The sequence below is a fragment of the Coregonus lavaretus genome, assembly GCF_964263955.1.
Source record: "Coregonus lavaretus genome assembly, chromosome: 7".
NCBI lineage: Eukaryota > Metazoa > Chordata > Actinopteri > Salmoniformes > Salmonidae > Coregonus > Coregonus lavaretus.
Genome location: NC_139994.1, coordinates 19,734,904 through 19,878,008, shown reverse-complemented (window position 1 = coordinate 19,878,008; position 143,105 = coordinate 19,734,904). Strand labels below are relative to the sequence as shown.

General features: G+C 43.5%; 3 protein-coding genes across 3 annotated transcripts in view; all 3 read right to left on the bottom strand.

The window, feature by feature from the left end:
* The window catches only part of LOC311132322 (uncharacterized protein), a gene marked incomplete at both ends in the record, with an annotated part of 88,384 nt that extends 54,710 nt beyond the window's left edge, over nt 1–33,674 (bottom strand). The window contains 3 exons of the mRNA XM_084165572.1: nt 24,626–24,706; nt 31,121–31,687; nt 33,581–33,674. Of these exons, the coding sequence (XP_084021698.1) occupies nt 24,626–24,706; nt 31,121–31,687; nt 33,581–33,674 (742 nt within the window). The remainder of the gene's footprint in view (nt 1–24,625; nt 24,707–31,120; nt 31,688–33,580) is intronic.
* A 24,796-nt stretch (nt 33,675–58,470) lies between these two features.
* LOC311133046 (potassium channel subfamily K member 9-like) lies at nt 58,471–115,332 on the bottom strand (the record flags this gene model as incomplete). Its single annotated transcript, XM_084166470.1, has 2 exons — nt 58,471–59,405; nt 114,732–115,332. The coding sequence occupies 2 exons, from the start codon at nt 115,330–115,332 to the stop codon at nt 58,471–58,473; spliced, it is 1,536 nt and encodes a 511-aa protein (XP_084022596.1).
* Nucleotides 115,333–137,111: 21,779 nt separating this feature from the next.
* LOC311133052 (trafficking protein particle complex subunit 9-like) overlaps nt 137,112–143,105 on the bottom strand; it is a 307,997-nt gene continuing 302,003 nt past the window's right edge. Inside the window, exons 24-25 of the mRNA XM_084166478.1 lie at nt 138,337–138,560; nt 137,112–138,206 (exon numbers count right to left, since the gene is read on the bottom strand). Of these exons, the coding sequence (XP_084022604.1) occupies nt 138,021–138,206; nt 138,337–138,560 (410 nt within the window). The 3' untranslated portion in view covers nt 137,112–138,020. The remainder of the gene's footprint in view (nt 138,207–138,336; nt 138,561–143,105) is intronic.

Below are 143,105 nucleotides of genomic sequence, written 5' to 3'. Positions count from 1 at the left end.
TCTCTTCTTTAAACGTCTGTATGCACCTGCAAAACAGAAAATGACAACTCACATCTTTTCCAGGAACACCGGGTTTTCCGGGGAATCCGTCAACACCATTGTCACCCTGTGAGGAACAAGGAACAGTGTTCAATGTCAAATAGAAATGGTCTTCTAGGTATATAAGAGATGAGATTCTGAAGTAACCTGCTATGACTAACAATAACCTTGCCACATCTTCCCAGCTGTATTGCATTCTATCAAAGACCTTGTTGTTTCAAAAGAACATTATTGTGACAGTCAACACTTTTTCCAGCAGGTAGCTAGTGGTGAATATATCACACACGTCTCGCATGTCTGTCAGGCTTTGTGACTGTTACATCTGCCAACAACAAGGATACCCCTGACCCCCATCTGACCCCCAGATGACTCTTCTAACCACCACTTCCTGTTCTGAACCACCACTTCCTGTGTCACCTCCAGAGAAGTAAACGCTTCTCCAGACTGCTCTGTTCTCAAACCTGCTACATGGCTTTCGGTCAGGGTTGGTGGAGAAGAGTCATGTGTTATGTACAGTACTGTACAGGGTTCAGTGGCAACCCATCATTCAGGGCAATTGGCATGTTATTTTGACATTAATACGTGTCACATATCAGTTTGCAAACCATGTAAAAAAAAATATATCATTGAGTTAATAAAGCCGCATACAAACATGGTCTCTTTTTTGTTTTCTTGGGCAAGGCAGCTCCAAAATGCAGGTGTTTCAGCCTAGCTCAGTGATTTATGTGGTGGTGGGGCAAGCCAGCAGAAAATACGGAGCATTGTGCTGTGATTGGCTCAGTGTTCTGTCACTCATGGGGACACTGCCAAGTCTAAGGGTAGAGCTAGAAGATTCAAGCCCCTTGGGTGCTGCCATAGAGTTACATTAGTAGTGCCCATCCAAGAAGGCTCAAGGTCATTGGCCACAGATAAAATGATGTCAAATCACGTTATATGTACAGTAGCTTTGATTGGACGGATCATGTCAAAATCTTAGCTAGCAGTCATCATCATGAATCAAGTCGACAATCTACTGGCAAATCCTTTTCAATCCTTGTCATATGAAGAGAAATAATGAAGAGAAATTACAGATAAAATGTATGTTATAGATCAAATGTATGGCTCATCGGCCATTGGACATAAACATTACACAACAAGTTGGAAATTGCAAATTCAATGAGTGGTATGGAAGAAATTGGTGAAAGTGGCTAACTGCAAGCATTGCAAAGCAATCACTAGCCTGCTATTCAGTGGAGTGGCTGTGTGGTCCGAAATCTGGGATTAAGGGGCTCTTTTCCAAGTTTAAAATGATAAACATTCAACATTGGCCATGCTGTCAACGAAGCATGATTTGTGCCGTGCTCAAAAAACTGTTAACTCGGAACTGCGAAAACTTGACTTCAGTAAGTTCAAGACAACTGGGAAGTCGGGAATAAACGAGCTCCAACTGGGAAAATACATTTTGAATGGTCATCCAACTCGGAATTGTAAATCCGGCCTCTTTCTCTTTCTTTGATGACAAAATGTGCCCATGAAGGACCGCCGCGCAACCTTCCTGTTCAAGTGAGCACAGCACAACAAGATGAGTCCAAAAAATGTATTGTATGCTGCTGCATAAATGATGTAATATGCCAGGGAGATATGCATACTGTAGCTAAGAAAGTAATACTAAGTGTATGTTGTGTAGTAAGATGTTAGTAGCCCATGTGCCTCACCCTAATAATTTGGTCTATGTACCCCTCTTAATTTCGCCTACTGTTCTGACTTGGTGGTGCACATGTTGCCTATAACCTTTTTTAAAGAAATCTAATCATCGAATATTGTAAGAGTTTTCATTGTCTGCTTATATGCCCCCTTTATTTATCCTATGGTTCTGACTTGGTGTACAGGGAGAACACTGTAAGAACGGCCCATGTTCTGAATTCTGTCGCTGTATATTTCAAAAGTGCTAAACAAATAGTTATATTGACTACGTCTGTCCTAGCTCGCTCATTAATGTCTTCATTGAAATTACGGATTGCCTCTTACCCGCTTGTCGTCCCTTATGCCATAGTTTGTACATCTCAATTGTCATTAGAAACCACATTTGTTTAAGCAAGTCAGCCATATCAGCTATGTTTTTTTTAAAGGCAGTAAATGAGGCTGAATGAACTGTTTCGCTGCCAGACAAGGCTCCGCTAATAGCCATGTGTAGCAGTGGTAATATGTTGGGACTGCTGTTGGGACAGCTTTATGTAGGCCCTAACCGTTTGTGGGCACCTCTTCTCACCATTCTAGTGCAATTAATGTATTGTTTAGTGTTGTGTTGTGTAGTGGCTTGCTGGCATGCATCCCAAATTTTTGTTTTTTTGCCCCACCAAGATTTACATGCTAAAATCGCCATTGACAGGGTTAATTATTCTCACTTTATGTGTTGACAGCCTGGACTATGAAGGACATGCAAATATGTTCTGTTTTGCAACCTCCCCTTGACAGAGACGTACTGTATGTCAACGACCAATGGATGTGGTATACATGGGTTATGAGTGTGTTATAAAGTCCTTATGTAGGTGTTACCATTTTCGCCTCGGTTGGCAGTTCATTTCACCCAACCCACCATGTAAATAATCTTCTTCTCTTGCTGTGAGCGTACATCTAAAACTCTTCTCCTTTAACCCCAATCTATCTCTATGACACTTACCAGCACATCTAAATCCCATCATTTCACATCATCACCCAAAGCAGAGGACAATCTGTATCTCAAAAGCCTAATAACAACCATAGTCCTCAACGACCCACTTGACATACTGTATGAAGCCCAGTAGGCCAGGAATCATATAGACACCATTTTTGGTGCTACTTCAGTATAATCATTATAATCATAGGCCACAATCACTCTGACTGATTGACTAGTGTGTTACGTCCGAGTCAATTGCCATCAGGAGAAAGTCTATATTTCAGGAAGCCCTTAAAGTTGAGAGGAAACTGAGGCATTGACACACAGTACTGTAGGTATTAGCCTTGAATGAGTGGTATTATTAGGATCCGCCCCCTCAGGCCCAGGACAGGAAATGTGGAGAGTGCATCAAGGAAGCCAGTCCACATCTGTCTGCACCATTACTCCCCTCTGGCATTGAGGTCTATATTCCTTCTCAGAAACTACGGACTTAACCCTTAAATAGGAAAAATCTGTAAATTGTTAAAAATTCAATTATCTTTATTTCAATGTGTATACTATAATAATAATAATAATAATAATAATAATAATATGCCATTTAGCAGACGTTTTTATCCAAAGCGACTTACAGTCATGCGTGCATACAATTTATTTATTTTTTATTTTTTTTATTTTTTTGGTGTATGGGTGGTCCCGGGGATCGAACCCACTACCTTGGCGTTATAAGCGCCGTGCTCTACCAGCTGAGCTACAGAGGACCACGCAGGGTCCCCCGCAGGGAATTGGTATAACCACACTTGCACATTTTAGCTAAGTGTGTCAGTCTCTGCTATTTTTAGAGTTAACCATACCTAGTGGAGATTTCTATTCTCAACTCTGTACATGCAGTTCTATTTGATTTCTTTAACCAGTCATGCTTGTGATGACCTATGATACTTGGCGATCATTTGAATCAAATATAGGACATGTAATAATACTTACCCTTAATCCTGCAGATCCTTTATCTCCTTTCAAACCTTTTTCACCCTAACATAGTACAACACAAACATACAGTAACATCCAAAGATACTTTAAAAAACATTGGTTTGTCTGAGACAAAAGCATCTATTTATTTGGCTTATATATAGCATATGTTTATTGTTGCTTCTACTCACACCAACACCTTTGGGTCCAGATGAACCAGGAAGTCCTGAGTCTCCTTGAATTCCCTGTAGGAACAAAATGACCATACATTATATTGACTGATAACAGATGCTGAGTAAAGACCAGTTAGCATTGTGACCCTCTGGGGGGACCCTGACCCCTGACCTTTGTTTTGACTGTGCCAAGTTTGGGAGAGTCAGAGTGCAATGGAAAGCCACCAATGGCCTACGCTAGGCTCCCTGAGAAGCAATGGGCTTAGCTAGGAAGTAGGTAGTGAGTAAACTCACCACAATAGAAAAGTATCCGTATCAACATGGAATTGACAATTACAAGGACATGCTATGTTCAGGCTTTTGACTCATTTCCCTGGTGTACAGTCTAAAAAACATGAACTTACAAAATTGAAACTTTCCAAAGTTCTGTCAACAGGGGTCGCTCATCCCCGCTAGTCTGAGCTGAGACCTTCTCTTTGGCTGGGAGTCTGGGACTGAGTGGTCACACAGCACATTGGCTAAACCTTAAAAAAAGCTCTCTCTCTCTCCCCTCCCCTTCTTTCTTCTCTCTCTTACCCCGCTTTCCCTCTTGCTCTCTCTCCCCCTCCTACCCCTCCCTCTCCAGCTCTCAGACAAGAGAAGTCAGCAGAAGACAGCCAGCCAAATCACAGAAAATCAATAGCAAGCAGAGGTAATTGTCCATCAAATGTCTAAACGCCCACCAAGACACAGAACACAAAGAACTTTGATATCAGAGTTGACAAAACCGAATAAAAACTCTGCTGCCTACATTCTTTAAGCTTTCACTTAACCTGCCACAAATCCTCCAACGCTGTGTCAACCACAAGAAAATAGTTTGCAAAGAGCTGATTGCATGTAGTTATGAGAGTACATTGACTATTGTACAGTCGTGGTCAAAAGTTTTGAGAATGACACAAATACTAATTTTCACAAAGTCTGCTGCCTCAGTTTTGATGATGGCAATTTGCATATACTCCAGAATGTCATGAAGAGTGATCAGATGAATTGCAATTAATTGCAAAGTCCCTCTTTGCTATGGAAATGAACTTAATCCCCAAAAAACATTTCCACTGCATTTCAGCCCTGCCACAAAAGGACCAGCTGACATCATGTCAGTGATTCTCTCGTTAACACAGGTGAGAGTGTTGACGAGGACAAGGCTGGAGATCACTCTGTCATGCTGATTGAGTTAGAATAACAGACTGGAGTTTAAAAGGAGGGTGGTGCTTGAAATCATTGTTCTTCCTCTGTTAACCATGGTTACCTGCAAGGAAACACGTGCCGTCATCATTGCTTTGCACAAAAATGGCTTCCCAGGCAAGGATATTGCTGTTAGTAAGATTGCACCTAAATCAACCATTTATCGGATCATTAAGAACTTCAAGGAGAGAGGTTCAATTGTTGTGAAGAAGGCGTCAGTGCGCCCAAGAAAGTCCAGCAAGCGCCAGGACCGTCTCCTAAAGTTGATTCAGCTGTGGGATCGGGGCACCACCAGTGCAGAGCTTGCTCAGGAATGGCAGCAGGCAGATGTGAGTGCATCTGCACGCACAGTGAGACGAAGACTTTTGGAGGATGGCCTGGTGTCAAGAAGGGCAGCAAAAAAGCCACTTCTCTCCAGGAAAAACATCAGGGACAGACTGATATTCTGCAAAAGGTACAGGGATTGGACTGCTGAGGACTGGGGTAAAGTCATTTTCTCTGATGAATCCCCATTCCGATTTTTTGGGGCATCCGGAAAACACCTTGTCCGGAGAAGACAAGGTGAGCGCTACCATCAGTCCTGTGTCATGCCAACAGTAAAGCATCCTGAGACCATTCATGTGTGGGGTTGCTTCTCAGCCAAGGGAGTGGGCTCACTCACAATTTTGCCTAAGAACACAGCCATGAATAAAGAATGGTACCAACACATCCTCCGAGAGCAACTTCTCCCAACCATCCAAGAACAGTTTGGTGACGACCAATGCCTTTTCCAGCATGATGGAGCACCTTGCCATAAGGCAAAAGTGATAACTAAGTGGCTCGGGGAACAAAACATCGACATTTTGGGTCGATGGCCAGGAACCTCCCCAGACCTTAATCCCATTGAGAACTTGTGGTCGATCCTCAAGAGGCGGGTGGACAAACAAAACCCCACAAATTCTGACAAACTCCAAGCATTGATTATGCAAGAATGGGCTGCCATCAGTCAGGATGTGGCCCAGAAGTTAATTGACAGCATGACAGGGCAGATTGCAGAGGTCCTGAAAAAGAAGGGTCAACACTGCAAATATTGACTCTTTGCATAAACTTAATGTAATTGTCAATAAAAGCCTTTGACACTTATGGAATGCTTGTAATTATACTTCAGTATACCATAGTAACATCTGACAAAAATATCTCATAACACTGAAGCAGCGAACTTTGTGAAGACCAATACTTGTGTCATTCTCAAAACTTTTGACCACGACTGTATACTCTCCAAGACCTATATGGAATCAACAAGGAGAAATAGAACGTTCACCCACCTTTGGTCCCAGAGGTCCAGGAAATCCCTGATCGCCTGCCAGCCCTGATTCACCCTGTCACAATAAAGCAGAAAGATCCAGAAATTATTCAGAAATGTTTAAATTATAATTACAGCAAGAGAATATTATGGTAAGATGGTTGTCTCATACTCTTCCTCCTTTAGATCCATCTTTCCCAGCAAGACCTGCCGCTCCACTGGATCCCTGGAAGGGGTTTTAAAGCACAATCGAAAAAGTATATCATTCCTGTCTATTGTACGTGTCCAAATGTAGAATCTACTTGCAGACAAGCAGCGCAACAGATACAGTATGGCAAGCCTCAACATTTAATTAATCACCTCTGTGAAAAGCAAAACTCTTTAGGATCATCTCACCTTCTCCCCTTTGGATCCTTCATCACCGAATGTCCCCTGTCTACCGGGATCACCCTGTAGAGAGAGGAGAGGAGGTTAGAGTGGCTGGACACCGGTGATGCGTAGGCATAATGGTGTAACAGATGCAGACAGCGGCGACGTGTTGTGAGACAATATGGTGGGGTTCACTTTCTGAACAGGGATTAGTAGATTACTGTTAGAACAAGTAGTACACAAGAAACACATAAAAACTGCTTTTGGGACAAAACAGACAGTTATTCACGTACAGAATGCACACACTGTACATAAACAAGCAAGGATGAACATTTAGAACACATTCAACTTTGAGCAATGGCATTGGGGGCCAAACTATGGTAACAGCGGTCTGGTCCGGTCCAGTTCTTGAAGACCCACAGTGTTCTCAATGCAGAGGTCTGTTCATACACACAGCCTAACTCAACCCTAACTCAACCTCACTTACTCACAGCCAACCCAACCTCAAACTCAAGGAACAATGCTTAGAACGTTTTTATAGCCTTTTAACATTGTAGTTTTGGTTTGTGCTCTGATGTCATTCTTTGTGCCAAGGAATTCCTCCAAAGAATTTGAACTCTTAGAAGAAAAACGTATGGGTGTTTAATTACATAGTGCCACTAAGCCTTCGACCACCAAAAAGACTTTACTCTGACTTTACTTCATAAACCACTTTCTTTACAAGTCAAACTGCTACCCTTTCATTACTCTCAGAGCTTGTATCACTTTGACGCACATCACTTCTTCATCAAAAGAGAGCAGTATTGCAACAAATGTCTTCATACAACCAATGGTGGCCTATAATGAAAGGACATTATACACAAAATACTTTAAATTGCTTTTGTACGATCGTCTAGTCTAGACTGTTGAGGATGTATTTACTATAGTAGCAAGCAGAGCATGATGAATTAACTTTGACCACTTACAAGTCAATGTGCCAGCATGTCCATTCTGACCACACCTCTGGGTGTACTAACTAACTAACGTCAAGTTTTGCATTCTGTTTGCAAAGTTGACACAAACAGAATTGTAAAAACCCTATAGTAGAAACATGGATTTTCCAGAAATAGAATGAAATATAATAGTTATTCTATTTCAATGGGTTTTGCAGACAGAGATAGAAAAATAGATAGTATTTAAGCAGAAATGCCCTTAAAACAGTAAACTCCTCAGCCAGTAGGTGGGTGTTGCACTTCTTCTCCAACTAGCCCTGGAAATTCCACCACCACGTCATGTCCGCAAATGAATAAATTGCCAGGATTCAGGCATGCATCTTTTTGTAGCTAAGGGTGGCTGCTTGTGTTGTGAATCAAGATGGCTGGAGTGAGCCCATGACGTTGAGACTGTTAACCTGACCTTGATGCCGTAAGCTAATATTTCCAAGTCCTAACACTGTGGATATCAAAGCAGGAAGTTACACTGTCTACATGTCGCCTGCATGTTGAAATGACAGCACACTCGCTACAGGTGCAGCTGTCAGCACTAGACCTGGGTTCACATAGTATTTAACATATTTAAAATACATTGAGTGCTTGATTGAGCGTCTCTGATTCAGAGGGATTGGGCAAATGCGGAAGACACAGTTTGGTTGAATGCATTCAGTTGTGCAACTGACTTGGTATCCCCTTTCCCTTCCCTGGCTAGAGTGCCGGATTGGTGTGGTTTTGGGACTATCTAACAAGCAAGCTCATTCAAGCAAACAAAACTATTAAAAAAGACATCCTATTTGAACCCAGATTTAGTGTGGTCTGAACTGGCTGTATGCTACATGCCTGGCCTAGTCTGGGCTGAGGGGGAAATTATACCCTATAGCTCCTAGCTGGCAATGCCACGCAGGGCGAACCCAGTGTGTGTGTGTGTGTGTGTGTGTGTGTGTGTGTGTGTGTGTGTGTGTGTGTGTGTGTGTGTGTGTGTGTGTGTGTGTGTTTGTGTTTAACAGAACCAAATTGTGTGTTTCTAACGGAGCAGGTGGGCGTCTGCATGGGAAAGGGAAAGGGGGATACCTAGTCAGTTGTATTTCAATTGAATGCATTCAAATGAAATGTGTCTGTCCTTGTCCTCTGTGCTACACTTCCTCTGTGGCCAACAATCCTGTAATTCTCACTATGACATGTACGGCCATTGTCCTACTCCCAAAGAATGGTGTGGTATTCCGGAAAAAAAATCATAGTTTTTCTACAGTGCTACTGCACTTTAGGAGATGTAATTCTGTCTTTGTTAAATGTGTGTGATAGAGACAGACATCTTTGGTTGTAGAGGGTTAGAATATAATGTTATTGTTATTATTATTGTGACGGGAGGAGTTTTACTGTCAAAACCATGACCTTACCTTCTCACCTCTGTCTCCCTTGACAGATATTATTTTGCCCTGCAAATAATCAATCAACATGGATCAATTATTATCGAGGCTGGAGTAAGAAAAGGCAGCGGAAAAGATAAAAGAGGTGCATGCAACCTAAGATAACAGAAACTTCGAAGTCTAATATCTACCACAGGAGGTTGGTGGCACCTTAATTGGGGAGGACGGGCTCATGGTAATGGCTGGAGCGGAATCGGTGGAATGGTATCAAACACATCAAACACATGATTTCCATGTGTTTGATGCCAATTCATTCGCTCCGTTCCAGACATTATTATGAGCCGTCTTCCCCTCAGCAGCCTCCACTGATGTCTACAGTGCATTGGAAAGTATTCAGACCCCTTGACTTTTTCCACATTTTGTTACGTTACAGCCTTATACTAAAATTGATTAAGTTGCTTTATTTCCTCATCAATCTACACACAATACCCCATAATGACAAAGCAAAAACAGGTTTTTAGGACATTTAAACAAAATTTAAAACAGAAATGCCTTATTTACGTAAGTATTCAGACCCTTTGCTATGAGACTCGAAATTGAGCTCAGGTGCATCCTGTTTCCATTGATCATCCTTGAGCTGTTTCTATAAATTGATTGGAGTCCACCTGTGGTAAATTCAATTAATTGGCCATGATTTGGAAAGGTCCCACAAATGACAGTGCATATCAGAGCAAAAACCAAGCCATAAGGTCAAAGGAATTGTCCGTAGAGCTCCGAGACAGGATTGTTTCGGAGGATGCATTGGCTCTCGACCTTCTCCTCTCCCGAGTCCATACGGTAGTTGCAGCGATGGGACAAGACCGTAACTACCAATTGGATATCACGAAATTGGGGAGAAAAAGTCCATCATTCTAAAATAGAAGAAGTTTGGAACCACCAAGACACTTCCTAGAGCTGGCCGCCCGGCCTAACTGAGCAATCGCAGGAGAAGGGCCTTGGTCAGGTTGGTGACCAAGAACCCGATGGTCACTCTGATAGAGCTCCAGAGTTCCTCTGTGGAGATGAGAGAAACTTCCAGAAGGACAACCATCTCTGCAGCACTCCACCAATCAGGCCTTTATGGTAGAGTGGGCAGACGGAAGCCACTCCTCAGTAAAAGGCACATGACAGCCCGCTTGGAGTTAACCAAAAGGCACCTAAAGACTCAGACCATGAGAATCAAGATTCTCTGGTCTGATGAAACCAAGATAGAACTCTTTGGCCTGAATGCCAAGCATCACGTCTGGAAGACACCTGGCACCATCGCTACGGTGAAGCATAGTGGTGGCAGCATCATGCTGTGGGGATGTTTTTCAGCGGCAGGGAGTGGAAAACTAGTCAGGATCGAGGGAAAGATAAACGGAGCAAAGTACAGAAAGATCCTTGATGAAAACCTGCTCCAGAGCGCTAAGGACCTCAGACTGGGGCGAAGGTTCAATTTCCAACAGGACAACGACCCTAAGCACACAGCCAAGACAACGCAGGAGTGGCTTTGGGACAAGTCTCTGAATGTCCTTGAGTGGCCCAGCCAGAGCCTGGACTTGAACCCGATCTAACATCTCTGGAGAGACCTGAAAATAACTGTGCAGTGATGCTCCCCATCCAACCTGACAGCGCTTGAGAGGATCTGCAGAGAAGAATGGGAGTAACTCCCCAAGTACAGGTGTGCCAAGCTTGTAGCGTCATACCCAAGTAGACTTGAGGCTATAATCGCTGCCAAAGGTGCTTCAACAAATTACTCAGTAAAGGGTCTGAATACTTATGTAAATGTGATATTAAATTTTTTTTATTTTTAATACATTTGCAAAAATTTCTAAAAATCTGTTTTTGCTTTGTCATTATGGGGTATTGTGTGTAGATTGATGAGGAAAAAAACAATTTAATACATTTTTGAATAAGGCTGTAACATAACAAAATGTGGAAAAAGTAAAGGGGTCTGAATACTTTCCGAATGCAATCTACATAGATTAACACATCATCTAGCAGGAACTTTAAACATTATTATTTTTATATCATATACTTAACACAATACAACAAAAAAACTCCAATATGAGGTAAACAAGCTATGTGCTACTATGACTGTTTATTATGTTTACTATCAACTGTTTCTTTTTTAAATATCAGGCCCATACAGATCTGCTATCTTAATTTGATATTCTGTTGTCGCAGAGAATTTTCCAGCACAGTAGGAAATGCAAATTGTTGTGTATTCAAAGTTTAAAGGCTTCTAAAGCAGTAGTGGTTCGTGGGTAAAATCACTGGAAACAGGAGCTGCCTCCACTATTCCAGCACCATTTTAACTTCCAACATTTCAACATCATCAAATCACCTCTTCTTAGTCAAATACAGTGACAACTAAAAGATACCAAAAACAATTTAAAACTCGCTAGCCTAACTTCCATTCATGGATTCATCAGATAGATGGCCTACACGTAGAAAGACAGAGGGGCTCTGTTTCGCTCACTCGGATGCTTTCTCCTGTGAGGTACAGTATATTCAGCCTCTTGCAAATTGAAGAACAATTCTGAAACGCAGAGAGACGAAATATACATTATTTAATAGTTTTTGGTTGTTTTTTAGCAAAAAAATGTGGGAAGCCTGGCTTACCTTGGTATCTATGAATACATGCCACTGTTCTAAAGTTTGTAATTTCCACTTCAAAATGTCAGACTTGATTTGCCCTAACTAATCAACCCCTACAAAAATGTCCATTCATTATAATCCACATAATAATTCACATTTCCTATTGCTGCAGGATTATTTTCCTCCTGTGAGAGACAGGGTCAAATTAAGATAGCAGATAAATAAATGGGACATTAGTACGTTTGACATTGTCACAGTAATGTTTTCATACAGTTTCTCCTTTGGCACCCTTGAGGCCAGAAGGTCCAACCGCTCCCAGAGCACCAGTATCACCCTGAAAGAGTAGGCATGTGGCATTATGACAGAGCACAACAACGAGCCCAGAGCTAATAGATTCAGAAAATAGGAATATTGTTGCATCACACATGAGATTTGGCTTAGGAGGAGCGTTAGATGACCTTTTCACCCTTGGGACCGGCAACACCAGGTACACCAATCTCTCCCTGTGGGGAAGGAACATTTATTTATCCATTATTTCATCATGTAGTCACATTGAAAATAAGATCTATTTTGCAAGTGAGTAAAACATTAAAGGGATACCTTGGAATTTTGGCATTGAGGCCCTTTATCTACTTTCCCTGCGTCAGATGAACTTTTATGTCTCTGTGTCCAGTATGTTAGCGGTAGTTTCGCGAGCCAATGCTAACTAGGGTTAGTGCAATTACTGGAAGTCTATGGGTATCTGCTAGCATGCTAGTAGATACCATAGACTTCCAGTCATTATGCTAACGCTAGTTAGCAATTGCGCTAGCGCTGGTTAGCAACTTCCTTCAAACTGCACACAGAGACCTAAAAATGGTAGCCACAAGTTAATCTGACTCTGGGGAAGTAGATAAAGGGCCTCATTGCCAAAATCACTAAGTATCCCTTTAAATAAACAGATCTTTGGAAACCGTAAAACACATGACCATTGATATAGAGGAGCTATGACCTATAATAAAGCAATATGCAGGAGGGGGTGTGGTATATGGCCAATATACCATGGCTAAGGGCTGTTCTTATGCACAACGCAATGTGGAGTGCCTTGATACAGCCCTTAGCCGTGGTATATTGCCCATATATCATAAACCTCCGAAGTGCCTTATTGCTATTAAAAACTGGTTACCAACGTAATTAGAACAGTAAAACAAAATGTTTTGTCATACCCGTGGTATACGGTCTCATATACCATGGCTTTCAGCCAATCAGCATTCAGGGCTCGAACACCAAGTTTATAAATAGATCTTACCCTCTCTCCAGCAGGACAGGAGCAGTTGACCGCCTGGGGTCCTACCTGCTGCTCCCCCACTGCAGGGGTGGGGGTGGGAATCTCTATGGGAGGGGCCTCCGTCACCACCTTCTTGGGGCACTGGAATTAAAAAACTGTGTTACCATCTGAAGGTGAGCCAGGTAAGTGGACAGGACAGAGAAAATGAGAAAAAGGAAAGATGGCTCTCAGGAAGCAGTGAGGCATGATAGGCATTCTGTCCAGCACAGTGGCCCAGGCCCACCACAGTGACAGATGATTGGCTGACTCACTGGAGTGGCCCACCACTGTAAGGTGAGTATGAAAACCATGGCAGACATGCTCCTGGAGTGGACTACCACAGAGACAGGTACCCTGTTTGTCAGACTGTCTGACTCACCGGCCCGGTGGGCAGATCACAGCAGGTCTCCAGCTCAGCGTGTTTGGAGTCACAGTAGATCATCATCCTCTGGAGGTCAAACTGCAGGGCCAGAAAGTCACAAAGTAAGCTAAACATACACTACAGTACAGTAAATGAACACAGAATCACAAGATGGACACTACAGATGTAGGATCTTAATTTGAGCCAGTTTGCACATTTTACATTTTAGTAATTTAGCAGACGCTCTTATCCAGAGCGACTTACAGTTAGTGAGTGCATACATTTTTCTTACTGGCCCCCAGTGGGAATCGAACCCACAACCCTGGTGTTCCAAGCGCCATGCTCTACCAACTGTCCTGCAGCAACAGGAAATGTGAATTATTATGTGGATTATAATTAATGGACATTTTTGTAGGAGTTGATTCGTTAGGGCAAATCAAGTCTGACATTTTAAAGTGGAAATTACAAACTTTAGAACAGTGGCGCGTATTCATGGATGCCAAGGTAAGCCAGGCTTCCCAAAAAACAACCAAAAACTATTAAATAATGTATATTTCGTCTCTCTGCGTTTCAGAATTGTTCTTCAATTTGCAAGAGGCTGAATATACTGTATCTCACAGGAGAAAGCATCCGAGTGAGCGAAACAGAGCCCCTCTGTCTTTCTACGTGTAGGCCATCTATCTGATGCTGTCTGATCCAAACGAGTATGACATTGTTGCCACCCGTAGCATTGAATGCAAGGGAAGCCAGCGAGCATTTGGCTTCCCTTGACATAAAAGTATAAAAAATTAGCCAATCAGCGTTGAGCTAAACTGTGAATGGTCCTGGCACACCAAAAAAAGTGTCAAGGGAAGCCAGCATAGATTTGGCGTCTCTCTTATCAAATCGTATTGAGAGCATACGTCATTGACAGAAACAACTTCAATTATTGCATCTCGTTGGGTTGTTGTCCTCCGGTGGCTAGCTAGCGAGCTAAAATTGGCCCTTTCCTAAATTAGCCAATTAGTCAAGTCTGACATTTCATAGTGGAAATTACAAACTTTAGAAGCCTTTTTAAACCTTGAGTACACTACAAGTTTGCATTTCCTGCTGTGCAGGAAAATTCTCAGCAACAAAAGAGTCAAATTAAGATCCCACATCTGTAGTCTAGAAATACAATATAAAGAGTACTTCCTTAATCCACCATGTTGTTCCACCACATACGGTACCATACTTCCATTCCCCTGAACTTCCCACTGCTCTTAACCTCAACCCTTATACTTGGAACACCCAGCCACTCACATCAATGGGCACGCTGTCGTACAGCCTCTTCCCGATCACAGTCTTCCCGTGGATATCAATGTCCTCCCTGTCCCCGATGGGCAGGGTCTGGATGAGTTTACAGTCCAGGTACAGAGACACCGACTTGGCCTCGACGCTCAAGGCGATCTTGTGCCAGTTCCTGTCGAACAGGTTGTCCACCTCCTCATTCTTGAACACAGCTCTCACTGCGTCTTTGGTCAGCCCCACTGCGTTGTATTCCACTGCCTTGTTCTCACCGTCCAGACGGATAGACACCTGGGTAGGAGCGCCGGGGGAAGGATCAAGTGAATAAAGTTGAATGTGTTAATAATGAAAGGATTCTCCTATGCATCTGATAGGCAAATATAACATGTTCTCTGATATTCAATGGTACAAATTATCAGGAAAACAATAATCATGCCAGCCCTGAAACTGGTAATCAAATAGACTCAGCATGGAGTCTTTTGATGCACACACACACACACACACACACACACACACACACACACACACACACACACACACACACACACACACACACCACTATGATAACCCACCTGTGGAATTCCATACTTGTCAAAGATTTGCCAGAGGTACCAGTCCTCTCGTCTCGAGGTCTTCCTGAACTTGAAAGTCGTCACAAAGGCATATTCATCTGGCAGACCTTGAGGGAAAACATCTCTAGAAAACAACAGCACAGAGGGTTGCCAATTAATCATTTTTTTACGGGGCACTGCCAAAATCAGTGTGAAACAGAATGAGGTGCTCTCCCCACTATTTATTGTTTCTGCAGTGAGGATTCACCATCTTCAGAGAATGATTCTGTAAGCAGATAATCATTGTTTGAAGCTCAAAAAGTAGTAGTAGCAGTATGCAAATCAGGGAGCCAAGTAAACGTCTCTTTCACCGATGCGATTCGGTTCCTAACATTCACTATCAAGAGCCATTCATAATGGGTTAGTGCTAACTGGATCCTTTGGATGTCCCTTTCCTAAACCCTAACCCTAACCTTAACCCTTACATTAAACATTTTAAATGTCAACTTCAAAGAGATAGGGACATCCCGGGTAGCAAGGACCGTTCAAAAAGAGCTGTTTGTTCGCGAACGACACATCATTAGAATTGAACAGTAAACTGAAGTGAAGATGAAATTAGGCAACTCTTGGAAAGTAGTGGAAGTTGATGAAAACTATTATTACAGGTTTGGTGATACTGATGGTGTGTCGAGACTGATGATTTGTTGACAACTGTAGCTAAGCGTACCCAGCTATGGACAGAAGTGACTTCACGTAGCAGGTTAGTAGAATTAATGCAGAAGGTTAAGATAATTAACATAGCAGGTTAGGAGAATGAGGTTAAAGTTAGGAAAAGGGTTAGGGTTAGGCTTAGCTAAAATGCTATAGTTGTCAACAACAGCTTTTCGGATAGTCACTCTAGCTCTGCCCTCATGTGGGTGCTAGCAAGCTAGGTAGTGCTAGGTATCAACAGCCAATCGAGTAGGGTCTGGAAGGTATAGTGAGCTTTGATTGGTCAATAGCGTTGCGATATTGTGGAGTATTTGCATAAAGTTCAGCTTTCCCCAACGGTCCCCCCGCCCACTTCACTTCCCTCCATTAAAAATGAATGGGGCTCCGTTGTTTCATTACCCCCAACGTGTTATGTTGAAATGCACTGATATCCCCGATGCAACAACTAAATGGAGCTGTGCTGGGAGCCACAGCCATAAAAAACATCAGTCTCGACAAACCATCAGTATCATAACACCTGAACCTATTGGAGGCCATTTTCAAATGTAGCCTATAAAAGCATTTACACAAGCAGCCCAATTCTGATAATTTGCCCAATCATTGTCAAAGAGCTGATCTGATTGGTAAAAATACCAATTAGTAGAAAAAAATATCAGAATTGGGTTGCCTGTGTAAACGTAGCCTAAGGGTAGAAACATGTTGGTGTTATCAATAAAGAAGCTTTAAAAAAAATTAAAAATAAACTTCCACTGCCCTCCAACAGTTGCTGAATTGTGTCTTCACTTTTTATTAGGATAGGAAGATTGTGATGGAAGACCTGTCAGCAACTCAACTCAATCAATCAATGTAAACCGTGGCCTGTGAATTAAATGTAGGCCTATTTGTCACAGCAAATACAGAATTGTTCACTCACTCTGTCTGTTGTACAATAGGCATGGTCCCAAGTCGGACATAGGAACTCTGGCCCTCATCAATCCTTGATCCCAGTATGTTTTCCACTTTGAAGTATTCCATCAGGTCGAACCCTGCAACAGACAGGACAGAAAATAACATGATTAGCCTAAAGTTATAGCTGAGTAAATCAAATAATTGAAGTGGTTTGTAGAACTTTCTTCTGATCACCAACAGAGGGAGCACAGATCATGAAAAGTCCAGAGCAACACACTAAAAACCATAAAAAGAGCTATAGGTTGAAAACGACTGACAGACAGATACCCAAGTAGATAGGATGATATTTACTGTATACTGTTTCTCACAATTTATATATATATATATATATATATATATCCTTACTAGCTAGTCAGATTGATACAGTTCAATTTGGGGGGTTTTGAGAGACAGAGAGAGAGAGAGAGAGAGAGAGAGAGAGAGAGAGAGAGAGAGAGAGAGAGAGAGAGAGAGAGAGAGAGAGAGAGAGATCACAAGGTTTTGTATAGTGATTCTGGATGTAGCAAATGGGCATTTGCCATCCCAGCACAAAACAAGCAATGATCACTCAAAATACCAAACAATTCTCACGCCCTAAAGTGGAGTAGAACTATGCATATTTGGGGTCTCCACCATATGTCATCACTTGAGAAAAGAAAAGTTACAAACAAAAGGAAATCCTCTCTGTAGTTTGTGGTTGCCCACTAATAGACTGCCAGTAGCTATTTGAATGAAAACTTCCCAGACTGGTTTAGGCGTAGGGTCTCCTACCATTCAGCAATCCTATTGAACAAGTGGCGAGTCAGCAGAGAACCATAGAACCATAGACTGGTGGCCATGATTTCCCCACTGTGTGTAATTATGAACCGACGATCACGGCAGCCTAGTGCCCAGATGTTGCCCCTGTCCGGATCAAAAGAATGTCTTTCCCTTTCCCAGTTACTGCACTCATTTGGCGTTCCCCACAGAGCCAGGTCGCCCCATTGGCCATCTATTCTCTGGCTTTTCAGAATAACTTTTTGGAGGATGATGATTATACAGCATCCTCTGCCAATCCAAATTACAGGTCTGTCCTACAGCCCGGCTCGTCATTAAAGCCACGGGACTCAGCGAGTGCACAGAGCATGGAGAGTATTTGCATAGTGCAGCACGGTGACAGAAGAGAAAACAGAGCTATAAAAAACCTCAGCTGGATTATGGGTAGTTGGGTACCTCCTCGACCACGACCCACCCAGATGACATCTGATCTCAAAGTGTTACTCTACCATAATTGTCTAGGCGGGGTGGGGAGTGGCAGTTAACCCCACAGACCAGTAGACCTGTCTGTCTGTCTGAGTACTTGGCACTTCCTTGCTGTGAGATGAAGTAGATAGATGCAGCAGGTCAGAGGAATGTTTATTGTTTCAGACAGTTGATGGGCTATGGGGTCCCTTCGACAGTTATCCAGCAGCATGCTATGACAGGGCTATGGGGCCCCTGTATGTTTTAAGGTTTAAAAAATGTGTTGCTAATGGTGTATCTGCAGCCTGTGCAGTTTGCCACCTGCCTGTAGGCTTCAGTAGCACTGTCACATTACCGCCTTCATAATGAAACTTAACTGCCCCCTGAACAATGTTAAGTATCACATATTGACATTCACAAGTCATATTCCTTCTGAATTATGTCCATATGGGAAATGTGATTCAAATCTAGCTGAGAAAATGTATACTGTAGCCTGATTAAGCTTACCTGGACTAGCTAGCGTGTAGCTACTGGTAACTATTAGCAACTGTGGATAGTTGTTTCACGCTTAAGAGTGTCTGTAATTACGCCAGCTAGCTGCCTACAATAAATACATACAATAATGCCTACCATTCAGCTGTTTTTCTAACCTCATTGTCTGAAGCGTTAACGTTAGCTAGTAAGTAGCTACTGAGCTCGAAATGTAGCTAGCTTGTTGCTACCTGGATAGCTAACTAAACAATAGCTGGAACGACCTAGCGAACAGACGCGAACTGGCTGAGTCGATTCAGTGGCTAGCTTTGCACTTGGCTAGCTAACAGTAGCTGCTAGGGGTAAGTTATAACCTACATTTGTGTTTTGTTTTCACATACTGGTAGCCAGAGTCGTTCAAGGGAATTCGGGACATGGGTGACTAGTTAACGTTAGCTTGGCTCTCTCTGTGTGTTCGTGCCGTGGGTGGAGGGGTTTTTTCATTGGCAGAAAGCAATGGCTAGCTAGTATGCTAACTATTCTAGCTAACTAACTGGCTGAATAAGTTGACGACGGACTCGCTCAAGCTGTCAGGACTAACCCACAACGTTAGACACGGACACGAATGATCTGCTTGGCGTGTTGACACACTGGTGGTTTGTTGTGACCGAGTATTGGTGCTAAACCGTGTTGTTGGAGGCTGGCATGCTAGTTGGCTGTGGCGTCCTAGGACTAGGTGCCCTGGACGGTTTTCACGGAAGAATACTGTACCAAGTTAGCTAGCTGAATAAACTAAGTTAGTCTATTCCTAGAAAACATTGAACCGCTGTAGTTTACAACAATTATAGTATCTGAGGTGGAAGTTGGGAGAGTTATATTTGGGTGTTTCAGTGAAACGTAAGTGAGGGAGGCCCCGCTCTCTCGCTTTCCCAGATGTTTAGTTCATTTCATTCCGATCTCCTTTGCATTATTGTAGCCATTTTCTGTAGCCTGTCAACTATGCCTCTGTCTATCCCTGTTCTCTCCTCTCTGCACAGGCTATACAAACGCCTCACACCGCGTGGCTGCTGCCTCTCTAACCTGGTGGTCCCTGCACGCACGACCCACGTGGAGTTCCAGGTCTCCGGCAGCCTCTGCGGCCAACAAGGCAGAGTTCATCTCAGCCTATGCTACCCTCCAGTCCCTCGACTTCTTGGCGCTGACGGAAACATGGATTACCACTGAAAACACTGCTACTCCTACTGCTCTCTCCTCGTCTGACCATGTGTTCTCGCATACCTGGTCAGCGGGGTGGTGGCACAGGAATCCTCATCTCTCCCAAGTGGACATTCTCACTTTTTCCCCTGACCCATCTGTCTATCACCTCATTTGAATTCCATGCTGTCACAGTCACTAGCCCATTCAAGCTTAACATCCTTGTCATTTATCGCCCTCCAGGTTCCCTTGGAGAGTTCATCAATAAGCTTGATGCCTTGATAAGTTCCTTTCCTGAGGATGGCTCACCCCTCACAGTTTTGGGTGACTTTAACCCCCCTACATCTACCTTTGACTAATTTCTCTCTGCCTCCTTCTTTCCACTCCTCTCCTCTTTTGACCTCACCCTCTCACCGTCCCCCCCTACTCACAAGGCAGGCAATACGCTTGACCTCATCTTTACTAGATGCTGTTCTTCTACTAATCTCACTGCAACTCCCCTCCATGTCTCTGACCACTACTTTGTATCCTTTTCTCTCTCGCTCTCCTCCAACACTACTCACTCTGCCCCTACTCAGATGGTAATGTGTCGTCGCAACCTTCGCTCTCTCTCTCCCGCTACTCTCTCCTCTTCCATCCTATCATCTCTTCCCTCTGCTCAATCCTTCTCCCTCCAATCTCCTGATTCTGCCTCCTCAACCCTCCTCTCCTCCCTTTCTGCATCTTTTGACTCTCTATGTCCCCTATCCTCCCGGCCGGCTCGGTCCTCCCCTCCTGCTCCGTGGCTTGACAACTCATTGCGAGCTCACAGAACAGTTTCACCCCTTCTCAAAAAACCTACACTCGATCCCTCCGATGTCAACAACTACAGACCAGTATCCCTTCTTTCTTTTCTCTCCAAAACTCTTGAGCGTGCCGTCTTTAGCCAACTCTCTTGCTATCTCTCTCAGAATGACCTTCTTGATCCAAACCAGTTAGGTTTCAAGACTGGTCATTCAACTGAGACTGCTCTTCTCTGTGTCACGGAGGCTTTCCGCACTGCTAAAGCTAACTCTCTCTCCTCTGCTCTTGTCCTTCTAGACCTGTCTGCTGCCTTTGATACTGTGAACCATCAGATCCTCCTCTCCGAGCTGGGCATCTCCGGCGCGGCTCACTCTTGGATTGCGTCCTACCTGACCGGTCGCTCCTACCAAGTGGCGTGGCAAGAATCTGTCTCCGCACCACGTGCTCTCACCACTGGTGTCCCCCAGGGCTCTGTTCTAGGCCCTCTCCTATTCTCGCTATACACCAAGTCACTTGGCTCTGTCATATCCTCACATGGCCTCTCCTATCATTGCTACGCAGACGACACACAACTAATCTTCTCCTTTCCCCCTTCTGATAACCAGGTGGCGAATCGCATCTCTGCATGTCTGTCAGACATATCAGTGTGGATGACGGATCACCACCTCAAGCTGAACCTCGGCAAGACGGAGCTGCTCTTCCTCCCGGGGAAGGACTGCCCGTTCCATGATCTCGCCATCACGGTTGACAACTCCGTTGTGTCCTCCTCCCAGAGTGCAAAGAGCCTTGGCGTGACCCTGGACAACACCCTGTCGTTCTCCGCTAACATCAAGGCGGTGACCCGATCCTGTAGGTTCATGCTCTACAACATTCGGAGAGTACGACCCTGCCTTACACAGGAAGCGGCACAGGTCTTAATCCAGGCACTTGTCATCTCCCGTCTGGATTACTGCAACTCGCTGTTGGCTGGGCTCCCTGCCTGTGCCATTAAACCCCTACAACTCATCCAGAATGCCGCAGCCCGTCTGGTGTTCAACCTTCCAAGTTCTCTCACGTCACCCCGCTCCTCCGCACACTCCACTGGCTTCCAGATGAAGCTCGCATCTGCTACAAGACCATGGTGCTTGCCTACGAAGCTGTGAGGGGAACAGCACCTCCGTACCTTCAGGCTCTGATCAGTCCCTACACCCCAAACGAGGGCATTGCGTTCATCCACCTCTGGCCTTCTGGCCCCCCTACCTTTGCAGAAGCACAGTTCCCGCTCAGCCCAGTCAAACTGTTCGCTGCTCTTGCACCCCAGTGGTGGAACAAGCTCCCTCACGACGCCAGGACAGCGGAGTCACTCACCACCTTCCGGAGACACTTGAAACCCCACCTCTTTAAGGAATACCTGGGATAGGATAAAGTAATCATTCTACCCTCCCTTACCCCACCCCAAAGAAAGAAAAAAAAAACATATTGTAAAGTGGTTATCCCACTGGCTATAAGGTGAATGCACCAATTTGTAAGTCGCTCTGGATAAGAGCGTCTGCTAAATGACGTAAACGTAAATGTAAATGTAAAATTAAAACTCTCTTCAGAGTGATTCTCTGTAGCATTCATAGCAAACTGCAGTCTAGACTATAACTTATGAATGATATCTATATTCATAGGATGAAACAGCAGGTTATTCAAGCTAGGCCTAAGTCAAACAAACAGTGCAAATACAATTTGACCCAGTTTTATGGTGAATTATGCCAGACTGTCTGTGTATTTACAGGACAACAGGACCATTGGCTGTAGTACTGAGATCAGATGGATAGCAGTCAGCATTAGTTAACGCCCTGCCCCTGGTCCTTGCGCCCTGCTAGCATTGCCATAGTGACTTGATTGTTGTTTAAAAGGGTGTGTCCTCTCCAAACCACATTAATATGGTGGGTGGCTAACCCGGGAAACCCTTACACACAAACACACTCGCACACACACACACGCACACACACACACACTGAGCTGTTCCATTGGAGCACCAATGACATAATTGCAAATAGGAGCTTATTTTAGGCCTCTGCCTTTAAACAAGTGGAGTTTAATGTCCTCTGGCAGTACATCTATTAAACAGACAAACCTAGTAGGCCTGATATCTAGCAAGGCCAGAATAGGGCTGTGGCTCCACTTAGTTTAAGCTCCAACAGAAAAGACACAAATACAGTGGTGTGCGTGTGTGTGTGTGATGTGTGTGTGTGTGTGTGTGTGTGTGTGTGTGTGGATTAACCCATATCTGCCAATCAATCAAGCCCACACTGAGATCTGCCTGAACAATTCAGCTAAATGTAATATACCATTTAACAGATGCTTTTATCCAAAGTGACTTGTAACAACACATTTATTGTTGTTGTGAATGTGAAGCATCTTCAAACAAATTTGGCTGCATAGTTCTAGTGATTTATCCAGATTTCTTCCTCTTTATATTGCAGTTTATAGTAAAGGCCAGGCCACATAATTAGCACTGGGGTTGTCTACTAGAGGATGTGATGTATCCTGTCTAGTCAGTGGGAACCACCGGAGGAACTGTCGTTTCAAACACCAGAAACAAACACCAGCTCAGCCAGAAGGCCTCAGCTTCTCAGACAGGTTTACAACCCACGTTGTTAAACCTCTGTTCACCCCCGGATAGGGTTTTCCTGAACTTGGCTGAAAAGCTGTTTCAATGTGCAGCTCCACATGACTGAGTTAGGACTTGAATGCCCTAGAGGACTCCCCCAGGGGTCTTATCCGCTAAGGGTTGTGTGGGTGCAGGCTTTTGTTCCAGCTAAGCAGTAACACACCTGATTCAGATAATCAGTCTTATTTGAAAACCAGGTGTTACTGCTTGGCTAGATGAAATTGGCCACCTCTGCCTTTAGCACTACATCGTGGTATCAAAATCTTGACTTTTGAGTGAAAATATTTAGGTTGTGGCAGTTGACACTAAATCCATGATTATCCTACCACCAAGCATGTAGTCATGCACTCAGGAGAAGTAAAGGAACAATTACTAAGCAGCAAAACTCTGAAGTATGTTATTGCAATTATTCACACCGCTTTGACACGTTAGGTTATGAAGCAAATTAACATTTTGAACAGCCCGTTAATCTAAAATGTCTCACTACGTGATGTTCTCTACATCAGATATCTCAGTGCCATGACTACAATATTTGTTTTTTGATCTGCATTCATGATATTTTATAATAATAATAATAATATGCCATTTAGCAGACGCTTTTATCCAAAGCGACTTACAGTCATGCGTGCATACATTTTTTTGTGTATGGGTAGTCCCGGGGTTCGAACCCACTACCTTGGCATTACAAGCGCCGTGCTCTACCAGCTGAGCTACAGAGGACCACATTTATGCATTTCACACTAGATTTGACAGTTTCCTCTCCCCAGGTAAAGAGGCTGTAGCAGGAGTCAGACATCCCTCCTGGTCCATGTCTGTTTTTCCGCTTAGCATGATGAATGTGAATGGGAGGCATTGACAGGAACTCCGATCCCTTAAGACTGTAAGACAACATCCTACTTATCTGGTTAAGCAATACCGCTCCACATTTCTCAGAAACTCTCTTTTTTATATATACCGGTAAATACACAGCCACTGAAAATAGAGACCACAAGAACATCCTGAACCTGCTAAGATGCCTTAATATAATCAGTAAATACAGAACTAGACCATAATGACTATTTTTAAGTTGTCATAGATAGTGATATAGTCTGTGTTCACTTAGCAAAACGTCCCACCTTCTCTTGTAGTTGGATGGAAAGTCTGTGGGTCAACACTAGGGAAGTAGGCTGCTTCATGTACAAGCTTTGATACTTTTTGTAACATTATAACAATGGAAAACTAGTCCCAGCAAATGGATAAATGAAAAGGTATGTTTTGGCTTGGCTCAAAAACGTTTTCCTTTGTGTTCTCGAAGGAAGGTCTGAAGTGATAGAGGAGAGGGTAGAGAAAGTAAATGAATTTACCATCTGGTCTTAGTACAAATGTTCATGAAAAACAGGTATTTGTGTAGTGGGCCTATTTTCAGACGCTGTTATACACCATGATTGCATAGATCCAATGATCCTTGCAGTCAGATACATTGCGTTTGAGCTTTTAACCATTCTGTTTGATGAATGTGTAACAATGAGAAAAGTTTAACTGTTAAAAGTGGAGAAGAAAAGCTGTTTTTACCTGGAACTTCCTCCAGGCCATAGCTGGTGCTGTTGGGCTTGAAGCGGTCTGGTTGGACCTTCATATTGGGGCACAGCACGTCTGAGGAGAGAGCAGAAGTGCAGAATTAGATTGGGGTAACAGAGAATCTTATTTTGAGCAGTTTATGCCTTCCATATACAGTAATTCATGTTAACACTTTGTCATTTGTCTTCCGCTGCAAGAATACACACTTGGATTCATGTAGTCAACAAAGCAATGTTCACAGTGTGAAATGAAAAAAAATGTCTTATAGAGAATACAATCTTTGACATATCCTAGAAACCTTGTTAGCTACATCGTTTTAATTGAAAAGGATAATTAGTTTTAACTAGATGATCGGAGTTATGAAGGGCGTGTCCCATTGAAACGGGATCCTTCATTGAAACTACCGGTAGATCTGAGACAGTCTGTTTGACACAGTCAGACTGCCCAAGACAGAAGAGACATTGCCTCTGGCTCCAGTAGGAGTAGGGGCTGCATGCACCAACCCCAGCGGTGACAGTTTTAGACTCACACACACATACATACTTCACAGGCCTCTCTCTCTCTCTCTCTCTCTCTCTCTCTCTCTCTCTCTCACACACACACACACATATCTCAGAGGCCTGGGATGGCCAAGTGATGCCAGTGGTGACAGAGAGGAAAGGCAACAGCCCCATCAGGGTTAGTTTACATTGGCAGAAAAGTATTTTCTATTTGTAGGAGGGAAGATCCCATCCTGACTTTTCTATGTGTTGTTGCTGAGGTAACAGGTATCAATGCTGCTGGCAAAATGGGATGGGGTTCTTTGTATGATGTTCAAACTGGGATGGAGGCTAGTGGCTCAGTTGGAGACAGTGGAGGCTGGTGGGAGGATCTATTGTAATGTCTAGAACGGAATACATGTAACCATATCAAATATATGAAACCGTATGTTTGACTCCATTCCATTAATTCCATTCCAGCTATTACAATGAGCCTGGCCTCCTATAGCTCATCCCACCAGCCTCCTCTGCTTGGAGAGGGGGTATACTGTAAATGTACTGCACATTTCTTTGCCCACCTTTCCTGGAATACTGCATGGTTTGTTATATGATGTTAATGTGCAAAAACAGGCATATTAGCGACACCAATTCTCATTGCATAGCATTGATCTCTATTAATAAAATCTCTGAAATAGTTTTCAGCTATGAACACTGAGAGGAGAGCAGACACACTGGCACTAAAAGGTACTGACGGTGAAATTATTTAAATTCCTCATCATAGTTGTGTTAAGACCAGAGGAATTCAGTTTTAACTCACATTATTGCCTTTGAACTGTGATGCTATGATAAATTCGCATCAGAGGAACTAACGGCACTTAACCAAATGTATTGTTAATCTCAAGTGTGTGTGTGTGTGCGTGTGTATGTGTGCATGCGTGTGTGTGTGTGGTGCATGTAAACTTGTGTGTGTGTAAAGCAGGCAGACACCCAAACCGCGCAGCAGATCGTGTCTCTGACGATCATGCACTGTCGGACCCTGTAATTTTCTTTAATTGTGGCTATAAAAAGGACTTTGTTGAGTTAAGGAGGCTTTAACTTTACTATGGTATCCATTTTACAGGGATGGCTCTGTCGCTTGACAAGCCTTGTTCTTTGTAAATGCAGAGTCAAGTTCATAATGTCCTGGGAAAATCCAGGTAGACAGTTTATCCTTGGTAGACTGTTACAGTGTTTCACGGTGTTCGTGCCTGGCTGCCATAATAAGTTGTTTACTGTGGCAGAAAAGGAATTAAGTAACTGATCATTTCTACATTTGATGTGGTCTCTATCTCTGAGATGTGTTTTATGTTTGTTTGTGTATCCTTGCTTGTTCAATTTACTTGGGTGTTTTATTTTTTATTTTATTTTACTTTTATTTTAGAGGAAAATTCCACCCCGAAACTGTCTTTTGGTATTTGTTTCATTAGTCCATTGTTGATATAGTCCCAATCAAGTTTTCAAAATATATCACTTTAAAAATACAGAAATATAGCCAGTATGATGCATTTTGCATCATAAGATGCTGTATTTTGAAAGTTACATATCTTGAAAACTTGATTGCTGACATGCAAAACATTTTGGGACTATATTAACAAATACCAAAATATAGTTTTTGTCTGGAGTTTTCCTTTATTTAAGCATATCCAAACTTGCTGGTGGTTATAGGAGGTCTTTAATTCCCGGTAGAAACACACAGTTTGTAAAGAGATGGTTAGAGTAATACTACATAGCTATTGTGGCCAACAATTACAATAGCTTTGAAAGGACAGCCGTGAGTCACTGTGTTTTAAGATACAGCCATTACTGAAGGTCTGAGACTGAGCTCACTGCAGAGCTAGTCACTCCCTCTCCTTGTGGCCCAACAGCTATAATTTAAAGATCTGCCTCAGAGTTAAAATGGAAGCAATGCAGGGCAAAGCCCTTAACTTTTTGGAGCCGAGTGATATCTCATAGGTCTCATACACCAGCAGTAACATACAATGCAACAGCATGTCCTAATCAAGTTGAGGTGAATCTGCAGTGTGGGGCTCACCATATGTACTGTATGTCTGCTGCAGAGGGACAAGAGAGAGCCATGAGAAAACGAGTTTTGATCAGTCATGGAAATAAAAGTTCTGAAAACAAATTGGCTCACCATTTAAAAAGAAAATGGAGAACAAGCTATGAAGGAAAAATACTGACGTTTTAGTGCAGGTACAGCCGAATAGCGCAAAAATAATATTATGATACTAACCAGGTTTCCATCCAACCTTCTTATGCAAGTGAAGTACATGCAAACAACGGCTGTGGAAACACCTTTATGTGCAAATATTGATATAATAACCATCATATCGACGTAAACTTGGAGTCACGCAATGATATGTTGTGTGTGGTCCTCCCACTACGACTCGGAAAAGCATGCAGTTTATTAGGCTACAGATGAAATAAATGTGATGCTTTCCTCCGACACGTTGGTGCGGCTGGCTTCCGGGTTAAGCGGGCGGGTGTGAAGAAGCGCGGTTTGGCGGGTCATGTTTCGGAGGACGCATGACTCGACCTTCGCCCCCCAATCCCGTTGGGGAGTTGCAGCGATGCGACAACATCGAAAAAGTGGGTAAAATACAACAACAATAAAAACAAAATAAAAAATAAGTGTGATGAACTCCACAGGGTGGTGAAAGTGCAAGGTGATGCGCTTAATGCTCCTTTCCAATAAATATCAAGGGTCTTATTCTGGTGACATGATTCTCGAGGCTTGGCTGCTGTTTAAAACAATTGAAAAAAATGTCACTCTGTTATAATCACCATAACACCATAATAATCTCATCATGTAAACTATACCCGCGCTGTATCTGTGAGCTGTTGGCTACAGTGCACGTGCCAAGACCAGAGAGGGCACATTCGCTATATAATGCAAACGTTTTTGTGACAAAAACATCAGTAGAGTTGAAAATGCGATTGAAACCCATTTAACTTGTATTTTTTATTCGGTACATGAGAATTTAACAGCAGCCTTTTATCTGCAACAAGTCAATTGGATGGAAACACATTTTTTATGGGAAAATGCACATATAGTTTTTATGCAGATTTTAGAACGTTTGCATGAAAATCTGTCGACAATTGTATGGAAACCTAGCTATTGTCCAAAATAATGTTGCAATATATTGTAAAAAATAATATCCCGATATGTAACTGTTTACATTTTTTTCCCCCATCACTAACTACCTCTGGGAAAGAGATATCTGCAGAGACTGGAAATGCCATGTCATGGGTGGATTGGGAGGTCATGCATGGTCTTGTATCAACAGGAAACATAGTGGAGCAGGTGATGGGCCTTATTTAGCCTGCTGTTCATTGTTAAGTTTAACGAAAAACATCTGTATATGAAATAGAAAAATGAGGCACTTTGCTCAGATCTGAAAGCATAATAGGCCAAATTTGTCTAGTGGACTTCTATGGTTCACAAAAACATAATCAAAAACATAAAACATAAAACATGCTCTAACTAAGGAGTGTACCTAATTCAGTCTACTGTATTACCTCATAAGTACAATTATGGCAGTTGAATAGTCTTCGATTTGGCAAACACGCCTTTCTCATTCACTGAGGTTTAGTTGAGTTAAAAGGTTTCTGTTTATATATATATTATTCCCCCAGCACTGTGTTTAACAGTTAGATGAAAAGGTGAAAACATACAACGTGGAAGTCATAAACTGCTCTTTAGGACCTACTTGAAACATTAGAACTGTAATTTTCAGAGCAAAAATAACTTGGGCCACTCTGCGGTGCCCACTAACATGGTGATGCTAGAGATTACAGAAGGAAACATTTTGGGTGGCCATGAACTAGTTGTCCAGGGTAAAAGAGGTTCTATGTGGTGACCCCTGAGTACCCTTATCCCCATATCGTAATAGATGGTATGTCTGAAAGCATTATGACTAGAGAGGAATTTATAGACTGACTTCAAGGTGGGTATATTAACATTGGAATCTGTGGTCTCAGAGGGAAGGGTCAGGGTTAAGAGCTTCCAAATGAATCTCCTAGTGTCCTGCCAAACTCAAGTATCACTAATTACACAAGGACTCCTGTCTAAACACAGCTCTGAGTATTGTACTGTTGCTATCCTGTTGTGCTCTTCAGCAGTAAGTGAGAATATGGCTGCATCCCAAATGGCACCCTATTCCCTACATAGTGCACTACTTTTGACCAGAGCCCAATGGGGTGGCATTTCAGAGACAGGCTATGTTGAAATGATGGTCCAACACTTTTCTCGTGACGAGGCCCTAATCGTCAGGTACAGCTGTGTGACCGTGTCATTTCATCTTCCTTATTTACTGTTTTGCAGCCAGGGTTTCAGGCAGGTTAGTGCTATCCGGTATCCTTGGGACGTCCCTTCCCGAAACCCTAACCAGAGTTTCTAAACCATACTGTGCTGTCTTTGCCGTAACCCTAACCTTAACCCATATCCTTACCCTAACCATAACTCTTCCCTAACCTTAACCATTTTAAATTTCAACTTTAATAGGCTGACGTCAGAGTTGGGAGGTCCCAAGGATTCCGTTTAGACGTTACAGCTTCAGACATACCCTGCTTTCATGTTCAGCTAATTTTAGTGGGGAATACAAATTGTGGAGTGTGAAGCATCCAACCAATCATCTTCCACCTCCTGTCCTGAACATACAATACATACTCACTACTCCACTTTTCTCACCAGCCCAGAGCCGTCCCAGGCCACATACCTCACTGTTTTAGCACTTATCTATTTTTCTTGTCAAGACATTTTTAATATATTATATACGTGTTGTTATTTATAATGGCAAACAAAAATAATGCAACATATTTGTACTGAAAGTTTCCCTGTCGGAGGATGTGTAGTAGTGTAGCTGGGTCCTGGAAAATACATTGAGGTTAGAGTAATTCAGGCTATCCAGCGTTACACACCTCTTACCCAAGTCACTGGGGCAAGCGGCCACAAAAATGTATCGGTCTCAAAAACTGTCATTTACGAGCTGATCTCTGCGTAACGCCCACACCTCACACATATCATGTCACACCCAATCAGAGACGAGGAAGTACAGGAAGGATCGGCCTAGTCGAGGGGAAAGGCCTAGTTGAGACGAAAGGCCTAGTCGAGAGGAAAGGCCTAGTCGAGGGGAAAGGCCTAGTCGAGAGGAAAGGCCTAGTCGAGAGGAAAGGCCTAGTCGAGGGGAAAGGCCTAGTCGAGGGGAAAGGCCTAGTCGAGAGGAAAGGCCTAGTCGAGAGGAAAGGCCTAGTCGAGAGGAAAGGCCTAGTCGAGAGGAAAGGCCTAGTCGAGGGGAAAGGCCTAGTCGAGACGAAAGGCCTAGTCGAGGGGAAAGGCCTAGTCGAGACGAAAGGCCTAGTCGAGAGGAAAGGCCTAGTCGAGACGAAAGGCCTAGTCGAGAGGTAAGGCCTAGTCGAGAGGAAAGGCCTAGTCGAGAGGAAAGGCCTAGTCGAGACGAAAGGCTTAGTCGAGAGGAAAGGCCTAGTCGAGAGGAAAGGCCTAGTCGAGAGGAAAGCCATGTGAAATAGCTCATGTACTGTAATTGAATTAAGGTGTGGGGTGGAGTTTGGGATTAGGGTCTTGCTTAGGGGTGTAAAAGGGTTAGTTTTGGAGTGTAAGGTTTAGGGGATAATCACAGTGTCATTTAAGGATACATACATTCAGAGTGATATAGATTTAGCTATCTTTAAAGTGCAGTTCAAAGTCACAGATTGTATAGTAAGAAGGTTGAGGCTTTTGATTGATAGAAATAACTGCATTTTCAACTGAATTTGAAACCCAATTCTGATATCCTGATTGTGTATGTAATGTAGACCTCTTGTTGGAATCTGTTTTCTCGAAACTGACAAACTAAAGAGTAAGGGCAGTCACAGAAAACTCCTACACCTGAAAATCTACTCTCACAGAGCCTCCTTCTCAGCCTGTGATTGGTTACTTACTCTCACGGAGCCTGTGTGATTGGTTACTTACTTTCACAGAGCCGTCTCCTCAGCCGCCCTCTGATCTTGTCAATGGCATTGAAGTCTGTAACATGGAACAGGTGAGCGTTCTTAGGTTCCGCAGCGATCTCCTCAAGCTCCACCTTCAGAGCCTCCCCGATGCCCACCGCGAACATCCTCACCCCGGCCTTTGCCGCAGCATTGGAAGGCTCCAACACGTAATCCTGGCTCCTCCCGTCCGTCAGGAGGATAGCCACCTTCTGGATGCCCCTGGCTGCAGGCCTGGCCCCGGCCCGCTCTGTGAAGATGTTGGTGGTGGTGTAGCTGATAGCATCCCCGGTCATAGTGTTCCCGCCCAGGTAGCGGATGTTCCTGGCGGCCCTCTTCACCTCGTCCATGGTGAGGTACCGTCCCAGGTTGAACTCTGTGGTGGGCCGGTCACTGTAGCGCACCACGGCCACGCGCGTCTTGTCCGGGCCCACGTCGAACGACTCCACCAGGTTGGAGACCCACTGGCGGATCTTCTCAAAGTTCTCCTTCCCCACACTGGACGACGTGTCCAGGATGAACACCAGGTCATAGTGCACGTTCTTACAGCCTGAGAGGAAGTGGATGGTAGTATGTTAGAATTCAGACCTGAGGAACTTCCAGTACTGTACATAAAGATAGTAGGAACCAGGCTTTGGTTCAAATAGTATTTATTTATTTTCTTTCTAACTACTGAAGATTGACATACAGTGGCTTGCGAAAGTATTCACCCCCTTGGCATTTTTCCTATTTTGTTGCCTTACAACCTGGAATTAAAATTGATTTTTGAGGGGGTTTGTATCATTGATTTACACAACATGCCTACCACTTTGAAGATGCTAAATATTTGTTATTGTGAAACAAACAAGAAATAAGACAAAAAAATAGAAAACTTGAGCGTGCATAACTATTCACCCCCCCAAAGTCAATACTTTGTAGAGCCACCTTTTGCAGCAATTACAGCTGCAAGTCTCTCTGGGTATGTCTCTATAAGCTTGGCACATCTAGCCACTGGGATTTTTGTCCATTCTTCAAGGCAAACTGCTCCAGCTCCTTCAAGTTGGATGGGTTCTGCTGGTGTACAGCAACCTTTAAGTCATACCACAGATTCTCAATTGGATTGAGGTCTGGGCTTTGACTAGGCCATTCCAAGAGATGTAAATGTTTCCCCTTAAACCACTCAAGTGTTGCTTTAGCAGTATGCTTAGGGTCATTGTCCTGCTGGAAGGTGAACCTCCGTCCCAGTCTCAAATCTCTGGAAGACTGAAACAGGTTTCCCTCAAGAATTTCCCTGTATTTATCCATCCATCATTCCTTCAATTCTGACCAGTTTCCCAGTCCCTGCCCATGAAAAACATCCCCACAGCATGATGCTGCCACCACCATGCTTCACTGTGGGGATGTTGATCTCGGGGTGATGAGATGTGTTGAGTTTGCTTCAGATATAGCGTTTTCCTTGATGGCCAAAAAGCTCAATTTTAGTCTCATCTGACCAGAGTACCTTCTTCCATATGTTTGGGGAGTCTCCCACATGCCTTTTGGCGAACACCAAACGTGTTTGCTTATTTTTTTTCTTTAAGCAATGGCTTTTTTCTGGCCACTCTTCCATAAAGCCCAGCTCTGTGGAGTGTACGGCTTAAAGGGGTCCTATGGACAGATACTCCAATCTCCGCTGTGGAGCTTTGCAGCTCCTTCAGGGTTATATTTGGTCTCTTTGTTGCCTCTCTGATTAATGCCATCCTTACCTGGTCCGTGAGTTTTGGTGGGCGGCCCTCTCTTGGCAGGTTTGTTGTGGTGCCATATTCTTTCCATTTTTTAATAATGGATTTAATGGTGATCCGTGGGATGTTCAAAGTTTCAGATATTTTTTTATAACCCAACCCTGATCTGTACTTCTCCACAACTTTGTCCCTGACCTGTTTGGAGAGCTCCTTGGTCTTCATGGTACCGCTTGCTTGGTGGTGCCCCTTGCTTAGTGGTGTTGCAGACTCTGGGGCCTTTCAGAACAGATCATGTGACAGATCATGTGACACTTAGATTGCACACAGGTGGACTTTATTTAACTAATTATGTGACTTCTGAAGGTAATTGGTTGCACCAGATCTTATTTAGGGTCTTCATAGCAAAGGGGGTGAATACATATGCACGCACCACTTTTCCGTTATTTATTTTTTTAATTTTTTGAAACAAGTTATTGTTTTCATTTCACTTCACCAATTTGGACTATTTTGTGTATGTCCATTACATGAAATCCAAATAAAAATCCATTTAAATTACAGGTTGAAATGCAACAAAATAGGAAAAATGCGAAGGGGGATGAATACCTTTGCAAGGCACTGTAGTGTGGAGTGCCAGGTGGGCAGGGTTTCTACTCCATTGGTTCCAGACAAGCTCAGTGTGGCTCAAAGTATATGAAAGAAAACAAATACTATTTGAATCAGCTATTAACAGCTGATGTCCTTACCTGCCCTGCTCTGAGCATCAACCCTCTGTCCTGAGAGCGTCAGGCCCAGTATGATCAGGACCAGGGAAGCCCTGCATCCCAGTCGCAGCTCCATATCAGGCTCTGATCTTTTGAGCTTAGGTTGTGATCACCATCAAGGTCTCCAACCTGTAGACATCAACAGGTCACCATTACAAACTACCAAGAAGCAGACAGGTGTGAGAGACTACTGGACATTTCCTGTTGCCTAAGCCACAGTATTATCCTTGAATATTGGAGTGCAATATCATGTAAAATGTCTTCTGATTCCGATAAACAGCTTTTCTTTGGGGAATATTGATTTCACAAAAAGCTACAATTCCGTATTAAACTCTAATTTACTCATTGAGGTAGTAGTCAACAAATCTAAATGTATGCATCTCTTCTGGAAGTAGATTGAGGAATGTGTCAGTTGACACTCTTAGAGAAGGCCAATTGAAACCTGACCCAGTGACTAGAGTGACTGGGCGTGAAAGTCAGTGACAGTGCTCTTGTAGTAACATGGTGTTGATAGAACACAAACACCAACTCTGCTAGAACTTACTGTGTCACCATAGAGAGGTTACAAGGTTGTGTCTGTCATCTGTCATCAACCTCATCTATATATTTAAGTCATCCTTACGGGAAGAGTGTCTGTGTGATTTAGCAGCAGTGAACTAAGATCAGAGTCAAATACAGTATAATAAGTCTGTGGGCCCAATGCTACACTGTCATCAGAGGGCTAGACGAGTGGTGTGTGGGGAAAGCTTTGTGTGGCTTTGGTGTATGGACGTCTGATGATGTGGCAATGTCTTACCATTCTACTTTCAACGCTTTATCTTTGATTTGTCCTTTTTTTAACAGTGAGTGTTAGACAGATCGTACATAGCAATGACAGGATAATGAAATCCAGAAATCCAGCTATGTGAATGTTTTAGTAAAGTGAAATGGAGTGAAATAGTGGAACCCGTTTAAAAATATGTTATGTGAATGTGATTCCTACTGAGAACTTGGAACTTAGTAGAACTTGACTAAGTTAAGTTCTGTTCTTATATGGTTTCTCCTCTCCTGTCTTGTGTTCTACAGTTACATCATAGGGGAGTGCCCACAGCCAAAATTGTGTGATGTCCTACACTTTGCTTGATTGTTCATTATCTTCCAGCAGCATGGTCAACATGTGAACACCCTGTGCAATCACCATGATTTTGGGTTAAACCTGTAGTCTGGTTAGTTTGGCAGCAGCTTACTTTATCTGGTATACCACAGAGCTATTTATGCCCTGGAACATTCTTAGGTTTTACTGACACTAATAATGAGCTCAAGGCCTACTTAGTGAAATGGCTGCAATTTCTGTAATTAGTGTGTATGTAAAGCTGACGAAAATGAAAATATGTCTCAAGCGCCCACTCAAAGCATATAGCCTACTGGGAAACTTTTCAGACTTGTAAAAACTATCCAGCCATCCACCCGCAATACATATGATAGGCCTACATCTTGAATGACTATTCAACAGATGGCTCATCAGAGAGATCAAATTATGAAACAAATAAATAATTTAGTGCTACTTTGCATTTAGCATAACTTTGTCCCACCAGATAAAGCTTTTTACACTACCACAGTCCCCCGCTGTCACCACATAAACTCCCTATATCACGTAAGCTTTCAACTCAGTTTCAACATGTTGACTTTGAAATACTTTCACAATTACAATAAATAAACAGATAAAAACATTGTGATGTGACTTAGTTAGCAGCCCAAGACCCAATCCTGAGCCCAGATCTATCCCGTACAAACTATGGTCTGTATCTTGCATGGTTCCTGTGTGTTTCCATCTCCTCTCTCAATGGCAGACTAGGGACTACAATGTAGATGTCTATTCCAGAAACCTGCCTTCCATCATCCAGCGAATGATGTAAAAAACAGCAGCAGTTTTCCACTCCAAAAGGATAATGAATAAGAGAAGGGCATGGCTCCTGTATCTACTCGTGATGGAGCATCAAACATGTGGCTCCTCCGAGCTCCTCTCACAAAAAATGTATCACAAACACAAAAATCCAAATGCACAAAAACATAAAACTACCCTCCAAAGAAACAATCTAAATAGCTAGAAATAAAACAATTTTAATGAGACAGACGTATTTAACTTTTTACTGCAGTGGGCTAAATCAGGGTCACACAGAGTGTTTCTTGGTTGTCTTAAACAAATCTACTATGAAATAAAAGTATATACCTCACACACATGGTTATGAGCTAAAAGAAAAAGAACACATGTCAGATATAGAGTTGAAATGTATTCAGTTTTGAGTTTGCCCCCAATATTACACTTTATATACATCACAGAAGACTGAAATATAACAAAACTGTTTGACATAGAAACACCGGATTTTCAGTGTTACAATTTTTGTAAATGTTTATAAAAAAAAATATTAATAACGTTCCACCCATGAGGCCACTAGGTCATTTGACTGCAGGAAAGGGATACTCCTACCTGGATTACAGATCACTTAGTTTCACTGGAGGTCTCTCTTTCTCGCTCTGTGTGGCTCCTATCCTCCAGGTCTCACATGTGCACTTGTCCCTTAGCTCAGCATTAAAGCATCATCCCCTATCCAATGATAAATCCCCCAAGTTACCTCCTTTACAGGTGCGAAGAAATGTAATCCTAAAATCCACCGCAATGTCAATCCAAGTGTTGATAAAAAGTCAAAAGTGAGGTGAGCATCTGCTACAACCTCTTGGATGGGTGGACAGAGTGGGAGGGAGGGAGGAACTGACTGCAGTTGAAAGTGTAGGGTTTCACTAGGGGACGAGGTGGCTTGTACTGCTCTAGCTAGCTGCTCAGCTCACAGATATAAAAAACCCTGACAGGCCTGGCCAATAATAGACCAACTTTCTGGGTATATTTTAGTCTTTTTTTTTTTTCTTTATGGCTGCCTGGACTGCACCCATCTGAAGTGTTGCTGCCCTCAGAGACATGAGGCACACAGCTTCTCTCTCAGCCACCGCCTCCTCTGTTCAACCACTCCAACCCTCCAACCATAACCCTGTCTCAGATATAGCCACAAAAGAGCTGCCTTAGCTGCCTGCGGAGGACTGTGGTGGTGGGCCGGTGGTGGCCGTGGTGGGATGGGTCTACTCTATCAGGGAACTTGCTGTATGGTGGTGAGGGTGTATTTGAGTTAGTGAAATGATTAGCAAGGAACACGTGTGCTTGACGCTTTAATGTGTCTTGTGTTTCTCCTTGTGCTTGTGCTGTATGTCTCTTATGCAGTAGAATTGGACAGCAATTGTACATTCTGAAAAGTGCTCAATTATTTAAAACAACAAGAAAATGTCTGTTAACCACATTGAGAAGTAATGTTTACTTGATCGCGTTTTGTCAGCCATGTTCCCTGCAGGAGGGGGAAGGAAAGGGGAAGGAGTGGTATTGTTCCCCAGTGTTTTGGTTTCTCTCTTTCCCTCTCTCTCTTAGTGAAGTTGCCAGATATCCTGTCAGAATGGCATGTCTCCCTTTCCCCAATAACTGTCTCTGAACTCCTCTCTCCTCTGTGCTTTACATGTCTCTCAGGTCGAGGTGTTTGAACTGGAAAGTGATTGATACCGGTAAGTATACTGAAGTACACAACAGAGTCAACGTTAAAACAATGTTGTGTGCTGGTTGTGTGTTTGCTCAGGGGGAGTTGAGATATGCAAAAAAAACATTTACGATTCACACATGCGTATAATACAGGACAAATATAAGCACCCACCAAAAGTATTATTATTGTACGTTATTGACAAATACACTACCGTTCAAAAGTTTGGGGTCACTTAGAAATGTCCTTGTTTTCGAAAGAAAATCATTTTTTTTGTCCATTAAAATAACATGACATTGATCAGAAATACAGTGTAGACATTGTTAATGTTGTAAATGGCTATTGTAGCTGGAAACAGCTGAAAACTGTTGTGCTGATTAAAGAAGCAATAAAACTGGCCTTCTTGAGACTAGTTGAGTTTCTGTGGCATCAGCAATTGTGGGTTCGATTACAGGCTCAAAATGGCCAGAAACAAAGAACTTTCTTCTGAAACTCGTCAGTCTATTCTTGTTCTGAGAAATGAAGGCTGTTCCATGCGAGAAATTGCCAAGAAACTGAAGATCTCGTACAACGCTGTGTACTACTCCCTTCACAGAACAGCGCAAACTGGCTCTAACCAGAATAGAAAGAGGAGTGGGAGGCCCCGGTGCACAACTGAGCAAGAGGACAAATACATTAGAGTGTCTAGTTTGAGAAACAGGCACTCCGGGATGCTGACCTTCTAGGCAGAGTTGCAAAGAAAAAGCCATATCTCAGACTGGCTAATAAAAATAAAAGATTAAGATGGGCAGTCTGAGATATGGCTTTTTCTTTGCAACTCTGCCTAGAAGGTCAGCATCCCAGAGTCGCCTCTTCACTGTTGACGTTGAGACTGTTGTTTTGTGGGTACTATTTAATGAAGCTGCCAGTTGAGGACCTGTGAGGTGCCTGTTTCTCAAACTAGACACTCTAATGTATTTGTCCTCTTGCTCAGTTGTGCACCGGGGCCTCCCACTCCTCTTTCTATTCTGGTTAGAGCCAGTTTGCGCTGTTCTGTGAAGGGAGTACTACACAGCGTTGTACGAGATCTTCAGATTTCTCGCTTGGAATAGCCTTAATTTCTCAGAACAAGAACAGACTGACGAGTTTCAGAAGAAAGTTATTTGTTTCTGGCCATTTTGAGCCTGTAATCGAACTCACAATTGCTGATGCTCCAGATACTCAACTAGTCTCAAGAAGGCCAGTTTTATTGCTTCTTTAATCAGCACAACAGTTTTCAACTGTGCTAACATAATTGCAAAAGGGCTTTCTAATGATCAATTAACCTTTTAAAATTATAAACTTGGATTAGCAAACACAACGTGCCATTGGAACACAGGACTGATGGTTGCTGATAATGGGCCTCTGTACGCCTATGTAGATATTCCATTAAAAATCAGCTGTTTCCAGCTACAATAGCCATTTACAACATTATTAATGGCTACACTGTATTTCTGATCAATTTGATGTTATTTTAATGGACAAAATAATTGCTTTTCTTTCAAAAACAAGGACATTTCTAAGTGACCCCAAACTTTTGAACGGTAGTGTACATACATTAGACATAACGGCTATACATTCTGAGATCCTATTTGTGGTTACTTCTGTAGTCAGTCTGTCAGGGCAAGTGAGTACAGGCCAGTCTAACTATAGCCCCGGTGTGATGTGAGACGTTAAGGAAGTCTGGTGATCGGCTGATGGTATGAGGCAGATGGACGTTGCTGTGCTACTGGTGTCAGACTGACTCATTGTGGGTTGAGGAGTCGTCTGACTCCTTATGGTCGTAGGTTCAATTCCCGCAGGGTTCCCATAAGAATTCACTGTCAGAATGCAGCGTGACTCAAGGCAGAAAGTAGTGTGTTAGAAGCCTCTTGTTGTCTTCTGTATCCTGATTTTGGGTTTATGTCGCAAGTCTGTCAATGAGAGACTTGCCTAATATGACTCACTTGATCAGACGTTTTTAAAACAACGTAGAATGGCTGTGATGTGGTTTTGCATGTGTTTTCTCACTGTCAGTTCATTTTGACAAAAGATTGTCAAAGACTCCAGTCCTCCAAGTCATAGACTGTTCTCTCTGCTACTGCACGGCAAGCGGTACCGGAGCGCCAAGTCTAGGTCCAAAAGGCTCCTTAACAGCTTCTACCCCTAAGCCATAAGACTGCTGCATTGTTGAATAACGGCTTGTAAGTACGCATTTCACGGAAGGTGAAACCTGTTGTATTTGGCGCATGTGACAAATAAAACTTGATTTGATTTTACATACCTGAAAACTTGAAATCTCACATATGTTTTGGGAGACTTTTCTTTTCTCTATGATAAACTACCTGATTTAGTCAAGGGTCAACATACGTTACCTAAATTACATTCCCATAACTACTGTCTGGAATGTCTAAATCCAGATTTAGGGAATAACTTGAAAGGAAATGGGTCACCTCAAAACTTTGATGTCTAGACTAGAGTAGCATCCTCTGTTCCAATTGGCAGAAGGTAGACCTTTTTATGTGAGTGTTCTTCAGTCATTCTTTCAGAGTGGAGGAAGGGGAATCTGGAGTTTCACTTGTTACAGTGAGGGATGGGGCTTGTTCTGTTACCAAATACATAGAGAGCTGTAATGCATGCTGATAGGAGGAAAAACACTGCTTAAAGACTGAAAAGTTTTCACTTTTAAATTATTCTTAGATTAAATTAATTAATATTAATAGGAATCTACTGCACACCTGACAAAGTAGCTAAGGTGCAGGAAGATGATAGAATTAACTTAAGGCCTAAATACACAGTACCCAAAGTGTGGGGTGGCTGTTTCAGAAAATATGGCATATTTTAAATCTCATGAATTTGCTGTTGTCAATGTAAACATCCGATTACTGCTGCGGTTCTGTTTGTGAGTTCTGTTACTAATCAATGCCATTGTTTGGACTAGATGGAGCTGTTTCAGTGGTCATAGATGAAGCCAATGTATCCGTCTGATGAGACCTTGATAATAATCCCTGAATGCAGGTCATTTTCGCATAGCTTTACATAGCTATTGTGATGCTCAAATATGATTATGTCACCTGAATATGCAGACATATCTCATCCAAAATATGAGATTGAATAGCCTATGTCAGAATATCTACACTGGTTAAACGTCACAATTTTTTTTACACATTCTAATGTGACCATGTTGGCATTTAAATGTATTACCAGCATCATCTTTTTATAAAATATGTTTTGGTCCATAATATACTTCTATGTTTATCCTCTGTTATGTACTGTACATACTGCCTGCCAGGGTACTTGGCATTGTAACTGGCTTGTTGCTTTGAATACCAGATGCTGTGTGAAGTAAGATGCAGTGGCTTTTCTATAGTAATCTCCAGGTGATAAGCACAAGTAAACACACAACTTAACACTGTCACGTCTGTTTTCACTCCTTCCTGGGCTGCTCAAAAGGAGTCAGGGGTTAAGAGGTCAAAGATCAGGGGTCAGAGGTCAAAGGACAGTGTTCTGGAGGTTGCTCACTGCCATTCTCCTGATGGTCTTTCTGGACACTTCCAGCGGGTTCTCCGGTAATTCCGGCCTGGGGTTCTTCCTGGAAGCCTTCTCCAGTATGCGACTGGCCTCCTTCAGGATTTTGTCAGATCCTTCTCTGTCTCTGCCCTCTGAGCTTTTCCCTGCTGGACACCTTGGGCCAGCTTGGCCTCTTCCCCAGGTAATCCTCCTGTTGACATGTTAGATTTGCTCTGATCCTCTTCGAGGCGCTCTGCCCTCTTCAGACGCAGCCTCCTTCTGCCTGTCTCCTGCTGGAATGTGCCGGTCGCTTGGCATGCGCTCTCCTCGCCATGTGGTGCTATCGCCTGCTGAGCCTGAGCTTTGGCGCTGGAGGGGAGAGAGGCAGAGGGAGTGGCTGGTTTGCTGCTAGGGGCAGGAGGAGGGCCTTTAACGGTAGTACCAGAATCTTCTGAGAGCCTGTCTCCTGTCTGTCTCTGGATTGGATTGGCACGGGCAAGCTGCGCTCTCAGAACCTTCTGCTGTCGCTGGACTCTGGGTGCTGTTTCAGTCAGAGGCAGGGGATGTGGGGCTGAGGTGGAGACACACTCTGCCGTACCCTTAACCAGTCCTGGTCCCTCTCCTCTCACACCACAGGCCTTCACCTTCCTGGGGCAGGGTTGGTCGCCCACCGTAGTGTCCAGTTTATGGGCAGCAGCCTTGGCCTCCAGCCCAATTCCCTTCATCTTCTGTCTCTGGGCCTCCTGTACCTCCATGGGCAGCTCCAGAGGGGCCAGCTTCAGAGGCCACCGCAGGGGCATGTTCTCCCCCTCCCTCTCTGGGGACAAGCCACGCAGGGGAGACCTGCACCTGAAGGAAAGAAAGAAAGAAAGAAAGAAAGAAAGAAAGAAAGAAAGAAAGAAAGAAAGAAAGAAAGAAAGAAAGAAAGAAAGAAAGAAAGAAAGAAAGAAATCAATTAATTAATTAACACGTTTATTTTTGTTGACAAATTTAAAAAAACATATATGTACAGCTGCCTCAGCCAAATGAGCCAACAGTACATAATACATACCCGACCAGGAGCAAGGAGTCCCTCTGGGTGGCAGGGCCCTCCTGGCCTGGCGTGGGTAGCATGGCGGACCCTGGCATAAGCCGACCCACCATCACCACCACCTCCTCCTCTTCCCCTCCCTGTGTGGCTGACAGTTGGAGGCCAGGTGTTTTGGAATCGCACATATTTTTAGATGCCAGCAGGTGGTTCTGGCCGGTGAGATGCATCATGGTATTTCCAGCCTGAGAGGTCAGCAGGTCTTCTGGTCGGGGCAAGCCCTGCGACAAAACACACATCACTCACAAATTAAAATCACTCACTCGCTTACATTACATAAATATCTAACACAGCCAATCAACACTGAAAAGCCTTCAGATTAAATTATAGCAAAGTATTGAATACTTACAAAGTAGACCTGTCAATACTAAATACTGTATAATCTAAAGGTATTGTTGAACTGTCTGCTATGTAAACTCATTGTATACGTCTTGTTGAGACCAACATTCCACATTCCACTAATCAGAATAGCAATTTCCTGAAGATGACAGTAGTTCATGTAAAGCTAGTTCACAGCTCTCCTGTGTAACTGTATATTACAGGAACTGATGCAATCACCAACCATTTCTTCCTCTTCTACATATTCTCCTGAAAAGGTTATAGACCACATATACAGTGAGGAAAAAAAAGTATTTGATCCCCTGCTGATTTTGTACGTTTGCCCACTGACAAAGACATGATCAGTCTATAATTGTAATGGTAGGTTTATTTGAACAGTGAGAGACAGAATAACAACAAAAAAATCCAGAAAAACACATGTCAAAAATGTTATAAATTGATCTGCATTTTAATGAGGGAAATAAGTGTTTGACCCCTCTGCAAAACATAACTTAGTACTTGGTGGCAAAACCCTTGTTGGCAATCACAGAGGTCAGACGTTTCTTGTAGTTGGCCACCAGGTTTGCACACATCTCAGGAGGGGTTTTGTCCCACTCCTCTTTGCAGATCTTCTCCTAGTCATTAAGGTTTCGAGGCTGACGTTTGGCAACTCGAACCTTCAGCTCCCTCCACAGATTTTCTATGGGATTAAGGTCTGGAGACTGGCTAGGCCACTCCAGGACCTTTAATGTGCTTCTTCTTGAGCCACTCCTTTGTTGCCTTAGCTGTGTGTTTTGGGTCATTGTCATGCTGGAATACCCATCCACGACCCATTTTCAATGCCCTGGCTGAGGGAAGGAGGTTCTCACCCAAGATTTGACGGTACATGGCCCCGTCCATCGTCCCTTTGATGTGGTGAAGTTGTCCTGTCCCCTTAGCAGAAAACACCCCCAAAGCATAATGTTTCCACCTCCATGTTTGACGGTGGGGACGGTGTTCTTGGGGTCATAGGCAGCATTCCTCCTCCTCCAAACACGGCGAGTTGAGTTGATGCCAAAGAGCTCCATTTTGGTCTCATCTGACCACAACACTTTCACCCAGTTCTCCTCTGAATCATTCAGATGTTCATTGGCAAACTTCAGACGGGCCTGTATATGTGCTTTCTTGAGCAGGGGGACCTTGCGGGCGCTGCAGGATTTCAGTCCTTCACGGCATAGTGTGTTACCAATTGTTTTCTTGGTGACTATGGTCCCAGCTGCTTTGAGATCATTGACAAGATCCTCCCGTGTAGTTCTGGGCTGATTCCTCACCGTTCTCATGATCATTGCAACTCCACAAGGTGAGATCTTGCATGGAGCCCCAGGCCGTGGGAGATTGACAGTTATTTTGTGTTTCTTCCATTTGAGAATAATCGCACCAACTGTTGTCACCTTCTCACCAAGCTGCTTGGCGATGGTCTTGTAGCCCATTCCAGCCTTGTGTAGGTCTACAATCTTGTCCCTGACATCCTTGGAGAGCTCTTTGGTCTTGGCCATGGTGGAGAGTTTGGAATCTGATTGATTGCTTCTGTTGACAGGTGTCTTTTATAAAGGTAACAAGCTGAGATTAGGAGCACTCCCTTTAAGAGCACTCCCTTTAAGTACCTGTATAAAAGACACCTGGGAGCCAGAAATCTTTCTGATTGAGAGGGGGTCAAATACTTATTTCCCTCAATTTATAACATTTTTGACATGCGTTTTTCAGTATTTTTTGGTTTTTATTCTGTCTCTCACTGTTCAAATAAACCTACCATTAAAATTATAGACTGATAATTTCTTTGTCAGTGGGCAAACGTACAAAATCAGCAGGGGATCAAATACTGTTTTCCCTCACTGTAACAAGCAATGTCAGATATTTTCACTGCATGTGTACACTAATAGCCATCATACAGTGTGTCCTATTGCCAGTGCACCAAATTTGAGAGAAATAAACTTTCTGTGCATATGGAACATTTCTGGGATATTTCTTTCAGCTCATGAAACATGGGACCAACACTTCATATGTTGCGTTTTATATTTTTCTTCAGTATATATACAGTATCTCACAAAAGTGAGTACACCCTTCACATTTTTGTAAATATTTGAGTATATCTTTTCATATGACAACACTGAAGAAATGACACTTTGCTACAATGTAAAGTAGTGAGTGTACAGCTTATACAACAGTGTAAATTTGCTGTCCCCTCAAAATAACTCAACACACAGCCATTAATGTCTAAACCACTGGCAACAAAAGTGAGTACACCCCTAAGTGAAAATGTCAAAATTGGGCCCAATTAGCCATTTTCCCTCCCCGGTGTCATGTGACTCGTTAGTGTTACAAGGTCTCAGGTGTGAATTGGGAGCAGGTGTGTTAAATTTGGTGTCATCGCTCTCACACTCCCTCATACTGGTCACTGGAAGTTCAACATGGCACCTCATGGCAAAGAACTCTCTGAGGATCTGAAAAAAAGAATTGTTGCTCTACATAAAGATGGCCTGGGCTATAAGAAGATTGCCAAGACCCTGAAACTGAGCTGCAGCACGGTGGCCAAGACCATACAGCGGTTTAACAGGACAGGTTCCACTCAGAACAGGCCTCGCCATGGTCGACCAAAGAAGTTGAGTGCACGTGCTCAGCGTCATATCCAGAGGTTGTCTTTGGGAAATAGACGTATGAGTGCTGCCAGCATTGCTGCAGAGGTTGAAGGGGTGGGGGGTCAGCCTGTCAGTGCTCAGACCATACGCCACACACTGCATCAAATTGGTCTGCATGGCTGTCGTCCCAGAAGGAAGCCTCTTCTAAAGATGATGCACAAGAAAGCCCGCAAACAGTTTGCTGAAGACAAGCAGACTAAGGACATGGATTACTGGAACCATGTCCTGTGGTCTGATGAGACCAAGATAAACTTATTTGGTTCAGATGGTGTCAAGCGTGTGTGGCGGCAACCAGGTGAGGAGTACAAAGACAAGTGTGTCTTGCCTACAGTCAAGCATGGTGGTAGGAGTGTCATGGTCTGGGGCTGCATGAGTGCTGCCGGCACTGGGGAGCTACAGTTCATTGAGAGAACCATGAATGCCAACATGTACTGTCACATACTGAAGCAGAGCATGATCCCCTCCCTTCGGAGACTGGGTCGCAGGGCAGTATTCCAACATGATAACGACCCCAAACACACCTCCAAGACGACCACTGCCTTGCTAAAGAAGCTGAGGGTAAAGGTGATGGACTGGCCAAGCATGTCTCCAGACCTAAACCCTATTGAGCATCTGTGGGGCATCCTCAAACGGAAGGTGGAGGAGTGCAAGGTCTCTAACATCCACCAGCTCCGTGATGTCGTCATGGAGGAGTGTAAGAGGACTCCAGTGGCAACCTGTGAAGCTCTGGTGAACTCCATGCCCAAGAGGGTTAAGGCAGTACTGGAAAATGATGGTGGCCACACAAAATATTGGCACTTTGGGCCCAATTTTGACATTTTCACTTAGGGGTGTACTTACTTTTGTTGCCAGCGGTTTAGACATGAATGGCTGTGTGTTGTGTTATTTTGAGGGGACAGCAAATTTACACTGTTATACAAGCTGTACACTCACTACTTTACATTGTAGCAAAGTGTCATTTCTTCAGTGTTGTCACATGAAAATATATACTCAAATATTTACAAAAATGTGAGGGGTTTACTCACTTTTGTGAGATACTGTATATACCCAATAAGATACAACACAACTAAGAAGGGGATAAGTAGGTGATGATGATATACAGCTATAATACTTACAGGTTTGGCAAATTCCTCTTGCTTGAATTTTTGCCGAATAATTTCTTCCCTGCGAGAGCCCATGAGGAAAGGCTGTTGTTGTGCTGTGTATAGCACTGGACTGAAGGTAGGGGATGGGATGACACTACAGTAAAAGGCAGGGCAAGTAGGTTTTAGTTGCCTGCTGACTGGCTGTGAGGTCATTAGGAGGATTAGGGTCAGCAGGCAGCAAGGCCATCTGTAACGATCCCAAATCCAGCTCAGAGAACCATGAATCCAAATGGTAGTTTTCAATGGCGCCACATGCCAATGGTGCCACATGCAGCGTAGTTATCAAGTACTGTTTTCATTATTTATTATTGACTGTAGCCTTTTGACTAGAAAACTACATGAAATCGATGGCATTTTGTTAAAACCTCATTTAGGAGTGAATCATAATGAATGGGGACTGGTAGTTTTGTGTTGTCACCGCTAGATGTCGCCACAGGCCACTGAACTCTGTATCTGAACTGTGGATCTCTCAGTCTGTGGTCATCTCACTGCATCACTGGATAGAAGTCAAGTAGTGATTCCAGAGATATGGAGTTTGGAGAACTTCAGAGGAAGCTAGTGACTGTACCTGATCTTGTCTGTCAATATATCAAAATAGTTTAGGGCTTGATTCAATCTGTATCGCTGAAGTTCAGAGTTATAGCGTGCTTGAAATGTAAAGGTAATTTCCGATTGAGCCGAGGTATGCAGAGTTTACCGTGAATGCAGTGTCTTCGAACGCAGGAACATTGCCTTTAGGCTACATTTCAATCACGCTGTAACGCAGAATTTCAGTTCTACAGATTGAATCAAGCCTTTAGTTAATTTCTACATAAACGGATAGAGAAAGATTAGTTTGCTATCTGGCAGCAGGCTATATGCTGTACATGGGAGTAATATAACAAAAGTGACTGTGATCTTGTTGTGATAGGTAGCCTATTGCATATGCCATGCACTTACCTACTCACATTCCATTCCTGTGTAAATCTATTTGGACAGGTTAGATTAGATGTGAGACTAGTGTGCTGCCTGCAGGAGTTCCTGTATCTCTACATCAGTCTCAAACAGCAGCATGTTTGTATATTATTTACCTCCAGTTACCCAACTGCCACTTTTATTCATTGTCAACAAGGTGGTGTAGATTTTTGCAGGGGCTTAGGCATGGGTGGGCGCAGGCCCACACACTGGGGAGACAGGCCCACCCAATCAGATTGAGCTAACTTTTTCTTATGCTGTACTTGTCAGTGTTCCAAATGGCACATTATTTGTCTTTTTACCTAAGCACAGTACTTGACTTGGGCAGGAGCTTACCGGAACTGAGTACCGGCACTAAACATTTTCTTCTACTTGAGTTCCTGCACCTCCTATAGAACATTAGCTCAAAGGTATTGAGGAGCTCCTGCACCTAAATATAAATGGTACCAGCACCCAAAATGAGTACCGGCACCTATTTGAGTCCAAGTCAAGCACTGGCCTGAACATGCATACACAATCAGATAGAATTCATAGCAAGCAGTATGGAGGGGCTGAGAAAACAAAAGGGATATACACTGAGTGGACCAAACATTAAGAACACCTTCCCACAGTTGTGTCAAGTTGGCTGGTTGTCCTTTGGGTGGTGGACCATTCTTGATACACACAGGAAACTGTTGATTGTGAAGAACCCAGCAGCGTTCCAGTTCTTGACACAAACAGGTGCGCCTGGCACCTACTACCATACCCAGTTCAAAGGCACTTAAATGTTTTGTCTTGCCCATTTACCCTCTGAATGGCACACATACACAATCCATGTCTCAATTGTCTCAAGGCTTAAAAATCCTTATTTAACCTGTCTCCTCCCCTTCATCTACACTGATTGAAGTGGATTTAACAAGTGACATCAATAAGGGATCATAGCTTTTATTTGGCAGATGCCTTTCAGGACACTCAGGGACATCTTACATAAAATCTAGTGCTGTACATGAAACCTATTTAATTGAAGCCTATGTAACGAATTTGAATTACACTTGATTATTTACCAGGAGAAAAAAACTATAAAAAGTAATGGGCGGGTTCTGGCACGTGTCACTGATACCATGAGCAGTAAACCATAGCTATCGCTGTGTAGGCTAGGCTACACTGTGTAGGATACTCACCGTTAGCTACTGTAGCTAGCTAAGGCTCACTAGTCAACTTGGCTAGCAAAAACAAGTCAAATGGCCAAATAAAGCTCACTGTTATATTTTTTCAAGAGACCTGTATAGAAGACGATGTTGGAGTATTTGCCAAGTTATTTGATATCAGTGATTTCGCAATGAAGGGCCTCCAGTCCCTCTCAATATTAATCACTGATTGCATTGATCTAACCCAGGGCCTTAAAGACAGTTTCAGTACATTCAGAGACAATGATCAGCACTACAACAATGTTTTTATTCAACACTTTTAAAGATCTCGACTAAGAAAAGGTTGGTGACCACTGTTCTAGTCTATATAGGCTATGGCTGCCTATTGTGATTATTACTGTTATATCAGGGCATTATGTTCTAGTCTCATAATCTATGAATTATAGGCCTATGGTTTATTATGTGTGGGTCTATGTGAGTCACATGTTAAATGCAATAGTTATGGATTTACGTAGGCCTACAAGACTATTTGGTCTGTAATGTGAATCACATGTTAGTTGTGTGCGATCGATTAAAGTGGAGTATAGGGTAGGGTAGGCCTTTATGATCATTTAATTACGATTTGAGTGCCGAAATATTGTCCCACCTACATTTTTGCTGGCCCTTCCATTAACAGATTTTTTTTTGTTTTCATGAATTCTCACATCATAGTGGTTTTCAGAATGCTGGTTTTCTTTGAGGCACTTTTGCTCCCAAACCGTCTCATTCATATGCCATACACATCTTCCATCTTCCCTGTTAGTCCTTCGTGTATTCACCATCTTCCCGAATAATCCTACATAAAATAACATTAGAGTCTGCTGCACCATCCGCACCTGCTTGCTGATATATAGAGACCCTCCTCCGTCCATCCAGAGAAAACCCTCCTCCGTCCATCCAGAGAAAACTTGGCTCTGCTTAGATGATCATTTGAGCTGTGGTGAAATTACAGGCTTAATTTTGAACGGAGAGCACCAAAGCCACCGCCCCTCTAGGCTTTGAACAGAGGGCCACGACGCAACAAAACTCCAACGCCCCTCCACCCAGGCTGTTCTTATTGTCCTCCTCCGTCCCTGACGTCCGTGGCTCTGGCAGTGTAATTAGCATGGCGTGGGATGAGGGGGAAGACAATGAGAACAGAGGCTGAATAAATAGGACTGCAGTGATCACCACGCTCTGCTCTGCTCTGCAGAGATCCCACCTACTGAAAAGGGCAGGGGAACATCCAGCGGTAGAACACACAAGCGTTTTCTTGAGCACTGCCCCCCCCGCATCTCTATGCCTAGACTTTGGCTTAGTGGGCTAATGTGCTCTTCTAGTGTGCAGAAGACCTGGGTTTGAACCCCTTCCGTAACACCACACGCAAACACACAGTACAGTATACATTTATATGCATCTTTCCCAGGCATTGACAGCTATTTCCAGATATAGACTTATAGTGCAATTTACAGCCTATATCTGCCATCATTACACACACACACACCTTCACTGAGTGAATATGAGTTCTCAGTCTGTCGCTGTGGTTCATTTACATTTCACACCAAGCTTGGGGAACTTTGCTGCTGATTTCTTTCTGTGTAATAAGGTGACTTTTTCAATACTTTTCCACCCATCTCCTCTACACCCAGACATTGTATTAGACAGGTATCGGCCTCCTGTGGCATTTCAGCACAACAGTGAATCTCTTTAGGGTTTGGTGTGAATTAAAATCAATTCGATAGTTGTCTTGTCTTGTGCTTTAATTATGAGTACACACAGGTTTATTCCAGTTCATCTTTATAATCACAGAAAGGATAGAGAGGGATAGAGACTTAACTAAGTCAGTGAGTAAGATCCTCGCTCACATTGTTATCCAGTCTAAATCATATTCCTCTCTGGGACGGTTGCCTCTAGGTCATTCTGAATCGGAATGTAAAATTCAATCTTATTTGGCTTGAAGTGTCCTATATTTTGATCAGTGTAGACGTCTGGGGTCACTCTTTCCGGGCTAGAGATGTTCTCTCTCTTCACATGTCCTTAAGCCAACACTAAAATGACTTTTTAAGCCCCACTGTCTATCTGGAAGCCTTGAGCAAATATGAGCTTCAGTTTGGGTTTGAGCTTCAAATTAGATGCATATCCTATGCCTTCTAGAGGGTGATTCTTAATTAATGCACTATAATAATGAATTAATAACTTCTTCTTGGAGTAAAACTTAATTGCCCCAACAGGTAAGGTTTCGAACTCAATCTTTTAACTGTAATACTGTATGTCTTGGTAAGGAATGAATTTGGAAATGTATGAGTTTATAGACTGGTTCTTGTTTTACCTTGGCAGCGTAGTCTTTATACAATGTAGTCTGTCATGGGGTGAATAGTGAATACTGTACTTGGCTACTGTATGTCAGTGGGATATGGCAACAGTGTTGGGAGCTGACCAATACAGCAGTGTTACAGTAGTGTTATAGTGGGGTTACATTAGTGTGAGACCAAACACAGACCAGTCAGAAGGAAGAGTTTGAGGTGTGTACTACCCTGGCTGCTGCTACTATGGGTGAATAGTGAATACTGCACTGTGTATCTCATATAGAGGAGGAATATACACTGAGTATACAAAACATTAAGTTACATAACATGTATTATTATTATTATTATTATTATTACTATTGAGTGTACAAATATTAACAACACTTACTCTTTCCATGGCATAGACTTGACCAGGTGAATTCAGGTAAAAGCTATGATCCCTTATTGATGTCACCTGTTAAATCCACTTCAATCAGTCTAGATGAAGGGGAGGAGACAGGTTAAAGAATAATTGTTAAGCCTTGAAACAATTGAGGCATGGATTGTGTACGTGTGCCATTCAGAGGGTGAGTAGGCAAGACAAAACATTTCAGCGCCTTTGAACGGGGTATGGTAGTAGGTGCCAGGCGCACCGGTTTGTGTCAAGAACTGGAATGCTGCTGGGTTTTTCACACTCAACAGTTTCCTGTGTGTATCAAGAATGGTCCACCACCCAAAGGACATCCAGCCAACTTGGCACAACTGTGGGAGGCATTAGAGTCAACATGGGCCAGCATCCCTTTGGAACGCTTTCGACACCTTGTAAAGTCCATGACCCAATGAATTGAGGCTGTTCTGAGGGCAAAAAGAAGGAAAGGTGTTTTCCTAATGTTTGGTATACTCAGTAGCTGACAATTACAGTAGTGTTACAGTAGTGGTGTTGTAGTAGATTTACAGTAGTGGAAGACCAGAGACCAGAGTCAGAAGTCAGAGGGTTTGGGGCGTGTGAGAAGGAGGCTCATAGTTTTTATTCAAGTGGTGTAATGGCTTCACCCAGGTCACCTGACCAGGGAGTCACCACACCAAATCATGCACACACAAAAATGAAATGTCCATTGGGTCAAATTGGTCATTTGTTGAACCAAATTGATATAACATGTCATGTGGAGATGGTATGCATTTAACATTGTTGTAATGTTAAAATAAACATGGTGCATGGCATTTGTTCATCAGATCTAAAAAAAAAATATATTATATTGCAAAGGATTATGTTTTTAACTAAATAAATGAGAGAAATTAAGAAACAGAAACATGGAATCATACAAGTAACCCAACAGCCTTCTAGAGTTTATCATGACACACATAGTTGTGCGATGTGTGTTTCTTTGTCCCTGTAATAAGAGAACTTGGCACTTTGGACTTCTGGGCAGATAGAGAGCTGGCCGGCACATGGTGATATCTGCCACATTACGCCCCAGGTATTAATAGGACATGGAGAATGCAGAAAGATCGGCCAATAACCATCTGAATCCAGACTTTCTGTTTCTGGCTGCACAGCTTGGAGGTAAAAAGCTAAATATATTATTTCAAAAGGGCGGGGATAATTCAACAACTAATATAAAGGCTGATACTACAAGTCAATATCAATGTCTTTCGTACAATGTCTTTTATATATTTCTTATCAAACATCTGTTATCTGTTGACTCACTCAGCATTTAATCCATGCATTGTAATATGGCACATTTCATGGCAAGCAAACCCCAGTAACAATTATTGTTTTACTCTCATATAAATCAGTATAAACCATTATAATGTTGGCATCACCTCACTATGGTATGATCAGTCATTAAAATGCTGGTATACACTTAAAAAAATTAAATTAAATGAATAGAGATGTATTGAATATAGCCAATATTGACTCATAATCAATAAAAATGACTTTAACATTGACTCTCAACCCTTAATATCCATGTGCATGTCCACCATCTATGCCAAGAAATTACAAATGTAGTAGTTTTGCTAAATGTAAGAGTGAATTCTCCACCTATACCCAATCATTCACCTCAATAATTGGACAAGCATAGAACCTGGAGCAGTTCTGCCTAAATAAATCATTTAGAAGTTGTAAATCAGCTGGATTGGGTCTGTGTGGTTGCCTGAAAATAAATACATTTCTGCTTTGGTTTTGTATTTGTATGAAGCGTACATGAATCCTTAGAGATGGATCATATTTTATAAGGACAAGTGTTGGATTTATTTCTCAGATGTAAAATGTGCCTACAGGTATAGAAACATTGAAATATCGTTTCTTAAAGGCACATATGCTAAAATGTGTAAAAATGCTAACGCATCTGAGCTGTGGAAAGGCAGTTTTATACCAAAGGATGAATACTTACAATATATCTACTGTACAGTAGATATAAAGTAGTCTGTATATTTACATATGTATTTCTAGGGTCATCTGAACATTGTAGAACCTTGGATGTTAATGTAAAGATTTTTTGTTATTCTCATTCAAGACAAACACTAGCTATGTTTCCATTAACTTGTCCATGGATTTTTTGTCAACATTTAGAAAGTTCACATAGAAAATAGATGCGACAATTGTCTGCTAGGGTGTGTTTCCATTTAACTACCTTGTGTCGATAAAAACAGCTGGACGTAAATACGTCACATCTAAACAAAACAACTTTTTTGCAAAAACTAGTGTCGAATAAAAATGTAGTGGTGAATTACCCATTTAGGCAAATTTCGCTGATTTCGCTGATTTCGCTGATTTTGTATGTTTGCCCACTGACAAAGAAATGATCAGTCTATAATTTTAATGGTAGGTTTATTTGAACAGTGAGAGACAGAATAACAACAAAAAAATCCAGAAAAACACATGTCAAAAATGTTATAAATTGATTTGCATTTTAATGAGGGAAATAAGTATTTGACCCCTCTGCAAAACATGACTTAGTACTTGGTGGCAAAACCCTTGTTGGCAATCACAGAGGTCAGACGTTTCTTGTAGTTGGCCACCAGGTTTGCATACATCTCAGGAGGGATTTTGTCCCACTCCTCTTTGCAGATCTTCTCCAAGTCATTAAGGTTTCGAGGCTGACATTTGGCAACTCGAACCTTCAGCTCCCTCCACAGATTTTCTATGGGATTAAGGTCTGGAGACTGGCTAGGCCACTCCAGGACCTTTAATGTGCTTCTTCTTGAGCCACTCCTTTGTTGCCTTGGCTGTGTGTTTTGGGTCATTGTCATGCTGGAATACCCATCCACGACCCATTTTCAATGCCCTGGCTGAGGGGAGGAGGTTCTCACCAAAGATTTGACGGTAAAATGGCCCTGTCCAGCGTCCCTTTGATGCGGTGAAGTTGTCCTGTCCCCTTAGCAGAAAACACCCCCAAAGCAATAATGTTTCCACCTCTATGTTTGACGGTGGGGATGGTGTTCTTGGGGTCATAGGCAGCATTCCTCCTCCTCCAAACACGGCGAGTTGAGTTGATGCCAAAGAGCTCCATTTTGGTCTCATCTGACCACAACACTTTCACCCAGTTCTCCTCTGAATCATTCAGATGTTCATTGGCAAACTTCAGACGGGCATGTACAGTGGGGAGAACAAATATTTGATACACTGCCGATTTTGCAGGTTTTCCTACTTACAAAGCATGTAGAGGTCTGTAATTTTTATCATAGGTACACTTCAACTGTGAGAGACGGAATCTAAAACAAAAATCCAGAAAATCACATTGTATGATTTTTAAGTAATTAATTTGCATTTTATTGCAAGACATACATATTTGATATATCAGAAAAGCAGAACTTAATATTTGGTACAGAAACCTTTGTTTGCAATTACAGAGATCATACATTTCCTGTAGGTCTTGACCAGGTTTGCACACACTGCAGCAGGGATTTTGGCCCACTCCTCCATACAGACCTTCTCCAGATCCTTCAGGTTTCGGGGCTGTCGCTGGGCAATACGGACTTTCAGCTCCCTCCAAAGATGTTCTATTGGGTTCAGGTCTGGAGACTGGCTAGGCCACTCCAGGACCTTGAGATGCTTCTTATGGAGCCACTCCTTAGTTGCCCTGGCTGTGTGTTTCGGGTCGTTGTCATGCTGGAAGACCCAGCCACGACCCATCTTCAATGCTCTTACTGATGGAAGGAGGTTGTTGGCCAAGATCTCGCGATACATGGCCCCATCCATCCTCCCCTCAATACGGTGCAGTCGTCCTGTCCCCTTTGCAGAAAAGCATCCCCAAAGAATGATGTTTCCACCTCCATGCTTCACAGTTGGGATGGTGTTCTTGGGGTTGTACTCATCCTTCTTCTTCCTCCAAACACGGCGAGTGGAGTTTAGACCAAAAGCTCTATTTTTGTCTCATCAGACCACATGACCTTCTCCCATTCCTCCTCTGGATCATCCAGATGGTCATTGGCAAACTTCAGACGGGCCTGGAGATGCGCTTGCTTGAGCAGGGGGACCTTGCGTGCGCTGCAGGATTTTAATCAATGACGGCGTAGTGTGTTACTAATGGTTTTCTTTGAGACTGTGGTCCCAGCTCTCTTCAGGTCATTGACCAGGTCCTGCCGTGTAGTTCTGGGCTGATCCCTCACCTCCCTCATGATCATTGATGCCCCACGAGGTGAGATCTTGCATGGAGCCCCAGACCGAGGGTGATTGACCGTCATCTTGAACTTCTTCCATTTTCTAATAATTGCGCCAACAGTTGTTGCCTTCTCACCAAGCTGCTTGCCTATTGTCCTGTAGCCCATCCCAGCCTTGTGCAGGTCTACAATTTTATCCCTGATGTCCTTACACAGCTCTCTGGTCTTGGCCATTGTGGAGAGGTTGGAGTCTGTTTGATTGAGTGTGTGGACAGGTGTCTTTTATACAGGTAACGAGTTCAAACAGGTGCAGTTAATGAGTGGAGAACAGGAGGGCTTCTTATAATAATAATAATATGCCATTTAGCAGACGCTTTATCCAAAGCGACTTACAGTCATGCGTGCATACATTTTTTTTGTGTATGGGTGGTCCCGGGGATCGAACCCACTACCTTGGCGTTACAAGCGCCGTGCTCTACCAGCTGAGCTACAGAGGACCACGGATTCTTAAAGACCACGGATTCTTAAAGAAAAACTAACAGGTCTGTGAGAGCCGGAATTCTTACTGGTTGGTAGGTGATCAAATACTTATGTCATGCAATAAAATGCAAATTAATTACTTAAAAATCATACAATGTGATTTTCTGGATTTTTGTTTTAGATTCTGTCTCTCACAGTTGAAGTGTACCTATGATAAAAATTACAGACCTCTACATGCTTTGTAAGTAGGAAAACCTGCAAAATCGGCAGTGTATCAAATACTTGTTCTCCCCACTGTATATGTGCTTTCTTGAGCAGGGGGACCTTGCGGGCGCTGCAGGATTTCAGTCCTTCACGGCATAGTGTGTTACCAATTGTTTTCTTGGTGACTATGTTCCCAGCTGCCTTGAGATCATTGACAAGATCCTCCCGTGTAGTTCTGGGCTGTTTCCTCACCGTTCTCATGATCATTGCAACTCCATGAGGTGAGATCTTGCATGGAGCCCCAGGCCGAGGGAGATTGACAGTTATTTTGTCTTTCTTCCATTTGCTTGGCGATGGTCTTGTAGCCCATTCCAGCCTTGTGTAGGTCTACAATATTGTCCCTGACATCCTTGGAGAGCTCTTTGGTCTTGGCCATGGTGGAGAGTTTGGAATCTGATTGATTGATTGCTTCTGTGGACAGGTGTCTTTTATACATGTAACAAACTGAGATTAGGAGCACTCCCTTTAAGAGTGTGCACCTAATCTCAGCTCGTTACCTGTATAAAAGACACCTGGGAGCCAGAAATCTTTCTGATTGAGAGGGGGTCAAATACTTATTTCCCTCATTAAAATCCAAATCAATTTATAATATTTTTGACATGTGTTTTTCTGGATTTTTTTGTTGTTATTCTGTCTCTCACTGTTCAAATAAACCTACCATTAAAATGATACTGATCATTTCTTTGTCAGTGGGCAAACTTACAAAATCAGCAGGGGATCAAATACTTTTTTCCCTTACCGTATCTCTTTCATGTCTCAGGTAGCCTGCGAAAGCCAGCATGGATACTAGAATGCAATAATTTGCCAGCCAACCAGAAAAGCAAGGTGAAGCAATTCAGGCATTCTTGAAATTCAGGACAATCGTTGTCTAGCAAAGAAACATAATTTTTATACATGAGAAAATAGATTTTGCAAGCAGTAGGCATTTAGAATTGTGAAGTGGAGCTTTATAGTTAACCTACGTGATGACATCACATGCCCCACGTACCTTCAAAATTATTCGGCAATCATCACTTGTTAAATTTATTTGTCGCAATAAAGAAAGTTAGACAAAAGAAAATCCACCCCTGTTGAATGGATAAAAATGTTGTCGATCTTTAGAAAATGTCTCCAATATCTGCCGTTTTCATTAAACATTTCAAATATTTTTTTGCGACATTGCTTTTGTTTAATAAACCTGGGTCAATTGAAACCTGCCTAATGGTATCCATGGCATTTATCCCTTTGCCCTGTGGCTGCCTTAATTCCTTCAGAAATCCATCTTGTCATTTTTCACCCATTGATTGCCATTTGGCTGTCATTGAATTTAAATGTTTTGGATTGAACCCAAGGATAACATCATTGTAAACATCTCAAATGCCTGTCATTGTGTTCGTAGGCTGTAGGCGTGTATATATTCTTAGTGGCACAATTTAAGTTTGGACTCTTGGATTACACCTGTCAAAAACATTAACATTCTTACAGAATAGCAGTGGTAACCTGGCCTGCGCATCTATGGCTCGATACAGTGAAGATCTGTATGTGTGCGCGAGCTCTGAACCCACGCTTCTCTATAGTACAGGAAGATTCCCTTAGTAAGATGATGCATCTCAATATCCTTTTCCTGGAAACTTTGTACTATTTAAAAAATACATTGATATGTATTGTTTTGTTTGGCAGGTGCATTCGGATTTCTGGGATATCTTCTGTGATTTGATTCGGGGACCAGAACCTAAAGAGGCTATCCATTCAAAACCTGAGAGCAAAGGTTATTGTAAAAATTTCTGAATGAAAAAAAATGGAAAAGCAAATAAGCTGTTTAGCCTACACTATACATCATTGCTTTTAAGTGGCTAAATAAATAAAGTATATTTTTAAATCATTGTATGATTATTTGCTATCAAAATTCAATTAAATTGCAAGGTTATTATTATTTTTCCCCATTCGTGCATACCAGTTTCACAAAGTACATGCACATATCAACTTTTCCAAACTGGCAAGCCTTAAAATCCTTGCTTACTCCTTTTCACATCCTCATATTTTACACAATCTGAAATCCAGAAAGAAAACATCTACAGACACAAAATCTGCTGTTAAAAATAAATAAAAAATAATATGGCACACTCATTTGATGACATCTAATGCACATGCTAAGATTGGCAACAATATTTTGGCATGATGTTCTGTAAAGAAATCATTTAAACTTTTTTATTAGATAGAATTGCTTATAGAAAATAATACCTGATGCTTTTTAAGTCATTTCAAATTGTATCATCTCTGTCTGCATCTCTGCATCTCTGTCTGCAATGGAGAAAAAGCACTTAACTGCAATCATTTTAAGTTAAGGTGAAACAGGCATACTCACTTAAAAAAATAACATATCCCCCTTACAATGCTAAGAGTGCATCATTTGGTATGTTGTTTCCAAGGTCCTATATTATTTGAATGAGCCGGCAATAAGGAAAGGTGAAATAACGTCTGATGGTTCTGATTAGTATTTATCAGATGGGCCAATTTCCTCGGAAAATAAGTATCCATGCTTCATGCGTTGAATCCTTAACAAGAAAAAAAAACACAATTCATGTCCAACAAGTTTTCCAAAGCTCCTTCCTCTTCAATCAATCCCTGTGAACCGCTTCAATATATTATATCTTTATACCAACCAAAAGAAACAAAACAAAAGTGCTAAAATGAGATTTGGTTAGGAGCAGCATTGGAGATGCATTGTACTTGTATATAAAAAAAGAAAAGCTAGGAGTTGTCTGTGTAGATAAGCCAACCCAGTCTGATGATCTGTTCCATTTCAATGTTTTAACATTTAGGCAAAAACATTGAAATGCAACATATAGTTCAAAACACTATGATGCGTTAGGCTCAGATAGATTTCCTTCTCTTCATCAGTCGGTGATTGTCTGTGAAGCTATGGAGGCCTGGGGAGACTGAGCTGATGGGCGAGGGGAAGAAGCTGTTCTTTAGGGTGCTGGGAGAGATTTCCTCGATGCGGTATGACACCGAATGAAAGTACTGGTGGGGGTTCAACTGGGAACTAAAGGAGTTCTGGTGGGAGAAGGCACAGTCCATCTCTCCTCCTCCTACTCCCATCTCTCCTCCTACTCCCATCTCCCCCCCACAGCTACCGAACTCGTGTGAGTGGTAGTTCATGCAGGAGCAGACAGACGGCACATCGGTGACCTCGGCGCAGTACTGGCCTTGCGTTTCCCTGCGCCTCCTCCCTGCACCTCCTCCTCTCCCCAGCGTCTCCTCCTGAATGTGGATGATCATGCTGTTTCTGTTCCCCGCCAGCGAGGCCCTCTCCTCTGCGTCCCGCCTCTCGTCCTCACTGTTCATGGTCAGGAACCTCAGCACCACCAGGTTGAGAAAGGCTCCTATGACAGTCAGGCCCACCAGGATATACATGAAGCTGAAGGCCACATACAGAGGCCTCCGCTGCAGGGCCCGGTTCTTCTGCAGGGCAACAAAGTCCCCGAAGCCGATGGTAGTCAGTGTAATGAAGCAGTAGTAGTAGCTCTGGAAGAAGCTCCAGTCCTCGTAGTGGGAAAAGGCGGCCGCCCCGATGCACAGCGTCCCGATGCAGGAGAAGAACCCCACCGTCACCATGTTCTCCATGGAAACGTCGGTGATGCGCATTCCGCAGCACTTCTTGATGCGCTTCAGGAGGGACTTGACGAAGGTATTCATCCTCTCGCCCAGGCTCTGGAACATGACCAGGGTCAGGGGTATCCCCAGGACGGCATAGAACATGCAAAAGGCCTTCCCCGCGTCTGTCCCTGGAGCTGCATGGCCATAACCTGCAGGGAGACAACAGACCACAGTCACCAGGATGTAATGGTACAGCGGCATGGCCATAACCTGCAGGGAGACAACAGACCACAGTCACCAGGATGTAATGGTACAGCGGCATGGCCATAACCTGCAGGGAGACAACAGACCACAGTCACCAGGATGTAATGGTACAGCCGCATGGTAGAGCAGCATGGTCATAACCTGCAGGGGAGAGAAGACGGAGACAGTGATTAGGACATAACATCTGTGATACAGTACCATGGCAATAACCTGAAAGAAAGACAACAAACCAGAAACCAGGACCAGTATGTTACAGCGATGGCTGGATAACTGCCAGGGTTGGGCTCAATTATTTTTTCAATTCAGTACATTCATGAAGTCAAATAGCCCATTCATTTCCTCAATTCATTGAATTGAAAATAGAACTCAGCCCCACCAAGCTACTTATCATAAACTCAACTCCCCCGGTTGGCTTTTGGATTTGTTTACAAATAATACCCAGTGAAAAATCCCCAAAGCATCCTTCTGTCCCTCTCTCAAGATGGCTATTGAATAAGAGCTGAGTCCCACAGACAGGGCCGGTACTGAATAAGAGGGCAGCACAGAAATGGGTCCAGTCATTCATCTGAGTACGGCCCAGAGATTATAAGGTTGTCTAATTAGTGGGAACTTTCCTCTCCGGTTCTGTGAGCTGCAGGGAAGTGTTGGAAATGTAGGAGTTATTAGATGAGGAAGGAGTCGTACAGGAGCCAATAAGGCTTTTAGGATAACTCAGTTTTTCACAATTCCTGACATCATTGTCCATTTGGAAGACCCATTTGCAACCAAGCTTTAACTTCCTGACTGATGTCTTGAGATGTTGATTAAATATATCCACGTAATCTTCCTTCCTCATGATGCCATCTATTTTGTGAAGTGCACCAGTCCCTCCTGCAGCAAAGCACCCCCACGGCATGATGCTGCCACCCCCATGCTTCACGGTTGGGATGGTGTTCTTCGGCTTGCAAGGCACCTTTTTCCTCCAAACATAACGATGGTCATTATGGCCAAACAGTTCTATTTTTGTTTAATCAGACCAGAGAACATTTCTCCAAAAAGTACAATCTTTGTCCCCATGTGCAGTTGCAAACCATAGGCTGTCTTTTTTATGGCGGTTTTGGAGCAGTGGCTTCTTCCTTGCTGAGCAGCCTTTCAGGTTATGCCGATATAGGACTCGTTTTACTGTGGATATAGATACTTTTGTACCTGTTTCCTCCAGCATCTTCACAAGGTCCTTTGCTGTTGTTCTGGGATTGATTTGCACTTCTCGCACCAAAGTACGTTCATCTTTAGGAGACAGACGCGTCTCTTTCCTGAGCGGTATGACGGCTGTGTGGTCCCATGGTGTTTATACTTGCGTACTATTGTTTGTACAGATGAACGTGGTAACTTCAGGCGTTTGGAAATTGCTCCCAAGGATGAACCAGACTTATGGAGGTCTACAATTTTTTTTCTGAGGTCTTGGCTGATTTCTTTAGATTTTCCCATGATGTGAAGCGAAGAGGTATTGAGTTTGAAGGTAGACCTTGAAATACATCCACAGGTACACCTCCAATTGACTCAAATGATGTCAATTGGCCTATCAGAAGCTTCTAAAGCCATGACATCATTTTCTGGAATTTTCCAAGCTGTTTAAAGGCACAGTCAACTTAGTGTATGTAAACTTCTGACCCACTGGAATTGTGATACAGTGAATTATAAGTGAAATAATCTGTCTGTAAACAATTGTTGGTAAAATGACTTGTGTTATGCACAAAGTAGATGTCCTAACCGACTTGCCAAAACTATAGTTTGTTAACAAGAAATTTGTGGAGTGGTTGAAAAACGAGTTTTAATGACTCCAACCTAAGTGTATGTGAAATTCCAACTTCAACTGTAAATCCAACCTGTGCTCATAACTAAAGAGATAATAATAGTGTTTTGTTGACAGTCCAGATGTGGAATATGATTAGATCTAACGCAGATGTAGGGTAGGCTATACATGCTTTGTTATACAGTACAGTACGGTATATGAGTGGTTTTGAATATGAAAGACCATGCTGAGAATACATGTTACATTTCTGTAATACATTTCTGCTGTATCCTGCTCAGACACAGTAAGTACAGTGAGGGAAAAACGTATTTGATCCCCTGCTGATTTTGTACGTTTGCCCACTGACAAAGAAATGATCAGTCTATAATTTTAATGGTAGGTTAATTTGAACAGTGAGAGACAGAATAACAACAAAAAAATCCAGAAAAACACATGTCAAAAATGTTATAAATTGATTTGCATTTTAATGAGAGAAATAAGTATTTGACCCCTCTAAAAAACATGACTTAGTACTTGGTGGCAAAACCCTTGTTGGCAATCACAGAGGTCAGACCTTTCTTGTAGTTGGCCACCAGGTTTGCACACATCTCAAGAGGGATTTTGTCCCACTCTTTGCAGATCTTCTCCAAGTCATTAAGGTTTCGAGGCTGACGTTTGGCAACTCGAACCTTCAGCTCCCTCCACAGATTTTCTATGGGATTAAGGTCTGGAACTGGCTAGGTCACTCCAGGACCTTAATGTGCTTCTTCTTGAGCCACTCCTTTGTTGCCTTGGCCGTGTGTTTTGAGTCATTGTCATGCGGGAAAACCCATCTATGACCCATTTTCAATGCCCTGGCTGAGGGAAGGAGGTTCTCACCCAAGATTTGACGGTACATGGCCCCGACCATCGTCCCTTTGATGCGGTGTAGTTGTCCTGTCCCCTTAGCAGAAAAACACCCCCAAAGCATAATGTTTCCACCTCCATGTTTGACGGTGGGGATGGTGTTCTTGGGGCCATAGGCAGCATTCCTCCTCCTCCAAACACGGCGAGTTGAGTTGATGCCAAAGAGCTCCATTTTGGTCTCATCTGACCACAACACTTTCACCCAGTTCTCCTCTGAATCATTCAGATGTTCATTGGCAAACTTCAGACGGGCCTGGATACAGTGGGGGGAAAAAGTATTTAGTCAGCCACCAATTGTGCAAGTTCTCCCACTTAAAAAGATGAGAGGCCTGTAATTTTCATCATAGGTACACGTCAACTATGACAGACAAATTGAGATTTTCTTTTCCAAAAAATCACATTGTAGGATTTTTTATGAATTTATTAGCAAATTATGGTGGAAAATAAGTATTTGGTCACCTACAAGCAAGCAAGATTTCTGGCTCTCACAGACCTGTAACTTCTTCTTTAAGAGGCTCCTCTGTCCTCCACTCGTTACCTGTATTAATGGCACCTGTTTGAACTTGTTATCAGTATAAAAGACACCTGTCCACAACCTCAAACAGTCACACTCCAAACTCCACTATGGCCAAGACCAAAGAGCTGTCAAAGGACACCAGAAACAAAATTGTAGACCTGCACCAGGCTGGGAAGACTGAATCTGCAATAGGTAAGCAGCTTGGTTTGAAGAAATCAACTGTGGGAGCAATTATTAGGAAATGGAAGACATACAAGACCACTGATAATCTCCCTCAATCTGGGGCTCTACGCAAGATCTCACCCCGTGGGGTCAAAATGATCACAAGAACGGTGAGCAAAAATCCCAGAACCACACGGGGGGACCTAGTGAATGACCTGCAAAGAGCTGGGACCAAAGTAACAAAGCCTACCATCAGTAACACACTACGCCGCCAGGGACTCAAATCCTGCAGTGCCAGACGTGTCCCCCTGCTTAAGCCAGTACATGTCCAGGCCCGTCTGAAGTTTGCTAGAGTGCATTTGGATGATCCAGAAGAGGATTGGGAGAATGTCATATGGTCAGATGAAACCAAAATATAACTTTTTGGTAAAAACTCAACTCGTCGTGTTTGGAGGACAAAGAATGCTGAGTTGCATCCAAAGAACACCATACCTACTGTGAAGCATGGGGGTGGAAACATCATGCTTTGGGGCTGTTTTTCTGCAAAGGGACCAGGACGACTGATCCGTGTAAAGGAAAGAATGAATGGGGCCATGTATCGTGAGACTTTGAGTGAAAACCTCCTTCCATCAGCAAGGGCATTGAAGATGAAACGTGGCTGGGTCTTTCAGCATGACAATGATCCCAAACACACCGCCTGGGCAACGAAGGAGTGGCTTCGTAAGAAGCATTTCAAGGTCCTGGAGTGGCCTAGCCAGTCTCCAGATCTCAACCCCATAGAAAATCTTTGGAGGGAGTTGAAAGTCTGTGTTGCCCAGCGACAGCCCCAAAACATCACTGCTCTAGAGGAGATCTGCATGGAGGAATGGGCCAAAATACCAGCAACAGTGTGTGAAAACCTTGTGAAGACTTACAGAAAATGTTTGACCTGTGTCATTGCCAACAAAGGGTATATAACAAAGTATTGAGAAACTTTTGTTATTGACCAAATACTTATTTTCCACCATAATTTGCAAATAAATTCATAAAAAATCCTACAATGTGATTTTCTGGATTTGTTTTTCTCATTTTGTCTGTCATAGTTGACGTGTACCTATGATGAAAATTACAGGCCTCTCTCATCTTTTTAAGTGGGAGAACTTGCACAATTGGTGGCTGACTAAATACTTTTTTTCCCCACTGTATGTGCTTTCTTGAGCAGGGGGACCTTGCGGGCGCTGCAGGATTTCAGTCCTTCACGGCGTAGTGTGTGACCAATTGTTTTCTTGGTGACTATGGTCCCAGCTGCCTTGAGATCATTGACAAGATCCTCCCGTGTAGTTCTGGGCTGATTCCTCACCGTTCTCATGATCATTGCAACTCCACGAGGTAAGATCTTGCATGGAACCCCAGGCCGAGGGAGATTGACAGTTATTTTGTCTTTCTTCCATTTGCGAATAATCGCACCAACTGTTGTCACCTTCTCTACCAAGCTGCTTGGCGATGGTCTTGTAGCCCATTCCAGCCTTGTGTAGTTCTAAAATCTTGTCCCTGACATCATTGGAGAGCTCTTTGGTCTTGGCCACGGTGGAGAGTTTGGAATCTGATTCATTGCTTCTGTGGACAGATGTCTTTTATACAGGTAACAAGCTGAGATTAGGAGCACTCCCTTTAAGAGTGTGCTCCTAATCTCAGCTCGTTACCTGTATAAAAGACACCTGGGAGCCAGAAATCTTTCTGATTGAGAGGGGGTCAAATACTTATTTCCCTCATTAAAATGCAAATCTATTTATAACATTTTTGACATGCGTTTTTCTGGATTTTTTTGTTGTTATTCTGTCTCTCAATGTTCAAATAAACCTACCATTAAAATTATAGACTGATCATTTCTTTGTCAGTGGGCAAACGACAAAATCAGCAGGGGATCAAATACTTTTTTCCCTCACTGTAGGCCTAACTCACAACAACCTAACTGTAGCCAAATAACACCTACCATTCTTATCCATGGATACAAATGTTTTGACAAAGATATATTACTCTACTACTATTTTTCACAGACCCATTGTAACCTGAACTAGTCCATTGGCCTTTGTGTTTCTTTACTATTGATTTCACACATTCCCTGATGGGCATCCTCCTACTCAAGCACGTGAGGAAGGGTTCTATTTATAGACTCAGGACTAGATCTATCTGGTTTGCAGCAAGCAGGGACTGGGATTTTATGTGCATATAAAGTGTGCTCCCGTGACCCAATATGCTTTACTCCTGCAGCTTCTCTGGACTAGATTGAGTAGGTAGCACATTAGGGCACACAGTTCACAATGTTGCATTATATTTTGACTTATTTAGCAAGCAAATGGAAGGGAAAATTGGTTTGAAGATCTACGCTACATAACATATAATACCTTCAGAAAGTATTCACACCCCTTGACTTTTTCCACATTTTGTTGTGTTACAGCCTGAATTTAAAATGGATTAAATTGAGATTTTGTGTCACTGATCTACACAAAATACCCCATAATGTGGTCCTCTGTAGCTCAGCTGGTAGAGCACGGCGCTTGTAACGCCAAGGTAGTGGGTTCGATCCCTGGGACCACCCATACACAAAAATGTATGCACGCATGACTGTAAGTCGCTTTGGATAAAAGCGTCTGCTAAATGGCATATTATTATTATTATAATGTCAAATTGAAACTATGTTTTTAGAAATGTTTACAAATTAATTAAAAATGAAAAGCTGAAATGTCTTGCGTCAATACGTATTTAACCCTTTTGTAATGGCAAGCCTAAATAAGTTCAGGAGTAAACATTTGCTTAACAAGTCACATAATAAGTTGCATGGACTCACTCTGTGAGCGATAATAGGGTTTAACCTGATTTTTTAATGACTACCTCATCTCTGTACCCCACACATACAATTAGCTGTACGGTCCCTGAGTCGAGCAGTGAATTTCAAACACAGATTCAGCCTTAAAGGTTTTCCAATGCCTTGCAAAGAAGGGCACCTATTGGTAGATCGGTAAAAAAAAAAGCAGACATTGAATATCCCTTTGAGCATGGTGAAGTTATTATTAATTACACTTTGGATTTCGTATCAATACACCCAGTCACTACAAATATACAGGGGTTCTTCCTAACTCAGTTGCCGGAGAGAAAGGAAACCGCTCAGGGATTTCACCATGAGGCCAATCGTGATTTTAAAACAGTTACAGAGTTTAATAATGGTGAAAGGAGAAAACTGAGGAAGGATCAACAACATTGCAGTTACTCTACAATACTAACCTAAATGACAGAGTGAAAAGAAGGAAGCCTGTACAGAATACAAATATTCCAAAACATGCATCCTGTTTGCAATTGTCATAAAACCGTCGTGGATGTGGTGGAGGAGTCAAGCGCAGGAAGCAGAGGTTTAGTCCAACAAGACTTTTAATAGTCTCAAAAGCAATAGTGTACACCCCGACCTCGAATAACACGAAGAGGCGAGGGAAAATTACGCACACGCGTAAAACACTAAACATAGAAAAATGATACGGAAAACAAACACGTATCAAAAATACAAGAGGCAACGGAAAAATAACAACACACAATTACCATAGAGCAAAACAAGGAACTTATAAGACACATAATCAACACTCAAACAGACACAGGTGTGACAGACAGACAAAATCAATCAAACACAGAAACATAGAGCGGTGGTAGCTAATACTCCGGGGACGGCGAACGCCGAAGCCTGCCCGAACAAGGAGGAGGAGCAGCCTTGGCCGAAACCGTGACAGTACCCCCCCCTTGACGCGCGGCCCCAGCCGCGCGCCGACCCCGGCCTCGGGGACGGCCAGGAGGACGCGGACCCGGGCGCGTGGGATGCCCATGGTGAAACTCAGTCAGGAGGGATGGATCAAGTATGTCCCCCCTGGGCACCCAGCACCGTTCCTCCGGACCGTACCCCTCCCACTCCACGAGATACTGGAGACCACTCCTCCGGCGCCTCGAGTCCAGGATGGTCCGGACCCTGTACGCCGGGGCCCCCTCGATGTCCAAAGGGGGCGGAGGGGTCTCTCCTATCTCATCTTCTTGGAGTGGGCCAGCTACCACCGGCCTGAGAAGAGACACATGGAACGAGGGGTTAATATTTTTATACTCAATTGGCAGTTGTAACCTGTAACACACCTCGTTCAATCTTCTCAGGACTTTGAAGGGCCCCACAAACCAATGCCTCCACACCTTTAGGGCCTGGACTACGGCTAACAGCTCCCTGTCCCCGACATCATAGTTACTCTCCGCCGCACTGAGCTTCTTAGAGTAGAACGCACAGGGGCGGAGTTTAGGTGGCGTGCCGGACCGTTGTGATAGAACTGCCCCAATACCAGTCTCGGACGCGTCTACCTCAACCTGGAATGGTAAAGAGGGATCCGGATGCGCCAGCACAGGAGCCGAGGTGAACAGGTTCTTAAGTTTGACAAATGCCCTGTCCGCCTCAGCCGACCACTGCAAGCGAACCGGACCCCCCTTTAGCAGGGACGTAATGGGAGCTGCAACCTGTCCAAAACCCTGAATAAACCTCCGGTAGTAATTAGCAAAACCCAAGAACTGTTGCACCTCTTTTACAGTGGTTGGAGTTTGCCAATTACGCACGGCCGATACCCGGTCTTCCTCTATCTCCACACCAGACGCGGACAACCGATAACCCAAAAAGGAGACGGACTCCTGGAAGAACAGGCATTTCTCTGCCTTGACATACAAGTCATGCTCCAACAGTCGTCTCAACACTCGGCGTACCTGGGCTACATGCTCGGCTCGAGTAGCAGAGTACACTAGGATGTCGTCTATGTACACTACTACTCCCTGCCCATGCATGTCCCGGAAAATCTCGTCAACAAAGGATTGGAAGACTGAAGGAGCATTCATTAAACTGTATGGCATGACGAGATACTCGTAATGACCCGAGGTGGTGCTAAATGCTGTCTTCCATTCATCCCCCTCCCTAATGCGCACCAGATTGTACGCGCTCCTGAGATCCAACTTTGTGAAGAACCGCGCTCCGCGTAATGACTCCGTCATCGTCGCAATCAGTGGAAGTGGGTAGCTGTATTTAACTGTGATCTGATTGAGACTACGATAATCAATACACGGGCGCAATCCCCCGTCCTTCTTCTTCACAAAGAAGAAACTCGAGGAGACTGGGGAAGTAGAGAACCGTATGTATCCCTGTGCCAAGGACTCGGCTATGTAGGTCTCCATAGCCGCAGTTTCCTCTTGAGACAGGGGATACACATGACTCCGGGGAAGAGCCGCTCCGGTCTGGAGATTTATCGCACAGTCCCCCTGTCTATGAGGAGGTAGCCGTGCTGCCCTCGATTTGCTAAACACGAGTGCTAAATCCTCATACTGGGGGGGAATGCGCAGTGCGGGCCCTTGGTTCGGACTCTCTACCGAGGTCGCCCCTATGGAAACACCTAGACATCTCCCTACACACTGGGCAGACCACTCCATAAGAGCCCTCTGTTGCCACGCTATGGTAGGATCATGGGTACTTAACCAGGGAAGGCCCAACACCACTGGGTACGCAGGAGAGTCAATCAGATAGAACTGAATGATTTCCTCATGACCCCCCTGCGTCGTCATAGTCAGTGGTGCTGTGACATCCCTGATCAGACCCGACCCCAACGGCCGGCTGTCTAATGCGTGGACAGGGAATGGAACTTCTACCGGCCGAAGGGGAATTCCTAACCTAGCACAAAATGCTCGATCAATAAAGTTCCCAGCTGCGCCTGAATCTACTAGCGCCTTATGCTGGGAATGAGGTGCCACCTGTGGAAACCTCACAGGAATACTCATGTGACCAACAGAGAGCTCTGGGTGAGTGGGGCGCCTACTCACCTGAAATGACTCCCCAGTGCGTGGTCTGTTGTCACCTCTCCCAGGAGACCCTCCCCAACACCTGGCCGCAGTGTGTCCTCCACGACTGCAGGTGGTGCAGTGGATGGCCCCCCTCGGGTTCCCTCTCCTCCTCTCTCTAGCGCCAGCACCCCCTAGCTCCATGGGAATCGGCTCGGGGGTGCTAGAGGGTGGACTGGACGACCCCCACTCGGGACGTCCGCGGGTAGCCAGCAGGGTATCCAGACGGATGGAAATGTCCACCAACTGGTCAAACGACAGGTTGGTGTCCCTGCAGGCCAGCTCTCTACGAACGTCCTCTCGTAGACTACATCGGTACTGGTCGATGAGGGCCCTCTCATTCCACCCCGCATCCGCCGCTAGTGTCCGGAACTCCAGTGCGAACTCCTGTGCGCTCCTCTTCCCCTGTCGGAGGTGGAATAGACGCTCTCCCGCCGCTTTCCCCTCAGGGGGATGATCGAAGTCAGCCCTGAAGCGGCGGGAGAACTCTGCGTAGGTGATGGTAGCGGCGTCTATTCCCCTCCATTCGGCGTTGGCCCATTCCAACGCCTTGCCGGAGAGACAGGAGATGAGGGCGGAGACGCTCTCGTATCCCGAGGGCGCCGGGTGTATAGTGGCAAGGTACAGTTCTACCTGCAGGAGGAATCCCTGACACCCGGCTGCAGAACCGTCATATGCCCTCGGGAGTGAGAGCCGAATGCCACTGGGTTCCGGTACTGAGAGAGGAGGACTGGCCGTTGGTGATGCGAAGTTGTAAGGGTCCTTGGCCACCTCAGAGTTCACCAATCGGCGCAGGGCGTTGGACACCTCGTCCATGACGGTCCCGAGTTGCTGGATCATGGCGTCCTGGAAATTGATCCGGTCCAGCAGGGATTCGGGTGCCGTCGCTGATCCTGCTGACTCCATAATGGTGTGTTGTTCTGTCATAAAACCGTCGTGGATGTGGTGGAGGAGTCAAGCGCAGGAAGCAGAGGTTTAGTCCAACAAGACTTTTATTAGTCTCAAAAGCAATAGTGTACACCCCGACCTCGAATAACACGAAGAGGCGAGGGAAAATTACGCACACGCGTAAAACACTAAACATAGAAAAATGATACGGAAAACAAACACGTATCAAAAATACAAGAGGCAACGGAAAAATAACAACACACAATTACCATAGAGCAAAACAAGGAACTTATAAGACACATAATCAACACTCAAACAGACACAGGTGTGACAGACAGACAAAAGCAATCAAACACAGAAACATAGAGCGGTGGTAGCTAATACTCCGGGGACGGCGAACGCCGAAGCCTGCCCGAACAAGGAGGAGGAGCAGCCTCGGCCGAAACCGTGACAGCAATAAGGCACTAAAGTAAAACTGCAAAAAAATTTGCAAAGAAATTAACTTTATGTCCTGAATACAAAGTGTTATGTTTGGGGCAAATCCAACACAACACATCCCTGAGTACCACTCTTCTCTTCTTTTCAAGCATGGTAGTGGCGGCATCATGTTATGGGTATGCGTGTCATCATCAAGGACTAGGAAGTTTTTTATGATAAAAAGGAAAACCTGCTTCAGTCTGCTTTCCAACAGACACTGGGAGACAAATTCACCTTTCAGCAGGACAGGTGTCTTTTATACAGGTAACAAGCTGAGATTAGGAGCACTCCCTTTAAGAGTGTGCTCCTAATCTCAGCTCGTTACCTGTATAAAAGACACCTGGGAGCCAGAAATCTTTCTGATTGAGAGGAGGTCAAATACTTATTTCCCTCATTAAAATGCAAATCAATTTATATCATTTTTTACATGCATTTTTCTGGATTTATTTGTTGTTATTCTGTCTCTCAATGTTCAAATAAACCTACCATTAAAATTATAGACTGATCATTTCTTTGTCAGTGGGCAAACGTACAAAATCAGCAGGGGATCAAATACTTTTTTCCCTCACTCATGACATTGAATGTTCCTGAGTGGCCTAGTTACAGTTTTGACTTAAATTGGCTTGAAAATCCCTGGCAAGACTTGAAAATGGCTGTCTAGCAATGATCAACAACCAACTTGACATAGAATTTTTAAAAGAATAATGTGCAAATATTGTACAATCTAGGTGTGCAAAGTTCTTAGAGACTTACCCAGAAAGACTCACAGCTGTAATTGCTGCCAAAGGTGATTCTAACATGTATTGACTCAGGGGTGTGAATATTTATATAAATTAGATATTTCTGTATTAATTCTTTTAAAAAATGTCTAAAAACATGTTTTCAATTTGTCATTACGGGGTATTTTGTGTAGATGGGTGAGAAAAATAATCATAATCCATTTTGAATTCAGGCTGTAACACAACAAAATGTGGAATAAGTCAAGGGGTATAAATACTTTCTGAAGGCACTTTATCTCACCAGATACAAAACTTTGAACCCCCTCAACAAAGGATTATTGTCTGCCCCCAACGTGAGAAACCAAACATGATCATTTACAATTACTGTACACCTATACAAACTAAGGTCCGGTTTCCAGGACTAAGATTAAGCCTACTCCTTCACTCAAAATCCATGAACCCAGCCCTTCTACAACAAAAGGCCTTGTGTGATATGTACGTATGATTAAGTATGTATATTGTTCCGCAAGGTGAAGAGTTTAGCACTATGAATGTATCCAAAAACATTACGCTGAAAAATGGTGTAACGGCAGCTATGACTGTGCCCTCATTCATAACATATTTATTTATTCATGTTTATGCCCCAGTCCTCTCAGTGATACAGTAGCCATGCGGTATTCATAAAATGAATGAACTGCATTATTAACCCAGAGCCTGCACACTGACTACATGTTCTGTCTGAACAAATGAAACACAGTTATTCTATCAGACTGATTCTCATATTCCTCCTCAAAGTTTCTTTAAAAGTGTCTGTCAAAGTTGTTGTGTACAGCTTGGTAATGTTTCTACAAGCAGCCACCAAATAGTTGGATGGCTGACTTGCATCTGATAACAGAAAGGTGCAAATCTCACATTCTCAGTAGGAATTTTGCACCACATCAGTGAACCTCCACAGCTCTATCTACCTCTCAACACAGACAGAGAGATGACTGAAAGTGTTGTCTGTCTGTGTGAGCGGAGGGAGAAGTTGAACACCTGTCAACTGGGATTTAGATCAGTTACAGTGTATGGGGGTGTGTTTATGCTGATAGTAGAATTGTGACATTCATAAAAAATACAGCTAGGGCCCCAATCACAACACTGATATGACCATATTACTCAGTTCCAGCAGCATTTACTTTGAAATCTCTAGCTTCAAAAGTCCATGAGAACCACCTTTGTTACAGCAGCTAGCTATTAGATTTGACTAGAGATGCCCTGTATACACTCCATCACCTTGCTGCGCTGCTTCCCTTGCCAGTGCTTATTCATCACCTTTAGATGAAGTGATGTTATTAACATTATCACCATCATCTTCATCATCTTCATCATCTCTGTGTTCTGTCTTTTAATCAAGTTGGGAGAGATAACACCCTCTAAGTGAAAAGAAAACCCGTAAATGGATTTTCTGAGACCAAACTGAGAGCCAAGACAAACACAAGTTGTTTGGGCATTACCAGGAGGATTGTGAGGATATTCTTAACAAAATTGCTTCATAACATTTCATTGCAACTATAAAGACAGTAGCTAGTGAGATAACTTTATTCATAGCCTATTCATGTTTTTCTTAAGTGAAACATCTCTGGATGGGTCCTTCCAGCTATGGCATCATGTACACCTTCTAGCAGCAGCAACCAGCTGTCTTCGTTCCCTCTTGCACATTAAACAGCCTAATTAATATTGATTTTAATGGCTCAAATTATTCCTGGGGAGTAATCAGGCGGTAATGAATTACATTGGCACACAGAGATGACGATGAATGGATATAAATCATATTTGATTTGTGGCACTACTTTATGACTGTGCTGAAACTGGCTCAACACCGTCTGCTAGCCTATTGTGAAACAAGTGCATCTGATACTCTTATATAACCAAACCATCAAAGCTGTCCTATCTAATACACAGGTGTGTATTAGATATTGATTCAATCATCTTTACCCCTTCAGACACCGTGTGTGTGTGTGTGTGTGTGTGTGTGTGTGTGTGTGTGTGTGTGTAGGAGCGCAGCCCACTAAGTACCTCTGTCTCCCTCACTCAAATCCACACAGAGTATGTGGCATCAAAGCTCACGTCCTCTGTACTCAGTCTCACAGAGAGAGAAGGGATAAGGGCCTAGACACATTGGTAAGCTGACAGCATGCACTTCTCTAACGTAAAGTGTGAATCTTTAACTAAAACGTTAAGGAACCCACTGACCCCAGAACTGCTGTTACCAATGTCCTTGAACAGATTCAACCATAATTGCTCAGAGTCAGTGTTAGACTCTGAGCGTTCATGGTAATACATCAAGTCCTGCTACTGACTAGAGGAGCAAATAAGACTACTTTATGCTCCTTCCCTCTGTCCCTGCACATCATTAGAAGGCATGTGTTTCTATAATAATAGTTTAATGACAATGTGCAACCGTGCTGTTATGCTTTCCTATAAACATGTGCAGCTGTAAATATAGCTTACAGTAAAATATGGTAATTTTTGTAATGACTTTATTCGTACAGTATATACAGGTGTTCTCTTTGAGCTGGCCTGCTCAAGTGCCTGTTTGATGTTGGATACTTGGTTTTGTGTTGCAGTGTTGGACTCTGTGATTGGATACTTTGTGTTCTGTATTAGTGATAGACTCTGATTGGAGACTTGCTGGACTAATTTGTTTGTCCTGCTATAATGACTCTATTACCTGTTGTTGTCAAGGGAACAGACACATTTATTCTGCTGAGCAGAGACCTGTGTGTCTGTGGGTGTCTGTGTGGATGGGTGCCTAAGTACGTGGGTGTTTGTGTGTGTTTATAGATGTGTACCAGTGATGCACTTGACTATAAAATTGCTGAATAATCCCCTGAGCCTTTATATTTAGCAATTGAACATGACACTTACAAGACTTCGATACAAATCAGTACACACTATGTTGGTCAAGTCAAAGCATTTGATACCTCTTTGATATCAGCAGTATTATCCAATTTGGTGCTAACCCTGTATCTCCTCATCTTTCCTCAAATATTTCAAGGCAAGATAATCTAATCAAATCAAATGGTATTGGTCGCATACACATATTTAGCAGATGTTATTGCGGATGTAGCGTAATGCTTGTGTTCCTAGCTCCAACAGTGCAGTAACATTTAACAATTCACAACAATACACACAAATCTAAAAGTAAAAGAATGGAATTAAGAAATCTATAAATATTAGGACGAACAATGTCGAGTCCGGAGTATACATATATATATATATGTATATATATGTATATATGTATATATACAGTACCAATCAAAAATGTGGATACACCTACTCATTCAAGGGCTTTTCTTAATTTTTACTATTTTCTACCTTGTAGAATAGTAGTGAAGACATCACAACTATGAAAAAACACATGGAATCATGTCGTAACCAGAAAAGTGTTAAACAAATCACCAAACGCTATGATGAAACTGGCTCTCATGAGGACCGCCACAGGAAAGGAAGACCCAGAGTTACCTCTGCTGCAGAGGATAAGTTCATTACAGTTACCAGCCTCAGAAATTAAAGCCCAAATAAATGCTTCACAGAGTTAAAGTAACAGACACATCTCAACATGTTCAGAGGTGAATGCGTGAATCAGGCTTTCATGTTACGGTCCGGCTCTGTTGGTCCTGTTCCTGTTGGTGTTCCTTTCCCTTTTCTCCCCTGTGTGTGTTGTTTGTGTCTGTCTCCCCCTGCTGTGCAGTCAGAGGTTCTAGGTCAGCGGGCGTGGCCATTCTATCACCAGAGCAGTTACATCAAGCTGCAGCTCATTGGCACCAATCAAGCAGCAGATATCTACCCGGGCTGGACACCTCTCCAGCGCCAGTTCGTTCCTACACTTCCAGTGGTAACTTGGCCCGTACAGCACTCTCAGTGTAGTTGTACTCTCTCAGTATTATTGTTGTTCCTGCCACGTTTTGTAACCTGTCTCTCCTTCGACCAGATCTCGTCTGTTCCTGCTGCCTGCCTGCCTGCCTGCCTGCCTGCCATTCCCACGCCGCTACCTGCTCCTCTGTTGCCTGATATCCTCGTTATCCAGCTCTCAGGACTACTGGCTCTCCACCCCACTCAGCTCCTACCCCAGCCTGAAGCTATTCCACCCTGACTACTTCTCTCTGCCAATACACGTTGAATAAACTACATCCTAATTTTACTCTCTTTGTCCGTGTGTCCGTCTCTGCACCTGAGTCCACCACCCAACCTAATAGAACGAACTGGCCAAACATGGACTCAGCAGAGATGCCACATGAAACAACGGGTGATGGCGTACAACACGCCCTCCATTCACAAGGAGTACTATTGGGACAACACGACCAACTCATCCGGACTCTATTGGATAACAACCAGCAGTTGTTGGATCAAGTATCTCATCTCACCTCTCAGGTAACTAACCTGGTAACACTCACTACCCTTTCTCCCTCTGCTTCTCCTCCGCCTGTTCCTCCTACAGTGGCTCCAGGCTCGGCTTCCGCTCCTGTCTTTCGGGAACCCCCTACAACTGCACCCGAACCTTTCACCGGGGATTTGAACAAATGCCGTGGGTTCCTGCTTCAGTGCCGCTTGGTGTTCCAACAGAAGCCCCTGTCTTTCGCCACGGAATCCTCAAAGGTACATTACGCACTGGGGTTAATGAGGGGCAAAGCTTTGATGTGGGCAGAAGCGGCTTGTTCTACTCAGCAGATTACCAGCCTGTCGTTTGACGATTTTTCCTCTCAATTGAAAGTTGTGTTTGATCACCCGGACTATGCCGGAACCGCCACAAAGAGACTATTGAAGCTACGACAGGGCACGGGTAGCGTGGCTGAATACGCCATTGATTTTTGGACCTTGGCAGCCGATTCCAAGTGGAACGACGAAGCTCTTCAGGGAGCGTTTGTTAACGGTCTAAGTGACACAATTAAGAATGAACTAGCTGTTCGTGATGAGCCTGCTAACCTTCATGTTCTCGTTTCCCTTGCTACACGAATAGACAACAGGCTACGGGAGAGGAGACAGGAGAGGGGCGGTCGGGTCCACACCTCTAACGGGGCTCCCTCGCTTTCTGCAGTCCGAGCTACACCACCACTCGGACACCGACCACACACCTCAGCGGATCCCTCCACGGAACTAGACGAGCCCATGCAGCTGGGCCGTGCTCGTCTGTCCCATGTCGAAAAGGAACGGCGCATACGGGCTGGTGAGTGCATGTACTGTGGGGACCGCACTCATTTCCTGGTTAACTGTCCGATTCGCCCAAAAAGACCAAGCTCGCAGGTAAAGGTGGGCGTACTTGCGAGTGTTATACCAGACTCAATGCCCACAGCACCCCGTCTAGTGATCCCAGTTACAGTCCAGTTCAGGAATCTATCTCTCCCACTAACTGCTCTCATCGACTCTGGTGCTGAGGATAGTTTTATTGACGCTAGCCTGGTTACTCAGGCTGAGATCCCTGTTAAGCCCCTGCCTAAGCCTATAACAGTAACCGCTATTGACGGCCATCAGTTTGCCAACATCACCCACCAAACTGTCCCCGTTTCTCTCATGCTGTCCGGCAATCACAAAGAAACCATCCAGTTCAAAGTAGTCTCCTCCTCGGCCTCCCCCCTTATCCTCGGTTTTCCCTGGCTTAGCCTTCACAACCCCCATATTGATTGGCAAAACCACAAGATACACAGTTGGAGCACTCACTGCCATTCTGTTTGCCTTGGGTCGGCTATTCCGCCCTCGGTCGGCTCCCCTGCTTCCCCTGTCAAAACCCCAGACCTCTCTTCAGTCCCGGAGGAGTACCGGGACCTGGCCGAGGTATTCAGCAAGTCCAAGGCACTTTCATTACCACCTCATAGGCCATACGATTGCGCTATTGAGTTACTGCCTGGAGCGCCTTTGCCGTCCAGTCGGCTTTTCAATCTGTCCCGTCCTGAGAGAGAAGCTATGGAAACCTACATAGGCGACTCCCTAACCTCTGGCATCATTCGTCCCTCATCGTCCGCTGTTGGTGCTGGGTTCTTTTTTGTTGAGAAGAAGGACAAAACTTTACGGCCCTGCATTGACTACAGAGGACTTAATAACATCACAGTCAGAAATACATACCCCCTGCCTCTCATCAACTCAGCATTTGACTCCCTTCATGGTGCCACTGTGTTTACCAAACTCGACCTACGGAACGCTTACCACCTCGTTAGGATCAGGCAGGGAGACGAATGGAAGACTGGGTTTAATACCCCTCTCGGACACTTTGAATACCTAGTCATGCCATTCGGTCTCACTAACGCCCCAGCAGTGTTTCAGGCCATGGTGAACGATGTGTTGAGGGATTTTCTACACCGTTTTGTGTTTGTCTATTTGGATGACATTCTGATATTCTCTAAGTCACAGGATGAACACGTCTCCCACGTCCGTCTGGTTCTCCAACGCCTCATGGAAAACAAACTGTATGTGAAGGCAGAAAAATGTGAGTTCCACCGGCAGTCCGTCCCCTTTTTGGGCTTTATCATCGAGCGGGGACAAGTGTCACCAGACCCTGAGAAGATCAGAGCGGTTGTGGAGTGGCCCACACCCACGTCTCGGAAGCAGCTACAACGCTTCCTGGGTTTCGCCAACTTCTACCGCCGCTTCATCAGGGGTTTCAGCCGAGTGGTTGCCCCCCTGACCAAGCTCACCTCCCCTAAGGTGCCATTCCTGTGGACGCCTGAGGCCGAGTCAGCCGTGAGTACATTGAAGAAACTGTTCACCACCTCACCTGTTCTTATTCATCCAGACACTAGTTTGCAGTTTGTTGTGGAAGTGGACGCCTCGGATTCGGGAGTGGGGGCTGTCCTGTCACAACGTTCCCCCACGGACCAGAAGCTCCATCCGGTGGCTTTTTTCTCCAAGAGATTGACCCCTGCTGAGAAGAACTACGACGTGGGTAACCGGGAGTTGCTTGCTGTCAAGTTGGCGTTGGAGGAATGGAGGCACTGGCTAGACGGAGCAGAGCAACCCTTCATAGTCTGGACGGACCACAAGAACCTGGCTTACATCCAGTCGTCCAAGAGGCTGAACTCCCGTCAGGCCAGATGGGCTCTGTTCTTCAGCAGGTTCAAGTTTATCTTAACATATCGTCCTGGCACACGTAATGTCAAGCCTGATGCTCTCTCTCGCCAGTTTACAGACACTGAAGACTCCAGCAATCCTGAATCTGTTCTGCCCGCTTCCTGTTTGGTGGCGGCTGTTCATTGGGAAATCGAGTCCCTCGTCCGATCGGCACAAGAGTTGGAACCTGGACCGGCCGATGGGCCTCCCGACCTTCTCTATGTTCCCGCAGCCGTGCGGCCGCAAGTGCTCAACTGGATCCACACCTCACGCTTCTCCTGCCACCCTGGTATGAAACGTACACTATCGCTACTCAAGAGGCACTTTTGGTGGCCATCCGCCGAGGCTGACGTCCGGGAGTACGTGGCGGCCTGTTCCATCTGTGCCCAAAATAAGGCTTCCCACAGGGCTCCTTCGGGCCTGCTGCGGCCTCTCCCTGTCCCGAGTCGCCCTTGGTCTCACGTGGGCTTGGACTTCGTCACTGGACTTCCTATGTCTGAGGGTAATGACACTATACTCACCATCGTGGACAGATTCTCTAAATCTGCTCATTTTGTTGCATTACCAAAATTACCATCTGCCAGTGAGACAGCCGACCTCTTTGTCCTACATGTATTCCGTCCCCATGGAATACCTGTGGACATAGTGTCCGATAGAGGTCCACAGTTTATTTCTCGGGTATGGAAGGAGTTTTGTTCGGCTCTGGGTGCCTCTGTCAGTCTCTCATCAGGTTTCCATCCCCAGTCCAATGGCCAGACTGAGAGGACTAACCAGGACCTGGAGGCTGCTCTACGCTGTGTGACATCCCAGAACCCGTCCACCTGGGCCAAACATCTCCCGTGGGTCGAATATGCCCACAATTCCCTCACCTCATCTGCCACGGGCCTCTCACCATTTGAGGCGGCTTTGGGGTACCAACCGCCATTGTTCCCGTCTCAGGAAAGGGAGTTAGCCGTTCCGTCAGTTCAGGATAACCTTCGTCGCTGCCGCAAGGTGTGGGTGGACACCCGTGAGGCCCTTCTACGGACAGAAGAGAGGAATAAGAGGGTGGCGGACAGGCACAGGGTAGTCGCTCCACAGTTCCAGCCTGGTCAGCGTGTCTGGCTCTCCTCCAGCAACATTCCCCTGCGCACTGACTCCCGTAAGCTGTCGCCCCGATATTTGGGTCCTTTTGAGGTCGAATCCATCATCAACCCTTCGGCTGTTCGGTTGAAGCTTCCCCAGGCCATGAGAGTCCATCCTACATTTCACGTGTCCCAGCTGAAGATGGTCTCCTCCAGTCCTTTGTGTCCGCCGGCGGATCCCCCTCCGCTACCGCGCATTATTGACGACCATCCAGCCTACATGGTTCGGAGACTGCTGGACGTCCGGAGGCGTGGTAGAGGGTTTCAGTACCTGGTGGACTGGGAGGGATACGGTCCCGAGGAGAGGTCCTGGATTCCCAGACGTTTTATTCTGGATCCTCAGCTAGTGAATGACTTCCATAGGGACCACCCTGACAAGCCGGGGGGGTACTGTTACGGTCCGGCTCTGTTGGTCCTGTTCCTGTTGGTGTTCCTTTCCCTTTTCTCCCCTGTGTGTGTTGTTTGTGTCTGTCTCCCCCTGCTGTGCAGTCAGAGGTTCTAGGTCAGCGGGCGTGGCCATTCTATCACCAGAGCAGTTACATCAAGCTGCAGCTCATTGGCACCAATCAAGCAGCAGATATCTACCCGGGCTGGACACCTCTCCAGCGCCAGTTCGTTCCTACACTTCCAGTGGTAACTTGGCCCGTACAGCACTCTCAGTGTAGTTGTACTCTCTCAGTATTATTGTTGTTCCTGCCACGTTTTGTAACCTGTCTCTCCTTCGACCAGATCTCGTCTGTTCCTGCTGCCTGCCTGCCTGCCTGCCTGCCTGCCATTCCCACGCCGCTACCTGCTCCTCTGTTGCCTGATATCCTCGTTATCCAGCTCTCAGGACTACTGGCTCTCCACCCCACTCAGCTCCTACCCCAGCCTGAAGCTATTCCACCCTGACTACTTCTCTCTGCCAATACACGTTGAATAAACTACATCCTAATTTTACTCTCTTTGTCCGTGTGTCCGTCTCTGCACCTGAGTCCACCACCCAACCTAATATTTCATGGTCGAATTGCTGCAAAGAAACCAGTATTAAAGGACACCAATAAGAAGAAGAGACTTGCTTGGGCCAAGAAACACGAGCAATGGACATTAGACCGGTGGAAATGTGTCCTTTGGTCTGGAGTCCAAATTTGAGATTTGTGGTTCCAACCGCCATGTCTTTGTGAGACGCAGTGTAGGTAAACGGATGATCTCTGCATGTGTAGTTCCCACCGTGAAGCATGGAGGAGGAGGTGTGATGGTGTGGGGATGCTTTGCTGGTGACACTGTCTGTGATTTATTTAGAATTCAAGGTACACTTAACCAGAATGGCTACCACAGCATTCTGCAGCGATACGCCATCCCAACTGGTTTGGGCTCATTTGTTTTCCAACAGGACAATGACCCAACACACCTCCAGGCTGTGTAAGGGCTATTTTACCAAGAAGGAGAGATATGTTTTCGTTTCAGTCGCCTCCATCTCCTCTAACTGAAGCTAATTGTAGGGATTTTTTTCTATTGATAATGTAAAATTAACAGTCATACAGAAAGACTCATGTGAAGGTGAAATTACAGAGGAGGAACTTCTGGATACAATTAAAGACTTTAAGTCCAGGAAAACTCCAGGGTTGGATGGCATACCAGTCGAGGTATACCAAACCTGTTTTGATATACTCAGAGGACTGTTATTAGCATGTTTTAACCACTCCTATGTACATGGTAGATTATCAGACACTCAAGAAGAAGGTCTGATTTCATTATTACTGAAACAGGATACAAGTGTGAAATATAAAGATCCAGTCCATAAAAAAAATTGGAGGCCCCTTGTGTGCAAAAATTCTAGCAAAATGTATATGGCATAGAATTAAAAAGGTATTGTCGGACATTATTCATTCTAATCAGACAGATTTTTTACATGGACAATACATTGGAGAAAATATAAAGCAAGTACTGGAAACAATAGAACACTATGAAAAACCTGAGAAACCAGGCCTGCTATTCATAGCTGACTTTGAAAAGGCATTTGATAAAGTACGACTGGAGTTTATACATAAATGCCTGGAGCATTTATATTTTGGAGAATCTCTTATAAAATGGGTTAAAATGTATAGTAGCCCCAGGTGTAAAATAGTAAATAGTAGTAATAGTAAAGGTTGTCCACTATCGGCATATCTATTTATTATGGCCATCGAAATATTAGCTATTAAAATCAGATCCAACAATAATATCAAGGGATTAGAAATCCAGGGCAATGTCAATGTACGCTGATGATTCATGTTTTCTTTTAAATCCACAACTTGAATCCCTCCACAGCCTCATAGAGGATCTAGATACATTTTATAACCTCTCTGGATTACAACCAAATTATGATAAATGTACTATATTACGTATTGGATCCAAAAAAATATATTTAAAAAAAGGACATTCCCATGTAGTTTACCAATAAAATGGTCTGATAGTGATGTGGATATACTCGGAATACATATCCCAAATGAAATAAATGATCTCACTCCAATAAATTTTAATATAAAGTTAGCAAAAATAGATAAAATCTTGCTACCATGGAAAGGTAAATACCTGTATATTTGTGGAAAATTCACCCTGATTAACTCTTCAGTACTTTCCCAGTTTACCTATTTGGTTATAGTCTTGCCTATGCCTAGCAAACCGTTTTTTAAATTATATGAGAAAAAAATATTCAATTTTATTTGGAACGGCAAGCCAGACAAAATTAAACGGGCCTATTTATATAATGAATATGAATTCGGAGGACAGAAATTGTTAGGTCTAATGCTTTAATATTTATCACTAAAAGCTTCAGTCATACAAAAGTTATACTGAAATCTGAACTGGTTCTTTAGCAAATTAGTAAGATTGTTTTACCCCATGTTCAAGAATGGCCTTTTTCACTTTATTCAGATTACAACCTCTCACTTTCAGTTATTTGAAAAGGAAATAATCTCCCAAATATCACTATTTCTAAAACAAGCCATAGAAAGTTGGTTGCAATTTCAATTTAATCCTCCAGAAACGACAGAAGAAATAATGCAACAAATATTGTGGTTAAACTCAAATATACTAATTGATAGAAAACCATTATTTTTTAATGAAAAAAAATGTATAATTTTCTTCAACGATATCATAGGTAGGACTGGTGGAGTTATGTCGCACATGCAGCTAACAAAAACAATTACAACCACATAATTGCAGCATTACCGCAAAAAAGGAAGAGGAAAGTGGAAGGGGGAAAAAGTAAGGAACTTGCCCTGCATTAAAGACCATAATTGGTTAAAGAAAATTGTGATAAATAAAAAAGTATACCAGTTTAATTGAAGGACCAAAGGATTGACAGCTGTCCCATGAAGATTTCAAAATAGTTGGGAAGAGATTTTTTATGTACCGATTCCATGGCATAGTGTTTATGAACTGATACGCAAAACAACGCCAGATTCAAAACTTATAATTTTTCAATTTAAATTATTACACAACATTCTTGCTACCAATATAATGTTATTTATATGGGGGATACAATCTTCCCAGCACTGCAGATTTTGCTGCAAGGAGACAGAATCATTGGATCATTTGTTTTGGTACTGTCCATTTGTAGCTTGTTTTTAGTCATAGGTCCAGGAATGGCTGAAGGATTGCAACATTTACCTGGCGCTAACCCTGCAGATAGCACTACTGGGTGATCTGAGAAGTCATTGTCAATCGATCAATAATATAAGAATACTTTTAGCAAAAAATTTATTTTCAATTTACAATCTGTAGAAACAATGAGAATAGAAGGGTTCAGAACTTTTGTAAAACATCACAGTACAGTTGAAAAATATATGGCAAATAGAAATCTAATGTGGATGGTGTTAGGAGATAGATGGGAGGTGTTGAATGGAGCTGAAGGATGGGACTAAAAACAACTAACAACAACTAATAACAACAAGATAACTAATGTAAAGCATACTGTGTCCATAATAAGTATATAGGTTATAGGTTGAGAGCTTTTGTGAAAGAGCACAGTTAGAAAGATATGGCATATAGAAGCAAACTGGATGGACATCATGAAAATGATCGGAGAGGTTGAGGGTAGAGGAAGTTCAGGGTAGAGGAAGATCATACACTTTAGCCAAATACATTTAAACTCAGTTTTTCACAATTCCTGACATTTATCCTAGTAAGAATTCCCTGTCTTAGGTCAGTTAGGATCACCACTTTATTTTAAGAATGTGAAATGTCAGAATAATAGTAGAGAGAGTGACTTATTTCAGCTATTATTTCTTTCATCACATTCCCAGTGGGTCAGAAGTTTACATACACTCAATTAGTATTTGGTAGCATTGACTTGAAATTGTTTAACGTGGGTCAAACGTTTCGGGTAGCCTTCCACAAGCTTCCCACAACAAGTTGGTTGAATTTTGGCCCATTCCTCCTGACAGAGCTGGTGTAACTGAGTCAGGTTTGTAGGCCTCCTTGCTCGCACACGCTTTTTCAGTTCTGCCCTCAAATTTTCTATAGGATTGAGGTCAGGGCTTTGTGATTGCCACTCCAATACCTTGACTTTGTTGTCTGTCCTTAAGCCATTTTCCACAACTTTGGAAGTATGCTTGTCCATTTGGAAGACCCTTTTGCGACCAAGGTTTAACTTCCTGACTGATGTCTTGAGATGTTGCTTCAATATATCCACATACATTTCCTTCCTCATGATGCCATCTATTTTGTGAAGTGCACCAGTTCCTCCTGCAGCAAAGCACCCCCACTGCATGAGGCTGCCACCCCCGTGCTTCACGGTTGGGATGGTGTACTTCGGCTTGCAAGCCTACCCCTTTTTCCTCCAAACATAACGATGGTCATAATGGCCAAACAGTTCTATTTTTGTTTCATCAGATCAGAGGACATTTCTCCAAAAAGTACAATCTTTGTCCCCATGTGCAGTTGCAAACCGTAGTCAGGCTTTTTATGGTGGTTTTGGAGCAGTAGCTTCTTCCTTGCTGAGCGGCATTTCAGGTTATGTCGATATAAATCAAATCAAATCAAATCAAATTTTATTGGCCACATGCGCCGAATACAACAGGTGCAGACATTACAGTGAAATGCTTACTTACAGCCCTTAACCAACAGTGCATTTATTTTTAACAAAAAAGTAAAAATAAAACAACAACAAAAAAAGTGTTGAGAAAAAAAGAGCAGAAGTAAAATAAAATAACAGTAGGGAGGCTATATATACAGGGGGGTACCGGTGCAGAGTCAATGTGCGGGGGCACCGGCTAGTTGAAGTAGTTGAAGTAATATGTACATGTGGGTAGAGTTAAAGTGACTATGCATAAATAATTAACAGAGTAGCAGCAGCGTAAAAGGATGGGGTGGGGGGGCAGTGCAAATAGTATAGGTAGCCATGATTAGCTGTTCATGAGTCTTATGGCTTGGGGGTAGAAGCTGTTGAGAAGTATTTTGGACCTAGACTTGGCACTCCGGTACCGCTTGCCGTGCGGTAGCAGAGAGAACAGTCTATGACTAGGGTGGCTGGAGTCTTTGACAATTTTGAGGGCCTTCCTCTGACACCGCCTGGTATAGAGGTCCTGGATGGCAGGAAGCTTGGCCCCAGTGATGTACTGGGCCGTACGCACTACCCTCTGTAGTGCCTTGCGGTCGGAGGCCAAACAGTTGCCATACCAGGCGGTGATGCAACCAGTCAGGATGCTCTCGATGGTGCAGCTGTAGAATTTTTTGAGGATCTGAGGACCCATGCCAAATCTTTTCAGTCTCCTGAGGGGGAATAGGCTTTATCGTGCCCTCTTCACGACTGTCTTGGTGTGTTTGGACCATGATAGTTTGTTGGTGATGTGGACACCAAGGAACTTGAAGCTCTCAACCTGTTCCACTACAGCCCCGTCGATGAGAATGGGGGCGTGCTCAGTCCTCTTTTTTTTTCTGTAGTCCACAATCATCTCCTTTGTCTTGGTCACGTTGAGGGAGAGGTTGTTGTCCTGGGACCACACGGCCAGGTCTCTGACCTCCTCCCTATAGGCTGTCTCATCGTTGTCGGTGATCAGGCCTACCACTGTTGTGTCGTCGGCAAACTTAATGATGGTGTTGGAGTCGTGCCTGGCCATGCAGTCATGGGTGAACAGAGAGTACAGGAGGGGACTGAGCACGCACCCCTGAGGGGCCCCCGTGTTGAGGATCAGTGTGGCAGATGTGTTGTTACCTACCCTTACCACCTGGGGGCGGCCCGTCAGGAAGTCCAGGATCCAGTTGCAGAGGGAGGTGTTTAGTCCCAGGATCCTTAGCTTAGTGATGAGCTTTGAGGGCACTATTGTGTTGAATGCTGAGCTGTAGTCGATGAATAGCATTCTCACGTAGGTGTTCCTCTTGTCCAGGTGGGAAAGGGCAGTGTGGAGTGCAATAGAGATTGCATCATCTGTGGATCTGTTGGGGCAGTATGCAAATTGGAGTGGGTCTAGGGTTTCTGGGATAATGCTGTTGATGTGAGCCATGACCAGCCTTTCAAAGCACTTCATGGCTACAGACGTCAGTGCTACGGGTCGGTAGTCATTTAGGCAGGTTATCTTAGAGTCCTTGGGCACGGGGACTATGGTGGTCTGCTTGAAACATGTTGGTATTACAGACTCAGTCAGGGACATGTTGAAAATGTCAGTGAAGACACTTGCCAGTTGGTCAGCACATGCTCGGAGTACACGTCCTGGTAATCCGTCTGGCCCTGCGGCCTTGTGAATGTTGATCTGCTTAAAAGTCTTACTCACATCGGCTACGGAGAGCATGATCACATAGTCATCCGGAACAGCTGGTGCTCTCATGCATGCTTCAGTGTTGCTTGCCTCGAAGCGAGCATAGAAGTGGTTTAGCTCGTCTGGTAGGCTTGTGTCACTGGGCAGCTCGCGGCTGTGCTTCCCTTTGTAGTCTGTAATAGTTTTCAAGCCCTGCCACATCCGACGAGCGTCATAGCCAGTGTAGTACGATTCAATCTTAGTCCTGTATTGACTCTTTGCCTGTTTGATGGTTCGTCGGAGGGCATAGCGGGATTTCTTAAAAGCGTCCGGGTTAGAGTCCCACTCCGTGAAAGCGGCAGCTCTACCCTTTAGCTCAGTGCGGATGTTTCCTGTAATCCATGGCTTCTGGTTGGGGTATGTACGTACGGTCACTGTGGGGACGACATCATCGATGCACTTATTGATGAAGCCAGTGACTGATGTGGTGTACTCCTCAATGCTATCTGAAGAATCCCGGAACATGTTCCAGTCTGTGCTAGCAAAACAGTCCTGTAGCTTAGCATCTGCGTCATCTGACCACTTTTTTATTAACTGAGTCACTGGTGCTTCCTGCTTTAGTTTTTGCTTATAAGCAGGAATCAGGAGGATAGAGTTATGGTCAGATTTGTTTTACTGTGGATATAGATACTTTTGTACCTGTTTCCTCCAGCATCTTCACAAGGTCCTTTGCTGTTGTTCTGGGATTGATTTGCACTTTTCACACCAAAGTACGTTAATCTCTAGGAGACAGCGGTATGACGGCTGTGTGGTCCCATGGTGTTTATACTTGCGTACTATTGTTTGTACAGATGAACGTGGTACCTTCAGGCATTTGGAAATTGCTCCCAAGGATGAACCAGACTTGTGGAGGTCTACAATTTTTTTTGGCTGATTTCTTTTGATTTTCCCATGATGTCAAGCAAAGAGGCACTGAGTTTGAAGGTAGGCCTTGAAATACATCCACAGGTACACCTCCAATTGACTCAAATGGTGTCAATTAGCCTATCAGAGGCTTCTAAAGCCATGACATCATTTTCTGGAATTTTCCAAGCTGTTTAAAGGCATAGTCAACTTAGTGTATGTAAACTCTGACCCACTGGAATTGTGATACAGTGAATTATAAGTGAAATAATCTGTCTGGAAACAATTGTTGGAAAAATTACTTGTGTCATGCACAAATTAGATGTCCTAACCGACTTGCCAAAACTATAGTTTGTTAACAAGAAATATGTGGAGTGGTAGAAAAACTAGTTTTAATGACTCCATCCTAAGTGTATGTAAACTTCCGACTTCAACTGTATGTGTATGTATACAGTGGGGAAAAAAAGTATTTAGTCAGCCACCAATTGTGCAAGTTCTCCCACTTAAAAAGATGAGAGAGGCCTGTCATTTTCATCATAGGTACATGTCAACTATGACAGACAAAATTAGATTTTTTTTCTCCAGAAAATCACATTGTAGGATTTTTTATGAATTTATTTGCAAATTATGGTGGAAAATAAGTATTTGGTCAATAACAAAAGTTTCTCAATACTTTGTTGTATACCCCTTGTTGGCAATGACACAGGTCAAACGTTTTCTGTAAGTCTTCACAAGGTTTTCACACACTGTTGCTGGTATTTTGGCCCATTCCTCCATGCAGATCTCCATGCAGAACACAGACTTTCAACTCCCTCCAAAGATTTTCTATGGGGTTGAGATCTGGAGACTGGCTAGGCCACTCCAGGACCTTGAAATGCTTCTTACGAAGCCACTCCTTCGTTGCCCGGGAGGTGTGTTTGGGATCATTGTCATGCTAAAAGACCCAGCCACGTTTCATCTTCAATGCCCTTGCTGATGGAAGGAGGTTTTCACTCAAAATCTCACGATACATGGCCCCATTCATTCTTTCCTTTACACGGATCAGTCGTCCTGGTCCCTTTGCAGAAAAACAGCCCCAAAGCATGAAGTTTCCACCCCCATGCTTCACAGTAGGTATGGTGTTCTTTGGATGCAACTCAGCATTCTTTGTCCTCCAAACACGATGAGTTGAGTTTTTACCAAAAAGTTATATTTTGGTTTCATCTGACCATATGACATTCTCCCAATCCTCTTCTGGATCATCCAAATGCACTCTAGCAAACTTCAGACGGGCCTGGACATGTACTGGCTTAAGCAGGGGGACACGTCTGGCAATGCAGGATTTGAGTCCCTGGCGGAGTAGTGTGTTACTGATGCTAGGCTTTGTTACTTTGGTCCCAGCTCTCTGCAGGTCATTCACTAGGTCCCCCCGTGTGGTTCTGGGATTTTTGCTCACCGTTCTTGTGATCATTTTGACCCCACGGGGTGAGATCTTGCGTGGAGCCCCAGATTGAGGGAGATTATCAGTGGTCTTGTATGTCTTCCATTTCCTAATAATTGCTCCCACAGTTGATTTCTTCAAACCAAGCTGCTTACCTATTGCAGATTCAGTCTTCCCAGCCTGGTGCAGGTCTACAATTTTGTTTCTGGTGTCCTTTGACAGCTCTTTGGTCTTGACCATAGTGGAGTTTGGAGTGTGACTGTTTGAGGTTGTGGACAGGTGTCTTTTATACTGATAACAAGTTAAAACAGGTGCCATTAATACAGGTAACGAGTGGAGGACAGAGGAGCCTCTTAAAGAAGAAGTTACAGGTCTGTGAGAGCCAGAAATCTTGCTTGTTTGTAGGTGACCAAATACTTATTTTCCACCATAATTTGCAAATAAATTCATTAAAAATCCTACAATGTGATTTTCTGGATTTTTTTTTCTCAATTTGTCTGTCATAGTTGACGTGTACCTATGATGAAAATGACAGGCCTCTCTCATCTTTTTAAGTGGGAGAACTTGCACGATTGGTGGCTGACTAAATACTTTTTTCCCCCACTGTATATATATATATATATTTATTTGCCGAAAAAAAAACATATGGGGGATTGGAAGTGATGCAAACAATTTTATTGATAGAAGTTACAATCTATCTGCAGTATTAAAGCTGATCTACCTCCTAAAAAAAAGAAAGAAAAAAAAAGAAAGAGAGTGATGGAGTGCTGCATCAGATGACCTGGCCTCCACAATCACCCGACCTCTAACCATTTGAGATGGTTTGGGATGAGTTGGACCTCAGAATGAAGGAAAAGCAGCCAACAAGTGCTCAACAGATGTGGGAACTCCTTCAAGACTGTTGGAAAAGCATTTCAGGTGAAGCTGGTTGAGAGAATGCCAAGAGTGTGCAAAGCTATCATCAATGCAAAGGGTGGCTACTTTGAAGAATCTAAAATCTAAAATATATGTTCAATACTTTTTGGGTTACTACATGATTCCATATGTGTTTTTTCATAGTTTTGATGTCTTCACTATTATTTTACAATGTAGAAAATAGTAAAAAATAAAGAAAAACCCTTGAATGAATAGATTTGTCCAAACTTTTGACTGGTACTGTGTATATATATATATATATATATATATATATATATATATATATATTTTTTTAATTTAAATTAAAAAAAATTAATTTAATTAATTGGTCATTTAGCAGACGCTCTTATCCAGAGCGACTTACAGGAGCAATTTAGGGTTAAGTGCCTTGCTCAAGGGCACATCGACAGATTTTTCACCTAGTCGGCTCAGGGATTAGAACCAGCGACCTTTCGGTTACTGGCACAACGCTCTTACCCACTAAGCTACCTGCCGCCCTATATACACTAAGCTACCTGCCGCCCTATATACACTAAGCTACCTGCCGCCCTATATACTGTATGTGATGGGAAGTATAGACATTATGGACAGTATGTGGATAGAATATTTAGTATATCTGTAGAATACGTAGGACAGAGTAGTATATATACAGCTGTTACAGGAGGGGGTCGCAGTTCCGGAGCGACCCACTAGGTGTCATCCTCCAACAACCTTAGGCACCTCCTCACTCACAGTCAGGCCTAATCATCATCCTATTGGTGTCACCTGGGTCTATCTGTTCACCTGTGTATTTATGCCCTCACTTCCCTGTGTTCCCTTGCTCAGTTTTCTCTGATAGTTTCTCGATGTCAAGCAGTATTAATCAGTGTCTGATCACGAGATGGAAGTACAGGTACTTGAGAAGTGTTCTCCCTGTTTCATTGTTGTTTTCAGTCATAGTTAGTATTTTGTATTTTTGCTGTCAGCCTGTTTTTGGAGACAAATTTGCTCCTCCTTTATTTTTCGTGATAAGTCCATTATTTTGTATCCTGGCTTTGGGACCACCAGTAAAGATCCTTGTTTCACCATCTTTGCCTACTGCCTACTGTCTATCCTGCACCGCACCTGGGTCACACCTCACACCAACCCTTACATACAGCAATAGTTGAATAGGATGGCATTGACTAGAATACAGTATATACAGGTAAAAGTCAGTAAATTAGAATATTTTGAAAAACTTGATTTATTTCAGTAATTGCATTCAAAAGGTGTAACTTGTACATTATATTTATTCATTGCACACAGACTGATGCATTCAAATGTTTATTTCATTTAATTTTGATGATTTGAAGTGGCAACAAATGAAAATCCAAAATTCCGTGTTTCACAAAATTAGAATATTACTTAAGGCTAATACAAAAAAGGGATTTTTTAGAAATGTTGGCCAACTGAAAAGTATGAAAATGAAAAATATGAGCATGTACAATACTCAATACTTGGTTGGAGCTCCTTTTGCCTCAATTACTGCATTAATGCGGCGTGGCATGGAGTCGATGAGTTTCTGGCACTGCTCAGGTGTTATGAGAGCCCAGGTTGCTCTGATAGTGGCCTTCAACTCTTCTGCGTTGTTGGGTCTGGCATTCTGCATCTTCCTTTTCACAATACCCCACAGATTTTCTATGGGGCTAAGGTCAGGGGAGTTGGCTGGCCAATTTAGAACAGAAATACCATGGTCCGTAAACCAGGCACGGGTAGATTTTGCGCTGTGTGCAGGCGCCAAGTCCTGTTGGAACCTGAAATCTCCATCTCCATAGAGCAGGTCAGCAGCAGGAAGCATGAAGTGCTCTAAAACTTGCTGGTAGACGGCTGCGTTGACCCTTGATCTCAGGAAACAGAGCGGACCGACACCAGCAGATGACATGGCACCCCAAACCATCACTGATGGTGGAAACTTTACACTAGACTTCAGGCAACGTGGATCCTGTGCCTCTCCTGTCTTCCTCCAGACTCTGGGACCTCGATTTCCAAAGGAAATGCAAAATTTGCTTTCGTCAGAAAACATGACTTTAGACCACTCAGCAGCAGTCCAGCTCTTTTTTTCCTTAGCCCAGGTGAGACGCTTTTCGCGCTGTTTCTTGGTCAACAGTGGCTTGACACGAGGTATGCGGCAGTTGAAACCCATGTCTTTCAAGCGTCTCTTGGTGGTGGATCTTGAAGCCCTGACTCCAGCAGCTGTCCACTCCTTGTGAATCTCCCCCACATTTTTGAATGGGTTTTTTTTCACAATCTTGACTAGGGCGCGGTGATCCCTATCGCTTGTACACTTTTTCTGACCACAGTTTTTCCTTCCCTTTGCCTCTCTATTAATGTGTTTGGACACAGAGCTCTGAGAACAGCCAGCCTCTTCTGCAATAACCTTTTGTGTCTTTCCCTCCTTGTGCAATGTGTCGATGGTCGCCTTTTGGACAGCTGTCAAATCTGAAGTCTTCCCCATGTTTGTGTAGGCTTCAGAACTGGACTGAGAGACCATTTAAAGCCCTTTGCAGGTGTTTTGAGTTAATCAGCTGATTATTTTGTGGCACCAGGTGTCTTCAAAATGTAACCCTTACACAATATTCTAATTTTGTGACACACGGAATTTTGGATTTTCATTTGTTGCCACTTCAAATCATCAAAATTAAATGAAATAAACATTTGAATGCATCAGTCTGTGTGCAATGAATAAATATAATGTACAAGTTACACCTTTTGAATGCAATTACTGAAATAAATCAAGTTTTTCAAAATATTCTAATTTACTGACTTTTACCTGTACATATGAAATGAGTAAAACAGTATGTAAACATTATTAAAGTGACCAGTGTTCCATTATTAAAGTGAGTAGTGATTCTATGTCTATGTACATAGGGCAGCAGCCTCTAAGGTGCAGGGTTGAGTAACCGGGTGGTAGCCGGCTAGTGACAGTGACTAAGTTCAGGGCAGGGTACTGGGCTATTTAACAGCCTGATGGCCTTAAGATAGAAGCTGTTTTTCAGTCTCTTGGTCCCAGCTTTGATGCACCTGCACTGACCTCACCTTTTTATTTTTATTTTATTTCACCTTTATTTAACCAGGTAAGCCAGTTGAGAACAGGTTCTCATTTACAACTGCGACCTGGCCAAGATAAAGCAAAGTAGTGCAATAAAAACAACACAGAGTTACATATGGGGTAAAAAAAACATAAAGTCAGAAATACAACAGAAAATATATATACAGTGTGTGCAAATGTAGCAAGTTATGGAGGTAAGGCAATAAATAGGCTATAGTGCAGAATAATTACAATAGTATTAACACTGGAATGCTAGATGTGCAAGAGATTATGTGCAAATAGAGATACTGGGGTGCAAAAGAGCAAAATAAATAACAGTATAGGGATGAAGTAGTTGGGTGGGCTAATTTCAGATGGGCTGTGTACAGGTGCAGTGATCGGTAAGGTGCTCTGACAACTGATGCTTAAAGTTATTGAGGGAGATAAGAGTCTCCAGCTTCAGAGATTTTTGCAATTCGTTCCAGTCATTGGCAGCAGAGAACTGGAAGGAATGGCGGCCAAAGGAGGTGTTGGCTTTGGGAATGACCAGTGAGATATACCTGCTGGAGCGCAGACCACGGGTGGGTGCTGCTATGGTGACCAATGAGCTAAGATAAGGCGGGGATTTGCCTAGCAGTGATTTATAGATGGCCTGGAGCCAGTGGGTTTGACGACGAACATGTAGTGAGGACCAGCCAACAAGAGCGTACAGGTCACAGTGGTGGGTAGTGTATGGGGCTTTGGAGACAAAACGGATGGCACTGTGATAGACTACATCCAATTTGCTGAGTAGAGTGTTGGAGGCTATTTTGTAAATGACATCGCCGAAGTCAAGGATCGGTAGGATAGTCAGTTTTACGAGGGCATGTTTGGCAGCATGAGTGAAGGAGGCTTTGTTGCGAAATAGGAAGCCGATTCTAGATTTAACTTTGGATTGGAGATTCTTTATGTGAGTCTGGAAGTTGAGTTTACAGTCGTTGAGTTTATCACCTTCTGGATGATAGCGGGGTGAACAGGCTGTGGCTCAGGTGGTTGATGTCCTTGATGATCTTTTTGGCCTTCCTGTGACAACGGGTGCTGTAGGTGTCCTGGAAGGCAGGCAGTGTGCACCCGGTGATGTGTTGGGCAGACCGCACCACCCTCTGGAGAGCCCTGCGGTTGTGGGCGGTGCAGTTGCCGTAGCAGGCGGTGATACAGCCCGACAGGATGCTCTCAATGGTACATCTGTAAAAGTTTGTGAGGGTCTTGGGGCCAAGCCTGATTTCTTCAGCCTCCTGAGGTGATGTGTATGCCGAGGAACTTTAAGCTTTTATCCAAAGTGAGGCCCTGTCGATGTGGATGGGGGCGTGCTCCCTCTACTGTCTCCTGAAGTCCATGATCAGCTCCTTCATTTTGATGACGTTGGGGGAAGAGGTTATTTTCCTGGCACCACTCCGCCAGGGCCCTCGCCTCCTCCCTGTAGGCTGTCTCGTCATTGTTGGTAATCAGGCCTACTACTGATGTGTCGTCTGTAAAGTTGATGATTGAGTTAGAGGCGTGCGTGGCCACGCAGTCATGGGTGAACAGGGTGTACAGGAGTGGGCTGAGCACGCACCCTTGTGGGGCCCCTGTGTTGAGGATCAGCATAGTGGAGGTGTTGTTTCCTACCTTCACCACCTGGGGGCGGCCCGTCAGGAAGTCCAGGACCCAGTTGCACAGGGCGGGGTACAGACCCAGGGCCCCAAGCTTAATGATGAGCTTGGAGGGTACTATGGTGTTGAAGGCTGAGATGTAGTCTATGAACAGCATTCTTACATAAGTATTCCTCTTGTCCAGATGGGATAGGGCAGCATGCAGTGCGATGGCGATTGTATCGTCTGTGGATCTATTGGGGCGGTATGCAAATTGAAGTGGGTCTAGAGAATACAAAACCCAGCATTGCAGCACAGTGCTACTCATAACCCCTCTCATACTAAGGTGTTGGTGAACCTGCTCTCTCTGTCATTCCTAACCATATCAAATGTATGCACGCATGACTGTAAGTCACTTTGGATAAAAGCGTCTGCTAAATGGCAGATATTATTGAGGCCCCTCGTTGGTGTGCGGAGAAAGGTTAATTACTTGAGTAGTTGTTAAAACTGATGTATTTTAGCTTGTCTGTTCTGGGAGGTTAATCCACCTCACATTATTCCAGTGGCCCGGAGACATTAATTGCCTGTGAGCCATGGAATTATAATGAAGGTCAGGACAGGAGATTTAGACTGCAGGATAGGAGGTGGAGCAGCAGTTAGACTGCAGAACACCTTGTGCATCTCTCTCTGATGACCTGTCACCAGCCGCCACACTGACAAGAGCTAACTAATTGTGAGCTAACTGTCTGCGCTCCAGAACAGCATGTACAGATAAGACACTCAAACAGTCCCCTGTAGCTCAGTTGGTGGAGCATGGCGCTTGCAACGCCAGGGTTGTGGGTTCGTTTCCCACGGGGGGCCAGTATGAAAATGTATGCACTCAGTAACTGTAAGTCACTCTGGATAAGAGCGTCTGCTAAATGACTAAAATGTAAATGTAAACACTCCCTCATGACTCTGGCTGGCTCTACCTTGACAGAACGGCCCAGAATTAAGTATCCTTAAATCTATTTATTTACCATAGGAAACTTTCATTTATGTTTGTTTGTAGTTCTGGAGAACCTGAGAGAGAGGTAGAGAGGAAAGCCAATGAAGATTAACTGTATGACATAAAATATCTCTATGGCAAAATAGTATCAATAGCCCTTCATTGCAATCACTGTTGCTTCATATGGAAAGTTGAATATGTGTAGTCTATAGTAGTCTAATGCTTTGTGAAGGATGAAGCCAACGCTTGAAAGTATTTGTTTCATAGATAAATTTAGTTTCTCTATGATGAAAGTACAACGACAATATCTGTCATCTCAGTTTACAGAAAACTTCCCACACACACTCTCAAACACAGATACCAATATGCAGCGACGTACACAAACACACACACACCAGGCTGTTAAGATATATACTACCTGCTGTTCAAACATGAAATTGGATCATATCTTATTAGATTGTTGTCTGCACCCACTCACCCTTTCTGCCCTACATCTCCTGTGAGACACACACACACACACACACACACACACACACACACACACACACACACACACACACACACACACACACACACACACACACACACACACAAACTGTCTCATTGAAAACACACAGGGGTTGGGTAGGTTATTATATTACAGCATTAAAGCAGAGGTGACTCACACGTCATTCACAACAACAAAGGAGAGAAAGTCTTATAATGATGTTTTACTCATTTCCACCGTCTGAACACATGCTGGGAGCAGCAGGCTTTGAAGTGTTTGGTCTGAGTCCTGATTTGTTTGTCTTTCTCTCGCTGGTTGTCTGGTGCTCCCAGACTGATGCTAGAAGGGCCCCCTGAGTTACTAAAGAAACACACGTACTGTACATGGTACAAGTGTGGTTGAATATTGATGCTATTTAATCAGTGTGGTTGCGTATTGATGCTATTTAACCAGTGTGGTTGAGTATTGATGCTGTTTAACCAGTGTGGTTGAGTATTGATGCTGTTTAACCAGTGTGGTTGAGTATTGATGCTATTTGACCAGTGTGGTTGAGTATTGATGCTATTTAACCAGTGTGGTTGGGTATTGATGTGGATGTCAATCATGTAAAGGTCAGTAATTTGTGCTATAGTCATGGTGGCTTATATGTTATTAGTAGACAATCTCGTGCCAGAATAACATTATAGATTTCTGTATTATTCTGAGGCGAATTAGGGTTTGGATTTCAGAATTTGATGTGAAGCATTTCAGTTCAGAGTTCAGTGAGCATACTCTCTCTCTGCCTCTGTCTATCACATTTCCACACTCACTCACTCGCTCACTCGCTCACTCTCTCACTCATAAACATACACTCACTGGTGCTAGCAGTTAACACTGGGATCTTTCTAGAAAGGTGCCAGGCCAGACTGGAACACTGTGAATTAATGTGTACTTCCTCTTTCCTTCCAGCCTCCACTGAGTTAGGACTGTAGATGACGTAGTGCCCCAGTCTGTGACATAGTGCCCTCCTCTGACTCCCTAGTGCCTCTACTCTGCTGCTCAGCTGATTGGTTGCATATAGAGCCTCCATGTCTCCTACTGAGCCATCTTCAGCTCTGATTAACAGACATGGAGACAAGGGAAATTAGCAGACTTCTGCTCTGTGGAATATTACCAACTTGTCAAAGCTCTCCCTGTGTGTGTGCGTTCTCTTTTCTCTCTCTCTCTCTCTCTCTCTCTCTCTCTCTCTCTCTCTCTCTCTCTCTCTCTCTCTCTCTCTCCCCCCTCTCTCTCTCTCCCCCCCTCTCTCTCTCTCCCCCCCCTCTCTCTCTCCCCGCTCTCTCTCTCTCCCCCCCCCCCCCCCTCTCTCTCTCTCTGTGCCTAGCCTGCCTCCCAGTCCCAGTCGTCACTGTGGAAGGTCTACAGGTCTATTGATGCTCAGTGCCCAGCACCACACTAAGGTTGTTAAGTGCTGCTAAGCAACAGGCATTTACACCACAGGAGGCTGGTGGCACCTTAATTGGAGAGGACAGGCTCGTGGTAATGGCTTGAGTGGAATCAGTGGAATGGTATCAAATACATCAAACACATGGTTTGATGCCATTCCATTTGCTCCGTTCCAGACATTATTATGAGCCGTCCTCCCCTCAGCAGACTCCACTGATTTACACACTGTAGTGTCTGACCTGCCCCCCACACACACAGTGCCTGCCTCCCCCTCCCCTTACACACTCATTATGATGCTGACACTAGTTCTTTGTCTGGTCTCCCCCTCTCCCCCTCTCCTCCTCTCCACTCGTAATGAGGAGCTACTGCATGTGGCCTTAGTCAGCAGTTAACCTTTCATCATACAATGACCTGACATAACATACAGGTTGGTATGTGTATCTTCTTTTCTTCTGTTGGTAATTAGTCTGATGCTGACAGGTTGTGGTGTTATAAAGGTATTGATATGATAACTCCCCACACTGTATCCAACAGGCCCTCCTTACCCAACTGTCGTGGAAAACCAGCTAGTGGTCTATGGCCCCTTCTTTACTCTTGTGGCCCAGATCATTAGTCTCTGCCTGGTCCCTGACTCACCCCTCTCTTCTTCAGTTGGAGGGCTGTTCAGACAGGAGGGAGCTCCACAAACCAGACAGCCCCAGCACAAATACTGTACAGAGGAGAGTGAACTGCAGTGGAAACGGTCATAGTACGGCTCTCTTTCTCTCTGTTTCTCCTAACTGTTAGATAATCACAGTACATGAACATTCACATGCTGAACTTATGCCAGAATATCAAATCAAGCTGTATCTACATAGCACATTTCAGACATGGATGCAACACTTCACAGCATGCTGCAGCATTCTGTATGTTTTGCAGTTGACCAATGGCTTTCTTGGGTAGACCAGACAGGAGAGCATTACAGTAGTCAAGCCTGCTTGTAATAAAAGCATGGATGAGTCTGTCTGTATTAGTCTGAGAGAGAAACTGTGAATTTGGTTAAACTTAATTGTAAGTAACAAGTCATTATTTTCAAGAAGCTGGAACGTATAACAGTCTTTCACATACAGAAGCTTTTTATAGCAGATATTTGTGCTCACGCTGCACACACGGTCTAATTCTACGCTACTGCTCACATTCTACACTACTGCCTGTTACCTCACACTTCTGGATGTTGTGACTATCACTGTTCATATAGGGCTATTTATAGTTCAGCTTTTTTCACAGTGATACACACGCACACACACACACACACACACACACACACACACACACACACACACACACACACACACACACACAAGCGATGCCATTCCCTGCTGTGAACTGCAGGGGAAGCTGTGAGCACAGTGTTGATCAACTCTGGGGTTTATTTGACTATGCAAGCCGTGAAAACCCACTGTACTGCAGCCCTTCCATGTGTGTGCTCTCCTACTACCGTGGCTCTATTGTTTTCCAGCCTCTAGGGACACACCGTTTAGAATCACAGACACCACTTGTAGAGCACAGCATGCTCTAAACAGCCAGAGCAGTTATTTCAGTGGCGACTTCTCTGGGGAGAGCATCGACTGTGGTTGTGGTACGACAGTCTGCTTTTACAAGGCAAACTACTGTACCAAACTACTGCTAGAAGTACTTTTGCTGAAGGATTCAAATGGACATTTATCATTGCACAGATGTTAATATGTATATATTTTTATTTTTATTTTTATTATTATAAATGTTTATTGTTTTTATTGTTTTATTTCACCTTGTGAATAATGACCTAAACGACAGAGTGAAAAGAAGAACACAAATATACAGAATACAAATATTCCAAAACATGCTTCTTGTGTGCAACAAGGCACTACAGTAATACTGCAACAAACAAAATACACAGCAAAGGAATACACTTTTTGGCCTAAATGCAAAGCCTTATGTTTGGGGCAAATCCAACACATCACTGAGTAATTGCCTCCTTATTTTCAAGCATGGTGGTGGCTGCATCATTGTATGGGTATGCTTCGGCAAAGATTTAGGAGTTTTTCAGGATAAAAAGAAACGGGATGGAGCTCAGCACAGGCAAAGCCTGTTTCAGTCTGCTTTACACCAGACACTGGGAGAGGAATTCACCTTTCAGTAGGACAATAACCTACAACACAAGGCCAAATCTACACTGGAGTTGCTTATCAAGAAGACAGTGAATATTCCTGAGTGGCCAAGTTACAGTTGACTTAAATCTGCTTGAAAATCTATGGCAAGAGCTTGAAGAATTTTGAAAAGAATAATGGGCAAATTTTGCACAATCCATGTGTGCAAAGCTCTTATTGACTTACCTAAGAAGAATCACAGCTGTAATCGATGCCAAAAGTGTTTCTAACATGTATCGACTCAGGGAGCTGAATACTTATGCAATGACTATATTTGAGTAATTTTTTAGAAATGTGATTAATCTTTTAGAAAATGTTAGAATTTTCTTCCACTTCGACATTACATAGTATTTTGTGTAGATTGTTGACAAAGATGGCAATTAAATCAATTGTAGTCCCACTTTGTAACAAAATAAAATGTGAAGAAATTCAAGGGGTGTGAATACTTTGCAAGGCACTGTATATCAAACCATACATATGTTTTAAGGCATTATGCAATATTTAAAGTGCATAAATCAATATTTTAAATATGACTGCTTCATTTTATGCATTATTCATATCGGTACCCCTTTACCGCCAGTTACGCACCAGTTTTGAAAGATTCCTGCATATTTTAATGTATTTTTGGATAAGAGTATATGGTTGGATAAGAACAAGCCTATGTATTTAATGGCATTGGAAGTGTTATTTTAACATGAAGGTTTCAAGGCTAGGGTTGTTAAGGAATAAGATTCATTCATTAAATCATTTGTTTTTAAAATTGTACTTGTTGACGTTGTTCCTACTCGTTGTTCATACATCTCAGTACTGGTCCAAACGGTTTCATTTGAATTTAGTATTTCTATTGAAAGTGTTGGTTTACATGTCAGGAGATGAGAGAATAGTAGTGCCCTAACACAAGCCAAACGGTACACTTGTTTTCTCCAACACCTGCAGAGTTCAAGTGTTTAATCACTGTCTTTAACCAGAGAGAAACCAGACACAGCAGGGGGTGAATTGGATGGAGAGGAATCCTGCAATAATCTACCTTCTTAGAACAAAGACTAAAAGCTAACCCCTCCCCAAAAAGTAATGTCATTACCTAGCCCAACACTGGATTATACTGAAAGTATGTGAATTAAAATACATTGGAGAATATTACATGTCATAAGTACAAGTAACTCCCCACACAGGTACTCTAGATACTTCTTCTTTCACAAGAAAATATCTGCACAGGCAGTAGCCATTTTTCTACACTTTCTTCACAATCTCCATTTCACAGACAGTGATGAAGAGAACTATATCTGCTGTAAACTCAGAACAAAGAGTGAAACAGAGGAGGAGCTCTCCTTTGGTAATAGATGTTCGATGCAAGCTGCTCTTTGAAAATGGGGGTGATACTTAAATGAATAGAACATGAAACATGAGTTTGATGAAACACGCAACACGCTGTGCAGCCCACTGTGAGTTTCAAGAACATCCTCACCATGTGAACATTACAATGAAGGCTCTTAAGACCAGGGGCCTTATCTACAAAGCATCTCAGACTAGAAAATGTGTCGTAAGTGCTGAGAATAGAGACATTTTACTCCTACCCTTATGGGTAAAAATAAAAGCTATGCATGAAGCTTCTTTAGTCATAACAGTCCCACCTAGTCGACAGATATTTAGGACGCCTAATGAGTTGAGTTACAAGCAGGTGTCTTGATAATAGAAAATGTAGTCAGTGGTTCCTGCGCTACAAGCAATTGCTTTGGAGTTGTTGAAAGAATGTTTTGAGTTTTCTATATGATCAATCCATATATAATCTAGACCTCACATTATATGCCGAAATACTTATAACGACATAGGCTAATAAATAATCACATATTTTTCTTTTGATTATTTAACCTACATCATGTTATTTCAAGATATCCCTTCGGAACTCAATAACACGTTAAATAATACCTAAATTAAAGGCATCTAGGGCCTATGTTAACATTGATTGTGTTCGATAAAATGATAGACCTTTCAAACATTTTATGCAAAATTGTCGTCAAGTGATTTGATGCCAACTGTGTCAAAGAGATTTAGAGTTGTTAAACGGGAATGATGAGTGTGTTGATATACTGAGTGTATAAAACATTAAGGACATTTTCCTAATATTGAGTTGCACCCCCCTTTTGCCCTCAAAACAGCCTCAATTAGTCGGGGCATGGACTCTACTAGGTGTCGAAAGCGTTCCACAGGGATGCTGGCCCATGTTGACTCCAATGCTTCCCACAGTTGTGTCAAGTTGGCTGGATGTCCTTTGGGTGGTGGACCATTCTTGATACACACAGGAAACTGTTGAGCGTGAAAAACCCAGCAGAGTTGCAGTTCTAGCAGTTATGTATTTTTAGTCATTTAGCAGACGCTCTTATCCAGAACGACTTACAGGAGCAATTAGGGTTAAGTGCCTTGCTCAACGGCACATCGACAGATTTTTCACCTAGTCGGCTTTGGGATTAGAACCAGCGACCTTTCGGTTACTGGCACTACGCTCTTAACCACTAAGCTACCTGCTGCCCTATATGCACACCAATATTATAGCAAAGAATTAAGAGTAGGTAAAGTGATTGTGTCAGGCGAAAATTCAAGTAGTCGTTTTACCATTGCAACATTTGACAGTCACATTCACTGTGGTTGTCTGAAGCGTGCACAGCTGGCGATGCCTCTTCACGATTGGTTATTCCCCATCATTTCCAACAATGTCAATGAGCGTCATCACTATCTTTCCTTTGCGGCACCTCAAACTGTCGTGATTACCAGCTGAGATCAACTTTTATGAGTTGTTTTTACTCCTTGCTCAGACATTGTCTGAGCAGTGTCTTAGCATCATCTTAAAACCTACTCTTAGCTGGTAGTTATTTTTGTCTTAAAACAGGTTTTAACAGGATTCCTACGACCTTTTTTGAGACGCTTTGTGGATAACGGCCCAGGAGTCTCTGGGAAATTTCTAGTCCTCAAAGTAACCAATATCGTCCAAACAAACTCGCCAAACAATCGCTGTCAAGACCCCACACAAACACACACACACCTCACCCCACTAAAAATGTGCTGTCAGGACCACAACCTCATTGGCAGAACCACACACACACACACATTCACACACACACACACAGCACCACCACCAAACAACAATCACTGTCAAGACCACACGACCCCATTGACAGAACTCTTCACCAAACAATCCTTGTCAACAGTGGTTGGAGATGACAGCCCCTGAGGCACACACACCCTTCCATATACACACACACACCATACACACACAAAGTACACACACACATCCCAAACAATAACTGTCAACGTTATGGTCCGGCTCATGTGGCTGTAGGAAATGACAGCTAAGTAGGGAAGGAGGGACAAAGTCCGGCTGTGAAGTGCCTTTGGCTACCGAGAGCTGTCAATCACACTGGCAGCAGACAGAAGAGTGAGTGTCCACTGTCATCCTTCTCCACACTAGATGCTATCATCACGCTGGCAGACAGATGAGACACAGAGGCCGAAATGACACCCTATTCCTTATATGGTGCACTACTTTAAACCAGGGTCGATAGGGAATACGATGTATTACACAATACAATGTAGGGAATAGGGTGCAATTTCAGACGCAGTCAGAGAATCAGCTGGTGCTGTGTAGCTCCATCAGTCATACATATGGTACATCACCTCTCTCCTGCACAAATTAGCAGCATATGGTCTATAGAGAGATATGGCCAGGGTAAACACGTCATTATAAATGTTGGCCCTGCACTACAGATGGCTATATCGGTCTGCTAATACAGGACTAGTAAAGGCCCAGTGCACTACTTTTGTGAAGAAGGTTTTCAAGGGGGTGCTGCAGCACCCTAAGCACCCCTACTTCCTGCAGCTATGCTGAGGTCCACATAGCTACACTCTTAGAAAAAAAGGTGCCATCTAGAACCTTAAAGGGTTCTTCTTCTGTCCCCATAGGAAAACCCTTTGAAGAAGATCAGCACAGTCTGATTTACTGTCATTCAACTACACTTTTAGAAAAAAGGGTTCCAAAAGGGTACTTTGGCTGTCCCCATAGGATAACTCTTTTTAGTTCCAGGTAGAACCCCTTTCGGTTGCAGGTAGAACCCTTTCAGTTCCAGGCAGAACCCTTTTGGGTTCCATTTTCTACCTGGAACCAAAAAGGGTTCTACTTGGAACCAAAAAGGGTTTTACCTGGAACCAAAAAGGGTTCTCCTATGGGGACAGCCAAAGCACCCTTTTGGAACCCTTTTTTCTAAAAGTGTAGTTGAATGACAGTAAATCAGACTGTGCTGATCTTCTTCAAAGGGTTCTCCTATGGGGACAGCCAAAGCACCCTTTTGGAACACATTTTTCTAAGAGTGTAGTTGAATGACAGTGAATCAGACTGTTGTCAGTGCTTAACCCCTGTCTATTGCAGCGACTGTATACAGAACATGATTGGTCCACAGACTTTAATAGGTCCAGTAGTTGTTGTTATGGTAGAAAGACGTGGGCAGTGTTTGTATTGGAGAATCTAACTAGTCGTGACACACAAAAGCAGCACTTCAAAGGGCTTATTCCTGGCTCCCATAAAAGCTATTGTTCTGAGAGCAATAAGAATGTCAGTGCACCTGTCATACACTCAGGTGTACACACACATGCACACACAAACACACACACACACACACACACACACACACACACACACACAAGGCAATGGGAGCTTTTTCATCTCACACAGCATCATCAGAGCTTTAAAGATATTGTTGTCTTGCATGATGTCGATCTACATACAACATTTTCACATTTAGCTGTATTCCAGTAAGACATCAACAGCTTTTTTAATTTTGATTGAGCAGTTCCATGTTTCTTGCTCTGTATTAGAGTGAATTAAAAGGCCTGTTAGACTACTACATTTTGTAGCATGCCTTTTGAAGAGAGTGCTTTGTGATTAATGGTGTGTGTCCATGTCATGTTTCACCAGTATACCCCATTACTCATTTAACCAATTCAAAGGTAGGATTTAATCGCAGGACCGAAATCACTGCAGAAAAAAGCTCTACAACTGTTTTCACACCTCAAGATACATATGGGTCCTGGTCGAAAGTAGTGCAGTAAACAGAGAATAGGGTGTCATTTGGGACGAAGCCTGAAATAACGTGTTACATAACAGCCCCTGTTGTAACCTGTGCTTGATCCATCACTGTACTGTAGTCTCTGTCTCTGTACATAACAGACTCAGCAAGTCAGACCCCAGTTCTGCAAGACATGGGGTTTTTTCAAGTCCGGGTCTACTTTCTGCACAGCACAAGACTGTGTTAGCCTGTAGAACTAAAGCTTATTCTGTGCAGCTAATGCAAGTCCTTAGGTCTCCGTAAACTACTCATGCGAGTGTGGTTCACCATCTGAACCACATCCATTACCAAAGCACCCTTTGCCTATGCAGTCTTTCTTCACACACCAATGTACAAAGCCAAGAAACGTCTTCACTTTCCGAGCAATTAGTCAGAGAAATTAGTGGAATCAATCCCCAGGCCAATGTGGACACAGTGGAAACGTGAGTTAGACCTGCAAACAGAACAGAATCACCACGACGACATGGCACGCAGTGTCTCCACGGCAACAACCAGGGTCCTAACACCGCTACAGCTGTTCTCACATGCACTCATCTCACATCAGCTTCTAAATCAGGACAATCGCAAGCTATTTATAGATTACTAGTAGTTAGCAGTGTTGGTGGCCATGGTGATGATGATGATGATGATGATGAGGATGACTTTGTTTGAATATCAACTGTAGTTAGACTAGTCAAGTTCATGGAATAATTCTACAGTTTCTGATGTTTTAATTACACACAATGAGCCAGATTCCTACAGTAAAGCCTTTACTGGAGTCTGTAGTTGTTCTCTCTCAAATGACTTCTCAAAATCAATATGACAACATGACTGTTCTGTATCCAGAGACCAGAGTTGTGGATATCGACTTTCTTTGTTCACCTATGTTGTGCACGCATGCACACACACTGTACAAAAAACAATCACAAGTCTAGTTGTTTCAACTAATTACTATTAAGTGACTGGTTCCACAGCTTTTTCGTTTTTTGTACATGAACTTAAAACATTTTGTTGGCCCAAACTTAGCTCCAACATGAGAAAACATGGGCAAAAATGCAGTAAACTTAAAATTATGTGTTTGCTCAATATGTCTCATATGTTCATTGAACAAAAAAATTCTATTTTTGGTATCTTACCTAAAAAAAGGCTGTGTAACTAGTTACACGCACAGTGCTTTTAACATACAATGTTTTCAACTTACATTTTTGACATACATGATTACATTGCGCATGTTCATTTATATAGTTATTATTATTCAACATGTCCTCACCTGGGATTTGAACTCACAACCTCTCGGTTCATAGCATTCTGATCTTCCTGCTACGCCACCATGTCTGTATCAATTGACAGTTAATGTGACTATTCTCTTATCATTGATTTGATTTACTTATTTCAGCAATTTCAGGTTTTTCTGTATAGTTGTCTAATGTTGGTGGGGCATATTACTCTGTTTTAATGTTGCTCCTTAATCACTATGATAAATAAAATAGTTTTTCTTGAGTGTAGTTTTAACAGAGCTGAGATTTACTATGAAGTGCGAATGGTAGCAATACCATTGAAATCAGTTTCTGACACAGACATGGTGGCGTAGCAAGAAGATTGGAATACTGCGATCAAGAGGTTGTGAGTTCAAATCCCACGTGAGAACGTGTGTGTGTAACTAGCTCTGCAGCTTCTTTTGTTGTTTGTAAAATGCCAAAATAATCATTTCTAGTAGAATGAATATATGAGATAAATTGAGCAAACACATAATTTAAGTTGACTGAATTTTTACCTACGTTTTCCATGTTGGAGCTAAGTTTGGGCCAACTAAACCAGTTACTTAATAATAATTAGTTGAAACAACTAGATTGTTTCCCAATGCACACACACAGGCACCCTGAGAGGTTCCTAAGGTTCATTCTGCCCTTCTGATGTCTATCCAGACGGCACTAACAACTACAGCCAACATTATTAGCCTTGTGTACATAACATTCACCATTTGTGTTTTTTTTATTTTTTAACCCATCACATGGCAAGCAGTGTCAAGTAAAGTGACTCATCCTCCTGCTGAATATTTTGATGGAAAAACAAATAGTTAGTCAAAACTGCTATGCTGTGGCCTGTATCCATACAAACTCTTTCTTTATCTGTATATGGAACGTGTATCTTGCAGTGTAATTACAATTTAATAACCTCTGTATAATTGAATTTCCATAACTATCTAGCTCAATATTTAATTAATATTTTAAACATGTTCGTATTATTCAAACATAACAGGTAACTAACCCCTTCCCCATCTGTTTAAACCAGAAAAGCATAAGCCATGTGCTGAGTATGAGCCTGGTCGGGTAAACTCATTATACCTCAAGCCATCAATACACTACAGCCATACATAGCCATGGGCTGATCCACTCATAAAACACTGTGTACAATACTAAACCTATAGGCTATACATGTAATCTCACAATTACAGATTATATAAAAAATGTTGTTCATACTTTTGACCTCTGCACAGTGCTCCTCTTATCATTCAGTTTCCTATGGGATGTCTCAGTCTGCACCTAAGGCAGGGGTTTCAAACATACAGCCTCCGGGCCGGATCCAGCCCATGAGCAGTTCCAATCGGGCCCGAGGGTGGTTTGAGTAAAAATAAAATAAACAAACTCAATATACTTTAAAATAACTAAAACCAAAATCTAAACTGTGTAGCGCTCCCTAATTATCACCAAAATTAAAGCGATAAAGCCACGGAGTATCAAAAATTATAAAGATGATGGATAGAGGACTGTCTTTTGCAAATATGGACGCAAGGAAATATATTTTTTAAATTAGTGCGGCCCTCCGGACCTCGTTAAAGACCGAATGCGGTCTCCAGGGCAAAATTTGTTTGACACCACTGATCTAGGGTATTACTACATTTCATTTGTTTCAGCTTTACTCCAAATGCATTACAGCATTAGTGTCACCATTACCTATGCACTATCGTTATCATTACCTAGGCCTATGTGATTGCATGCTTTGTGTGTGTGTGTGTTTGTAGGCTATGTTACCTTCATTTTCCACACCTCCACATTTGGAATGCACCCCAGAAATATTTTCTATTTCTCCTGGATTGTAGGACAACATACTGTACTTTGTGAAAGGCTCATGGGTTATGACATGATCTATAATGAATCGGTAAGTGGAGCTGCTTTTTGTAGCCTCTGTACAGCAGGCTGTGTTGGGTGTCTTTGAACAGGTTTCACTGGACCTTTAGCGTGATGTAACAGATGGCTAGAACGTTTTGATGGAAAAACAAATAGTTAGTCAAAACTGCTACGTTGTGGCTTACATCCATAAAAACTATTTCTTTATGGAACGTATCTCTTACAGTGTAATTACAATGTAATAACAATTGTATATAATTAGAGTTTCCATACCTACCTATCTAGATACAATGTAAAACCAAGTGTTAAGGATCTGAACACATGACTAAGCACTTTTCTGTAACACTCTTTAAACGCGTCAAGGCATTTAGAATTTCAATGAAAATACGTCACAGTGTTTAGATTGTAAACACCAGAACATGTTTATTCGCTGTAACCCTTTTTAAACACATTAACACTTTTATTCAACACTAAACACTGTGTTGTTTTAACAGGGTGTAAAGCCGTATTTGCATATTTCCCAGCATGTCTTTTTTGTGGAATGTTTAAGATACCCACCCATGACTGTGTTTGTTAGTGACACATTTACATTTACATTTTAGTCATTTAGCAGACGCTCTTATCCAGAGCGACTTACAGTTAGTGAATACATATTTTTTTATACTGGCCCCCCGTGGGAATTGAACCCACAACCCTGGCATTGCAAACGCCATGCTCTATCAACTGAGCTACATCCCTGCCGGCCATTCCCTCCCCTACCCTGGACGATGCTGGGCCAATTGTGCGCCGCCCATGAGTCTCCCGGTTGCGGGAGACTTCTTCAAATGACTGCCTAAGTGAATGTGTTTCAATTAAAAGTAAACCCTTTATAACCACATATTATACTTTTAATAAGGCCTTTAGTTATGGCCTAGTAATCCTCGACATTGCGGTCTAAAAATCCTGGCTCATGGGCCACATCAGACCTGTTAGTCACAATATGCTGGTTTGTGAAGTGATTAGAGGGAGGATATCCAACTATTTTGAATATTTTATAACCCACAACCTGCACTCGGAGTGACTGCTATGGTGAAGGACTTTACAAACAAGACTCCCTAAACCATCTAAACTGGAACAACCATCTCAGTAACGGGTACAAAAAGTGTAACCCCTTAAAGATTTGATTAGTTTAGAAAAATGTAAGTTATTTAACTTTGTATAGTATAATATTAATTAATCAATCAATGTGCATGAGGAAACAGATACAGTATTAAAATAAACTATTCTAAAAATCAACCTGCAACAAAGCATGCTGGGAAATATGATAATGAGGCCCCTCCCACATCTTTGAAGTCAACACAGTCGAGTAACAACAATACCATGCGATTGAAAAGATTTATTGAATCAAATGTCCTGTTCAGTTGTGCTGAAATGTAGATAAGGTGGTCCTCTGTAGCTCAATTGGTAGAGCATGGCGCTTGTAACGCCAAGGTAGTGGGTTCGATCCCCGGGACCACCCATACGTAAAAATGTATGCACGCATGACTGTAAGTCGCTTTGGATAAAAGCATCTGCTAAATGGCTTATTATTATGTAAGGTGACAGACATTCCTAACACTGATCTGAATAAAAGGCAGGGAAAGTCACATCTATTTATAATGACCAAATGCACGCTAAACAGGATGATGGGGAAGTAAACACTAGTGTTTAAAATCTTAACACTTAGGAGATATAGGTGTTCTCCTGGTTGGGAGTTAACTGGAAAAAGCTGACCATCATATTTAATCTTGCATTGTAAATGCCTGTGTTTAAGATGAGAACACTTACTGGCAAATCTAAATGCCTAATGTTTAAGTTTTAAACACTGACGTTTAGGTTATAAACGTGTCAAATGTTTCATGTTCCACATCATTAAGGAATTATCATGGTCCACACATGATAATAAAAAGTTATACAGCTGCACCATTGAGAGCACCTTGACTGGCTGCATCACTGCTTGTTATGGCAACTGTTTGGCATCCGACCGCAAGGTGCTACAGAGGGTAGTGCATACGGCCCAGTACATCACTTGGGCCGAGCTCCCTGCCATCCAGGACCTCTTTACCAGGCGGTGTCAGATGAAGGCCCTAAAAAATGTATACAACTCTAGCCACCCAACTTATAGACTGTTCTCTCTGCTACCATACAGCAAGCGGTACCGATGCACCAAATCTGGAAACAAAAGGACCCTGAACAGCTTCTACCCCAAGCCATAAGACTGCTAAACAGGTAGTTAAAAAGTTATATCTGCATTGACCGTTTTGCACTAACTCTTTGACTCATCACATAAGCTGCTGTTACTGTTTATTATCTATCCTGTTGAATAGTCACTTTATCCCTACCTATATGTACATATCTACCTCAATTACCTCGTACCCCTGCACATCGACTCAATACTGGTACCTCGTGTATATAGCCAAGTTATCGTTACTTATTGTGTATTTATTCCTTGTGTTAATATTTGTTCATTTTTCTATTATTTCTAATTATTTTTCTTTCTGCATCGTTGGGAAGGGCCTGTAATTAAGTATTTCACTGTTGGTCTACACCTGTTGTTTACAAAGTATGTGACAAATAAAATGTGATTTGATTTGACGGTTTTACAGTATAGGCTATAGCAATATTTGAAATATATCTGATTATAATAATAATATAATATGCCATTTTTATCCAAAGCACCTTACAGTCATGCGTGCATACATTTTTGTGTATGGGTGGTCCCGGGGATCGAACCCACTACCTTGGCGTTACAAGTGCCGTGCTCTACCAGCTGAGCTACAGAGGACCACCAGAGAATGAGATTCATGGGAGAATGTATGTTTAAACATGTTTGTATTATTCAAACATAACAGGCACCTAACCCCTTCACCATCTGTTGAAACCAGAAAAGCAGGTATGAGCCAGGCAGGTAAACTCATTATAACTCAAGTAGACAAGCCACACCCAAACATAAATGTTGATAACCAGGTGATAATGCCAGGAGCTGTTCTTTCAGCGCTACAGCACTAATAGCTCATGGGAAAGCACAGTCTCAATATGCCACTGCTGAAAACAGTAGTATTAAATCCACTACTGTAGGCTATAATTCAATTGTGATTATGAATATGTATCCTAAATTATAAAGGCTGACAAACAGATAACGGAAATATGGCCAAACTCTAAAGGGATCGTTTCACATTCAAATTGACAAATAAACAAATAGACCTGACCAGTCCATTCTACATGTAGCTAAAAGCGCATGCATTGTAATGTTCTTTAACTGCTGTAACCTAAAAAATTAAATGGAAGCATACTATCTTCATTTACCCTCTCCAGTAGTCAGTTAAATGTTGTTCGGCACATCTGAAGACATGCTTAGTGCATTAGTTTCCTTCGCACCGTTATGTGCCCGTGTTGAATAATATAATATGTAGATGGTGTCCATAATGTAGATGGTGTCCATAATGTAGATGGTGTCCCCCCGCACCTCTCTGCTTCGAGGGGTTGGGTTGAATGCAGAAGACACATTTCGGTTGAATGCATTCAGTTGTACAACTGACTAGGTATCCCCTTTCCCTTCCTTAATGTAGGGCCCACCCACTCTGATCTTTGATACAGTTTAATCAAATATTGCTTGGGGGAAATTAATATTGGTTGTTGTCTCCAAAACAGAAACTTTTCAGGAATTTGAAAAAATGACTATATTTTCCCATTAATGAAAATACAATTATGAAACTTCTGAAGCTACTTTGAAAATATGTTCTTGGTCATAGAGTCATGAAATGTTCAGACTACATTGAGGGGAGTTACTCCTTTCAATAAATGTTTTTTTTAAATGTATTTGCGAGGTTTTCATCAGACAGCAACGTATTTCAAAAACAAATAATAAAACATTCACTCTTAATTTTCGAGTAATGTAGGCCTAGTTTGTTCTTTGAAAAAGGGTTAATGTCTTCGTTTTATTAAAACTTGTTACGGTCCCTATGTTACCTGCCTGATCAACAGGTTAAATATGTCTATTGACATGAATAAATCTCTGTATGTCCATGAAGTCATGTAGACCTACTATTTTACTAAATGTTGGACTTTAGTGAAGAAACATTGCATGCAAAGCTGTGGGCTTACTCTCAGTGTAGAAACAATGCTCTCTAATCTACTGCCTGTATTTTCTTGGTCCTTTACAAAGACCATTGTGATTTTGTCTTGTTTTATAGAAATGCTGATTCACCCTAAAATCGATCGTTTTGGGGATCAGAGCTGCTTAAAGAGATGCCCATATTGTGGTGGGGCTCAAAGCAGGCTAGACCTTTCAAAAAGGCCATGCAAATGTGGACATAAAAGGCACCAGGCTACTCTGAATATGTGCTGAAGTTGTAGGCCTATAGCTTACAGCTGTTGACTCCGCTGGAATATTGTAGACTTATATCCTATAGCATATACTGTACATCTGTTTTTGTATGTTTTCTTCTATCAAATTGTATATAGTGACCTCATGGTTACGATTCGTTGGAGGACAAGGACCTGATCGTTAGGCCGAGAATGGGTTATGGGCGTTTTATTCGGTCTGCTCGTGTATGGCCAGCTGGCTGCAGATCATCCCTCATGATGTGGCAGCGCAGCTCACAGGAGCTCGAGGAGCTGTCCTTTCAGCACCGTGTGCAGCTCAGCTCATGTTCAAGCTGCAGCAACAGCAGATGGAACGAACTTCAGATAAGGTTACATGCACACAATCAGAGCCGCGGGAAGATGTTTGGGGGGGGGGGGATAGTAAAGGCCCAGTGCACTACTTTTGTGAAATAAATGTTTTATTGTTTTTTAAATAAATAATGTACAGTACCAGTCAAAAGTTTGGACACACCTACTAATTCCAGGGTTTTTCTTTATTTTTACTATTTCTACATTGTAGAATAATAGTGAAGACATCAAAACTATTAAATAACACATATGGATCATGTAGTAACCAAAAAAGTTAAACAAATCAAAATATATTTTATATTTGAGATTCTTCAAAGTAGCCCCCTTTGCCTTGATGACAGCTTTGCACACTCTTGGCATTCTCTCAACCAGCTTCATGAGGTAGTCACCTGGAATGCATTTCAATTAACAGGTGTGCCTTGTTAAAAGTTAATTTGTGGAATTTCTTTCCTTCTTAATGTGTTTGAGCCAATCAGTTGTGTTGTGACAAGGTAGGTGTGGTATACAGAAGATAACCCTATTTGGTAAAAGACCAAGTCCATATTATGGCAAGAACAGCTCAAATAAGCAAAGAGAAATGACTCTACGTCATTACTTTTAGACATGAAGGTCAGTCAATACGGAATATTTCAAGAACTTTGAACGTTTCTTCAAGTGCAGTCGCAAAAACCATCAAGCGCTATGATGAAAATGGCTCTCATAAGGACCGCCACAGGAAAGGAAGACCCAGAGTTATCTCTGCTGCAGAGGAAAAGTTCATTAGAGTTACCAGACTCAGAAATTGCAGCCCAAATAAATGCTTCACAGAGTTCAAGTAACAGACACATCTCAACATCAACTGTTCAGAGGAGACTGCGTGAATCAGGCTTTCATGGTTGAATTGTTGCAAAGAAACCAGTACTAAAGGACACCAATAAGAAGAAGAGACTTGCTTGGGCCAAGAAACACGAGCAATGGACATTAGACCGGTGGAAATCTGTCGTTTGGTCTGATGAGTCCAAATCTGAGATTTTTGGTTCCAACCGCCATGTCTTTGTGAGACGCAGAGTAGGTGAACGGATGATCTCCGCATGTATGGTTCCCACCGTGAAGCATGGAGGAGGAGGTGTGATGGTGTGGGGGTGCTTTGCTAGTGACATTGTCAGTGATTTATTTAGAATTCAAGGCACACTTAACCAGCATGGCTACCACAGCATTCTGCAGCAATACGCCATCCCATCTGGTTTGCGCTTAGTGGGACTATAATTTGTTTAACAACAGGACAATGACCCAACACACCTCCAGGCTGTGTAAGGGCTATTTGACCAAGAAGGAGAGTGATGGAGTACTGCATCAGATGACCTGGCCTCCACAATCACCCGACCTCAACCCAATTGAGATGGTTTGGTATGAGTTGGACCGCAGAGTGAAGGAAAAGTAGCCAACAAGTGCTCAGCATATGTGGGAACTCCTTCAAGACTGTTGGAAAAGCATTCCAGGTGAAGCTGGTTGAGAGAATGCCAAGAGTTCATAAAGCTGTCATCAAGGCAAAGGGTGGCTACTTTGAAGAATCTCAAATATAAAATATATTTTGATTTGTTTAACACGTTTTTGGCTACTACATGATTCCATATGTGTTATTTCATAGTTTTGATGTCTTCACTATTACTCTACAATGTATAAAATAGTTTAAAAAATAAGAAAAACCCTTGAATGAGTAGGTCTTCTAAAACTTTTGACTGGTACTGTACATTTCTAATTTTCTTTCTTCCAGATTTTTCAGGGGGTGCTGCAGCACCCTCAGCACCCCTACTTCCCTATCTATGCACACAATAATGCGATTATTGTGGATAGTCAGGTTAATGTAATCGTTTGTTTAAAACGTTTACATGGTTTGCAAGAAGAACGATTTCCCTAATAATCCTGTTTACATGGACACATCTGAAATCAGGCTATTGATGGGTATTTTGATAAATGCAGATCTCCAATCAAAATAAACGTTCTACCACAGTGACCATGTTATTTTTGCAAATACTATTTTATTCGGACATATAATGTTTGTACCTGAAAACTATTTATAAGATGAATACTTTTCCGATCTCACTTAACTCGCGCATAAACCGGAAGCTTGGCTGACATGGGCAAATAATAATTCGAAAGATTGCTCAGAAAACCAGGTGTTTTAAACGGTGTATGCTTACTTCGATTATGACCTTACACTGATTAAGATAAGCAGAGTAAGGTGTTTACATAATGCAATACCCGGCCTTCTGCCATAATCAGTTTAATGTCGAGTGTTTAGTGTGAATGTAAACATGTTGATGCCTCCACCGTTTTTAGGTAGTGTTGACGCGTTATCAATCACAGCATTTTGTAACCTACCACTTGCATGATCTGCCATTAAATCACGGATTCAAACATGTTGTCTACAGGGGTAACCAATGCAGATGCAGCAACAGTCGTGCAGTTGAAATTATTATACATGTAGGCTTATCATTATTTATTTTCCAAAAATGTGTTCAAGCCTATCTCAGTGGCCTGGTAGGCAACTCCTACCTTGATGGTGCATTGTGGTACTCGAGGGAATGGTTGCATACATAGTAGCCTAGAGGACTGCTTTTCGTACTGATCTTTTCTCATTAAATTGATTAGCTGCTGAAATCTATCATGGAAATTGTCCGTTAATCTAGATAGACAGACACATTATGTTGTTGCTACTGATGGTAGTGATGCTGTTTTTATTATCTATCAATTTGATGTGCAGAAACATTGTACACAGGTGGCATTTTACTGTTATTGCATCATCATTTTGTTCTTTCTGTTAACATACCGGAGTTATTTAGCCAAAACTACATTTTACCTACTTTTCAACAAAAAACAAATGTTGCATAATGAACAGGTTTTAAGGGTTAATACCGGGTAGTGGGTATATACTACCTGTTGCTGGACTAACTTTAGTGAAACACGTCTGCATAATGCTGTGTTGACTTTAATCCATTGTGCTATATAGTGGTTGTAAGTGATACAGTAACTATTTAAACTGTAGCCTATTCACCACCCAACATTCACGGCCCTGACAGTGATTAGGCAATAGCCTACACTTTATATCACCGCATGAATGACATTATCTTGACACAGTGGTTGTGCGTAATGCTGTTACGCAATTAAACCTCCATGGAGTGTAGACCGCAGACTCACCTATGGTGGTGATGACTGTGATGGCAAAGTAAAAAGATCCCGCAAATTTCCACTGAACTCCGGCCCTGTGGGGCTCGGCCTCCATAATGATGGTCTCCAGTTTGCGGTAGTCGTCCTCGCTAATGTTGTATTTCCCTTGGAGACGCTTCTCCTCTGCCTCCAGCTGTTCTTTCTCCCGCATCTCGAAGTCTGACTCCAGGGCATCGAACACCGCGGCCCCGACCAGCAGGTACGTGAACGTGCAGATGATCAGGGACAAGGTCCGCACGTTCTGCCGCTTCATGACCACCAGGAACCGGCGAGTGAGGGGCTCATGTCCCCTCGGATCCCCCGGGAAGGCTGCGCAGCAATCGGGAAAGCGTTGGCAGCGGCTGGAAGAGGAGGGACAGACTGGCGCGTGTTGGTGACGGTGGGTGCGGTGGACGGAGGAGCAGTAGTGGAGACTGCTATGTGTGTGATCCCTGTAACAGGTCCCCAGATCCTGCTCCGGGTTCGCAGAGAGACACAGGAGACTGCTCGATCGCCGGGACCACGAGCGCTGCAGCCTAGACACTCTGCGCAAAACCTGCCCAAACCAAGTCCTCCCGGCGCGTAGTGCCATCAACAAGCAGCTGCAAGATTCCTCCGTTGTCTTCTTATCCAAAAGTCAACGTTTTTTTAACGAATTCAATTAAACACATATGGCAAAATAATGTTCAATTATTGTTGTTGTGAATCTGTAAATGTTTGATGGGGTATTCTCAGGTTGTGCATGCATTCCTGGAAGATTTAAAGAGAAATTAACCGATCAAAGTGAGGTTGGATGCGGGTGAAGCATACGCTATTTGCTCCCAGTAAGTTGCAGTAAGCAGCAACCTGTTCATCTCACCGCCTCATCCTCAAGTGTCAGGCTATATTTAACAACGAACCTTCCCACCATTTGCACATAATCAACTGACTGTGTGGAATCCAGACATACAGCTCAGAAATATAAGACATCGCCAGAAGTAATTTCCATTTGAGTCCTCGATAAGACAGAGGGACAAATGAGGAGACCAACACAGCGCAGGATCCGGGAGAAAAAAAGGCTACTCACTCACTTGATTCGCGCTGTGGGGATCTGGACCCAGGCAATGCTCAACAAATTAAACCAAACAGAGATCTAACACTGAGCACAGCGTAATTCGTGTCCATTGCGCAATGATTTCCTACCGATTCCTTTCCTCATATCGGATCATATTGCCAAGCTTTATGGTAAAGATAAAACTATCCCAAAAAGGTGAGTGGAAGAATCAACATTGACAACAGGTTCCATTTCAAATATTCCTTTCTTAGAATAGTGCGTGGGGTTCTGCTTCAGGACAAAAAGTGCATTGTCACTGTGTAACCTACTCTAGCAACCCGGAGCAGGCATACCCGAAATACCGGAATAGCCTAACCGATACATGACAGAATTAGAGACTTCACTGAATTCACATCATTCATGACCCTGGTGCATGTCTCCTGTTAGGCGCACGATGACTACCGGCTCAGCTGCGCGCACCAAGTGCTCTCAAGGCTCTAGCTAAATTCTCCACGGGCTTCCAATCAACTGGAGTTGAATTAGAAAAACGTTAGTAGAAGTTACTCGAGGCCATCAACTAACGCTACTTTCAGAGGATAGAGAGAGATAAGCACTTTGATGATGACTCCGAACGCTGCTTGTCCTCACAGGCCACGGATGATGAGTGTGTGGAATCTCCTGTGAGAAGTGTGGCAGGCTAGATCATTTAAAAACCGTTGTGATCTGATTCTCCATCTGTTCTATTTCAGGACATTCTATTTTAAGACATTATAATTATTGAACATGTTTACTTTAATCGGTCTTCCTCCCCAGGGGCCTCTTAAAACCCTACCAAACTGAGGAATCGGGAGAGAAGAGCCTTGATCAGGGAGGTGACCAAGAACCCCATGGTCACTCTGACAAAGCTGCATAATTCCTCTGTGGAGATGGGAGAACCTTCCAGAAGGACAACCATCTCTGCAGCACTCCACCAATCAGGCCTTTATGGTAGAGTGGCCAGATGGAAGCCACTCCTCAGTAAAAGGCACATGACAGCCCACTTAGAGTTTGCCAAAAGGCACCTAAAGGACTCTCAGACCATGAGAAACAAGATTCTCTGGTCTTATAAAACCAAGATTGAACTCTTTGGCCTGAATGCCAAGCATCACATCTGGAGGAAACCTGGCACCATCCCTACAGTGAAGAATGGTGGTGGCAGCATCATGCTGTGGGGGCGTTTTCAGCAGCAGGGACTGGGAGACTAGTCAGGATCAAGGAAAAGATGAACGGAGCAAAGTACAGAGAGATCCTTGATGAAAACCTGCTCCGGAGCGCTCAGGACCTCAGACTGGGGCGAAGGTTCACCTGCTAACAGGACAACGACCCTAAGCGCACAGCCAAGACAATGCAGGAGTGGCTTCGGGACAAGTCTCTGAATGTCCTTGAGTGGCCCAGCCAGAGCCCGAGATTGAACCCGATCGAACATCTCTGGAGAAATCTGAAAATAGCTGTGCAGCGACGCTCCCCATCCAACCTGACAGAGCTCGAGAGGATCTGCAGAGAAAAATGGGAGAAACTCCCCAAATACAGGTGTGCCAAGCTTGTAGCGTCATACCCAAGAAGACTCGAGGCTGTAATCACTGCCAAAGGTGCTTCAACAAAGTACTGAGTAAAGGGTCTGAATACTTATGTAAATATCCTATTTCAGTATTTCAGTTTTAATAAATGTGCATTAATTTAAAAAAAACTGTTTTCGTTTGTCATTATGGGGTATTGGTGTAGATTGATGAGGGAGAAAAAAACAATTTTATCCATTTTAGAATAAGGCTGTAACGTAACAACATGTGGAAAAAGTGTGAATGCACTGTATGATTGCTCTACCAGCCGGGCTAGCCCAAATCCAATGAAACGCTAAATCGTTGTATCCAGTAGCTGCTGGCCATGGTGCTAGTGTACAGTCCGGGCCCGCATGTATGTGCACGGGAAGGACTAGGGAGCACCATGTCGCCGTACAAGAATGCATCCATCTATGGAGATCGGAGCTCAAAGAAACTGTGTCTGAGGATAATATTCCTCAGGTGTCAATTCCTCCTGCTCTTTTTCTGTAATTGAATATGATGTAAGTCTATATAGCCTTGGTTGTGTAATGAACAACACAAATATTGTAATAACATTGAAAAATTCTGCATTTCAGCTTAAATTAATTACCTTTTAACATGGCGAACTGATCATTCTAAGGCGTAGATAGACCTGTCAACTCATCCCTCTCACACGCCCCTCTTTATCCAACAAAAATAGACGACAAAACATTTATATGATTTCAAACTGTGGAAATCTTGTAAAAATTAATGACATACTCTCAAGGTCAATATTTTGGCCACATTTGTTGTTGTTGATATACTCTGGTCTAATGTCAGTTTCATTGGTATGGAGGACAGAACTCAGCACGCACCCAACCCGCTCACTGTAATCAAGGGCATGCCGTGCCAATCCTTCAATAGACTCTGACTCTATAATTTAGTATTTTGTCTCTTGAGGGAAGTGTGAACTTAAAATCCTCTTGAATGTTACAATAGCATACTTGAATATGCTCAACTGTCAGTTCTCTGCCTTCTACTTCCGCCCCACAGGTACAATGTCATAACCCCAAAGGCCTCCTCTTCACAGCTGGTATTTAAGAAACTTCACCCTCATTTCCCCATTAAACCCTTTAAACCCGCAGTGGAGAGGGTCAAAAGCTTCAACTTCCTCGGCGTGCACATCACTGACGTCCTGAAATGGTCCCTTCACACAGACAGTATGGTGAAGAAGGCGCAACAGCGTCTCTTCAATCTCAGGAGGCTGAAGAAATTTGTCTTGGCCCCTAAAACCCTTACAAACTTCTACAGATGCACCATTGAGAGCATCCTGTCGGGCTGTATCACCATCGGGTTCGGCAATTGCACCGTCCGCAACCGCAGGGCTCTCCATAGAGTGGGGCGGTCAGCCCAATGCATCACCGGGGGCACAATGCCTGCCCTCCAGGACATCTAGAGCACCCGGTGTGACAGGAAGGCCAAGAAGATCATCAAGGACCTCAGGCATCCGAGCCACGGCCTGTTCACCCTGTCACCATCTAGAAGGCGGAGACAGTACAGGTGCATCAAAGCTGGGACCGAGAGACTGATAAACAGCTTCTATCTCCAGGCCATCAGATTGTTAAACAGTCACCACTAGCCAGCCCTTGCCCAGTACCCTACCCTGAACCTTAGTCAATGTTACTAGCCAGCTACCACCCGGTGCTCTACCCTGCACCTTAGAGACTACTGCCCTATGTGCATAGAGTCATTGAACACTGGTCACTTTTTATAATGTTTACATACTGTTTTACCCACTTTATATGTGTATACTGTATTCTACTCATGGCTCATCCTATATAACTACTGCTGTACACACCTTTTCTATTCATATACTGTCCATACTGTCTATACACACCATTATAAACACTGAGTGTACAAAACATTAAGAACACGTGCTCTTTCCATGACATAGACTGACCAGGTGAATCCAGGTGAAAGCTATGATCCCTTATTGATGTCACTTTTTAAATCCACTTCAATCAGTGTAGAGGAAGGGGAGGAGACAAGTTAAAGAAGGATTTTGAAGCCTTGAGACAATTGAGACATAGATTGAGTATGTGTGCCATTCAGAGGTTGAATGGGCAAGACAAAATATTTAAGTGACTTTGAACGGGATTTGATAGTCAAGAACTGCAACACTGTGGTGTTTTTCATGCTCATCAGATTCCTTTGTGTATCAAGAATGGTCCACCACCCAAAGGACATCCAGCCAACTTGACACAACTGTGAACATGGGTTCAACCCTAACCCTAGCCTCAACCAAAACCGAACCCTAGCTTCATGTCCACATTCCAGTTCAACCCTAACCTTATTATGTGCTTCACTAACCACCCTTTTTGTACCATCATTTTATATTCACTGGCATGAAAACGATAAGTGAGTCCCTCCAATTTTGTGACATGCTTTCTATTGGAAGCAACTGATGGATAGCACAACTATCTGTCCTAAAATGTACTGATCAAAGCAAACATGATCGCTCCCTCTCTTTCTGTCTCTCTCTCTCTTTCTGTCTCTCTCTCTCTCTTTCTCTCTCTCTCTCTCACAAATTCACTCACACACACATGCACACACACACGCACACATACACACACACACTCTCACACACACACTCTCACACACACACACACACACACACACACACAAACACGTGTACACAGACACATAAAAACACTGCACTCAGAGAGAAACTCATGTCCCATCTGAATTCATCTTAAGAAGAGAGAGGGGTGGTGGTGGGGTATATTCACTATATATATATATATATATATATAACTCAATCTTCTCTCCTCGTCTCTCATGTCTCTGCTCTCCTCCCACCTACAGAGCTGAACATATTCCTGGAGAAGAGTAAAAATAAATAAAGTGGATAACGGCAGCAGGCACCTACAGTACTTCAGAGGAAGTCTCCATAGTAATGACAAAGTGGATCACTAGATGAGGGTGATTATCTTACAGGGGTTCAGACAGGAACAGAGGATACATCCTAAATGGCACCCTACCTATTCCCCGGTAGTGCACTATTTCTAGACCAGTACCCTATGGGCTCTATAGGGAATAGGGTGCCATTTGGGACTGGAGGTATGGTGCTGTGTTTTGTGAGGTACATCACAAAGGCATTATCCATTATGCACAGAGATTCCCATGTATAGATTTTGTTTAGATTGACAATGTGCAGAATAGCATTATACAGATTATTACATGATAATATAGTATGTGGTTTAATACAGTTATTGTGATGTTTTGCAGATTGTCAAATGTAAAGCCTCTGTGTGTTAAATATAATATACTGGACTACTACGGACAAAATACAATTCTGTAATTTTGGTAAGATTATAAAAGAAGTTGCATTATGTAAAATACATGATAAATCTGTGAGAATGTGATTTGAAGGATTCAGGCACAGGAGGGTAAATCACTGAATACAGAGTTTATTCCGTAGGACACAGTTACGCTGGATAGCGTCAACAAAATACAGGCACGAGGGGAACAATATCCCCGGAAATACAAGGTACGGGTAGCTCAACCGAGCTACACCCAACTCACAAATAACAATCACCCACAAGGACAAGGGGGGCAGAGGGAACACTTATACATTTACATTTTAGTCATTTAGCAGACGCTCTTATCCAGAGCGATTTACAGTTAGTGAGTGCATACATTATTTATTTTTTCATACTGGCCCCCCGTGGGAATCAAACCCACAACCCTGGCGTTGCTAACACCATGCTCTACCAACTGAGCTACATCCCTGCCGGCCATTCCCTCCCCTACCCTGGACAACGCTGGGCCAATTGTGCGCCGCCCCATGGGTCTCCCGGTCGCGGCCAGCTACGACAGAGCCTGGATTCGAACCAGGATCTCTAGTGGCACAGCTAGCACTACGATGCAGTGCCTTAGACCACTGCGCCACTCGGTACTAACGAGGGGATATGAACCAGGTGTGTGTAATTGACAAGACAAGACAAATGGTATGATGATATACGGAGCGGCAGTGGCTAGTAAGCCAGTGACGACGAATGCCGAGGCCTGCCCGAACAAGTAGGGGAGGCAGCTTTGGAGGAAGTCGTGACAGTACCCCCCCCCCCCCCTTGACGCGCAGCTCCAGCAGCGCGCCGACCCCGGCCTCGGGGACGGCCAGGAGGACGCGGAGCAGGGCAAGCCAGATGGCGACGGTGGAAATCCCGCAACAGGGAGGGATCAAGGATATCCCTCACCTGGACCCAGCACCGTTCCTCTGGACCGTACCCCTCCCACTCCACGAGGTACTGAAGGCCCCCCACCCGACGCCTCAAATCCAGGATGGAACGGACGGAGTATGCCGGGGCCCCCTCGATGTCCAGAGGAGGCGGAGGGACCTCCCGCAACTCAGACTCCTGGAGCGGACCAGCCACCACCGGCCTGAGGCGAGACACATGAAACGAGGGGTTAATACGGTAATCAGGGGGAAGTAATGACCTATAGGTGACCTCGTTGATTCTCCTCAGGACTTTAAACGGCCCCACAAACCATAGGCTCAGCTTCCGGCAGGGCAGGCGGAGGGGCAGATTCCGGGTCGAGAGCCAGACCCGATCAACCGGTACGAAGACTGGGGCCTCACTGCGGTGGCGGTCAGCGTTGGCCTTCTGACGACGCACAGCGCGTTGGAGGTGGACGTGGGCAGCGTCCCACGTCTCCTCCGTGTGCCGAAACCAGTCATCCACCGCAGGAGCCTCGGTCTGGCTCTGGTGCCACGGTGCCAGAACCGGTTGGTAACCCAACACACATTGAAATGGCGTTAGGTTAGTGGAGGAGTGCCGGAGAGAGTTCTGGGCACATTCGGCCCATGGCAAGAACACCGACCACTCCCCCAGCCGGTCCTGGCAGTAGGACCGCAGGAACCTACCCACATCCTGATTTACCCGTTCCACCTGCCCATTAGACTCGGGGTGGAACCCAGAGGTCAGGCTGACCGAGACCCCCAGACGTTCCATGAACGCCTTCCAGACCTTGGATGTGAACTGGGGACCTCGGTCAGACACTATATCCTCTGGTACCCCGTAGTGCCGGAAGACGTGTGTAAACAGGGCCTCCGCAGTTTTCAGGGCCTTGGAAAAGCAGTCCACAACGACCAGGATGGTGGTGTTACCTTGGGAGAGGGGAAGATCAGTCAGGAAATCAACACTTAGATGAGACCATGGTTGTTGTGGAATTGGTAAAGGCTGAAACTTACCCGCTAGGACAGGGGTGTCAAAGTCAAATGGACGGAGGGCCAAATAAAAAATTTAGCTACAAGCCGAGGGCCGGACTGTTCGAATGTTCATTGAAAAATTTTTAAATGACGCATATAGTCTAGTGAACCTAATTGAACCTACTGAAAACCTAACAAATATATTCCAATATGATCAGATAAATAAAGCAATATTTTCTTATGGCTCTGTCAGTAATCTTTAATTTTCAACAGACACAAAAGACAAATTTCCTTTATATAAAAATCCCCATAACATGAACATTAAATGAAAGAAACCGGTATTCAAGGCACCATCAGTAGCCTATATTTTCTATTTTAGCAAAAGTGGGCTAAATTTACTTCAAAGAAAAAAACAATAATAGCAATTTTCTATCATCCACTCAACTGAAATATTTTTAAAATATAATTGGATTGAAATACAATAAAATAAAGTGCAAAAATCTATTAATCAAAAACAACACTTTGTTTAAGGAGAAGTAACATGCGGTGATTCAAACCTTTGGCTCTGATAAAGTTAACTGTGCGCGTGATGATGCTCATTACATGCTCCATTTTCAAGGCTTTACCGCACAACGCTTCCTGGTGTATGATACAATGATAAGCTGTCAGCTCACCTGTCGCGTTTTCCTCTTGCATCTTTTCCCGTATCTTCGCCACCAGTCCGCTCCTGTGTCCACACATCGCAGGTGCTCCGTCGGTTGTCAAACCCACGAGTTTTTCCCAAGGCAGCTCCATCTCATTTACACATCTTGACACCTCTTCATACAAATCATGCCCCGTAGTTGTGCCATGCATAGGACGTAAAGCCAAAAACTCCTCTGTCACGCTTAGGCTGGAGTCCACTCCGCGGATGAAAATTGACAACTGGGCAATGTCAGAAATGTCGGTGCTCTCATCCACAGCCAAGGAATATGCAATGAAATCTTTTCCCTTTTTCACAAGCTGCTCTTTTAGATTGATGGACAACTGGTCTACTCTCTCGGCAATGGTGTTTCTGCTCAGACTCACATTTAAAAAGAGTTGCCTTTTTTCTGGGCAAACTTCGTCACAAACTTTAATCATGCAGTTTTTGATGAAATCCCCCTCCGTAAATGGCCGGGCTGATTTAGCGATCTCTTCTGCCAAAATAAAACTGGCCTTGACAGCAGCCTGGCCTTGTGATTTGGCTTTTTTGAACAGAGCCTGTCGAGATTTGAGGCCTCGTTTTAATTCCTCTGCCTTTTGTAGCCTTTGTTCCATGTCCATATTCTTGTTTTTGTCCGCGTGTTTCGTTTCATAATGTCGTCTCAGATTATACTCTTTCAGTACCGCCACACTTTCTCCACACAGAAGACACACAGGTTTTCCAGCTACCTCCGTGAACATATACTCCGACTCCCACCTTGTTTGAAACCCCCGGTTCTCAGTGTCCACCTTCCGTTTTGCCATTTTTGATGGGTATCTGAAAGTTAATTTTACTGTGATGCTGACGACTGCTGTGCCAATAAATATTGAAATGAAGCAGCCTACTGCTCGGTGCGTCACCGTTGCATTGTGGGAAATGTAGTATTGGTGCGTGTAAAAGATCTGCGGGCTGCCGGCTTGCTGCGGTCTGCGGGCCGGTTCTAATAATAAATCAAGATCATCCCAGGGGCCGTAAAAAACCTTCTCGCGGGCCGGATGTGGCCCGCGGGCCTTGACTCTGACATATGTGCGCTAGGAGGTGCCTAGGTGCCTTACTCTGGGCGCACACCAAGCAGGAGTAGACATACACCATCACGTGCTTAGCCAAGGTAGGCCACCAGTACTTTCCGGTCAGGCAGCGCACTGTACGACCGATACCTGGGTGACCAGAGGAGGGTGACGTGTGTGCTCAGTAGATCAGACGATCACGGATAAGAGCAGGCACGTACCGCAGCCCAGCTGGACACTGAGGTGGAGATGGATCTGTGCGTATTGCCTGCTCTATATCCGCATCCATTTCCCATACTATCGGCACCACAATGCAGGAATCCAGGAGTATGGGGGTGTTGTCTCTGGGCCTCTCCTCTGTGTCATACAGCCGTGACAATGTGTCTGCCTTCACGTTCTTCGTACCCGGGATGTATGACAGTGTAAAATCGAACCGGGTGAAGAATAGGGCCCACCTGGCCTGGTGAGGATTCAGCCTCCTCGCTGCCCGGATGTACTCCAGGTTACGGTGGTCCGTCCAGACGAGGAAAGGGTGTTTCGCCCCCTCGAGCCAATGCCTCCACACGGTCAAAGCTCGGACAACAGCCAACAGCACCCGATCACCAACGTCGTAGTTCTGCTCTGCCGGGCTGAGCTTCTTAGAGAAGAAGGCACAGGGGCGGAGCTTGGGTGGCGTGCCCGAGCGCTGAGATAGGACAGCGCCTATCCCTACCTCGGACGCATCCACCTCCACTACGAACGGAAGTGATGGATCGGGGTGGACCAGTACCGGGGCTGAGGTGAACAGACCCCTCAGTTTCCTGAAGGCCAGGTCAGCCTCAGTAGACCAGCGGAGCCGGGACGGCCCACCCTTCAACAGAGATGTAATGGGAGCTGCGACCTTGCCAAAGCCCCGGATAAACCTCTGATAGTAGTTGGCAAAGCCCAGAAAGCGCTGCACCTCCTTAACCGTGGTGGGAGTCGGCCAATTACACACGGCTGAAATGCGATCCCCCTCCATCTCCACCCCTGAGGTGGTAATGCAGTATCCGAGGAAGGAGATGGACTGCTGGAAAAACATACACTTCTCTGCCTTGGCATGAAGGTCATTTTCCAACAGTCGGGCCAGCACTTTGCGAACCAGGGACACATGCTCGGCGCGCGTAGCGGAATACACCAGAATGTCATCGATGTAGACCACTACACCGCGACCAAGCATGTCCCGAAACACCTCGTTCACAAAGGACTGGAAGACGGATGGAGCATTCATCAAGCCGTAGGGCATCACCAGGTAGTCATAATGCCCTGTGGTTGTGCTGAATGCTGTCTTCCACTCATCCACCTCCCGAACACGCACCAGGTTGTACGCACTCCTGAGATCTAATTTGGTAAAGAAGCGCGCCCCATGCATTGACTCGATCACTGACGGAATGAGGGGGAGAGGATAACTAAACCTGATCGTCTCCTTGTTCAGTGGTCGATAATCAATGCAAGGGCGCAGACCGCCGTCTTTCTTCTTCACAAAGAAGAAACTCGAGGAGGCGGGTGAAGTGGAGAGAAGTATATACCCCTGGCGCAGGGACTCGGCGACATATGTTTCCATAGCCGCCGTTTCAGCCTGCGACAGGGGGTACACATGACTCCTGGGAGGTACAGCATCTACCCAGAGGTTTATCGCGCAATCCCCCACCCGATGAGGTGGTAACTTGGTAGCCAGCATCTTTGAAAACACGTGCGCCAAATCAAGGTATTCGGGGGGAATGCGCACGGTGGAGTTACTGTCTGGACTTTCCACCGTGGTTGCACCAACGGAAACACCTAGACACCTACCCTGACACTCTCGCGACCACCCCGTGAGAACCCTCTGCGGCCATGAGAAGGTGGGGTTGTGGAGTGCTAACCAAGGGATACCTAATACCACAGGGAAAGCAGGGGACTCAATAATAAAAAAAGTGATCTGCTCTCAATGAGTCTCCTGGGTAATCATGGTGACTGGTGCAGTAACTTCCTGAGCAAACCCTAATGGCCGACTATCAAGTGCTCTGATGGGGAGTGGAATGGATAGGGGAACCAATGAAATACCTAGACGGCATGAGAATGCCCTGTCCATAAAGTTCCCAGCTGCGCCTGAATCGACTAGCGCCTTACACTGGGGAACTACCATGTGATCGGGAAAGTAGATGGGTAGGGTACAGTGCGCAGCAGAGGGCTCTGAACGAGTGTGGGTGTTCGATACCTGGGGTGATGCGTGAGTGCCCTGCCTGCCGCCTCCAGACCCAAAAGAGCGTTGACGACTCTGTGTGGTGTAATGTCGCTGTAGTCCTCCACTCTCTCGGATGGCGGCTCCACCCAGCTCCATCAGCTCGGGATCCGAGTTGGCCGGGGTGGGAACGAGCAGACCCCTTCCAGGATGTCCTCTGGCTGCCAGCAGGTTGTCCAAACGGATGGCCATGTCCACCAGTTGCGTGAAAGACAACATGGTGTCCCGACAAGCTAACTCCCATCGGACATCCTCCCGCAGATGGCAACGGAAATGGTCGATAAGGGCCCGCTCGTTCCACCCGGAACCCGCTGCCAGAGTCCGAAACGCCAAAGCGACCCGCTCGCCCTCCTCTTGACCCTCGGGCGGGTGATCGAAGAACGCCCGAAAGAGGCGAGCGAACTCCCTGTAGTTCTCCAACGCGGCTCCTCCTTCGTTCCACACCGCGTTGGCCCACTCCAGGGCTTTCCCCGAGAGGCAGGAGATGAGGGCGGACACCTTCTCCCGCTCCGATGGGACCGGCCTGATGCTGGAGAAATAGAGCTCCAGTTGGAGGAGGAATCCTTGGCAGAGCGCCGCAGTCCCGTCAAACTCCCGTGGTCGGGATATCTGGATCCCTCCGGGTGCTGGGGTGTGGGTGGCTGGATCCGGTTGGCCAGCTGGTCTCGACAGATCGGGTCCTCTCCTCTCCAGGCGTTGGACGACCTGAAGAACCCTATCCATCGCTTCCCCCAAGCTGGCCAGCATCGTGGAATGCTCCTGGACCCGTGCCACGACTCCAGGCATGCGCTCCTCTCCCGCTGACTCCATAGTGCGGGTGGGTGATTCTGTGAGAATGTGATTTGAAGGAGTCAGGCTCAGGAGGGTAAATCACCGAATACAGAGTTTATTCCGTAGGACACAGTTACGGTGGATAGAGTCAACAAAATACAGGCACACAGGGAACAATATCCCCGGAAATACAAGGTACGGGTATCTCAACCGAGCTACACTCAACTCACAAATAACAATCACCCACAAGGACAAGGGGGGCAGAGGGAACACTTATACATGTACTAATGAGGGGATATAAACCAGGTGTGTGTAATTGACAAGACAAGACAAATGGAATGATGAGATATAGAGCGGCAGTGACGAACGCCGAAGCCTGCCCGAACAAGGAGGGGAGGCTGCTTCGGAGGAAGTCGTGACAATATCATGCTATGTGCACATGAAGATCTTTTAACCCTCCCCTTAACAGGCCTCATTAATTGACTCATTAAAACTCAATGTTTGTCAACAAACAAATATCTTAAATGTTTATGTAGTTGTTGTTCTCACTGATCTGTAATCTCCTAGGGAGTGTTGATATTTTCCTCTGATGATGGATGATAAACAGAAGGAGAGCAATATTATGTATAATTTCTCTCACTCTTCCTCTCTCTTTCTGTTCGTTTCATTCATTCATTCACTCTCTCTGTCTGTATGTCTGCCTGTCTCTTGCTCTCTCTCTCTCTCTCTCTCTCTTTCTCTCAGTATGAATCTAGCACTGCTTCTCAGGGGTGTGTGTAACGCAGCATAGATTGGTGCCGTCTCTCTTTTTCTCTCTATCTTTCTCTCTCCCTCTCTTCTCTCTTTGTCTCTCTCTCCCTCACCCTCTATACAGTATATATCTGTCTCCTCCCTCCCCCTATCTCCTTCTGAATCTCTCTCTCTCCCCGTCCTATGTTTTGGCAGTGAAGCAATTGTTTTCTCAGTAGGCATCCCAACCCAGTAGTGATTGATATGGCGGATTAACTTTCCGAGTGGCTTTGGTAATCAGCCCAGACACCAAAAGAGACCCCTTGCTCCAATTATACTCACCACATGTTGCTGGAGAGAATAATCACTATACAATTGAATGGGTGTCTGTAGGGTTAGGGTTTCCTCTTGAGTCTCCTTTTGTTTACTCAACTTTTCGGTCAAAGTGTTAACTGAACTTTAAAAAATGTGTTGGAAAAAACTTGAGAAAATGTAGGCTAGGGACACCCACACATTCAAATAGTGTATTTAACATACAATGTTTTCAACATACAGTACCAGTCAAAAGTTTGGACACACCTACTCATTCAAGGGTTTTTCTATATGTGTACTATTTTCTACATTGTAGAATAGTAGTGAAGACATCAAAACTATGAAATAACATATGGAATCATGTAGTAAACAAAAAAGTGTTAAACAAATCAAAATACATTTAATATTAGAGATTCTTCAAAGTAGCCACCCTTTGCCTTGACAGCTTTGCACACTCTTGGCATTCTCTCAACCAGCTTCATGAGGTAGTCACCTGGAATGCTTTCCCAACAGTCTTAAAGGAGTTCCCACATATGATGAGCACTTGTTGGCTGCTTTTCCTTCACTCTGCGGTCCAACTCATCCCAAACCATCTCAATTGGGTTGAGGTCGGGTGATTGTGGAGGCCAGGTCATCTGATGCAGCACTCCATCACTCTCCTTGGTCAAATAGACCTTACACAGCCTGGAGGCTGTTGAAAAACAAATGATAGTCCCACTAAGCGCAAACCAGATGGGATGGCGTATCGCTGCAGAATGCTGTGGTAGCCATGCTGGTTAAGTGTGCCTTGAATTCTAAATAAATCACAGACAGTGTCACCAGTAAAGCACCCCCACACCATCACACCTCCTCCTCCATGCTTCACGGTGGGAACCACACATGCGGAGATCACCCGTTCACCTACTCTGCGTCTCACAAAGACATGGCGGTTGGAACCAAAAATCTCAAATTTGGACTCATCAGACCAAAGGACAGATTTCCACCAGTCTAATGTCCATTGCTCATGTTTCTTGGCCCAAGCAATTCTCTTCTTCTTATTGGTATCCTTTAGTAGTGGTTTCTTTGCAGCAATTCGACCAAGAAGGCTTGATTCACGCCGTCTCCTCTGAACAGTTGATGTTGAGATGTGTCTGTTACTTGAACTCTGTGAAGCATTTATTTGGGCTGCAATCTGAGGTGCAGTTAATAGCCGATTTCTGCAGCAGAGGTATCTCTGGGTCTTCCTTTCCTGTGGCGGTCGTCATGAGAGCCAGTTTCGTCATAGCGCTTGATGGTTTTTGCGACTGCACTTGAAGAAACGTTCAAAGTTCTTGAAATGTTACGTATTGACTGACCTTCATGTCTTAAATTAATGATGGACTGTCATTTCTCTTTGCTTATTTGAGCTGTTCTTGCCATAATATGGACTTGGTCTTTTACCAAATGGGGTTATCTTCTGTATACCAACCCTACCTTGTCACAACACAACTGATTGGCTCAAACGCATTAAGAAGGAAAGCAATTCCACAAATTAACTTTTAAGAAGGCACACCTATTAATTGAAATGCATTCCATGTGACTTCCTAATGAAGCTGGTTGAGAGAATGCCAAGAGTGTGCAAAGCTGTCATCAAGGCAAAGGGTGGCTACTTTGAAGAATCTCAAATATAAAATATATTTTGATTTGTTTAACTATTTTTTGGTTACTACATTATTCCATATGTGTTATTTCATAGTTATGATGTCGTCACTATTATTCTATAATGTAGAAAATAAAGAAAAATCCTGGAATGAGTAGGTGTGTCCAAGCTTTTGACTGGTACTGTACATGATTACATCATGCATGTTCATTCATACAGTAATTTTTATTCAACATGTCCTCACCTGGGAATGGAACTCACAACCTCTTGGTTCACAGCATACCGAACTTCCTTCAATGCCACCATGCCTGTGACAACAACTGATTTCACCTGTATTCCTACCCTTCGCACTTCACAGTAAATCACAGCTCTGTTAAAAGTACACTCAAGAAAAACTATTTTATTTATCATAGTGATTAAGGACTAACATTAAAACAGAAAACCCTAATATAAATTAACATGCACAATGTCAGTGTGTGTCAAATATGTACGTTGAAACGTATGTTAAAAGCACTGTGGATGTCCCTATGTTTTCTGAAGTTTGGGTCAACAATTTTTTTTAAGTTCAGCTAACAATTTGACTGAAAAGTTGAGTAAACTAAAAGAGGCTGTGGAACCAGTTACTAAATAATTATTAGTTGAATCAACTTTTTTTATTTTTTTATTTACAGTGTGTATGGGTTTCCTCTCTGGGTGTCTGGCTTTCCCCCGCCCCTGTCTTAGCCCAGTGTATGGTGGTGTGGTGTAGTACGGAAGCCTCCTCCTCAGGTTCCTAGTGCCGAAGTCTGCCACAAGACCGTGTTAGTCTGCAGATAATCTCTCGTGGACAGACTACGTTAATATAGATGGTACTGTGGATCTGTCATGATTCTACAGGATGCGTGAGATAACTAGTGACATTAGATTCGGTGCTTGGGTTTTTCCGTCACTGGTTATTTGGACAAATCACGATTTCGCTGGTGTTAGCATCTTTCAAATTTCGGAAGGGGACTTGCCCCTAACTTGCAAAGAGAGACTGTGGAGCTCTTTGTTCCGGTTCCGATCTTTGTTCTATCTCTTCTCTTAACACGTATGGACCTAGAACTTATTCTAGCATCTAACCAATTACGCAAGATTAGCCTGCAGATCTAAAACCTAGGCATTAGCTGAGGAAGCTAACGCAAGTCGCCAGATCTTCAGATGCATTTACGCCTACCTCACAACCATGCAGTTGAGCATTTCTTTGTCTATACTAGCTCCTATATCTTAATTAGCTAAGTCCACTTCCAGCAAGCATAGTTTAGCCAGGGGCAATGTGCACCTTGCACGTCATATAGACAGTTGAATAGACATAACACAGGTGTCAGAGGACTGCTCTGTGTTTTACCGCAACCTCCTCTCCACCTTTCTGAGATAATTTACATGTCAAGGTTGTTGAAATGTATGAATGGACATGGCTATACTTCTCAATGGAGAAACAGCAGAAAGAGATTAAATTGAACAGCTTCCTCCTATTGTGATTGGTAGAAGAGTGTTGGGGAATGGACACCGAGAAATATGAGGACATATTGATCATTACCAAAACAGTCGAACATTTCTTCAGATGACACATTTTGAATGACACATTTTGTATCATCTTTAGACTGTTTGGGCATAAATGTGAAACATGTCCAACCTTCCATGACATAAGGGTTTCTCAGCCTCTGTGTTGTTCTCATTTGACACATACAGTACTGTACTGTATATAACTTTTCCAAACTTATCTCAGAATCGTTTTGTTACAGTGACTTAACAGTTTTAGATGTTAAGTGACTTAAAATGTTTAGTTGAGCAATAGTAGTGGCAGTCGGGGGAAGTGTTTAAAAAACATTTGGTGACATAAAGTGATTTCTGTGAAAATTACAGTTACCCCGGGAGGCTAGTTACCCTGGGAGTCACACGATGATATGGTGTGTAGTCCTCCCGCCACAACTTGGGAAACTATGCAGTTTATTAGGCTACAGATTAAATACATTATGATGAACTTCACAGGGTGGTGAAAGTGCCCAGTGATGGTTGATGCCGCTTTCCAATAAATATCAAAGGGCTTATTCTGGTGACATGATGATCGATGCTTGACTGCCGTTTGACAAATAAAAATATTCGCCCTCTTAGTCTTATCCATAATAATCTCATTTTGTAGGCCTAGACTAGCCTTCCCACACAGTTTACCCGCACTGTCTCTGCGAGCTGATGGCTAGAACGCACGTGCCAAGACCAGAGGTGCATTCAGTTCACTTGAACGTTTGCTATGTTGCGGAACATTTTGTACTGAAAGACAGATTTCCCCAAAACGTCATTGTACATTCTTGAAAATACTTTGAGGTATATTTGCTCCCGTTTGGTGGGTGTGGCGAAGTGTGGCTTGAAGCAATGAGTGACGTTTTTAAAGGGCAGTGGCCATGCTGACAGCGTTCCCCAACCCACAACCCAATCCCTCCCTGTTTTTAACTGGTCATTCAGTACAGCAGAGTTTCTCAAACTCGGTCCTGGGGCCCCCCCTGGGTGCATGTTTTGGTTTTTGCCCAAGCACTACACAGCTGATTCTAATAATCAAAGCTTGATGATGAGTTGGTTATTTGAGTCAGCTATGTAGTGCTAGGGCAAAAAACTAAACGTGCACCCATGGAGGGCCCCAGGAACGAGTTTGGGAAACCCTGCAGTACAACACCGTTTCTTTTCAAATGAACGTTTCAGAACTTAAAAACGTACCGAATGCAGCCCAGAGTAGGCACATTTGCTATTTAATGCAACAGTTTTTGTGACAAAACTTGAAAATGCGATAGAAACACATTGAACTTTGATTTTTATTCGGTACATGAAAACGTAAGCGAATTATTTTATTTTGTGTGCACTAGAGGCCTAGGTCTTCACGCCCTGATTTTTATCTGCAAAAAGTATGTTTGGTAGAAGCACATCACTGGTGGGAAAATTCGCATATTTTCTTCATGCAGATTTTAGAACATTTGCATGAAAATCTGTCGCCAAGTGGATGGAAACGTAGCTACTGAAACATAAAATGATGCCGCTTTGCCTAAAATGTAAAAATATTCAGGCGATAATGTCCTGCTGATTGGTTTTTGATTTGGTTTTAACACTTCACTGAGCCTGGTTCTACAGTATCTGTCCTCTTGGTTGTTTTTGAGCACTTCTCTACGGGCTGAGCTCCCCCATTGCTATTGGAGCGGTAATGGCTAATGTCAAGTAAATAGCTAGCTAATTGACAAAGAAAGTTCAGACTGAAGACATTACAGTCTAGACTAAGACTCACCATCCTTAAGTACTTTTCTTTCTTTACTATGCAGATTTAAAATGGGGGAGACAGACTTCTATTCAGTAAATGGTGGTGATTGATAATAGAACTGAACAACAACACATGGTGAAGGAGAGAGAGAATATTCTAGTTCTGCTGAAGCAGACAAATAAAATGGAAGTGTTTGGAGCTTATCAGTGGCTGCAGGGTGCAGACAGATAGATTGACAAAGCATCCAGGCCTTGTTCTGTTCCCAGCCAATAAAATGGCAGGGATGGAATCCACAATCATGCTCAAACCTCTTTAGAGGAGAGATATCTCACATGTATTGTTCATGTCTATTTCTCTACGTAACCTTTATATGAGAGAGGGAGAAAGGAAGAGAGAGAAAAAGAGAGAGAGAGACAGTTTTATATTATTAGTTTGTTGTTTTCGTTTTACTAATGGAAGTCCCAGACCTAATTTGATTCCATCTACCTCATCTTCCCATAACATTAGCACCTGCAAGACAGCTTCTTTATCAGAATAATAATCATCAACAACAAAACCAGATAAAGAGATGGAGAAGCCATTGCTTTCATTTGTTTACTCAGTTACATGATGTAGGTCAGCAACATGTCTATGCATTATTAATTCAAACTTCCAACTAAACTGAGCTAGTGTTTCAGTCTTCAGGGCACTTGTCAGCATGATCCATATCTGACTCTCAGGGGCTTCTCTACAGTATTGTTTATGCAAATACGAGATTAATTTTTCAGCTCTTCGAAAGATAAATCAATTTTTTAAGTGTGGTTCTTACATTTAGATTATGTACTGTTGCGATCAAAGCTTGTGCTGCTCAGTGTGATCTGGTAATATGGCACAGAGCTGTTTTAACAGATACAGTATATTGTGTTTTAGATGAGCATGCTTTTAGAGAGAATCATATGTTTTGATAAGAGAATATAATATCTTACAGTATGGTTTTTCTGTCACCAGAATACGCCTTGGGTTAGCTAAATACACTGTAACCTCCATGGTCATTCATTATTTATAATGACATAATAAGACAATTGTGTTAATTGTAATTTATTGGCTATACACATGAAGGCCTGTATTCAATCAATTGCAGAAAGCGGATCTCCAGATAACTATTTTAGAAGTGCACATATACACATGAGACCTATCCTGAGAATATGCATTGGAATGATTTAGAAAATCAATCTCACATTTGCATCGAGGAGAATTGTGTTGTTTGTTTCGCTTGGAAAATTACCTTGCTGTGAAAATGAGAAATGCAATGTTAGAGGGTGATTAAGCTGTTACAGTCATATTCAATGTCTTTTTTTATTTTTTTTATTTAACCTTTATTTAACCAGGTAAGCCAGTTGAGAACAAGTTCTCATTTACAACTGCGACCTGTATACACTTTGTACATTGAATGAAGGAATGTTTCATCTCTATTACCTTATGACTTAGAGCGATGCAATTATGAAATTAATTTCTAAGAGTTAACATGGAATCCTTTCTATGATATTCACCTCTGTTTTTGTCTGGACAATAGGGCCTTTTCTCCCTGTGGAAAATAGAACATCAAACTGGTAATTTAGAAATAAATGACTTATATAGTACTGCACAATCAAGAGCAATATTAGAATTTAAGGAGCCAATACTCCTCAATAGCTTTGTCTCAAAATGTGCAATGCATCCAAGATTCCAGCAATTACTATAATCCTTCATCTCATTACACCCCAGCAGACAGGGTAGATAGGCAAGAATAAGCTAGCATCATGACAGTGAGGAGGTTGAACAGGGGACTGACTGTAAGCTAGTTTTTGTCATTATGCTGATTCTGTATTGATGCTGAGCTGTGCTATGGGGGGTGCAAGGATAAGCTAGCGTCAGGATGGTAAGGTTGGACAGGGGAGTGTATACTGTCAGTGCCTGTAGTTGTACCAGTGCTGTTCTGTGCTGTGGGGAGCGGAGGGATGATCGCCCATCAGTTGTTCACTTCACTCACTGATAAGCAGCAGCTTATCCAAGACCAAGCATCCCTACAATAGACCTGGGGCTAGTGGGATGGATCCCTCTCCCATCCACAACTACACGGTTGTCAGAACTCTTCAGCCTCTCCAGCATACTGCCAGACAGACCTCTATCTCTCCACAGCCTAATCTCCTCTCCCGATCTCCTGTTTGTCTACTGTGGGTTGGTGGGGCCTTCCAGCCTCATCCGTTATAGCGTGGTTGAAATTTAAAGGTAAGGTAACCCATTGGGAACAGATGTAATTTCAACGTCTAGTTTTGATTTACATTTGGTTGAGTTGTCAACTAACATGAATTCAACCTGAAATCAACACAAAATGTCACCATGTCATGGGATTTAGGTGAAAAAAATACTTTTTGCAAATCCAATCAGTTTTCCATGTTGATTCAATGTCATCACATTGAATTTTGTTGTTGAAATGACGTGGAAACAACGTTGATTCAACCAGTTTTTGCCCAGTGGGAATGTTCCCGCATTAGCGGAGACTGCATTCATGGTATAACGGCTCAAGCGGAAATTACCTTTACATTTTGATCGTGCTTCAGCGATACTGATTGAATCTCTGCCCCTCATCTCCTATTGGTTCACTGTGGCTGTGCTCTGCCTATGATAAGGCAGTAGCCGTAGGCTCAGGGAGGCAGACCTGCGATGATTAGCTACAGCCACAAAATACACTTTCTTTCTGATGGCTTGTTGTTGGGCCTATCTCACCTTGTTTTGCCATGCTCTAGTCTCATTGCTGTTAAGGGACAGACACACATTAGATAACCACTTTGACTGCTGCTGTGGCACATGGTTGTCTGGAACATTGAGATGAAAGATCTGGGTTGTTCCTAGTGAAGTGAGTATGTGTGTTAGTACAGGAACCAGCAGTACCTGTTCCACCCCCGCCTGGTCTCCTCAGTCTCCCTTCATCTAGGAAGTGTTTCATTCTGCTCTACAGGAAACAGTAACATGCTTCACTTACCTAACATAATGGCTTTTTATTCAAGGTGGCGTAGGAGAACTCTGCCCAAGGCTCCCCGTTTATCATGATAGCAATTTGTTTTGTAAAGGATTCACCTGCTAACGTGTGTGTGTACACTTAACATTCACTCTCCATTCATCAAATCTACACTGAGTGTACAAAACATTACAGACACCTGTTCTTTCCATGACATAGACTGACCAGTTAAATCCAGGTGAAAGCTATGATCCCTTATTGATGTCACTTGTTAAATCCACTTCAATCAGTGTAGATGAAGGGGAGGAGACAGGTTAAATAATTACCTTTAAGCCTTGAGACAATTAAGACATGGGTTGTGTATGTGTGCCATTCAGAGAGTGAATGGGCAAGACAACATATTTAAGTGCCTTTGAACTGGGTATGGTAGTAGGTGCCAGGCGCACTGGTTTATGTCAAGAACTGCAACCCTGCTGGATTTTTCACGCTCAACACTTTCCTGTGTGTATCAAGAATGGTCCACCACCCAAAGGACATCCAGACAACTTGACACAACTGTGGAAAGCATTGGAGTCAACATGGGCCAGCATCCCTGTGGAATGCTTTCGACACCTTGTAGAGTCCATGCCCCGACAAACTGAGGCTGTTCTGAGGGGAAAAAAGGGGTGCAACTCAATATTAGGAAGGTGTTCTTAATGTTTTGTCAACTGAGTGTATATTATGCATGGCCACTGGCACTTTATTACCAGTGGTAATTCTGGAGTGTTGATGCGTCATGCATCTCTTTATGGGCTTCTGTCAGTGGCTGTGTGAACGAAGGGGATAGGCTACAGCGCAGCATGGAAATGGATATCTCCTACATTAAGTTATCAGGTAAATTTACAAGACTTGTGTCTATATATCAAATACATGCAAACAACGCCCTTTCAGAAGTTGGCTCAACTCAACATTTATTGTAGGATTTTATCGACAGGGAGATACAGAGGCCCAAACATACAAGCTCAGTAGTAAAGATCAGTCAGTTTACAGTCACGCAGAGAGAGAGACAAAACAGCGAATCAAGCTAATTGCAGTAGCAGAAACCACAAATCAATAGAGGTGATTGTGGATTCATGTGGTGGAGTAATACACTGTGCCTCTCAGAATATATTATATATTTACATACAGACAGAACTAGAATCATATACCCAGGAGGATGCTGCTTCATAACCATGGTTACATGAGAGTATCTCTACTGTGCTGCTCAGACAGATTGTCGTGAGAGAAGGATTGGACACATAATAACACAGAGAACTTGCCAGGACTTGACACCCTTTTCCCATTTGGAGCGCATCAGGATGGTACAATGCCCTATATCCCTGGTGAGCTGAGTGAAAAGCAGGAAAGAGGTGACCTTATGATCTTTTCACAACACAAAACCATGGCTGATACATTTAATGATTGATTCCATGGTGCTGAAATTCCTAAAATGATTCAAAAGGTGATTTCCAAATCCAGTAAGACCTACTGTCTCCTTCATGCTTTAACAGAGTATACACAAATACCTCAAACAGAGTTACAGCAGCTGTTTACAAATGATTGAGTGACATCAGCTAACCACTAGAATATTTAGTCCAATGTGTCATCGTCCACTGTCCTCTCCTCCATCCATCCATCCATCCATCCATCCATCCATCCATCCATCCATGCCTTCAGTGATGTGCAGCAAGTGGGTCAACCTATCTTTTCCTCCATGCCTCACCACCTCCTCAAACGTCAGAGAGATGTGAGAATGCTGAGTATGAAGTTTAGAGAAGGAGCCGAGGAGAATGATGCAAGAAATTCATGTATAGAGTGCAAGGCTCTATGCCCCAGCCTCTATGGGTGCCTCCAGGGCTTTGATGTGTAAGCTGGGCAGGCCAAACCAGGATGGGGGCAGCGCTTTGCCCTGGCCAGCACTGTCGTCCTGGAATTTGATGTTGAGGTAGAAGTCTCCAGTGAAGAGGAACAGGAGGGCTCCCACACACACAGAGTTCTCTGTGGGGTTCACCTGGGAAGACAACACACAAAGATACATTATTTAGTGTGCCTATGGATAGCTAACCTATCTGACAATAGTTTTGCCACCATTCACACACACAGTTCTGCACACACACGTAGTTCTGGACACACACACAAACCGTGTCTATGTAGAAGGTGTTAGATCCTATGAAGGTGACTGCGTCCTGCAGGTCATAGTTCTGAACTCCGTTCTGGTAGTCCTGGAAGGGAACCACGGTCAGGGCGAACGGTCCAACCGCGTTCTTACTGTGATTGGTCAGTTTCACCTCCAATGGCACAGCGTCGCCCACCTTACAGTCGGCGATGATGTCACAGTCACACGGTTTCCCGTTCACCACCACGTCTAGATAGGAGGAACAGAGAGAGAGAGTTAGGGATGAGTTATAAGTTAACGTTGTTTCAATAACCACATGGAAGCATAGATTGCTGTGTGCACCGTCACCTGCTACAAATGAATACATTTGTTCCTCTATGAAATATTAGTGCTTGGTTGGATTTTAGGTTTTACTACTATTTCTGTAATTAAACACATTTTCAGTATGGTTGTCTTGAGATAACCTGTACCATTGAACATACAGTGCATTGAACAGTGCAGTGAACATACTGTACCCTTTGACACTCAAAATTTTGTTACGTTACAGCCTTATTCTAAAATTGATTACATTTGTTTTTTCCCCTCATCAATCTACACACAATACCCCATAATGACAAAGCAAAAACAGGTTTTTAGAAATGTTTGCAAATGTATTAAAAATAAAAAACCGGAAATATGACATTTACATAAGTATTCAGACCCTTTACTCAGTACTTTGTTGAAGCACCTTTGGCAGCGATTACAGCCTCGCGTCTTCTTGAGTATGACGCTACAAGCTTGGCTCACCTTTATTTGGGGAGTTTCTCTAATTCTTCTCTGCAGATCCTCTCAAGCTCTGTCAGGTTGGATGGGGAGAGTCACTGCACAGCTATTTTCAGGTCTCTACAGAGATGTTCGATTGGGTTCAAGTCCCTGCCGCTGAAAAACATCCCCACAGCATGATGCTGCCACCACCATGCTTCACTGTAGAGATGGTGCCAGTTTTCTTCCAGGCATGACACTTGGCATTCAGGCCAATGATTTCAATCTTGGTTTCATCAGACCAGAGAATCTTGTTTCTCATGGTCTGAGAGTCCTTTAGGTGCCTTTTGGCAAACTCCAAGCGGGCTGTCCTGTGCCTTTTACTGAGGAGTGGCTTCCATCTGGCCACTCTACCATAAAGGCCTGATTGGTGGAGTGCTGCAGAGATGGTTGTCCTTCTGGAAGGTTCTCCCATCTCCACAGAGGAACTCTGGAGCTCTGTCAGAGTGACCATCGGGTTCTTGGTCACCTCCCTGACCAAGGCCCTTCTCACATGATTGCTCAGTTTGGCCGGGTGGCCAGCTCTAGGAAGTCTTGGTGGTTCCAAACTTCTTCCATTTAAGAATGATCGAGGCCACTGTGTTCTTGGGGACCTTCAATGTTGCAGACATTTTTTGGTACCCTTCCCCAGATCTGTGCCTCGACACAATCCTGTCTCGGAGATCTACGGACAATTCTTTAGACTTCATGGCTTGGTTTTTTTTCTGACATGCACTGTCAACTGTGGGACCTTATATAGACAGGTGTGTGCCTTTCCAAATCATGTCAATCAAGTTGTAGAAACATCTCAAGGATGATCAATGGAAACAGGATGCACCTGAGCTCAATTTCGAGTCTCATAGGAATAAGGTCTGAATACTTATATCAGAATTACCCATCCTCAAGCACTCTTCTCAATTTTATTTCCAATTCATTTGCATTCATGAAAACACCATACACAGCCTTCACATGTGCAGACCTATCTTCAAGCACATTGAAGACTCTTTTATTTAAATTAACGGAGAGCGAGGGAGCTGTGGGGATTAAATGAATTCAGACTGCATCCTATCAATCTCACGCATGACTAATTTCTGTCAAGAAGGGACTAATGAGATGGTTGGAAAACCATCACCCTAGCCCCTTCCTTCCCCTCATCCTACCCCCACACTCTCACATAGAGGCACTTCTCTGTATTTCTCCCCTCTCCTCCTTGTTCTCTCTCTCTTCCTCTGCATCGCCTCTCTCTGACATTTCAAACTGAGTTAAATTAGGGGTCAATTCAATTTCTCTAATGTGTAGCCAATCCAGATATGGCACTGTTTGGTTCAGGTGGAGTGGAACCACCATGTTTGTTTTTATAATGAGCTCTATGGTCCATCTGCTCCTCCGCGAGGGAGAGGGAGAGAGAGAGAGAGAGAGAGAGAGGGGAAAGGAGGGAGTGAGAGAAACTGAGGAAGAGGTAGGGAGAGAAACACACACACACACTAGTGCAATGCCCTTGTGGCTGTAGTAAGCAGTGCCAGTCAGAGCCGTTGAGGCTATGTGACATGAAAGAGCTGGGTGTGGGTGTGTGTTGGGGTGCGTTCTCCGCTGTGGTGTGTGTTGTATCACAGGTTGCGGAGCCTCACAGGCAGACGTACATAGACAGGGAGCCTGAAGACTGGAGGGGGCAGCCAGAGAGCTGAGGCATGCCACTCTGAGCCCCCCTAGTGAGACACAGCCAGGTTGGGCGTCCCACCCCAGGGAGTCTGCAACTCTACCAGGGTTACATTCAGCTACACATCTATACATCTAAAGCTGTTTGAACCTGACACGTCACATTCAGCTCATTGTTACTCTACCGTGCAGTCTCAACTCACTACAACTAAGCGATTTAGTTCAAACCAGAAAACGTATACAGAGGTTCTCTAGAGGAGATTGTTTTATGTCCCTCTGTCAGGAAAAAGTTGTCTTCAAAATGTGTTGTGATGGAATTTGTTTGACAGTGTAAGAAGAGGGGGAGAGGCGACTGAGACAGACGGCAGCCAAGTCAAACAGTACCAATGTGATCAGTACAGAGATGTAATGTCATTGTCAACACTACCATTACCCTTGAGTTGCTGAGTGTTTTTCTGGTAGAAATCCACTCTCAGTTGTAACTGGATTCTACAGTGTATATCCCAGATTATTTTCTTGTCTTTTTACTCACATAAAAGCCAGGTAATTATTCGGTGCAATTACGTTAAACATGGATCTGTGAGTGTTTGATTAGAGTCACTAACATATTGTTCATGATAGCTTCGACGGACCTGTGGGACTTTGCAATACACTCCTACAGTACACAGCATTCATAGGCAGTAGAGCAGATTCTAACGTGACACCTTTCCAATTGGTTATATTTAGTTGTTCAAAGGCTTGTTGCTAGGAGATGTGCAAATTATAGGTATACCAGTTCTAAACAGGGATGATGAATTTCAACACATTCACTTGTGAACAAAAGAGGAACTTAAGTGTGAGATGAGCTGAGGTGCTGAAGAGTCTACATCAGGGGTAAGCAACTACATTAAACCGCAGGCCGATTTCTGTCGGAGTGGATGTTCGGGGGCCGGAACATAATTATAATAATTAGTACACTGCAAATTGACCACAACTAAGCCCCAAAATACATTGTATTTGAAAATAACAATAATTTCATACCTTGATTACACTGAGATACGATCACGTCTCTTTTACTTTATTTGTGGGAATACTTGGGAACAGATTTCCTAAATTAAACTAATTTTGCTGAATTCCTGGTGATTTTACAGTCTTTTTTGACCAAAAACTAAAATCATAAAAAGAACAACTACACTTTTGGGGCCCAAAAAACAAACACTTGCGCCGCGGGCCCCTGTTCTACACACACACACACCTGCAAGCGCATACAAATGCCCGCAAGCACACACAAACACACACACGCCCACACGCACGTACACACACGCCTCAATCACCGCCTGAACATTTACCACACAAACTCCTGTTCACTCCTCTCCTCCTTGATAGTCCATACAAAGCCTGTGTGACTGAGGGAGGAAGGCAGGGAGTGATTAACATAATACAGTGGCTCTACTCAGAGTTAAGTACAGCCTGCAGTGGGAAGAGAGCACAGGGTTACAGAGGAGGAACCTGCAGTAAAGAAATAAAGTGAATACTTTATAATTATGTAAATAACACAGATCAAACTAATGGCTATCACGTTAGATGTCAATTCGACCACTCAGATCTTGTATGCCTTTCAATAAAGTGCATAGCCATGCTGCACCATTATGAGTGGCAATAAAAAAATGTTTCGAAAAACACATTTCACCACATATCTTTCTGCATTTAGACAGCATCATAATCCAGACACCCAGGGTTTGCTGAGCACCGGTGTGTGTGTGTGTGTTTCCTGAGCATGGTTTCCTCCCCTGTCCTTTCACCGCCATGATAAACAGATCATGGGCTCTAAATAAGTAATGGACTCTGATTTGTGTTCCTCTTAACCAACAAACAAATGGAAAGCGAAGAAACCCAGGCCTATGATTGGTTGACTCCACGAGGCCCTCAGCATTTTGTTGCATCTTCCCCAGAGACTACTCCTTAATAGCATACGCTGCATAGTGTGGGTGTGACTGTTAAACACTACCACCACTGTTCCCTGCCCTGCACGGTTCTCAGTGCTAAACAGGTGTGATATAAACCAGGTGATTAAACCATGTGTGTGATTTCAGTCTTTGGGGGGTTTGAGTAAACACACCTCACCTCATTCCGTCCCATCAACCAATCAGCAGCAGTGCTGAGAGGACGAAGTGATGCAGAATGAATAGGTTATGTTAAAATACCCTGTTTTCTGTTACGCAACCAGAAGCCAGCTAAACAGTAGAGAGAGAAGCTAGAGAACAAATGGTTCCCTTTCCTCATCCTGGTGTATTAGAGAGAAAGGAAAGTGAAAGGGGGATACCAGTTGTACAACTGAATGCATTCAACTGCGCCCGGGGAACAGTGGGTTAACTGCCT